Here is a 144,179-nt window from a genome sequence, read left to right as displayed (position 1 = left end):
AAAAGCATTGTATCTGTGCCCCATGCCATATATCAATAAAATTAATAATCTTTTCTCAGATGTTTCTTTTATGCTTGCCACTAACAAAAGCAAGGACTAAGTACTTGACTCCAGGTCCTTGAGCACATGTAATGCATGTGATCTAACCAGCTTTGTCACAACCCCGTCCCCCCATCTACACATTTTAGAGGGAGGTCACACTGGTTTACAAACTCACCATGCCTGTTGCATGTGGTTTTCTGACACTTCTCCCATGAGGTGGTCCTGTTGTGTCCCCTGCCCAGGAATTCAGACCAGCCCTCTGTCTTGCTTAACTAACAGTCACATGTTGGGTTGGTGGTACATCTGCTCTGTTAGGTGAGACACCCGGGATTGAGCCCGGCCACCAAACATGGGAGAAAGCTTCAGTGCCGTGTTATCTCTCCCCCCTCCACCCTACCTGAATAAGTCATCTTAGAGCTGTGAGGCCCAGATGTTTAGAATTGCATTAATAACATAATATGTTGGCAGGTTGATGCATGCTCCCAGCCTGCTTCTGGCTTTCCCTAGTGGGGTAGGGCTCTGGAGAACAGAGGAGCAATGACAGAAGCCAGAACTCCTAGCTAGTGCACCCCATAACGATCCTAGGTCCATACTCACAGAGGGATAAAAAATAGGGAACCTTCCAATGGATGGGGATAGGATGTAGAACTCTAATGGTGGTAATTGTGTGGAATTGTACCCCTCTTATTCTACAATCATATCAATCATTATTAAATCACTGATAAAAAATTTAAAAATAATATAATACGTTAGATGAAGTTATATCGTGTGATATTTGGGCCTCAAGAAACTTTGGGGTTTCCTCCTCTGCCCTCTTAGGATTATGTCCCAAGACCACCTTGAGGTGAAGAAGCTCAGGATGAAATTTTCAAGGGCCGGGTCACTATACCCAGTGCGTAACCTGGCTGACCTACCACCAGAGCCCTAGAAAGACCCACAGACTCACCATCCGGGCAGACCAGACAATGTGAGAAGTTGTGGCTCCCCATACTGTTGTCAGCCAGCAGTTTGGGTTGTCTGGTACATGACCAAGGTTAGCTGTGACAAACGCTGAAAATAAATTACTTTTCTGTCCACAGTTATTGAGAGACTTTGGTTTGACAGAAGCAATGAAGCCATTTGGGATTGATCCGAAGCACTGAGTTTCAAAGACTCTGCAGTATTAAGGCCCCAGCAATCCTTAGCTAATGGCCTCTGTTGTTGGAGAAAGACGTGCACCTGCCCTGTCAGCTTTTGGGTAGAAAATATAAGCCAGTAAAAAACGGGCTTAGTTCATACAAAGCCAGAGGCTACTCTCCTACCCCTAGAAATTCTGCAAGTGTATGGTTCTCTGCATTTAGTTTCAGCTCCCAAAATCACTGTGAGCTATGTGCTCCTAGAGAGCACCAGCCTTGCTCGCCTGGACTGTGCTTACCATTTATGCATCAAAAGCTACTGTTAAGGCAGGCCAAGCAATGAGCTGGAGGATTTGTGTATTGCCAATCAAGCGTTGCATTGTGATGCTAAGATACAGGGATGCCAGAGAGAAGAATTTCTTGTTCAGGTGCCCCCATAATAACTGAGAAGACCAGACTCCAATCCCAGGACTATCCCAGACCAGAACTTATATGGTGTTCTCTCGGTTTGTGTCACTCGCATTACTTCTCAGGCCCTTCCCACAGGAACTGCAGGCCCATTGATCCCACACTTGCAGACGGACAGACTAACAGAACCCTCATACCTGGAGCTCGCTGGACCCACAGTTTTGAGCCTATGTCTCAGATGAGCCTCGCTCATTCCATTTCTGAAATATCTCACCAATCAATGTGCTGGCTTTTCAGATTATGACAGAAGAAATAATAATTGCAAAGCATTTGCAAACATAAATTGTGAAATCTACAGAATCTTTCCCTTCAAACTCCTTGAGCTACTCAGAACTCCTTTTTATCCAGACCTAAATAATCCCCTCCAAGAGAGGATTAAATTCTGCCTGGTGCTTGTCAGGTTTGAAAACCTATGAGCTGTCAAAGCAATCCCTTTGTCTGTGGCCATTCTTTCCAGCTAAGGAAACTGCATGAATCTCAAGATAAGGGTCCTTAAGAATTATTAACAGAGGGGGTCAGGCAGTAGCCCAGCAGGTTAAGCGCAGGCAGTGCAAAGCACAAGGACCGGCTTAAGGCTATTGGTTCGAAACCCCCAGCTTGACATCTGCAGGGGAGTTGCTTCACAAGCGGTGAAGCAGGTCTGCAGGTGTCTATCTTTCTCTCCCTTTCTCTGTCTTCCCTTCCTCCCTCCATTTCTCTGTCCTATCCAACAATGACGACAACATCAATAATAACAACTATAATAACTACAACAATAAAACAAGGGGAAATAAATCAATACAAAAAAGAATCATTAACAGAGTGGCAAAAGATCTAATATCTATTCAGGGCCTGTTTTTCTGCAGCGTCTGTCATACACTAGGACAAGAGGAACAACAACATAACAAACAAGCTCCCTGCAACCACACCCCCACACCCGCCTTCTATAACCAAGTTTCTACAGTTTGGAAAACAAAGCCCCCTAATCCTCGTGAGTTTATTCTAAGAATAACCACTATCCTCATAAACAGTGACCAAGACAACCTTCCGGCATTCACAGGAGCCAAACAACTTAAAATTATCAGATGAAATCACCACTGTTCAAATACATATTTTAAAATATTTTGAATTATAATTATGTTTTCAGGAAGATTTTTTTCAAGCCTTTTTGCATGAAGCATTCTGGCTTTAAAAGTGCTAAACTTCCATAAGGAAGCTGCTGGCAATATTTCTGTTTCATTAGAGAAATATTCTGGGATGCATTGGATCGACCTTCTCGTGGTGCATCCTGTGAGTACCCATTTATTGGGGAAACTGATGATCCTTCCTAGCCGACTGAATCCACATGGATCCCAGTCACTTTCAAAGCCAGCAACAAGCAGACATCAGGCTCAGCCTGACGCTGTTGACTGGCTACGGAAGAAGGGCAAACACTAGAAGAAGAAGAGAAATATTCTGATACCAATTTACTCTGAACTCACATCAAACCTGAAAGTGAAAAGAATCAAAAAAGATGACTTCAACTATGTTCAGCACATGTATGAGTCTTTAAAGTGATGATCACAGGCCTATTTTTTAAAACATGAAGAGATCATTAAAATGATTTCAAATTCTATGTTTGTCTTTTTCTTGCATACTTAGCACAGCAAAATTATAAAATATAGGAATATAAACAGATAACTCAACCTGACATCAAAATAAATTTATGACATTACATCTGGATATTTATGTCATAGTATATATTTGAATATTTATTTCATTATTACATATGTGGTATTATAATGAAAGCATGGTATGACTTACTGAACACTTTTGGTATGTATATGCCCTACAACAAGCATATAAGAATTAAAGACCATGAAACACAGTATCATGAAAATTTCTACTCATGGGTATCCAGTGACTTATTGCCATTTCTTTGGTGGATATTGAGGAAACGTATAGGAAGCAGACAGACATTTTACTTAAACATAAAACTAGCTACAAATTTCAATTTATGCAAACATCAATAAATAATCCCACCAGTGTGTCCTGGAGCCCTGCTTTCCCAGAACCCCGCCTCACTAGGGAAAGAGAGAGGCAGGCTGGAAGTATGGATTGACCTGCCAATGCCCATGTTCATCAGGGAAACAATTACGGAAGCCAGACCTTCTACCTTCTGCATCCCATAATGACCCTGGGTCCATAGACCCTGGGTCCATACTCCCAGAGGGATAAAGAATAGGAAAGCTATCAGGGGAGGGGATGAGATACAGAGTTCTGGTGGTGGGAATTGTGTAGATTTATACCCCTCTTATCCTATAGTTCTGTCAGCATTTCCTTTTTATAAATAAATTTTTTTAAAAAAAATACCAATGGCCATAGTGGTAGCTTTATGAAGACACACTGAGTACTCTCCATCTTGATAGGTTCATGTAAAGTATCTGTAAATTGTCATGGGTTGGGGGGGGGGTGTTATTCCAGTGAGAGGCAGCTTCACGGACTTTTAAAGTACTCCTGTCTCCATTGACACAGAGCTGAAAACCAACATTGGTTTGACATTTCAACTTCTTAGGCTCTAGGGCATGGGCACTGGATGTTGGTCTGTCACTGTAATACAGAGGAAAGCCCAATACACACAAGAACTGATTTTTTCTCCCTTCAGGTATCTATATACCAAGTAAAAAATTTAAACCAGCTAGTATGTTAAAATTCTATGTAGTTGGGGCTGGGTGGTGGTGCACCTGGTTGAGTGCACATGTTACAGTGCACAAGGACTTGGGTTCAAGCCCCAGGTCCCTACCTGCAGGTGGAAAGCTTTGCAAGTGGTGAAGCAGGGCTGAAGGTATCTCTCTGTCTCTCTCCCTCTCTATCTCCCCCTTCCCTCTTGATTTATGTGATTTCTGGCTGTCTTTATCCAATAAATAAATAAAGATAATACAATATTTTTTTAAAAAACTTTATATAGAGATTTTTTTTTGCACATGGACATAGCCTTGTTTGACAAGATAACTTTGGGGGTGGGGCTGGTGTTACATTTGAGCCCCACCCCACCCCTGACCACTGCAAGGAGGACACAACACTTCACTAGCTGGAGTGGGTTTGCAAATGTCTCTCTTTCTCCCTCTCTATCTCCCCTTCCCTCTCAATTTCCCTCTGTCCTATACAATAAAAATAAGGGTGAAAAAAAGAAAAAGAGAGAGAGAAAGAAAGAAAGAAAGAAAGAAGGAAAGAAAGAAGGAGACAGAGAGAAAGAAAGAGACAGAAAGAGAGAAAGAAAGAGAGAGAGAGAAAGAAAGAAAGAAAGAAAGAAAGAAAGAAAGAAAGAAAGAAAGAAAGAAAAGGAAAGGAAAGGAAAGGAAAGGAAAGGAAAGGAAAGGAAAGGAAAGGAAAGGAAAGGAAAGGAAAGGAAAGGAAAGGAAAGGAAAGGAAAGGAAAGGAAAATGGCACCGTACTCTAATGATAAGTCTGGTGGAAAGTAAAGAAGGAAGGAAGGAAGGAAGGGAGGGAGGAAGGAAGGAAGGAAGGAAGGAAGGAAGGAAGGAAGGAAGGAAGGAAAGAAAGAAAGGAAAAAAGAAAGAAAGGTGAAGAAAGCATCATAGGTCACAAGACTTAGAGTTTAAGTCATACATCCCACAAAGAAGGAATGTATGATACTCTCCATGTAATTTTTTAATATTTTATTTATAAAAAAGAAACACTGACAAAACCATAGGATGAGAGGGGTACAACTTCACACAATTCCCACCACCAGAACTCCGTATCCCACCACTTCCCTTGATAGCTTTCCTATTCTTTATCCCTCTGGGAGCATGGACCCAGGGTCATTGTGGGATGCAGAAGGTGGAAGGTCTGACTTCTGTCATTGTTTCCCCGCTGAACATGGGCGTTGACTGATCGATCCATACTCCCAGCCTGTCTCTCTTTTTCCCTAGTGGGGAGGGGTTCTGGGGAATCAAGGCCCTAGGACACATTGGTGGGGTTGTCTGTCCAGGGAAGTCTGGCTAGCATCATGCTAGCATCTAGAACCTGGTATCTGAAAAGAGAGTTAACATATAAAGCCAAACAAATTATTGAGGAATCATGAACCTAAAGGCTGGAGTAGTGCAGATGAAGAGTTGTGGGTGTCTCCGTTTTGCAGATAGCCAGTACACATATTTTAGTTATATTCCAAAGGGCCTGTGGCTACACTAGTTTTTTTTTTTTTTTTCCTGAGCCTGAAATCTGATATTCAGGTGGATCCAAGTTATTGTCTGGGGAAATGATGTCATGGATGGAAAAATGACCAGAGAACCAGATCAGAGAAGAGAGTAGCTCCCTAATATGGGAAAGGTGTATAAATATTGTTGACTGTAAACCCCATCGATTTGATGTGATCTGGTCTGGTGCCCATATTCAGCTTAGGAGCCTATGTGACCTCTGCATCCCTGTAGATCTGAGCTCACATTCTGTGGTCATGAGTAGGAACGTTCCAAGGTGCCCCAATATCAGGACCCATCTTCCTCAGGTGTAGCATAGAGGATGTTGTCCTCCCTTCAGAGGATGGAATATACTGTTATTGATCCAAGCTGCGGGAAAGGTCCTATGGGGACCCACAAAAGGGTCTGTTTATTGTTCCTGATATAGATTGCTGGGCTAGCTTCGTGGGAGGGAGACAGATGACCATGGCTGAGCTGGAAAGCAGTATCTCTTTATTCATGTGGAACGCAGCGCAATCTAAGCTATCTCTAATCACAATCCTGTCCTTATATATCCTGAGGTGGAACTGTCAGGTTGGAAGAGGATGTACATAGGATGGGGGTGGGGAGAAGGAAAAAGCATGCAAAACAGTGAGGATTAAACCAATGCCCTGGAGGCAGGGCGGCGCTTAGTTAACAGTGGTTATGTAAACAGAATAAAGTGTTAAGCAGGGGGCATTAAACCAATGAAACAGAAGGGGTCTTAGAAGCATACCAACAATAGATGACTGGTAACAATGGGGATTTATTCGAGGTCTAGGTCCATCATGTCTGTCTGGGAATCTCAGGACTCCCTGAACAGGGCCCCAGCTGATGGGGTGGCCTGACAGTGACTAAAGAGTCACAATTAAAGTATGCCAGTCTCTTGCCCTTATTCAGCGTTTGCAGTCCTTGCTTTGATAAGGATAGCTTGGGAGCGAGGGAGGGAGGTATAATAGGAAATAGACGAGGAAGGTATCTAAGTCTAAGTAGACACTATTTCATTATGAACTTCATGCTGACTCACAGGTCCTTGTGCACTGTAATGTGTGTGCTTAACCAGGTGCACCACCGCCTAGCCCTGGATTTTCATCTAATCCTGACAGATCCAAATAATGCAGCATGGAGGGCATAGGGACAGGAGACTGTCTGTGATAAATGAAATGAATTACACACAGGTAGATGTACTTTGCTCTTTATGAACTCTTATAATTGTGAAAAACAACATAAATCAGGAACAGCAAAATCTGATTAAACAAAGTAATATATTCACAGTGACACTGTAGTGGCCCCACTAGAGTAAATGTAGGAGATGGGGTAAGGGTATACAGCATAACGGTTATGCAGAGAGACTCTCTTGCCTGAGGGTTCAAGAACCCAGGTTCAATCCCCCACACTACCATAAACCAGAAATAAGCAGTGCTCTGGCAATGTGTGTGTGTGTGTGTGTGTGTGTGTGTGTGTGTGTGTATGTGTGTGTTATGCAGTAGCAACCCAGGAGACAAAGGGCTGAGGGTGGTGGAGGGCCTTCTATTATCCACACCAATAGGCTGTGGGAAAGACAAGAGCAAAGAGTGACATAGCTGTGTGACAGGCCCTACCCATATTAAAGTCAGTAGGTGGATCCTGATAACACACCTCAGAAATGCCATATAAACTCAGACATCAAAAAGGGCCACACTAAGGGTCCTGCAGCCTCCTCCAGTTAAAACCTCCATGAGCCCCCTAAGGAGAAAAGGCCCACCCTCACAGCAAATGGATGACATTGCAAGACACACTACGTGGCTTTTGTTAGCCAGCCTGAATTCAAGGATTGACAGGCTTCCCTGCCCCCTTGATTTTAAATCAAACTAGTCCATTGTTGTACTGTGGACTCCCATAAGATTTTCTCATAATGATAGGCAACTGCCTCCAGTCGTGAAGAGAAATCTGCCCACACAAAGGCAGCAGTTAGCACGTCTGAGATCTGACTGACAGGAGAGAAGACGTAATGTCATGGTGATGGTTCTGCGAATGGTACAGATGGTACCATCACCCTCTTCCTCAGGGGCCCCAGGATGGGTTGAGGGGCACCTGCCAGTCTCCTACCGTGTGCCCTGCACCCACTCCCTGCACAATTCCCACTGGCTCCTCACGGTCACACCTCAGAGCTTGAGGGCAGCTTTCAGCAAACAGCCTGCCTTTCTCTGCTTTGTCTGCAGATGAAGGGAGCACCGAGGGCCTGTGGGTTTCGAATGTCAGCGGATGCAGCTGTCTGCCTGCCCACCCACTAACTAGTTATTTCCTAAGAGTGAAAGCAGCTTTCCTTTGGGAGTTTCCTTCCTTAACTTCTGAGCAAGAAGCAGAAGTCAACAGAGGAGCAATTACTCCCTCTCACCTCCTTGGAAATGTCACACCTAGAAGACTGTAATGAGTCTGGAAAAAGACAGGGGGTCTGAACAAATATGGTAAAATAAGTGGCCTGTAAAAAAAAATTGTTTTCTTTAGTGCCAACACTCTGAAATATAAAGGATGTAGAAGCCTCCTTCTTTATTTGATTTAAAATGTTTATTTTTATTTATTTTGGATAGAGACAAAAAGAAATTGAGAGGGGAGGAGGGAGAGAGAGACACCCGCAGAACTGCTTTAGCACTTCTGATGCTTCCCTCCTGCAGGTGGGACCACCATCTGGCCCCTCAGAGCCTCTCTCTAACTACTTGTCTTCCTCAATGCAATATAATCTCCTACCCATCACTCTCATAGTCACTGTCAGCTTTGTGCTCCACTGTACCCCTACTGTCTAGAAACAGGGCTTGGGATACAGTAGGTGCTCAATAGGCATGTGTATAATTCTTAGGAGATGACAGTGCGCTCTGGTGTCCACTGAAGCCCTCTCCGACCCCACCTCAACCTACCTCACCAGCGCTCCCCGGACTCACTGCCCTGCAAGACCAGTTTGGGCACAGTCTAGGTAAACAAGGACCACCATCTGTAGACAGCATCCCTCTGCCCCCTCTATGATTCCCATCTCTGCAGTTAGGCTGCTAGGCTGTCAACCACCACCTGCAAACCCAGTGTGCCATTTCCGTCCTGCTTCCCCGCTATCGACTTCCAACCTCTAGCCTTTCCAAAATCCAACCCACGAACAACTTCTGGACTGGTCATTCCAGAGTCAGTAGAGACCACTTTCCTCCTTCCCTCTCAAAACTCCACTAACTCCCTGAAGGAACCTCAAACTGATCTGCAAAATGATTTCTGTTGGGAAGTACACCAGCTCCCCCCTGCTCCATTGCTTAACGCTGTGGTCTATTTACATAATCACTGTTTTACCTGAGACCCGCTCTGCCTGCAGGGCACTGGTTTAATCCCACCGGTTCACTCTCTTTTCACTCCACCCCCTCTCCTAGTCACACCCTGGTTTAACACCCTACCACTTCCTTCCTGGAGAGTATAAATGCAGATGAATAAAGCTAGCATGGCATTGCATTCCAGCTCAGCCACGAGAGTTCCTGGTTCCTCTCCCAAGTCGCTGAGGAGGCAGCAGCCTAGGTTGGCTCCAGCAGAGTTCTCTCCAACCCAGAGAGCACGTGCCCGGGAAGAAACACCCTCAGGCTAGCCCGGCAGATTTCTATTTTTTTTTCTATTTATTTTTTTTTCTATTTTTTTTTGGATAGGACAGAAAGAAATTGAGAGGGAAATGGTGAGAGAAGAAGAGAGAGAGACACCTGCAGACCTGCTTCACTGATTGTGACCCACACACACACACACACACTGAAGGTGGGGAGTGGGGGCTCGAACCTGGCTCCTTATGCTGGTCCCTGTGCTTCATACCATGTGTCCTTAACTGGGTGCACCACTGCCCAGTCCCCAGAAACGACTTCCCTTCATGATCTACACTGCCTTTTCTTTTCCTGGGATTCATACTGACGTCCTTCCACAGCCCCTGACTGACGTTCTGGTTAGCATCCCCACAACTCTCCCAACCTGCTAATAAGTCTCCTGAGTGTCTCCGTGTAATTAAAACTGAGGCTCTGAGGCTGTGTGGGAAGGTCAGGGATCACAGAGATGCCCAAAAACTGGTGAGAAGCTAATTTAATCCACCATTTGGGCACTGTCAAATGCACAGTCTTGCAGTGAAAAAACAAGTCATCATAGGCATGAACTAGAACCTTTCAGGTCAATGGAGACAAAGGCCTGTGAGCATCTCACTTCATGTACAGAAACAAATGTACATTCTTTTTTTTTTTTTATCTGAAAGAACAGAATGTGGCTTTCTCCCTTGCTCCTTTCTCAGAGTTTTCCTTTTGTGGAAGATCCTCGGCTTCCAGATTCTCATTGCTGGAGATCATCTTAATGCAAAGTGTTTGTAAATGTCAGTGATACTTTCAACGGAAATGAATACTGATCCCAACATGTCTCTAAACTGATAAAAATTAAGGTCCCACATGATTTTCCCCAGAAGAGCTTATCTAGGTTACACTCTAGGATACTATTCCTTGAGCTGATGACTTCCTCAAAAACATTCAGCTATTAGCTGCATTTGTTACCCTAACTTCACACATTCATTTCCCCTTGAAGAGGAATGCTATTTTTTTCTTGTTCTTACTGTTGCTGTTGTTGGATAGGACAGAGAGAGGAGAGGATGACAGAGAAGGGGAGAGAAAGACACCTGCAAACTTGCTTCACCTCTTGTGAAGCGAGCCCCCTGCAGGTGGGGAGCCAGGGGCTTGAACCGGGATCCTTGTGCTTCGTACTACGTACACTTAACCCAGTGCTCTACCACCCGGCCCCCTGGAAAGCTATTTTTTGATGAGTCCACTCTATTCTAAGCCCCTTGATACTGCTAGTTCAAATGATCACTGCCCCGGTCACTTCCAGGAACCAACTGACACTAGTATGTAATCATAATTCACTAAGAAATTGCAAGTCAAGTTCACCTTTTTAAAATTTATTTATTTATTTATTTATTCCTTTTTGTTGCCCTTGTTGTTTTATTGTTGTAGTTATTATTGTTGTAGTTATTGATGTTGTCGTTGTTGAATAGAGAGAAATAGAGAGAGGAGGGGAAGACAGAGAGGGTGAGAGAAAGACAGACACCTGCAGACCTGCTTCACCTCTTGTAAAGCGACTCCCTGTAGGTGGGGAGCCAGGGGCTCGAACCGGAGTCGAGTCCTTGTGCTTTGCACCACGTGTGCTTAACCCCTGTGTTACCGCCCGACTCCTCATGTTCACCTTCTAACACACAACTTTCCAGGATGGTGCAGATGCCATTACTATGGGCCGTGGTGCAGTATAGCCAGGAACCAGAATTAGCTGCTGAGCAATGGAGGTGAAGTCAGTGAAACTGAGAAACTGGGTTTTTTCATTGAAGTTCATTTCTATTATTATTATTATTATTATTAGTAGTAGTAGTAGTAGTAGTAGTAGTAGTATTTATTGGATAAAGACAGCCAGAAATCAAGAGGGAAGGGGAGATACAGAGGGAGAGAGACAGAGAGACACCTGCAGCCCTGCTTCACCACTCGCAAAGTTTTCCTCCTGCAGGTGGGGACCAGAGGCTTGAACCTGGGTCCCTGCACGTTGTAATATGTGCGCTAAACCAGGTGCACCACCACCAGGTCCCTCTCATTTGAGTTCATTTAAACAACTACAAGTGGCTTGTGACTACAGTCCCGGATAGTGGAGCTCTCAGCTAATCAGTAGTGTAATATTGGGCATTTGTTGACTTTACATAAGTAAATACTACCCAGAATAAAATGACATTGATTTTAATAGCAAGTGCTTCTCCTCCTTGCTGCTGATATCTCTGAGAAAATAAAAACAAATATTTAGCAAGTATATGTCCCAGGAGTCTCAAGATGTGTGAGATGCTGTGATGTTCCTGGCTGGTTTTGTGACACTAGGAAAATTGTTTTGTTTCCCGAGGCCTCAAGAGTTTAGAGCAGGGGATCTCGCGCTCGGAAAGTATGTGGCTCTTTATTGGTCTCCTGCTTGTTCAATTGCCCTCATGCTTGAGGACATTTTGCAGTGTCAGATGGGAAATATATCTGGACACCTTGCAAAACAGAAAGCACCCCACCAATGCAAATGCAGTCAAAGGGGGAAAAATGAAATTCAGGACACCAAGTTTTAGATTAGCTATGATTTTGATGCTGAAACCTGACCTCCAAGTGTGTCAGGGCTGCGTGCAATCTGTAAATAAGATGACATAATTCTTCAGATCTTGCTGTGTTTGCTTGCTTCAAGGAAAAGCAGTGTCAAGCATATGACAGACAATCACAATGAACTCAGCACTTGCAACTGGCGTGGACATTTAAAAGACACATTTCGGGGGGGGGAGGGAATCTACTAGACGGTGAGACACCCAGTTAAATGCATGTGTTATTATGCACAAGGACCCAGGTTCAAGCCCCCAGTCTCTATCTGCAGGAAAATCTTCTGTCTCTCTCCTCATCTCCATCTCTATCCCCACTCAATTTCTCTCTGTTCTATCAACTAGGATAAATAATAAAGTTTAAAAATATTTTAAAGATTTTTTTTTCACTTGTGTGTGAAACGTCTGCTTTCTCCAATGCCTCTGTCCTCTGTCCACGGCTCTGGAGACACTGGGACATGAGTCACCACTTAGCATCCACAGGCCTGACGCTGAGGTGGACAAGCGCACAGTTCTGCGTAACAAACAATGGCGCACCCAGTTAAGCAGACATAGTACTATGTTAGAATTCCCCCCAAGGAACCAGGTTCTAGCCCCCACTTCACAAGTGAAGAAGTAGGTCTGCAGGGGTCTTTCTATTGCCCTATCTCCCACTCCCCTCTCATTTTGTCTCTGACCTACTGAATAAAATGGAAGGGGGGGGAGAAAAAGAAGGTATGGCTGCCAGGAGTGGTGGGTGGGTTTGTAGTACTGGCAATGAGCCCCAGAGAAAACTCTGCTGCCAAAATAACAACAACAACAATAATAATAATCTATTTTAAAAGAACCTTCAAAGATACTAAAGGAATTAATTTTTATATAATGCATCTGAGTTTTTCAGGAAATTTCTTAGTCATTTCCAATAACAAAACAAAACTACAATAAAAGACATTTTAACCTCTTTGTCCATTATCTACTGCCATCATTGCATTAGGTGCTTTGATAATTGACCTGCCTAATTTTATATTATAAAATGACTACTGTAAAATAAAGGAAGTAAGAATGAAGTGTAAATTCCTCTCCCTATTATTATTATTTCTTTATATTAATACCATCCCCACTGCCAAATGTCTGTGTCGACAAAGACGAGTATGGGACAATCACACTTCATAAACATAAACTGAGGCAGAAGAACAGAAAGGGAAACTCAAAGCAGAATCTGACTGAGTTTGGAGTTTTGCACCAAAGTAAAAATCTCTGAGGGTGGGGGGGTGGGGAGGGTAGATGGACGGACATAGTCATCTCTCTGTTATTAATCAAATCTGTTGGGGAGATACTATCTATGTTCAAGAAAATAACTTTTACCAGTCCAGAGAAGAGATACATAGACCAGCTAAAAATGTAGCCAAGTAAGTTCTTATGGGGCGGGGGCGGGGGCGGGGGCAAGTACTGTTATCATTGGCACCCGGCGTCTGCCTGACTCCATGATTCCTGGTGGCCACTTTGCTGGACAGAGGGTGAGGGACAAAGAGAAAGGAGAGAGGGACAGAGGAAAGAGTGGCACCTGCAGCACTGTTCCTCTGCTCGGGAAGCTCCCCCACCTCCCTGGAAAGCAGGGACGGGGCTAGAACCCGGGACTGCGGTAGTAAGAACACTACCAAGTGAGCCACCACCCAGACCCTAAATAAACCCTTCGAAGTCAATTCTAAAAAACTCATGGTGAAACAAACTGTGATTAAAACCTCTCACCACTAAGGTGTCTGCACATAGACACACTGAGTGCCAATAGTCATCTAGTCCAGACTATAATTCGGGGCGGGGGGGGGGGACCTCTTATCTTTCAGTTCCTGGTGGTTAAACAATTTGTTCTGCTTTGTATCTTAATGTTTTTCATCCACCAAGTTTTGAATGCTACCGTAGTGCCAACCTGACTTCCCTAAGAAGACGACCTCACCAATGAATCCTGGGACTCCACTCTACCCCACTCAGAAAAAGACAGAAACAGGCTTGGTTATGGATCAACCTGTCAATGTCCATGTCCAGTGTAGAAGCAATTATAGAAAGGAGACCTTCCACCTTCTGCATCCCAGAGACTTTTAGTCCAGGAGTCGGGCGGTAGCACAGCGGGTTAAGCGCATGTGGCACAAAGTGCAAGGACCGGTGTAAGGATCCTGGTTCGAGCCCTGGCTCCCCACCTGCAGGGGAGTCGCTTCACAGGTGGTGAAGCATATCTTCAGCTGTCTATCTCTCCCCCTTCTCTGTCTTCCCCTCCTCTCTCCATTTCTCTCTGTCCTATCCAACAACGATGACATCAATAACAACTACAACAATAAACAACAAGAGCAACAAAAGGGAATAAGTAAACTGAAAAAAAAGACTTTTGGTCCATACTCCCAGAGGAATAAAGAATAGGGATCTTCCAGTGGAGGGGATGGGATATGAAACTCTGGTAGTGGGAACTGTAAGGAATTTTCCTCTTACCCTACAATCTTGTCGATCATTATTAAATCACTAATAATAATTTTAAAAATTACTTTTATACCAATCATCTATACACAGTGCAAACATATGAGGTAGATCCAGAAGACAGGGCACAGGGCAAGGACTTGACTGCTTCTAGCTCAACAAGATTCAAGTCTCCACCTCTGCCTTTGCTCATGCTGACCTAGCTTCAGGCCTCTTTATGACGAATAACCCCCACCCCCTCTTTGTTGGATAATTTTGTGGATGAGATATTATGGTCACATAAACAATAACCATAACCGTGCCTTTTGTGTCTGTCAGGTATGTAACATCATACTAAGTGCTTTAAGGAGTTTAATAATTTTTGTGTCTGCAAAAAGAAACCCATTCAGATACAAGTTGTGTTATTACTTTTATCTTACAGAGAGAAACAACAAGATACCAAAAGTTAAGTAACTTTCTGAACAATCACAGTTAAGGAGATTTGAACCCACATACTCTGGCTGGAGTGTATTTGCTTAGACCACTCTTCCTACCGCTGCCTCATGTGCAAAAGACTTGGCACCAAGTCCATGCTCAGTTAATGACTGTTGCTACAACGGAAACTTCTGGGTTTTTTGTTTTATTTATTTATTTATTTATTTATTTATTTATTACCAGGGTTATTGTTGGGGCTTAATGTCTGCACTATGAATCCAATGCTCCTGGAGGCTATGGTTTGTTTGAAGTCCTTTGATAGGCTTTGAGAAGAGCTGTTTATCCCTTCTTTGAGATCTTTAAAGAATACGGCTGAGAGTCCTTCCCAGTTCTGTAATGACATGATTTAGTCCCTGGTTCTAAACAAAGAAGCACAGACCTACTGTAGAACACTATCAGCAGGGAAAAAAAAAAAAAAAAACAGAAAACCTGGGGGGCTATTTTTTCCCTTTTGTTGCCTTTCTTGTTTATTGCTATTGTCATTGCTGTCGTTATTGTTGGGTAGGACAGAGAGAAACAGAGAGAGAAGGGAATGACAGAGAGGGAGAGAGAAAGACAGACACCTGCAGACCAGTTTCACTGCCTGTGAAGCGATTCCCCTACAGGTGGGGAGCCGGGGGCTCGAACCAGGATCCTTATGCCGGTCCTTGCACTTTGCGCCACCTGCACTACTTCCCGGCCCCTTTATTTTTTTTTTATTATTATTTTTATGCCAAAGTAAGCTCACCACACTCCCAGAAGCTCAAAGTGGGACAGGCCCATAGATGTTAACGACATAAATAAAACCATTTTGCTAACAATGCGATCAGATCCTGACCCTCCTCCTGGCATTCCCATTCCCACAGGAATGTCAAAAGCTTCCTGTTTGAGGGCTGGTGTGAACCAAGAGTAAAGGGTTACTTCTTTATCTTTAAAGTCCACTGTCCTTAGTCCTTTACTCAGCTGCCCATCTGTTCCCAAACATTCCCACATGCAAGTTGAGCCCCTTCCCCTGGCTCAGACAATAGGGGTCTGGACTGATGAAGAGACGGGGTATAAAATGAAGACAAAATGAAAGCTTCTGTGGTCCAGCCCCAGGAAAAGAAAAAAAACACCTTACTTCAGTGAGAGAACATGAAATCCCCTCAAAGTGGACAAGGACAAAGGAACTCATTAGGGAAAACACCTTGGCCCAAGAGAAGAGAGTGCATAAGGGGATTAAGAAAAACATCCACAGAGGACCTAGTGGGGGTTGTATTGTTATATGGAAAACTGGGAAATGTTATGCATGTACAAACTAGTGTATTTAGTGTTGAATGTAAAACATTAATTCCCCAATAAAGAAATTAGAAAAAGCAACAGTGCACAAGAGCAGGAAAGAGACTGGTCCAAGAGATGCAGACGTTGTCCATGTTCCAAGCAGCTTCACACATGGACAACGCCAAGACAGCTTCACGAGAGCTCCTGTGCTAAGCCCATGGGAATTCACCGCTGTCAAAGTTAGAAGCTTTGATCCATGAGTTTCCTCCATAGGCTTCTAACTATTTTGACCACAGATTCTCTAGCCTTCTTGACTGACTGAGGGGCCTATGGGAAATCTCCTGGACCTAAAGTTTCAGAGAAGAACCATCTCCCAGTTCCTCTCACTTCCTCATCTAAACTTACCCCCTTTTGCCAGTGATGAGGTTCTTTTTTTATTTTTCTCCTGGTGAGTTCTCAGAACCATTCTCTAGAACAAAAACCACCTTGTGGCTGGACTTGGCACAGAAGAAGGCCCCTGTGGGTTCCAGCTTCATGCTGTTCTCATCCATCCTCCATACTTTGCCTGAGTCTCCTTCTAAAACTGAGGCCTGTGGTACTGATGGAATTCTTGCAGACTCCTGGCCTCTGTGTCTTATAGGTCAGCAATTCCTCTTTTTTTATTCAGGCGGACTTGTGAATGTGATCAATTGTTTTCCCTCAGATCCAACCAATAACAGTTGGTTTTGAACTTTTTTTTTTTTGTCTCCAGGGTTATCACAGAGGCTCAGTGCCAGCACTACAAATCCACTACTTCTGGAGGCTATTTTTCCCCCTTTTGTTGCCCTGGTTGTTTTATTGTTGTGGTGGTTATTATTGTTGTTGTTGTTATTGATATCACTGCTACTGGAGAGGACAGAGAGAAATGGAGAGAGGAGGGGAAGACAGAGGGGCGAGAGAAAGATACCTGCAGACCTGCTTCTCTGCTTATGAAGTGAATCCCCTGCAGGTGGGGAGCTGGGGGCTTGAACTGGGATCTTCAAGCTGGTCCTTGAGCTTTGCCCCATTTGCGCTTAACCCATTGAGCTACTGCCCAGTCCCTGGTTTTGAACTCTTCAAGAGAGTGACCTAACCAGATAAATCCTCAAAAAGGTAGGCTGTGGCCCTTTCTCAAGTTGGGGAGATTTGTCCTGAGGAATATCCTTCAGTGCTGGATCTGCAGATGGAGACAGTCATCATCCAGGGCTTGACAGCAGCTCACGGGAGCCATGGTCAAGTCACCACTGACTACCAACAAGGCATCGGGAACTCTGCCCTACAACTACAAACACAGCTATTTTTTTGAGCTGTGTGTGAGCTTGAAAGGAGAACCTATTACGGCTACAGGCAGGAGTTCATTTAACCTTGTTCCTGCCCTGGAGTAGAACCCACCATACCCAAACTGCTAGCCTACAGAACCCTGAAGAAATAAACAGATATTATTCAAAGTCTTCCTTTGTGGGGATTTGCTATTCAATAATCAAACATTAAATATGATGCTCTGTCTCCTTCCATGTGAAAAAAATCGACTTCCCCCAAATGGTAATATAAAAAAGTTGTTCTCAATATGAGGACATCTGAAATGTCCTCAGATCCACAAATATCATTCGATGCTATTGCAGACACAGTTTTTCCTTCCTGAGCTTCAGATCTCCATCACAAAGTCACATCGAGCTACTTCTCCTGCATGCCTGGCTGCTCTGAATGAAAGCCCCACTTAGCCACGGAATGATGAAAGGACTCGGATCCTGTGACTGCTGCAAGCTGCTATCTGGGCTACCACTAGAGACTGACAAACAACCTCTCAGCTCAAGAGCCCTCCACGGTGACACTAGAGTGTAGAGCCCTTCTGCCTTGGCCCCTGCATGGAATGGTGGTACACTGCAGCCAACTGCACTGCTCTCAGGGTTGACTCTGGGCATAGCTGCTCGTGCCCACAGTCTTATATCCCTGCACAATGCCCTGTGAGTGCCTGAGCTGTTTTGCATTTTTCTTTGATTGATTTATTTGATGGGTATTTCATAAGACAGGGCCCAGGTATGCTATGGAATCCCTAATGGTTAGTTTCCCTGCAGAGAAAATATATTCATTCACAGTGATGGGCTGATTCTTCCCAGGGAAGTGCCCAAAGAGAGGATGAACGTCAGTGAGTGCCGGGCTGCATCCCGGAGAAAGTGAGCTACGGAGATCACAAATGGAACATCAAAGAGATGGCGCAGAACACATCTTCCCCAAGAAATGATTCGCCACGCTAGCGTCACAACATATCCAAATGAGGCTTATCCAAAAAAAGAAGCTTCTCTTTCATTTATTACTCTTTTTATCTTCTCCCCTGTTTTGTAGAAGTAGGATTTAATCAACTTCCCTGCAATTATTCAAGCAGCAAATATGATACACAGCACAGACAAGGGGTGGGGTGGGGTGGGCTGCTCTACCCTGCACCATGGGCATCAACAAAGGCTGGTAGCGGCTCCAGAAGGCACGGGCACTTCTCGACATCTGCTCTCACCTTGTCTGGTGGACACGTGAGGAGATTATGGGGGAACGTTGGAACTGCTTCCCAGGAAAACTGACTGACTGCTGGATCTAAACTTTGAGGAAGCTGATCTTCACACACAAATGGAACATATGTGTGAGAGCTACTTCTCAGGTGGCAAAAAGTACAGAAAACATGTCAACACAGGCCCTGTGGTGACACAACAGATGAGATGCTGGGCTCCAAGTATGAGGCCCAGAGTCCAATCATAGGCATCTCATGAGTCAATGAAGCTCTAATTCTCATCCTCTCTCTCTTTATCTCGCATTATTTTTCATACATACGTATCTTTAAAAGGAATGACAACATAGATGAAGCTGATCAGAGTTTGGGAAGTATAATAAACATATGCAGACTGATTTCAATGGGTTAAATGCAGAGCCGATGCTTCTAGAGGGAGCGATTGTTGATTTTCAGAGGATTCTGAGGACAAACTGGAGTGAGTGAGAATATGCATAGAAGTGTGTGTGTGGAGGGGGGAGGAAAGAGAAGAGAAAGCACAGATGGTGAAGGTGACTCTTCAGGAGGTGTGCAGGACTTCCATGTGGGGGCTCCAGATTCATCCCCTGTATCATAAATGTCAAAGCAGTAACTGGCTCACTCTCTCTCTCCCTATAACAAAAAAGAATGAAAGGAATTCTTTTCAGTGGTCTGGGAGGTGGTGCAGTGGATAAATCATTGGACTCCCAAGCATGAAGTCCTGAGTTCAATCCCACGCAGCACATGTACCAGAGTGATATCTGGGTCTGATTATTTCTCTCGCTCCTATCTTTCTAATAAATAAAATCTTTTAAAAAGGGAATTCTTTTCAAAGAAGAAAGGCACAAAAGTAGCAGTAGTAAAATATTATGTTGGAAGCATGATGGGACATACTTGGAAATATTTTTTTGTAAATATTTTACTTATTTCATGAGATGGAGAGGGTTTCATACAAAGGAGAGTGGGAGGGGAGGAGAAGGTGGATGAGGGAATGGGATGGGATGGGATGGGATGGGATGGGATGGGATGGGATGGGATGGGGTGGGGTGGGGTGGGGTGGGGTGGGGTGGGGTGGGGTGGGATGGGATGGGATGGGATGGGATGGGATGGGATGGGATGGGATGGGGTGGATTGGGGATGGGATGGGATGGGATGGGATGGGGTGGGGTGGGGTGGGGTGGGGTGGGGTGGGGTGGGGTGGGGTGGGGTGGGATGGGATGGGATGGGATGGGTTGGATTGGGGATGGGATGGGATGGGATGGGATGGGATGGGGTGGATTGGGGATGGGATGGGATGGGATGGGATGGGGTGGGGTGGGGTGGGGTGGGGTGGGGTGGGGTGGGGTGGGGTGGGATGGGATGGGATGGGATGGGATGGGATGGGATGGGATGGGATGGGGTGGGATGGGGTGGGATGGGGTGGATTGGGGATGGGATGGGATGGGGTGGGATGGGATGGGGTGGATTGGGGATGGGATGGGATGGATGACATGGGAAGGGGTGGGGTGCGATGAGATAAAGTGGGGCAGGGTGATGTGGACAGGTGAGGTGGGGTAGAATGGAATGCATTGGGGTGGGAGCCAGAGTAACACTCTAGTATTTGGCATAAAAGGAACTGAACCAGCAGCCTCAGGCATGTGGGTGGTCACTGTGAAAATCCTCTGTTCCATAGTACAAAGGTGGTTTATTTTTGTTTTACCCCACTGTCATCCTTTTTTTTTCTTGCTCCACCCTATGCCCCCAGGCCCTGATCCAATTGCCAACACTTGCCACGGGGCCTATTCTAAGTGTTCCAGGGGAGACTTTTTCATTCCATTATTGTTGTTATTGTTATTATTATTATATCCAAAGGCAGAGCAAAAGGGAGAGATCCCAGAGCAACTGAGCTTCCCTTGGTGCTCTGCTGCTCACATGTGGTCCTGGGGTTCGAACTCTGGCTACTGGCATGACAAAGAACAGGAAGCAAGCTATCTCCTGGACCCAAGTGTTAACGTACCTCTTTGTCTGCTCTATTTCTCAAGCCGTGTTACTGTCATTGTCTAAAAAAAGGCCCTATTCATCCAGTAAGATCTTAAGATGTTTGAATTTGTATAAGCTAACATGTGATTATTTGTTAACATTTCATTTATTCATTTACTGTATAGAGACCTAGAGATAGTGAGATGGAAGGGGGAGATATCAAGGGAGAGAGAAAGTGAGGCACCTACAGCACTGCTTCACCCCTGTGAAGCCTCTCCATCAGCAAGAAGGGACTGGTGGCTTGAACCTGAGTCCTTGCACAAGGTAATGTGTGTGCCCAACCCAACCCACCACCCAGCCCCTATACGTGACTGTTTTTACAATTCCTTTTCGTCATGAAAATGTTTGAGCAGATGACATCTTCAACTAAAACACCCAGTAGGTAATATTTTCACTCTTGTACGACTTAGTAAATGATAATGAAACAGCTAAATTCTGCTAAGTGGAGCAAACTCTCAGCTCTATTTTGACTGAGCAACTTCATTTTTAGCGCAGTTGTAAATTCTCTACAAGACTTGGTGTTTGTGGATGGGGGGGGCAAAAAATGCCTTTATACCTCTCCCCTCATCCAACACACACAACCTCCCCCACCACAAACAACTCCTATCACAAAGTGGTTTATCAGCCTCAAGGAGGCCACACCAATAAGACACAGTTACTCAGAAGTCATAGAGCAGGTGCTGCAGACCCTGAGGGTTCTGACATACATACAGTGAGGAACTCTGACCGCTGCAACCTCAGAGAACATCCACACTGCCCTGGAAACCCCCCGTGCTCTGCCTATGTATCCCTTCTCCCCTGCCAATTCCAGGAAGTCACTGATCCTTCTATGCCCTTGGCTTACTGTGACTTAATAGTAAAACTGATGAATGAATATAAGATGATAAACTCTGGACAAGTGAGAGTCGGGCAGTAGCGCAGCGGGTTAAGCACAGGTAGCACAAAGCACAAAGTCCAGAGTAAGGATCCCGGTTCGAGCCCCCGGCTCCCCACCTGCAGGGGAGTCGCTTCACAAGTGGTGAAGCAGGTCTACAGGTGTCTGTCTTTCTCTCCCCATCTCTGTCTTCCCCTCCTCTCTCCATTTCTCTCTGTCCTATCCAACAATGACGGTGACAATAACAACAACAATAATAACTACAACAACAATAAAAAACAAGGGCAACAAAAGGGAAAATAAACATAAAAAATTTAAAAAAAAGAAAGAAAGTCTAGACAAGAGAGATGGGCACCTGGTTAAGCGTAAGTACTAAGTGCAAGGACTCGAGCAAGGATCTGGGTTTGAACCTCTGGCTCTGCACCTGTGGCTGAGGGAGGGGAAGCTTCACAAAGGATGAAGCAGGGCTACAGGTCTGTCTGTCTATCTGTCTATCTATCGTCCCCTCCGCTCTCCTATCCAATAAAGTGGGAAAAAAGTGGCCACCAGGAGCAGTGGACTTAGTGACAGCACCGAGCCCCAGTGATAAACTGGAAGCAAAAAAAAAAAAAAAACTGTAGACAAATACTACCCCTAATAGGATACTCAGGCAGCAGAGAGAAGCCAGGACTATTACAGGAAAAGCAGAATGAAGGGCTCTCACCTTCTACAATTCACTGCAATCCTAGTCAAAACACCAACCGGACTTGTGGTGGGAAATGATAAACTAACTGAAACCTGTATGTTCACGTGCTGAAGAAAGAATTAACACACTCTGTGCAGCAGCAGGGTGGGGACTTGTGCTGGAATTGAGACTTATCATAAAATTACAGTAAGGTTTCAGATTTTCTTTTTTTTTTGCCAGGGTTTATCGCTGGGGGCTTGGTACCTGTACTAAGAATCCGCTGCTCCTGGAAGCCATTTTTCCCATCTCTGTTGTCCGTGTTGTGGTTGTTATTGTTGTCATAGCTGTTGTTGTTTTTGTTGTTCTGCTTTATATCTTGATGCTTTTTTAGCCACCAGGTTCCAAATACTACCATGATGCCAACCTGACTTCCCTGGGCAGACAAGCTCACCAATGTGTCCTGGAACCCCACCTCTCCAGATCCCTGCCCCTCTAGGGAAAGAGAGAGACATTGACCTGCCAATGCCCATATTCAGTGGGGAAGCAGTTACAGATGCCAGACCTTGCACCTTCTGCACCCCATAATGATCCTGGGTCCATGATCCCAGAGGGATAAAGAATAGGAAAGCTTTCAAGGAAGGGGATGGGATACGGAGCTCTGGTGGTAGAAAATGTGTGGAATTGCACCATTCTTGTCCTATGGTCTTGTCAATATTTCCATTTTATAAATCAAAAAAAAAAAAGATGAAAAAATTTTAAATGTATAAAGAGAAGATACGTCCCAACAGAGGAGAAGCCCAGAGAAAAAGCTTAGACTGCAAACACTGGGAATTGGCAGAGGGTAAGTGGAGGGTGGGGAGAGGGGGTGTCTCTGGGGAATGGTTCCTCGACATTGATGTGGCAGTGGGGAATCTTATGCACACAGAGAAATATAGGTGTAGTGCTGCACTCCCAGGTGGTAGAACATTGTAAACAATGATAAACAGACAAAAGAGATAAAGAAATGGCTAAAAGGGGAAGGTGTTTGCCTCAGAGAAGGGGAATCAGAAGCCAGAAGGGGTTGAGCAAGGGCCCGGGGTATTTTTGTTGTACTGTGAAGTACAGCTTAACAGTGCACACATATTGTTTTTTTTAAATAGAAAGAGGAGGAGGAGAAAGAGAAAGATAAAATGAAAAGAAAGGAGGAGGAGAAGAAGAAAGTGAGGATTTGGGAAATGTGTGCCTGAAGCTCCAATGATGACACCTGGCATCACACATAAAGTGAAGTGATGCTCTGGCCACTCTCTCTCTCTCTCTCTCTCTCTCTCTCTCTCTCTCTCTCTCCCTCTCACCCTCCCTCCTCCTCCCTCCCTGTCATAAAGCTCTGTACCTCATATAAAATCAAATGAATCTACACAGGCTTTTTATACTGTCACCAAGGTTATCACTGGGGCTAGATGCCTGCATGACAAATGCACTACTCCTGGCAGTCATTTATTTCCATTCTTTTTCTGACAGAAATGGAAGAGGGAGAGATGGAGAAGGAGAGTGAATGAGAGAGACAATATGAATATGAAGCTTTTCCCCTGTAGGAGAGAGCAGGGGGCTTGAACCCAGGCTCTTAATACATGTTAAAGTGGGTGGTGTATCAGGTGTCCCAACATACAGCCCCTAAAAAGACCTTTAAGTGCAAGGTCTAAGGAAACGTGTAAAAATAAATAATAAATACAGTTATGGGGCATCCAGTGGGGAACCTGGTTGAGCACACATGTTACCATGCTCAGGGACCCAGGTTCAGGGCCCTGGCCCCCACCTGCAGGGGGAAAGCTTCACAAGAGGTGCAGCAAGTGCTGCAGGCCTATCTATCTATCTATCTCCTCCTTCCTTCAAAGTTTCTATCTTGCCTGTCACGTAAGTAACGTGCACATACACACATACACACAATGGCTACCAGGAGCAGTGGGCTTGTCATGCAGGCACCAAACCCCAATATTAACCCTGGCGGCAATAAAAAAAAATACAGTTCATACAAGGACTTAACTATTCCTTATAATGGCTGACAATGACCCTTTTCCATTGTTCCTTGGACATGAAAGTGAGAACCTGAGAGAAGGAATATAAAAAAGCAACAACTAGAAACCCTAGCCCTACACCAAGACTCTGCCTCAGGTCTTCTGCGTGCATGTGTGTGTGTGTGTGTGTGTCCCCACTGGGGCACGTAGCTCACATGAATCCCAGCTGATTCTCCTGTGGCATCCTCAGTTCCTACCCACATACAACATAAAAGCAAGTGCAGGAGCAGGCCTGGACATGGAAAACAACAGCTCTGAATTCTGATGCTCTCCTTTCCCCACTCACCACTCACCTTCAGAAAGGCATTTAGTCAAGCCCCAGTTTCCTCCGCAGTGAGGAGAACTAGTATCTCTCACACTGGCTGATCTTATAATCGAACAAGAAAGGAGCCACTCAGCTCTGCACTGGGGGCCAGGCAGGAAGCAGTGCTGAGTAGTGTTCCTCCTTCTGAGCGCCACTGTTTTACAGCACATATGATGCTGGTTAGTTCCTTAGCCCTGAATCAATATCTTTCTCCTCTCCTCTTTCCTGCTTTCACCCCAATTAGATTCAGCCCTGGACATAGAGTATCTCAAAATTGAAACAAGGGAGGGTCAATGTCTCATAAAGGAAACCACTCTTTCTCTGCTCCAGCCCCACTACCCAAATATATTTTTCCGTTAGTTAGTTTGCCCAATACTCTGCTAAATTGAAACCTTTAGCTTCACTGCAGGGCTATGAAACTGAATTGGTTCAAATTAGCAGCAAAACACACATATAAATGACTTACTGCCAGGGGCCAAACAGGGCAAAGTTCTTCTACCTCTCTGCTCCACAGCTGCATGCAAATCCAATCATAATGAACACATCTCATGGGCATCCACACACTCAGAACCACGACAGAATTTTTATCTTTTCCAGGGAGAAGACAAAATCAGGGCTAGTGTTCCATTTTTACTTGAAGCACAATTATTCCATTAAAATCATTCAATATTTTTTCAAGAACATTATGGAGAATCGGGGGTCAGCAAGGAGGCAGTCAAAGTAGATGCTTGTAGCATTAGTTATAAATGCCAAAAACTGTATTTGGTCTCAGTGTGCATCAGCTGGTGAGTGGGTAACCTAGATGAGCTACATATATTCCCAGAGGAATACTACTCAGCACTGGAGAAAGATGAGACCCTGCCAGTGGCTTAACAGCATGGAGGGAGCTAGAGGGAGTCGAGATCATCAGAGACTTACCAGAAAGAGGAAGACAAACATGGTAAGACCTCACTCCTGTGTGGTAGAGAGAGAAACCCAACAAACAGATAACACTAATAAAACAAAACTGAACTTTTGGATGATAAGCCCTATTAGTAATTACCAGAAGAGTGAAGAGGGGTGAGTAGATCAGGAGATAATGGACAAATGTTTGATCACGGATGGAACTGATGTTATTGAGCTTCATGGGATGTATGGACATACTGATTTTCAATAATGTGCGTCTAAAACATACATGGAGTTCTAAAGCAATGTTACATCAATTACACGGCTATGGAAAAGGACCTTCATTCGTGGTGGGGCAGGTGCAGACACCTGTCACAGGGAGATGAGAGGTCATTCCTTTGTACCAACTGGACTGTAAGCCACTACCCTACACACCCACACCAATAAAGTGGAAAATTAAATTAAAATAGTTAAAGAAAGTAGTGAGGCAGGAAGAGAGAGATTGCCCTCAAGGTAATTTTCTAAAGCAAAAAAAAAAAAAAAGCACAATTTATAGCAGATCAACCCTAAGACCATCAGTATTAGTTACGGTGCCATATCTGACCAGAGGTGACCTTAGAGATGACCCCCAAAAGAAATGGTGTGCCATCTGCAAGGGATCCGTATCCAGTACATTCTTTAATCACTTTAAAATCAACCTCACTCCTGTGAGAATGTCATACATTGGAGAGGACAGTAACAACAATGCTGGAGAGTTTGAGGCATCAAAGGAACCCTCCTGCACTATTGGTGGGAACACAAATTGGATAAGCCATGTGGAGAGCAGTCTGGAGAACACTCAGGAGGCTAGACATGGACCTGCCCTATGGCCCAGCAATTCCTCTCCTGGGGATATATCTTAAAAAGCCAAACACACCCATCCAAAGAGATCTGTGTACATCTATATTCACAGCACCACAGTTTATAATAGCCAAGACCAGGAAGCAACCTAGCTGTGGTATATGTAAACAATGGAATGCTACTCAGATAGTAAGAATGATGATGTCACCTTCTTCATTTCATCTTGGATTGAGCTTGAAGGAATCATATGAAGTGAGATCAGCCAGAAGAGAAGGGTGAATATCGGCTGACCTCATTCATGCAAAGAAGTTAAGAACAGAAAGGGGAAACACAGAGTAGAACTTGTAGGCTTGGTGTATTGAATCAAAGTAAAGGACTTGGGGGGGGGGACTTCAGGTGCTGGTGCTGATGGTGGAGAAGCACCTAGACTGGGGATGAGAGTGTTTTGCAGAAAACTGAGAGATTTTACACATCGACCAACAACTGTAAGCTATTAACCTTTGTGTGTGTGTGTGTGTGTGTGTGTGTGTGTGTATAACTGTCACAGCATAGACAAGTAGAATGAAGAATTTAAGCCTAGAATACTGTCTTCCGATCCACGGCATTTGAACATTGTTTCAGAAGTTAACTGTCTTTAAAAAAAAAAAAAAAGGAGGAAAAAGAGAAAAAAAAAAAAAAAAGGTACCACAGCGGCAATAAAAACAACAACAGACCTCCTGGTGAGTCCTTTGTCCTTGCTGCCAGGCATCAATTCTGCCAATTCTGCTGCTTAAAATGACAATTATCTCACCAGGTGGTCCAGCCCAGCAGGTGAGCTCCATTTCCTCTCCAGCCACACAGTCCTTATATGGCTCTATTTCCAAACCTTCATTTACAGGGAATAGTAGGTGAGCATTTTTGTCCTCTGTGAATTCCCATTTGGCTATGGGACAAACCACAATATCATTGGAACTCTCTCCTTCAGACGTGGCCCAACTCTAAGTGACAGGATCTCCCACGTGCTCCCTTTTAATGCCTGGCTTGAAAATGAGCTGGCAAGTGCTTCTGGTTTTGTGTACTCTGTAAGTTAAGTGCTTGAAGGCACCTAAATGAACTACTAAAAAGAAAAAAAAATGTGCAAATCCCTTTGCCTAACATCCTTCAGACCCCCATAATTAACAAGCAGGAGGCTGCTTAAGTACTGAGACTTCAAAGGATTCCGTGAAGTTAATGAGTGGCACAGATAATTACAGGTATATCAAAAGTGGAATCCAGGGCAACACACCATAGGTGACAAATGTATTGATAATTTAATTTGGCTCCTTTTGTCCTGGCTTGTGGGTGTCAGCCACTTTCAAGCCCATGTGAAAGGCTTGAGGGAATTCCCTTACTCTAACCTGCCTACCCTCTTCACCTGGGACTCTTCTCACCAGCTCCCTCCAGTCATGCTGGCTTTCCAAAGTAAGAGATGGTCTCAGTTAGAAATCTGAGACTATTCTTTAGAGACCAACAGCGATCAAATGTAAAGGCTGGATTGATTTTTATTGACTGTTTTTGATTAACTCTGAAATGCCAAATACACATAAAGTCAATCCTGAAGACAAAGGGAAAAATCAAATCACAACTTGGGGGGGGGGGAGATAGAGAGATGAGAATAAACACATCTAGGCAACTGAGGGAATCAAGTTCAATGGACCACATAGACCAAGCAGGTGCCTCTAAGCTGCTGTACCGCAGAAGAAGGAGTAGGCTTCCTGACGTCATGGGGAATCTCAGCTACTGGGTGGATTCTGGTGGGCCAGTTTGGACCTTGGGTATCAAGCCAGGTGAGGGCATTTGACAGATACCTTCACAATTACTAGGTAATGGCTGAGAGCCCTTCCAATATGAATGCTCTCTCTTTGCTGATGGTGAAATCCTAAGGGCTTCTTATTGAAAGAATTTTTTTTTGAGATTGAAACGTGCTTCAGAAGTACAAGTAGATCTTTCTGTCCTGCTCTGTGGGATCGTAAGCATGGTTGTTGAAGACAAGATCCATTAAACCAGTTATCTACATTCAAACTAGGAAACCGGGAGGGTGGCCCTTGACTGGGCATCTGTCCCTCACAGCTTGGGACAAGCCAGCTGGAATTATTGGTATGTGTCTAAGTGGGGACAAGCTATTAGAAAATGAAACCCACAAAGTGCTGGCATGATCATTCCTGAGACTAAGTTTTCTAGACACTCAGAAGATCAGAGGAGACTGAGAGGCAGCAGGATTCTGAAGCAGAATCAAAAGCCTAGGAGAGGTCACACTCAGCTAACCTGTTTCAAACATGTGATCATACTCTTAAAATTTTCCCAACTTGTCCCAGACCCCTTCAGTGTTGTCTCATTATTAAAGAGCACTATTAGTGCTATTCTTTTTTAGTCCTTTTTTTTAATTAATTTATTTTTTTTAATAATTTATCTCTTTATTGGGGAATTAATGTTTTACATTCAACAGTAAATACAATAGTTTGTACATGCATAACATTCAACAGTAAATACAATAGTTTGTACATGCATAACATTCCCTAGATTCCCACTTAACAATACAACCCCCACTGTGTTATTCATCATCTTTCATGGACCTGTATTCTCCCCACCCACCCACCCACCCCAGAGTCTTTTACTTTGGTGTAATACTCCAATTTCATTTCAGGTTCGACTTGTGTTTTCTTTTCTAATCTTGTTTTTCAACTTCGGGCTGAGAGTGAGATCATCCCATATTCATCCATCTGTTTCTGACTTATTTAGTCCTTTTTAAAACAAGATTTTATTTACTTATTATTGAATAGAAGCAGAAAGAAATTGAGAGAGAGGGGATATAGGAAGGGAAAGAGACAGAGAGACACCTACAGTCCTGCTTCACCACTCTTGGAGCTTTCCCCCTTGCAGGTAGAGACTAGGGGCTTGAACCCAGGTCCTTGTGCACAATGTGTACCAGGTGCACCGCCACCTGGCCCCGCTGCATACTATTCTTAGGGCACCCTTTGTTTTCCTCTTTAGCACACTAGTGGCTACATGAATATCCAAATTTGATCCCATGCGTTTCATAGCACAGGGCTGGTTCATTTCTAGTTTGTCCATAAAACTAGTTCCAACAAAGAAAGGAGACAGGAAGGTATTGTTGTCTCCATTCTGAAGCTTTTTTCCCCCCATATCTTTTTCTGCGAAGAGGTTAGTGATTTACAGTAGGGCACATAGGCACAATTTCTCATCTCAGCATGACAGGTGTTTGCAAAACATTCTTAAGCCCAGCGTAGATCCTTTCTCATAATCACAGTGCAGGATTTGAAAGTCCCCCCTCCCACCCAGCCCTCTCTCTCCCTGTCCCCCTTGCCCAGAGTCCTTTGCTTTGGTGCAATGCTACAATCAGCCCAAATTCTATTTTGTGTTTCCTTTTCTGTCTTCTTAAGTTCTGTCCCTAAGTGAGATCAGCCCATATTCATCCTTCGCTTTCTCACTCAACATGATTCCTTCATGCTCAATCCAAGATGAAGTGATGAAGGTGGAACTTTTTATTATTATTTCAACTGCTATAAAAACATCTTTATTTATAGCTCAAGTGGTTTAGGGCAGTTTAAAAAAAAAACCTTCTGGATAATAAATAGAATAACATAGATAGACAAGTGGTTGAGATCTCATAGGCTAAATGAACAACACTGATTTTTGACACAATGGGCCTGTAGAAGGTGAAGCTTTTTTGGAATATACCTAAAATAGACTTCCAAGCTTTTTCTTTTCAAAAGGAGACCCCCCCCCCTCACCAAATCTCGTCTGCTATACTCGTACCTTTAGGTTCTTGATTATTAAACAACTTGTTCTGCTTTATATCTTTATGCTTTTCACCCACAAAGTTGCAGATGCTACCATGATGCCAACCTGACTTCCCTGGGCAGACGACCCCACCAATGTGTCCTGGAACCCACCTCCCCAGAACCCTGCCCCACAAGGGAAAGACAGAAACAGGCTGGGGTTATGGATCAACTTGACAACACCTATGTCCAGCAGAGAATCCATTACACAAGCCATAATGTACCCCATAATAATCCTGGGTCCATACTATGAGAAGGATAAAGAATAGGGAAGCTTCCAACAGAGGGGATGGCATACAGAACTCTGGTGCTGGGAATTGTATGGATTTATACACCTTTTCTCCAACAATCCTCTTAATCATTATTAAATCAGTAAAATAAAATAATCAGATAAACCACAGGTAAAGAGCTCAGAAGCCATGGAGGGCAGTGGAATCAAAAGCAGATAAGAGTTTCTTGGACAAACTCAAGGAGGAAAAATGGCCACCAATCAGGAGTTCCCAAGCTGGACTCTTACAGAAGAACACTTACAGAATCCTACAACAAATCCTACAGCAAAGTAGAAGATAGCACAGAGAGGTGGCTGGGCCTTTTAGATTATTTGCTTTTGCTTTTGCTTTTTTATTTTTATTTTTTTTTATTCTAGCTATGGGACTATCAGGTAATGGTAATCACTCTCAAACAGGAAAGGTTGAAAGGTTTGTAAAAATTGAAAGCCATTCACTTCATTTGCAAAACATTTAATAAGTGTTGGCAGTCACTATTTAGATAAGAACTAAAAAGTTGTTGAAACAAATTGGGACATTTAGGTGAGATGAATTATCAAGACAAAGGACATATTCTACTCAGTAACTAAGAAACTGAATAGAGAAAAAAAATAAAGGTAAAAAGAATTTTTAAAAAGCTTCAACAAGTAATTACATCTTCACTTTGTCTTTCTTGATAAGGCTAATCTCTATCACATTTACTTGTTAAAATATCAAACCAAGGAAAGATGTGACAGCAATTTAAAAAACTTTCAAGTGCTAAGAGCAGTAAAACAGTATCAGCTGCTAATGAATACGTCAGAATAGAGCTGTAAATTGAGAACAAAATTATATTAATTTCCTTTATCTTCCATATTAGGTTTGGAAGCTCAAAGCAATTTGTAATCACACATTTAACAGAGGAAACAGACAACTAGGAGTAAAGAGAGGTAAAAATTAAGTTGGTGATATATTTGAAAATGAAATAAATAAACACTTTAGAGAAAAAACAGCTGCCTCTTTCAGAGGACTAGAATAGTTGGAAAATTCTGTTTTTTCTCAATATAGGTCACTTAACTAGGTCACTTAAACAAATTGTGTATTTTTAATTTGTACAATGTGCTGAAATATGTATATCTAACATTTTAAACAGACCGATTATTATTCCATAAAGTAAAACTAATAGATTTGAGATCTGTATTAACTATTAAGCTGAAAGACCAGGTGAGCTGTTTTGATCTGTTTCTCAGAATTTCTATAGCAACTGTCACCATAGGCTTTAGATTTTTTTTTTCAGATACAATTATTTTAAAATCTGAGAAGCATTCCAGTAAGTGAAAAAAAATCACTTTGATAAAAAAACTACAGAGTCTGAAATCTGAGACATTGCAAAAAAAAAAAAAAATGGAGATGTTTGGTCAAGGAAACTAATTACCTCAGGAAAATAACTCTAGGCCTTCTACCATGGTGGTAAAGGACTAAAATGGACCTGAGAATTGACTCCATTGCTTGTTTTCTTTGAGGAATTAGTGTAAATTGACTTTGATATCTAGACTAATGACACCAATTGGAATCTGAGTCAATGCCCAAAGTTTGGCGTCGTGCGAAGATTATAGCGGTTTTGAAACCAAAGAAAGACCCAACACTGGCCGCCAGCTGTAGACCAATTTCTCTCCTCTCCGTGTGTTACAAACTCCTTGAGAGGCTGCTTCTGTCACGTATTTCTCCTCTTACAGAGAAATTCCTATCACCCGCCCAAGCTGGTTTCCGCCCAGGAAGATCTACCTGCGAACAAGCCCTGGCCCTCTCAACTTACATTGAAAATGGATTCCAGAAGAATTTAAAGACGGGTGCTGTCTTTGTTGATCTTACAGCAGCCTATGACACGGTCTGGCACTGTGGTCTCCTAGTCAAGATCTCAAGATGCCTGCCTCCATGGGTGGCCAACACTATATCGTTTCTTCTCCAAAACAGAAGATTCCGGGTGCATCTGGGTGACAAGTCTAGCAGATGGAGACTCAAGTGGCCTCCCCCAGGGCTCTGTTCTGGCTCCTATGCTATTTAATATTTACATCAATGACCTCCCAGAAACTTCTTCAAGGAAGTTCATCTACGCCGATGACATCTGCTGTGCAACTCAGGCATCCAAGTTCGACATCCTCGAGAAAACACTCACGAAAGACATGTCTCTGGTATCTGATTACTGTAAAAAATGGCAACTAATCCCTAGCACTGCAAAAACGGTATCATCTGTTTTCCATCTACACCATGCCTCGGCTTAATGTGCAGCTTGGCGATACGAGAATCCGGCATGAAGCCCAGCCAGTCTATCTTGGCGTTACTCTCGATCGCACTCTGTCATTTCACAAACATCTCATAAAAACTGCAGCAAAGGTGGGCGCGAGGAATAACATCATTGCAAGACTGGCCAGCTCCTCATGGGACGCGAGCGCTTCCACACTACGATCATCATCTCTGGCATTATGCTATTCCACTGCAGAATACTGTGCCCCAGGATGGTTCCGTAGCCCCCATGTCCACTTGGTCGATTCCAAATTATATTCCTCCATGAGGATAATTTCTGGAACCATCCATTCCACCCAGTTCCATGGCTGCCAGTTCTTAGCAACATCGCCCTGCCAGATATTCGTCGGGATGCGGCATCATCTAAGTTCATTTCCCACGTCTACGCTCGACCGGACCTGCCAATATACGCGGATATCTTCGCCCACCCTGTCCAACGCTTGACGTCTTGTCATCCAATCTGGTCCCCTACGCCTACACTGAACTTCTCTCTTCCAGTCTCTTGGAAACAGAGTTGGCAGTCAGCTGAGGTCAAGAACAAACACCTCATCACAGACCCCTGCAAGCGTCAACCCGGCTTTGACCTAGCACGTTATGATTGGGCCCTCCTCAATGGCTATCAAACAGGCCATGGCCGGTGCACCGCTATGTTCCATCGCTGGGGAGCCAGAGACGACTCGAACTGCCCCTGCGGCTACAGACTGACTATGACCCACATAGTCAACGACTGCCACCTCTCCAGATTCAAAGGAGGTCTCGAAACTTGACATCAGGCTCAACCTGACGCTGTTGACTGGCTGCGGAAGAAGGGCAAACGCTAGAAGAAGAATGACACCAATTCTTGCCCCAGAGAAGGACCCTCCCACCAGGCTTATCAGCAGCTTCATTTTGGACTGGAATAGGAACACAGGAAAGACCATGCCAGAAAACAGCTTAGCATTTGTCAATCTCCCCCGTTCATGACCACCCACAGGAAATGAACAGCTGAGAAATGAGGGGGATGATCATTTCATTTTTAAAGATGCCCAAAGACACAGCCCTTGGAAATGAGTGTTTCAATGGGGTGATGTTCTGTGTGTTTCTCTGTGAGGACCCATGTTTGCGAGCGTGCCTACACTCCGTGCCACACCTGAAACACATTATGTCCAGTGACATCAGCAGTAGCAGACTAGGGAACAAAAGGGTAAAAGACAAGTGTCTTCTATCAACCTAGTAATCTGCTAAAATCCCCTAATGGGGACTAATGACCCTTAATAGTCACTGGCTGGGTAAACAAGCCATTCTGCCTGAATGAAGGGTCAGCACAGTTGGTGGCTGTGCTCCTGCTGCTATGTCTGATTTGAAAGGCTGCTGGACCTCGGTGGTTATAAATAAAAATTAAAAAAAAACCCAAATGGCCACCCATGCTTTTTAAAAAAAATGCATTTGAATAAAGAGAACCACTAAACATTGACATACTTAATGGAGATTTGCTGGGATCTGGATCAATACTCTGAGAGCCTAAGCTCCAGGGCAATTGCCAACCATAGTGACAACGTGAGGCTTTCAGAACCCAGCACCCTCTGGGGTGCTGGGCAGACCTGTGGCCTCACTGGTGTAATTGGATCAACCTTCTCGTGGTGCATCCCGTGAGTACCCATTCATTGGGGAAACTGACGATCCTTCCTAGCCGACTGAATCCACATGGATCCCAGTCACTTTCAAAGCCAGCAACAAGCAGCTCCTGACAGCTTTCAACCTGATGCTGTTGACTGGCTACGGAAGAAGGGCAAACGCTAGAAGAAGACTGGTGTAACAGGGGGCACTGCCACACTTCTCTGAATGTGTGTGTCTGCCCAACTGTAGCCGCCTCTGTGGGTTCCTCATACCCTTGTCCAGTCTTCATGTTCAGCTTTTACTCTTGGCTCCAGGTCTGCTGTCTGCCTGGAAGTAAGATTCATGTCTTCTGAGTCCCAGCTCTCTTCCAAGGAGAACTTGGCATAGACTGAACCTGTTTCTAGAGTCTAGGTTATCAAGTCCAGCAACTCTCAAACATTCAGTGACCTCTGTACAGCTTGCCTCTGCCTGATGAACGTAGTGCAGGAAATGAAAGGGTGCAGGGATTAAAGTCAGACTTGTGGGTCCCCCCCCCCAGATCTTGTGTGAAGAAGAAAGACTTGCTTTTTCTCTTAGCCTGTGTCTCCTTCGGAGGAGATAGTTTCAAATGGCTACTGTGACAATGAGATCATACCTTTGAAACCCAACATGTGGCCAGAACTTAATAAGCAGCTACAGCATCAGGCACTCGGTGGATGGTGAAAAGTATAAGATTTTTTAAGAGTAAGATGAATTATTTTGGGGAGATAGAACATAGGACTTGAAAGCAAGAGACCCCAGGTTTTATCCCCAGCTCCATCAAGAGTCAGGACTGAGCGGTTTTCTGGTCTAGAGGAGGAGGGGGAGAAGAAAACTGATGGAGGATCCACCAAACCTTCTTACCAAAACAAAATCTTGGAGAAAGTAGAAATACTTAGAATATGGGAGTAGATAACAGAGTCTAGAAGAACAATTCAGAAACTGCACAGTGGGGTTATGTCTCAAGGTTAAATTCCTATCCTATTAGAAGCTAGAAGCCCATATGATTAGACATAATACCAGTGCCAAAAAAAGGGGGGGGGGGGAGACCATCTAACCATAAACGTATCAGAAAAAGGCAAAATGTACCTGAAAACTCACACACAAAAAGAAAGATAATCCATTCTAGAACATTTGATGGGGACTCAGTGCTGGTACTTATCATATCTCCTTGCTGAGTCTCTCCAGGCAGAAGACAGAAGGCAGATAATAGCTGTCCATGGGCAATCCACACCCAGTGAGTGCTCCCACTCCTGACGTAAGCTGGGGCTGTGTCTAGACCCCACTGGGCTGTCTAATACCTCCCTCATTTGCAGCCATGTCTAGGTCCACTCCCCCATTGTCCATGCTGTTCCTCCTAGCCTTTACAGGGGTTGTTGCCAAGACTACTGTCCAGAAAGCTCCCCTGCTCAGAACCTGGTTCTGGAGTAAGATTTTCGTCCCCTAAAACACACCTGCATGTGCCCCTGCGTCTCTGAAGCTCCTCTCTGGGCACATCTGGGGTGCAGCTAAGACGTGTGTCACCTTAGAGCTTCTTCTGAGGTCCAGGCTCTGATTTCTTGATAGGGATCCACTGATATTATATAGGGATGGATTTTTACTCCATTCTGGCAATAAGGTAATTATAACCATACATATATACATAATACTTATATGTATACTTTTTTCTCTAGATAGTGGGTGAGAATCAGATGGGGGAAGGGAATCAAGTATGAAGGAGAGAGAAAGAGAGATAGGTGGAGAGAGACTGAAGTGTCACTGTACCATTCAGGAAGCTTCCTCCCTCCAGGTGCAACCAAGTGGTAGCCTGGGCTTAAACCCAAGGCCCCACTCATGGTAATGAATGTGCTCTGCCAGGTGAGCCACCTGCCAGCACCTGTAATCTATTCTGATATGCCTGATGAAGGGGCGGCAGTGTATACGAGGAATGACTCCTGTTATGTGGACATTAATGGTGCCAATATGGATTTGCCTCATGCAGGAGAAATGTAATTAGGGAAGCAGGCCAGCACAATGATTCTGGTCTGCTGACTTAAACCCACGAGGCTTGTTAACGGTCATTAGAAACAGAATAAGTGGGAGTCGGGCGGTAGCGCAGCAGGTTAAGCACACGTGGCGCAAAGTGCAAGGACCGGCGTAAGGATCCTGGTTCGAGCCCCTGGCTCCCTACCTGCAGGGGAGTCGCTTCACAGGCGGTGAAGCAGGTCTGCAGGTATCTATCTTTGTCTCCCTCTCTCTGTCTTCCCCTCCTCTCTCCATTTCTCTCTGTCCTATCCAACAATGAATAACATCAACAATGGGAATAATAATAACCACAACGAGGCTACAACAACAAGGGCAACAAAGGGGGGGAAAATGGCCTCCAGGAGTGGTGGATTCATGGTGCAGGCACCGAGCCCAGCAATAACCCTGGAGGAAAAAAAACAAACAAAAAAAAGAATAAGTTGACTTTCACCATTTTCAAGGTTTCTCCCAGGTATACAGGTCTATGTGTTATTATTAAATATCTTTCTGTTTCCCCTTGTCAAGAAAGAAGAAGGAGGAGGAGGAGGAGGAGGAGGAGGAGGAGGAGGAGGAGGAGGAGGAGGAGGAGGAGAAGGAGAAGGAGAAAGAAGGAGAAGGAGAAAGAGAAAGAAGGAGAAGGAGAAAGAAGAAGAAGAATGGGAAGGGGAAGGGGAAATAGAGTAGTCACCTCTTGTCCTGAAACCTTTGGTATCTGCCAGTTAATAAAGTCAACCTTGTTTCGCTAGAAAAAAAATAATTAAATCTGCTTAGCTACAAACACTTATACTAGTAACAAATATCAGAGTTCCACTTGGGAGGGATTTCCAGGTGGGACCAATTATGACCAGCCTGTGCTCCTCATTAGAACACTGACGTGGAGTGGGGGGAGCAGGTGGTGGCGCACCTGGTAGAGCGCACGTGTTACAGGGCACAAAGACCTGGGTTCAAGCCCTCGGTCCCCACCTGCAGGGGGAAAGCTTCACGAGTCGTGAAGCAGGACTACAGGTGTCTCTGTCTCTCTCCCTATCTTCCCTCCTCCTCTCAATTTCTGGCTGTCTCCATTCAATAAATAAATAAATATAATAAAAAAATTTAAAGAAAACTGTTGTTGGGGGCCGGGTGGTAGTATACTTGGTTGAGCACACATGTTACAGTGTGCAAGGACCCAGGTTTGAGCCCCCGACCCTTGTAAGGGGAAAGCTTTGTGAGTGGTGAAGCAGTATTGCAGGCATGACTGTCTCTCTCCCCTCTCTGTCACTCCTTTCCCTCTGGATTTCTGGCTGCCTCCATCCAATCAATAAATAAAGATGATTTTAAAAAAAGAAAGAAAGAAAACTGACTTTGTATGTGAACTTAGATATTTCAACTTTCATCGCAAGGCTTTGTTCCTTTGTTATCAAAATTTAGGAGTGGGATTGAGTATTTGTGAATGTGTTGCTCCAAAAAAAAACAAATGAATGAATTACTTAATTAAGGATGTAATGAAGAGACTAAGTATTAGACTGAGGTGAATGCCACTCAGTATTAGATATAGAAAAGGTTGAGGTTCAGCAAAATAGATCACTGTAGAATGTGCCTGGTTTGCCATGTATGCAACCCATGTTGAACTGGTGGGGGGAGGGTTGGTGCTGTGGGATATTTCCCTCTCTTTCTATCTCTGTCTCTTGTTCTCTCTTTCCATCTGAGAATATCTACTGGGAGTAGTAAAGCCCTAACAACAACATAAAAATGAAAGAAAATATTAAGAAAAAGAAAATTGCACCACACATTCACTTATGCAGTGAATTCTAACTAGCATTGCTGTTACTCATTTAATACTGATTTACAAAACTGTAAGATAATAGGGCCAAGTTCCACGCCATTCCGTCACCAGAGTTCTGTGTCCCCATTCCCTCTGCTAGAAACTGCAATAGTTCACCCAAGGTCACAGATAGGACTTGACTTTAAGGACTATTTTAAACCAAGAGAGTTATTAGAAATCCTGTCCTCGCATAGCACTGTTTTAGATACGAGGAAGTGGTCTGGCATTAGATCAGCACTTAGCAAGTGGAATATCTCTCCCACTCAAACATTTGGTATTTCCTTTAACTGTGTGATGAAGAACTGGATAAAACCTTGTGGAGCCATCTTTTCTAGGAGCTGTTACTTTTTTCTCTAATCCTTAGCAATTCCTTCTAATAGAAAGCCTGAGGGAAGTGCTCGATTGTTCTAAGCATAAGAAAAAGAAAAGAAGAGGAAGGGAGAAGAAACATAAGACAATCATTTCCTTAGTAGTGAAACCAAATTTACTAGTAGAACGAAATTTTCTCTCATCCACTTTAACTTTGTTTTAGTTCTCCAAATGCCACTGACACCAATCAGATTCCCAGCGCTCTCATGTCCACCAGAGCTACTTCAGAGGCAGTCACTGCAGGAGGACAGCCCATGGAGGCAGGCTCCATATAATATTTATATATATAATATAATATATAAAATATAGATATATTATATATATTATATATATAATATAATATAATCTGCTCCATATAATATTTGTAGATTATGGCTCTGCATATGATTTCTTTGGAAGGCAGAGTCCTGCTGCTGCAGCAAGTCAGAAAAGCATCTCTGCAATCTGAAGGCATGACAAGACACTTGGAATATTTTCTTTGAGGCAGGAATTCTAATAGGATCAGCCTGGTCCCCTAAGAGTTTCTGAAAACTCTGGGGCTATTTTTGTCCTCTGATAAAGCCCTGGATCAGTAGTTCCTACTACAAGACATTCTTTTCTGGTGACTCACGTTTCCTATTCATTTTGTACTCATGGCAGTAGACTGATGTTCATTTATATGAAAAATAAATATCTAATACAAATCCCGCCTTATTTAAGAGCTCTCAGCGAATATTCCAGAATTGTTGTAACCAACAGGCTGAGAAACACCAATCAACATAAATATCCCTGAAGGCTCTGTGTGTTGTTGGCTTGTGCTGAAGTCCCTCAAGTCTACTAAGGGGACTGAATTCTCTAAGAGCAAGACTTGAGGGGCTGAGCAGTGTCATACCCTGTTGAGTGCCATGCCACGCTGAGCAGGGACCGCCAGTACAAGCCCCCAAAGCTTCACAAGCCTTGAAGCAAGTGCTGCAGGTGTCACTCTGTCTCTCTCCCTTTCTGCCTCTCATCCCATCTCAGAAAAACTGTGTTCTGTGTATACACAATGGGATATGACTCAGATGAAATATTATCTTTTGCTACATCTTGGACGATGCTTGAAAGGATCTTGCTAAGTGAGTTAAGCCAGAAGGGAGAGGAAAGTGGGATGACCTCACTCACAAGTGGAATTTAGGGAACAAAGGAAAGGAAAACAAACAGTGAGACTTAAGATTAGATGTGGTCTATGGCGGCAGAGCCAAGGACTCTAAGGGGAAGGTGGAGACTGAGAGATGAGAAGGACCCAAGGCATCGTGGGGGGTGGAGGTGTCAGTTGATGAAGGCTGTGGTGCACAGAGACCTAACACAGAAGAAACTGTGCTCATGGAACAACTATCTTGCAAATGATGATTTCGCTCCAATAAAATGATGTGGAAAAAACAGTAATAAGGAGCTGTACACCTCTCCATGGTTTTCATGTGTCAACGCATTTTAGAAAAATGGCGGTGTCTGTTGTGTTTTTGCCTGGACATCAGATACCAGAACCACTGGATGTAAAGGTGGTAGCAGCTTTGGCAATGACCTCGTTTCTCTTTTACCTACTCTTAATTCTCTGTCTCACTCTCTACCTAGTTTCCATTTTCTCTTCAGCAGTGGTACCAGTCTGGTTAGTTTTGATTCACTTTCCCCTTCATCTGTGTTGTATTTTTGTTTGAAGCTGTAACATCATGGTGTAAAAAAAAAAAAATCTAATTGCAGGTCTTATCTGGTAAATTCAAACTACAATTGATTATTTTTAGACTAATTTCTAAATGGCATTTTAACATGAAATATTAAAACTTCACATATCCCTATTAAGTTGATCTCCGCACTTTGTGCCAGCAGCCCCAGCCAAGAAATCAACAGGAAAGCAAATCACAACATTTCTGAGCTGTATCACATTCCCAAATTGCCTAGTCCATGCCAAGTCCTGGGCCTACTCCTACCTACCATGTTCCCCAAGGAAGTAGTTCAACTAACATGATCATTTGTTTTGGGTTTGCTTCCAAATTAAAAAGGCATTTAGTTCCCCTATAAAGTAGCTACTGTTAAACAGCCCAGATCCTTATTTATAGCCGATGATTCATCTCAAAATAACCACGGAAAAAGAAATGATGGGAAATTGTAAGTCATGGTCTCTTGCTTGACATGACACAGGGACCAGCAAGTGTACACACTAAGCTCTTGATGGGAAAAGGTACTTGCAAGTGACTTAGGCCCTGAAGTCACTTAAAAATAAAATCATTCTTGTACAATTTTTTTTTTGTTACTAGAGATATGCTACTTCACCAAGTATTTTGAAAAATTGGCTGTTGGTACTAGAAATGTCCTTTGCCTATCTTTTCAAAGGATTTTTATTTATCTGCTTTGGATAGAGACAGGGAAATATTGAGAGGGCGAGAGGGAGAAAGACCTGCAGCACTGCTTCACCTCTCCGAACTGTAACACAGGCGTTCCGCTAGTGGGCCGGCTCCCGATCCCCTTGACTGTCTTTCTGTTTCTATGGGCCAGGCAAGTCACTTGATTCTTGCACCTTACAGCTCAGGAACTACCTGGGGAAGTGGAAGATGGCTGACATGGTCCTGGGGCTCTTCCTCCAGGTGTGATCTGCTTCACTGCTCCAGCCTGTCACACAAGCAGCTGCGCTTCCTCACCCCAAGGACAAGGCGGACTTTCCCACAGCCCATCACAGGAATCAGAAGACTCAAGTACTGTTCATATCATTTTCAGATATTTCCTTACTTATTTCTGAGAGAGACAGAGACAGAGAGGGCATACCAGAGCATCATTTTGGCATACGCAACACCAGAGATAAAGTCAGACTTCCCAAGCACATGGACTGAGCTTTATTATTATACCACCTCCCTTAGTTGCAATAGAAGTTTCATTTCTTTCCATTTTTAAAAAAAGACATCAGAAGACTGTCCTACCATCCACAGAGGCCCCCCACTCAGCGCCTCCGATGTGCGGCCTGAGATAGAACCCAGCACCTGACACAAAGCAAAGCATGTGCTTTCTGCTCATTGAGGAGCCATCTCCCAGTCTGTTTTTATATTCATTTTCCATCTCTCTACCTAGCAATTCAATGAGAGAGATCACCAAGCATCATCATGGCACACACAGTGCTGGAGACAGGCCTGGTGCCTCCTGCATATAAGTCCTGGGCTCTACTACTGAGGGCCCCACTCCCTTAGCTATCCAAACATCACTGATTCTTTAGTAAGTTCTCTTGAACAAATCCCTTCTAAGGAGTCATGGGGAATAATCCCACCCAGTCCCAAGTTCAGACCTTTAGTCCCTGAATTTGAAATCTATAAAAAGCATATTCAAGTACATTCTTATATCGGGTTACATTGCATGAAACCCCACTTCCTGTAGCTTTACTGAGTATAAACTCATCAATGGCAGATACGGGTCCTTCTAACTGTCTAACATGCATCTGGCAGCCAGGAGACTGTACAGCAGGACAGCACAGGACTCGTGAGTGTGTGATCCTTTATTCAGCCACCAGCACCATGGATGCCGGTGTGATAACCTAGCATTCATATCTCTCTCTCCCTCTCTCTCTCCCCCCAAAATACTTTAAAAATACTTCATCCTATCAAAACACACATTTCTATCACCACCACATTTGAGATCCCTGGATCTAAAGTCAATGTCCTTCCCTAGCACATATATCTTACCATACAGACAAGAGGAGGGTGGCAGGGCAGTGGCACACCAGGTTAAGCACACACAGTGCTATGCACAAGGACCCACACAGGTCCTAGTTCAAGCCCCTGCTCCCCACCTGAAGCAGGGATGCTTCACAAATGGTAAGCAGATGTCTCTCTGTCTCTCTCCTCTTTATTCACATCCTCTCTGTCATATCAAGTACAATGGAGGAGGGGGAGAAAAGGGGAAAAATGGTCACTAGAAGCAGTGGATTCAGTAGTCCTGGTACCAATCTCCTGCAAATATATGTATATATGGAGAGAGAGAGAGAGAGAGAGAGAGATTCTGAGCGAATGAGTCCACTTAATCCAGGAATATCAAGATCCGGTGGCTGAACCAATTTCAAAGTGGAGCCCATTGAAATAAATCAAACATTCCAAAACTCTGAAGTAAGTCAAGTCAATAAAGAGATAAAGTCCACTGTAGGCAGTACATTAGATGTTAATTAGTTGCCCTTGACTCCTGGACAGAGCTAAAAAAAAAAAAACACATGAAACAGGCAGGAAAAGCAAAGAGTTTAAAAATGAAAGAGTCCATCTTAAAGTGTCACTCAAGGGTTGTGAAGATTTCACAGTGTCAGAGCATCAGCCAAGCCTTCCTGAGCCCCAGAATTCCTAGGTTCCGTCTCCAGAACCACCCTGTGCCAGAGCTGAGTCACACTCTGCCCTTCTCCCTCATGCTTTTTAAAATCTTATTCAAATGTTTTCAGCTTGAGCATGAAAGCAAGCATCTGCATAGGACAAGTCTGAACAAGCAAAGAAAAATAGAAGAAGGGGGTGGGCATGAGCGGCTTTTCAAGGAGGTAGATGTTTGCAAAAGCTAAATAAATGAAGATTGTTCATAACGACAGGGAGAGAGAGAAACGATAATGGGAAGATTGATAGCAGAAGGCAAAGACAGCCAATTTGTTCTAGTATCATTTAAAAATCTGCCTTGAAATTCTGTTAAATCCACATAACAAATTGTGTTGTGTGGCATTCCATTGCTCTGTGCACTCAATCTTAATAAATAGAGCTGGCAAATTCTGCTGTCTGGGATTCTCTACAATTTATTCTGCATAATTATCCCCAATCCAGGAAGCAGCAGCTGAAAAGCCTGACCACAAAAAGCATGATTTTTCTCCTTTTCAATGTTCAGTTAAGAATTTACTGGTCAGAAATACACACCTTGGTGGGGGGGGGGGGCTTGGGCTCCTCCTGTGTTCCCACGCTCAATGGGACTCAGCCTCACCCTGGGGCTACTGTCTTAGTACAGTGATTTCTTCTGCTTCTGACATTTGAAAACAAATGTTGCAATGATGTGGAAAATAATTACACAGGAAGCCAACTGATACTCTCCATTTCCATGGCTTCTCTAGTTTTTTGACACATTTGTTCTTCCAGAAAAAAAGAGTTATCATTACTTGGCAAGAGCATCTCTCTCTCTCTCTCTCTCTCTCTCTCTCTCTCTCCCTCTCCCTCTCCCTCTCCCTCTCCCTCTCCCTCTCCCTCTCCCTCTCTCTCTCTCTGTCTCTGTCTCTCTCTCCTCTCCCCTTCATCTACCTCTCCCACTCCCCCCACACCCTTGCTTTCCATCACTATTTCCACTTTCATAATCACCCCCCATTTCAGACTCCATACTTATCTATCACTCCTTACAAGCCTACATCTACCAAGTTTAACCTTGAATGAAGACAGCAAAGGAGGAGGGGCAGGCAGCAGCGCCACTGGTTATGTGCACACATTGTGAGCAAGGACCCAGGTTTGGGCTCCGGTCCTCACCTGTAGGTGGAAAGCTTCATGGGTGGTGCAACATGGCTGTAGTTATCTGTCACTATACCTTCCCCTCCACTCTCAATGTCTCTCTATCTCTATCCGATCATAAATAAAATAAATTTTAAAAATTATAAAATCTCTCCCCTCAACATGAGAAACGGCAAACATCGCTGTGTAGGGACTGGAGCTCAGGGGCAGAGCACATGCTTCATGTGTGTGAGATGCTGGGTTTGAACTGTGGCCAACCCCCTCCCCATCAGTCATGGTAAAAAGAAGCCATGTGCCTACACTGGATAGCAATTGGGACACTGGCCCTTTAAAGTCATTAATCTTTGTCACTGAAAAATAATTATAACATCCTAATTTTCATTGAGGTAGCATCATTAACTCATACACAGTAAGCCCCACCTAAAACAGACAGTGACCATTTCATTCAAAAACAAACATGAGGAGGCAGTCGGTGGCACAGCTGGTTAAACACTCATATTACAATGTAAAAGGACCCAGGTTCTAACCCCTGGTCCCCACCTGCAGGGGAAAAGCTTCATGAGTGGTGAAGCAGGGCTGCAGGTGTCTCTCTGTGTCTTTCCTTCTCTACCTCCCCAACTCTACTCAATTTTTCTGTTTTTATAAAAGAGAGAGAGAAGCAAAGAAAAGAAAAGAAAAGAAAAGAAAAGAGAGGAAGGAAGGAAGGAAGGAAGGAAGGAAGGAAGGAAGGGAGGCAGGCAAATAAAAATAGACTTGAGATGATCAGCAGAGCAAGGCCCTGGAGTAGCCTGGGCAGTTAGATAAGTGAATTCTTACCATGGTGCCTTCATGCATCGAGGCTACAGAGTAACAGTCCAGCCTCAACTCATTTTTTTTCTAACCAAGATTCAGTGAGAGATGAAAGTCTAATTCTGAGGACCTAGTGGGGGTTGAATTGTTATATGGAAAACTGGGAAATGTTATCCATGTACAAACTACTGTATTTTACTGTTGACTATAAACCATAAGTCCCCCAATAAAGAAATTTTTAAGAAGTCAAACTTTATAACAATTTTCATGACAAAATCAGTAATGTGTTTTAAGATGAAGACATATCAACTGAGACAAGAACTTCACATTAAGGAAATGAACACTCAGTGCAGTAAACAAGGGTGTCAGATCAGTAAGACAGAGTAGGGATTTTTTATTTATCCTGGTACACAAATACATAGTCATTACTTTTGTCTGACACCACAGCAACTTTATTCAGGGTAATAACCAACTGGCCTAAGCAAGGAAAGACTTTTTTTTTATATAGACAAAAACAGCGTTTAGGAGATGAAGTAAGTTCTTAACATATAGAAATATTTGACCAGTGCATTTGAAATACTTTTTTCAAACAATGCATAAAATATGGGAAAGTTGGTTCTGATGACAATTTCAGATTATGGTAATATTCAGTTGGAGTGAATGTGGTCAGACACAAGACATGAAAGATAGCTTCATAATGTTGTACATTTTAAATATTAATATTTATCGTAGAGCATAACTGCCTTGTTTCTGTATATAGGCTGCCTTTATTACCAATAAGCACTCTACTGTCTTGCATATGTTTACCCAATACAATGCTGGCTTTTCTTTCCAGCTGTTCATAGCTGCCCATAAATCAATGGCAAAAAGAAGCAATATTCCTACACTAAATGGCAATTATGACTCCGAACCTTTAAAGCCATTAAACTTTTTCCTGTGCTACACTCATGCATAGGAGTGGCATAGTTATTGTCTATTAAATTTTCTGGATAGATCTGTTTACTGAGAAAATACCAGTAAGTATATATCCCAGAGCTGCACCATCTCTCCCAGGTTCATAATCAGTCAAGAGAAGCTGAGTTCTTGGTTTCCCAAATCAACACAGAAGTTTTGAGATAAATTCAAGCTTATCAACAACAAATAAATAAGTCATTATTGAAAATGTATTTATTTTCCCATGTATGAGTATGGAAGAGAGAAGAAGATGATGAAGAGGAGGAGAAGGAGGAGAAGGAGGAAGCAGAGCAGGACGAGAAGAGGAAGAATAAGAAGGAGGAGGAGGACAAGAAGGAGGAGGAGGACAAGAGACAAGAGAAGATAGAACACCAAATCATTCCTCTATCACATCGATGCCGGGATTCAAATTTAGAACCTTAAACTTGCCACTTGGTTTTCACTGGGCTGCACCACTTCCCTGGGCTGCAAATAAGCAACTCACTAACCAACACATCTACAGATCTTAGGTGTGAGTACTCAGTGATTTTTTTTAAATTCATTAATTATTGGATAAAGACAGAGAGAAATCAAGAAGTGAGGGTGACAGAAAGGAAGAGAGACAGCGAGTCAATGCTGCCCTGCTTCACCACCCAGAAAGCTCCCCCACCCACAACAGGTAGAGCCTGAGGCTCAAGCCCAGGTTCTTGAACATTGTGATATATGTGCTCAAGCAAGCACCCCAGCAAACACATGTATTTCTTAAAAATAAACTGAAGCTTGCTAAAGACAAAAATGTGCTTTTGTACTAATACTTTCACTTTAAAGAAGTGTGCAACATTCTCTACTGAAAATACAAAAATTAAAATGACTGTCAGTCATGCACGAATATATTCTTTTTCTGCAAGACAGATTCCTTCACATCTGGGAGTCATGATATTATAAACTTGAGTGCAGCACATTCCCAGTGAAAACATCCTGCTGGCTCCTCAGCACTGCCCTGGGTCTGACTGAATAAAACACAGGCGCTCCCAGTCAGGGCAAGGGCAGGTCTAGCAGATATTGCCCACTGGACCATCTTCAGATGCTTATGCTCCTTCCTAGAGCCAGAGCCACAGTCCACGGGGCAGGGAGCTGCCTTGCCATGTATGCAACCCGGGTTCGAATCCCTCACCACATGGGAGGTACTGTGGGATGGAGAAGGTTCTGGTGCCCAGCCTCTCTCTGAATGAAAAAGCAGACAGAAGCTCTGAAAATGTGTATGCTTGAGACCCAAGGCCCCCAAGAAAACCATAATAAGCAAATAAAAAAGAAAGAAAGAAATTTTGGACCAGTCTTTCCATCTGCACATGAGAGAAATTCTTTAAGTGGTATATTACAGAAAGCAGCTTTCTTTTATTTATTTATTTATTTATTTATTTATTTATTTATTTATTTATTTAAGCAAGGAGACATTAACAAAACCGTAGGATTACAGTTCCACACAATTCCCACAACCTGATCTCCATATCCCATCCCCATCCCTGATAGCTTTCCCATTTTCTATCCCTCCGGGAGTATGGACCCAGGGTCGTTGTGGGTTGCAGAAGGTGGAAGGTCTGGCTTCTGTAATTGCTTCCCCGCTGAACATGGGCATTGGCAAAGGATCTATACTCACAGCCTGCCTCTCTCTTTCCCTCGTGGGGTGGGTCTCTGGGGAATCGGAGCTCCAGGACACATTGGCGGGTCGACCAGCTTTCTTATGTAAAGCACAAAGCCAAAGAAACACAGAAATAGCACACAGGGTTTACTTGTGAGTGGCCCCAGGCTCAGTCCCTGCAGCACCAACAGCAAGAGTTAAGAGGTGCTCCAGTAAAAAAAAAAAAAAAAAAAAAAAAAGTAAATACAACCTCATATCAGAAATGCATTGCTTCAGCTGGGTGTATCTATGATGACACCCACAATGCAGGGCTAACCTAGCAGGCTCTCGGTGCTCATCACCTTACCTGAGTGGCCCACAGAACACTCTAAAGAAAGAGACAGACCTTCCTGGGAGATGAGCTCAAAACAAGGAGCCAGCCACAGTGGCAGAAAAAGAAATTAAAGGATGGATCTTTTAGTGGAAAATATTGGCAGAACTCTTTTCCATCTAAGTTTTACAGGCATCTTCAATGAGCAAGTCCAGTTGCAAAGAAGACAAAACCCAAAGTAAACCAATGGGACTACAACAAATTGAAAGATTCTGCACAGCAAAAGAAACCACTATGCAAACAAAGGGACTCCTTGTAGAATGGAATATCTTCACATGCCATATATAAGACAAAAAGATTATTAACCAAAATATATAAAGAGGTCACCAAGCTCAGCAACAACAACAAATGACCCCATCCAAAATACGGAAATGATATGAACAAAACATTTACTAAAGAGAGAGAGAGAGATCCAAAAGGCCAACAGACAAATAAAAACCTTCTCCAAGTCACTACCAGAAAAATACAAATGAAGGCAACAATGACATAACCCTTCGCTTCTGTAAGAATATCATATATAAGAAAAGACAGTAACAACAAATGCTGGAGAAATTGTAGGGGCAAAGGAACCTCCTTCACTGCTGGTGGGGATGTAAATTGGTTCAATCCCTATGGAGAGCAGTCTGAAGAACTCTCAGAAGGCTAGAAATGGGCCTACCCGATGACCCTGCAATTCCTCTCCTGGGGATATATCCTAAGGAACCCAAACACAACCATCCAAAAAGGTCTGTGTACACATATGTTCATAGCAGCACAATTTGTAATAGCCAAAACCTGGAAGCAACTCAGGTGTCCAACAACAGATGAGTGGCTGGGAAATGTGTGGTCTATATGTACAATGGAATACTACTCAGATAACAAGAATGATGAATTCGCTTCACCTAGGATGGAGATTGAAGGGATCATGTTAAATGAGATAAATCAGAAAGAGAAGGATGAATATGGGCTGATCTCACTCATAGATGAAAATTGAAAAATAAAACAGAAGGGGAAACACAAAATAGAACTTGGACTGAGTGTGGTGTATTGCACCAAAGTAAGGGACTCAGGGGAGTGGGGGACTTTCAGGTCCTGTGCACAGTGGTGGAGGCAAACCTAGGCTATGGGTGAGAGTGTTCTGCAGAGAGTTAATAATTTTTACACATGTACCAACAATTATATTTACTATAAACCATTAATGCCCCCAATAAAAATGTTTTTAAAAAATCAAAAGCATAAGAAATATATGAAAATGTTCTTTTTAAAAAAACACCTTGCTGGTTGGTTGAGCGGTGGTGCACCCCACTGAGTGCACAAGGACACTGGTTCAAGCCCTGGTTCCCAGTAGGAGGAAGAAGTTTCACAAGCGGTAAGGAAGAACAGGTATTTCTCTTTTATTTCCCTTTCGTCTCTAAAATTCTCTCTGTCTTATTAAATAAATAAAGTGTACATATATTATAACATATATTTAATTTATATTAAATTCTTCCTCTTCACTGTCACTTCTGCTTAGGCAAAATTGTTCCACCATGAAGAGTTCTCAAATAGCTGAAAATTTTCTCAAAACTGACAAAGGCCTGAGGATTTAGGAGTGATAGAAGGGAGATTGGTAATTTAATAATGAAAAGTGCTGATCATTTCATTATGATCTAGTATACGCCATTAATACTTGATTGTACATTTTTTTGCCTCCAGGCTTATCGCTAGGGTTCAGTGACTACACTACAAATACACTGCTCTTGTGTCTCATCTTTTCAATTTTTTGGAGAGGACAGAGAGAAATTGAGAGGGGAGGAGAAGACAAAGAGGGGGAGAGAAAGACAGACACCTGCAGACCTGCTTCACCACCTGTGAAGCGATTCCCCTGCAGGTGGGGAGCCGGGGGCTCGAACCAGGATCCTTGAGCGGGTCCTTGCTCTTCATACTATGTGGCCCCTGATTGTATTCTCTTGTCAACTCAAGGACATAATTTCTGAAAAGGTATCCTTAGAGGTACCAATTTCAGTTTGAAGTGAAGAGCCAACAGGTATTGAATGAAATATATCTTGGTTACATAATTCCTATAAGATACTTCCACATTGCTAATTATGTGGCAAGATTATAATTGGACCACATTGGCATAAGACTACAAAAAGAAATAGCCAGAGTGATAATCCAAACCTCCAAAGGTCAGCTGGGACACCACATGCTGGTTATATATTAATAAGAGAGAATAAATCAAAGAACATATTGTGGCTTTGAACATTTGTGAAACTTAATGTATTTTAAACTGCTGCCCCAAAAGTGGATATTTATTTTCTCTGACATGATTCCCTGGTTCAGATTTAAGTATGTCTTCCATAATTCTGAAAGGCATAATAGCCTGTGATACATCAAAGGGATGCTACATTGCAGACACACATGCTACATTGCCTCCCAGTTTGACAAGCCTCAGCAATATTACTTAATAGGCAGGAGCTGGCTTCCACCACCGCAGTCCTATCCTAGGCTGAGACAAGGAGAAATAGACTACTTCACAAGAATAACATCTGAATAGTTACCATGTTATAGACCCTTCTTGGCTGCGGAGAAGAGGAAGCACAGAGAATTGCACTTTAAAACAATTCTTCACTGGGGAGGCATTTTTAGTGAGTAGCATTTCAAAGATTGTTCGAGAGTGAACAAAGAATGCTTTATAAACAATAAATATTTTAGTGACTGCCATGGTGAAAATGTCATGGCTTTTTTGGGTATTGTTTACTTCCATTCGGCTGCAATTTCAATAGGTGCCCTCCCTCGTTTTACAAAATACAAATAGTCATGAGTCTCCCTGCCAAGCTGCAGACACTTTTAGATTCTATAGCACTTATACTTTTCCTGGAGCCCAGGAGATTTTGATGTGAAAATTAGTCCACAGAATTTAAAATATATTTAGCATGGCAACTGACCTAAGTAGATTAAGTCTATGACTGCTATACACTGCTAAGTAAAAAAAGATTCATAGAGTATATGAGCCCACAACAGGCCTTCTATTTGTAGAACTACTGAAATTAGAGACAAAATAAAATGCATTTATCTACAAATCCTGAAAAGTTTTATTTTTCTCTCCTTTTGTTCTTGGTCATCATTGCTATTTCTCTACTCCAGGCTGACTTCTTCAGATAGAGACAGAATTCTCCAGATTCCCAGATTTCCCAGAGCCCTCCCCCTCTAGTGAAAGAGAGAGACAGGCTGGGAGTATGGATTGACCTGTCAATGCCCATGTTCAGTGGGGAAGCTATTACAGAAGCCAGACCTTCCACCTTCTGCACCCCATAATGACCCTGGGTCCATGCTCCCAGAGGGATAGAGAATAGGAAAGCTATCAGGGGAGGGGATGGGATACAGAGTTCTGGTGGTGGGAATTGTATGGAGTTGTACCCCTCTTATCCAATGGTTTTGTCAGTGTTTCCTTTTTACAAAACTTTCCTCAGTGTGGTGATAGCCAGGCTCAAGCCTGGGTGACGTTCATGATAAAAAAAAAGGGACTCTCCAAGAGAGCTTTCTTGCTGACCCACTTTTCTCATGAGAATGAGAAAGAGAGAAGCTAGAGGCCGTTGCAGTACATGCAGCCCCAAAGACTGCACCAAAAGCCTCAGACACATGACCTCCACACTTTACCAGTAGAGCTATTTCCCTGGCTACCCAAATGGTGCATTTCAATGGACACAACTAAACCTCTATGCTACTGATCAGATTTTTTCCAAATTCTCAAATCAGGCTAGAACTGAGATGGAAAGTGCTTCTAAATCATTAATATTGTGCTCTCTAGTCCTTGGATCATACACAAGAATTGTGCAAGTCATCTAGCAGGATATACATACACCATGTCTCAATTAATAGAACGTGAAAGTCAAGAAAAGGTTTAGAAGAAAATGGCCCATTAGTAAGACTGTAGGTTAAAAATTCTGAGTTGGGAATCAGACAGGTGATATGCCTGCTAGACAATATACTGCCCCATGTGCAGGACCCAGGTTCAAGCCCCAGGCCCCTGGCCCCCACTTACATAGGGAAAGCTTCACATTCAGTGGGGCAATGCTGCAGGTCTCTCTCTCTCTCTCTCTCTCTCTCCCTCCCACCCTCCCTGTCTCTCTGCAGGTCTGTCTCTCCCTCTCTCTCCCTCCCTCCCACCCTCCCTGTCTTTCTGCAGGTCTCTCTCTCTCTCTCTCTCTCTCTCTCTCTCTCCCTCCCTCCCACCCTCCCTGTCTCTCTGCAGGTCTCTCTCTCTCTCTCCCTCCCTCCCACCCTCCCTGTCTCTCTGCAGGTCTGTCTCTCTCTCTCTCTCCCTCCCTCCCTCCCACCCTCCCTGTTTCTCTCACTGGTTAAGTGCACATAGTACAAAGTGTAAGGACCAGTGCCAAGATCCCAGTTCCAACTCATAGCACCCACCTGTGGGGGTGGGAGGGCAACACACACTTCACAAATGGTCTGCAGGTCTCCCTCCCCCTCCCCCTCCCCCCTCTCTCTTTCTCTCTCTCTCATCTTTCCCTTCCCTCTCAATTTCTCTATGTCCTAGCCAAAAAAAAAATTTTTAAATGACCACATACCAAACCCCAGCAATGATCCTGTAGAAAGAGAGGGGGGGAGGAAGGAAGGAAGGAAATAAGGAAGGAAGAAAGAAAGGAAGGAAGGAAGAAGGGAAGGAAGGAAGGAAGGAAGGAAGGAAGGAAGGAAGGAAGGGCGCATGTGACGCAAAGCGCAAAGACCAGAGTAAGGATCCTGATTCGAGCCCACCTGCAGGGGAGTCGCTTCACAGGCAGTGAAGCAGGTCTGCAGGTGTCTGTCTTTCTCTCCACCTCTCTGTCTTCCCCTCCTCTCTCCATTTCTCTCTGTCCTATCCAACAACGACGACAACAACAATAACTACAACAATAAAACAAGGGCAACAAAAGGGAATAAATAAATACATAAATAAATAAATATAGAAAGAAGGAAGGAAAGGAAGGAAGGAAGGAAAGAAGGAAGGAAGGAAGGAAGAAAGAAAGAAAGAGAAATCAAGGGATATGCTCAGCTAGCATTTGCTGATGAGACACCTGGTCACCATCAGCACATCTCCATGCCAGGATCTGGTTCTTAATATCCTCTTAAGACACCATAGGACGCAGTTCATGGATACATTCATATACGACTCGGGTGTGTTGCAAAGCACGCAGACAGCCTAAGAACTTCAGCCAACAAGGTGCCATGAAGGTAGATAAATCATCATCTATAGTTTCTCAGCCTAAATATAACATGGAGAAAAAGACTTCAAAGAAATGTTCATTCTTTTTGGAGCAGGGAAAAATATCTACAATATAAAAATATATAGGATGGGGGGCACAGAAAGACATGGTCAAGAATACATGCAAAGCCCTTTGCATTGTGGCTTGTAGAGCTCTGTCTGGGGCTTTACTGTCTCCCCCTTTCTGCATCAGCTCCCTGCTGCATGCAGCTCCAGCTGCCTTCAAAATCTCCTTCACTTTAAAAGACTAGGTTGGAGGCTCACTGAGCTCTTGATTTAGTTGCAGTTTGACATTGAAGCAATCTTGAAAGGCAGCAGGCTCCCCTGCGAGGAGCTGCAGGCGAACCTGCAAAAGGAGCCCCAGGAAGAATTGTCAGTGGTGGCCCCCGCCCCTCCCAGAACTCCTCCCCTGTTGACTCCAGCTTCATTAGAAAAGCCCATTTCAACTTTAAAAAATGGTTCCAGATACCGACTTGCTGTCCCAGTGACTAGTCAAACTGTCCTCTTTGTAAACCAAAGCAAGAGTAGAAATTATTTCACAGAATGCCCTCCCCATCCCCACACCACTCAGGACCATAGTCCAGGACCTTGTCCAGAGAAGCTCTTTCTAGAAAAAGCTGAGTAGGTGACGTCTATAACTAGCAAATGGCCTCTTTCTCAGACAGCTGCTTCAAGCTCAACAGAGACTTCTCAGTTGTCAGAAAATGTAGGCTCAAACGCCTGGTGATGAGCTGCTCCTAAGGCCTGGCAGGGCTAAGAGCAGAGGGGCCAGCTGCCCACCCCTCACCTGGAGGCTGTCCTTCTCCTCTCACCTGGGCATTACCTTCAGCCAGATGGTTTTGTTCATATGTGGAATATAGAGAGCTGAACCCTGGGCTTTTGGAAGAAGAAAAAGAAGCCAAACTATCTCTAAGGCCTTGGGAGAAATATGGTGGCTATGGTTGGGGGCTGAGGGAAGTCGGACACAAAACTTTGGTGGTGGGTCTGGTGTGAACTCCACACATTCATTATAATCTTATATAATTGTAAATCACTAACGAATATATAATTCATTATATAATTCATTATAATCTTATATAATTGTAAATCACTAACAAAATCATCGAAAAATAAAAATTGACTAGGGAAGACCATTCAGGGGAATTGCATACATGCAAGAACTTGGGTTTATTTCCCAGCTCCACATAATAAATAAATATACTAATTCATTAATATTCTTGAAAAATATATTTTCTTTTCACATGTGGGATATTGTTATGACTCCCTCAGGAAAACCTACTAGGAGCAAAGATTTGAGAACAAATACTTACATACTTAAAAAAATTTTTTGAGGGAGTCAGGCAGTAGTGCAGCGTGTTAAGCGCACATGGCACAAAGTGCAGGGGCCTGAGGAAGGATCCCGGTTTGAGCCCCCGACTCCCCACCTGCAGGGGGGTCACTTCACAAGCGGTGAAGCAGGTCTGCAGGTGTCTTTCTCTCCTCCTCTCTGTCTTCCCCTCCTTCTCTCCATTTCTCTCTGTCCTATCCAACAACAACAACAACAATAAAACAACAAGGGCAACAAAAGGGAAAATAAATAAATAAATTTAAATAAAATTTTTTTTGAAATATCAATCATTTTACTTTTTTATTATTTTAATTTATTTACTTTTACCACCACTCCCATCACCAAAGGTCTGTGTCCCCATAAAAACTTTTTTTCCTGCCTCCTGGGGGCATTTCCATAGTGGCATTTCCATAAAACTGACTTACATAAACCAAATAAGAGATCCAAAGGGACAACAGACAAAAACTTCTCCAAGTCACTGGTTATCGGAGAAACACAAATAAAAACAACAGTGAGATAGCACTTCACTCCTCTAAGAATCCCATACATCAGAAAAGATAGTAATAGAAAATACTGGAAAAGATGGGGTGGTGGTAAAGAGATCCTTTAAAATGCTGGTGAGAATGTAAATTTATCTAACCAACCCTGTGAAGAGTTGTCTGGAGAACTCTCAGAAGGCTAGAAATGGACCTACTCTATGACCCAACAGTTCCTCTCCTGGAGATATATCTTAAGTAATCAAACACACCCACCCAATCAGATTTGTGCATACCTATCTGTAGTAATAGCACAATTCGGTGTCCAACAGATGAGTGGCTGAGAAAGTTGTGGAATATATACGCAATGGAATACTACTCAGCTGTTAAGAATAATGAAGTCTGCTTCACCTCATCTAGGATGGCGCTTCAAGGAATCATGTTAATGAGATGAACACTGGGTTATCTCACTCATGGACAGAACTTAAGAAACAAGAATAGAATGATAGGGAAAATGTCAAGTAAATGCTGGCCTGGTTTGGTGTATTGCAGCAAAGCAAATTATTTGGAGGAAGGAGGACAGGGGGCAGGGAGGTGATGGGAGAGGGGGTTTTGGGTCCTGGTACATAATGATAGATCTGATTTGGAGGTGAGATTGTTTTACAGAGGCCTGTCTCGGTGAGGTGAGAACTCATACCCATGTGCCAACAACTATATTGTAAACCATTAACGTCCTAATAAAACATGTAGAAAAAAAATTTGAGAATAGGAAAAGAAAAATAAGAAATGTAAATTCTCTTTTTTCTTTTTTTCTTTATTTATTCCCTTTTGTTGCCCTTGTTGTTGATTTTTATTGTTGTTGTTGATGTCAGATAGGACAGAGAGAAATGGAAAGAAGAGGGGAAGACAGAGAGGGTGAGAGAAAGGAAGACACCTGCAGACCTGCTTCACCACCTGTGAAGCGACTCCCCTACAGGTGGGGAGGCGGGGGCTTAAACCGGGATCTTTACGCGGGTCCTTGCACTATGGGTGTTTAACCCGCTGCGCTACCACCTGACTCCCCAGAAATGTAAATTTTTAAGAGCTCCCAGCAGACCTACAGAATCCAAAAGTCTAGGAGTAGAGCTGGCGCTCCATGTTTTAAGGAGGCCTTTAGACAATCTGGCTGCACTCTAAAGCTTTGTCCTTATCTGAATGAAAGAACATTCCAGGCAAGTGTATGTGGAGATTCTATCTCTGCGAATAAACACACGCATGCACACACGCATGCACGCACGCACACGCGCACGCACACACACTTGTAAATTTCACATGTGTATCAGTGCATCAGTGGAAGACCACAGCAGAGTCCGTGCCTGACCCTGTGACACCAACGTCGTTTCTCTACCTGACTGGGCCATCTGCCAGCCGCACAAGCACCACCCTGTCTGGCCATCTCCGGCCATTAGGTCACTGCCTGCACCCATCTGAGGGGCCCCATCTAGGCGGGTGCCTTGCTGTATGTAGTCAGCCTCCGCACCTCTGTGCCTCTCCTCAGCCACTATCCCTGTGGCTCTGGGACCATTTCAGAAGGAGACAAGACACAGTCATCTCCTGCCAGGTCTCCCAGTTCCCCATCTTCTTTGTGGTCAGCCAGCAGAGGGGACAGGGGAGGGTGAACTGGATAACACCAAGGAGACACAAGAAAAAATAGGTTTGTTGTTCTCTCTTTAGTTATCAAATTATTTACTACACTAGTTCCCTTTGCATGCTGTCCTTGTTTTTTATCCTAAAAGTTTTTTCCTCCAGCAAGGAAGCAGACAAAAACCTCACTATGTGGCCTTGCACAGGCTATGCTGTGCCCTTATTCTTAGAAGAAAGAGAGAGAGAGAGAGAGAGAGAGGGGGGAAGGGAAGGGGAGGGAAGGGGAAGGGAAGGGAAGGGGAGGGGAAGGAAGGAAAGGGAAGGGAAGGGAAGGGAAGGGAAGGGAAGGGAAGGGAAGGGAAGGGAAGGGAAAGGAAGGGAGTTGGCAAGTTTGCACTTCTTTTCAGTTGAAATGTATGTCAGTTGTAGTTTATGATCCCAGAGATGAATTAAAAACCCTTGAAATCACATCTTATCCATGCAAATTGACCTCAGCTGCAAGCAGCTTAAGTTATGCAGTTGTTAAATTACCTAACAAGGTTTCAAGAAAAGGAGACACTGAAATGACAGACATCTAACAGCAGGTCACATGTGACTAAATGTAGGGAAATAATCCCCAGATCTGTCCTTTGGGACTGTGACAGTGAATTATATATCAGTATAAAAAAAAAAAAAAAAAACAAAGCAATAGTCTAACAAAACAGCTGAGCCAAGGTTATCATACCTGGCAGTGGCCTTTAATGATAATGTTCTGCTCATCATCTCTTCTTTTTATTAGTTATTTAATATTGATTTCCAAAATTACATGTCAACACAAGGGTACAATTCCATCCCATTCCCAGTACCAGAGTTCTGAATCTCCAACTCCCAGTCCCTCCATGGCAAACCACAGCAGTTCTCCCAAGGCTGCAGACATGGATTCACTCACCATCATCTCTACAACTATCTGTCTACAGTTGTACATAATTGCCCCCTTTTCCTTCCAGGTCCTATCCTCTATTCCCCTCCAGGACACACATAACTCTACTACTACATCCAGATGTCCCTCCCTTTTTCTTCCTTCCTCTCCTGGTCCTGATGGTTTGCTCCTTATCTCTCAAAAGCCCCATTCAATCAGACAAAACTGCCAATGGACCTCAACTGAAACGTGTGGACAACACTGCTTAGAGGACTCTTCTATGAGGGTAAATGATAACTTCCTGTTGATTTTATCTATAATTAGGACACAGTGAACCTTCAAGGAAATTAGGAGACAGAACCAGGAGTACAAAGAGAAGAGTGGGAGGAAGCAGAGTCGTCAGTCTGCACATCCTCGCACCATGTGTTAAACACACCAGATCCCCAAGCTGGGCCCAAGTATGGATCCCGGAACAGTGGGAGAGTGAAATCCTGTAATGGAGACATGACAAGCCACTTCCCAGGAACCAGCTTACTAACATCCACTTCCGAGTACTCATATACTAATCAAAATGACACCTACGGCTTCAAGTCAAAACTGTAAAGACGACATTTGGAAATACTAAGTATCTAGGAAGTGAAATAATAATCAAAAGCAAGGTTCTTAGAATGTGACGCACACTTGAATTTTCAAGGAAAGGAGTGTAGGCCACTTGGCTAATAAAATTCTGATCTGTTTATTAACAGCTCAAGACAACGTGCTGATGGAGAAAATGGTCACAAACAAGGTATAACTTAAGGGGAAGTGTATAAAATAGAAAAGGAACTCACAGAGCACAAAAGTGACATAGCACATAATCTAATTTTGATGTATATTTTATTAGTGATTTAATAGTCTTCCAAACATGTTTCAAGATTCTATTGGCCCTTTTATCCCTTCTTTCCTGCTTTTAAAAATTAAAGCAAGTTTGTTTAACAACTGGAGGGTGGTGGTGACATTAATCATAATGTTCTGCTCATCATCTCTTTTTTATTAGTTATTTAATATTGATTTCCAAAATTACATGTCAACAGGGATACAACTCCATCCCAATCCCACTACCAGAGTTCTGAATCTCCAACTCCTAATCCCTCCACTACAAACCACAGTTCTCCCAAGGGGACGATTGCTAGAGTGGTGATCGCTGAAGACCAACCAGGATAAAGTCATCTTTCCAGGGCTGGAAGGTGGGAGTGAAACTGAAGCCCTGCCTTTCCTCAGGCAGACGCCACGGCTGAGGGCACCATAGGGTGACACGGAAACTCCAATGGTGATGAATAGTAAAGCCCTCTCTCTCTCTCTCTCTCTCTCCCTTCCTTCCTCCCCCTCTTCCCCTACCCCCTCCTTCCCTGCCTTCTTCCTGCACTGAAAATTAATAGAAATTCAATCAGTTCACTCAGCAGAGTCATACTAGACCTTGGATTCATTCCCCAATTTCTTTAAAGGACAAAAAAAAAAAATACTAAGACATGATGGAGAAGAATAAGTTTAGAATAGGGAGGACATAGTTCAAGAGGGGAACTGTTTCAGCACTAAACCGATGGACTCCTCCTGCCATGAGAAAATGCTGTTGTAACCTCCATGGCTTCACACAACAAGTGAAACTGCCCCAGAGAATTTCTCGAACTCCTCCTTGCTGGACATGGATATTTATAGATCTGGGCAAATGTTTTTGATTCTTTCCTTCCTCATCTACAATAAAACCAAGCCCTCTACACCCTGGACCTTATGTGGAAAGTCAGTACTTAACGTGGTGGCAGATGAGGGGTCTTAACGAGGTAACTAGATCGTGAGGAAGGATCCCCAACAGTGTGGTTATGTGCCATCACAAGAGGTACCAGAGAGCTGGCTGCTTCCCCAGGCAAGCGCACAGTGCCCAGACGTCAGATTCTCTGCTTTCACATAAGCAAACTTTGCAGACGCAATCGAAGGGGAAAACTCTCACACGGACCTCCACAAGATGTCTTCAATTAGGTCCTCAATCTCCTGAATAGTATTTGGTGTTCTTTTTTCCACCACTTCCTTGATAAGGTCTTTAGTGGCTGCTCAAAAGGTTATGGGCTTTAAAGAATCAATAGAATCAATAACCATGGTCTGAGAGTTGGCGCAGTGATAAAGGTGTAGATTCTCAAGCATGAGGTCCTGAGTTCGATCCCCAGCAGCACATGTGCCAGAGTGATTGATGTCTGGTTCTTTCTCTCTCCTTTTATCTTTCTCATAAATAAATAAAATCTTAAAAAAAAAAAAAAAAAGAATCGGGAGCCAGGCAGTAGCACAGCGGGTTAAGCGCACATGGCACAAAGCGCAAGGACCGGCATAAGGATCCTGGTTCGAGCCCCCGGCTCCTCACCTGCAGAGGAGTTGCTTCACAGGCTGTGAAGCAGGTCTGCAGGTGTCTATCTGTCTCTCCCCCTCTGTCTTCCCCTCCTCTCTCTCCATTTCTCTCTGTCCCATCTAACAACGACGACATCAATAACAACAACAATAATAACTACAACAACAATGAAATGACAATAAGGGCAACAAAAGGGAAAATAAATAAATAAAATCTTAAAAATAAAAGAATAACCAATAACCTGACGTCCACACAGCAGACTTCCTTTCGGGGTTAGGTAGGTGGCCACTTCTCAGCTGGTCTTTCTGGGATGCCGCAGTCCTTTCTTCCCACTAGAGGCTTGTCTGGTGTCCTCACCTTGACAGCCTTCCTTCTCCTGACCAAGGGCTCCAAGCTTCTTGTCTAAGCATCCCCATTCTCACATGGTTAGGCTTCTAGCATGACTGCTGCTGCCTTGCCCACTGTGGACCATGAGTGAAAAATCTGGGGTGTAAAGTCAATCTAATAGATTATGGTAAAAAAAAAAGTTAAATGCATTACACAGAACAGAATAAAAGCCAGAGTAGATGTTACATGGGGAAAGTAGCAATTATGTGTGTCACACACACACACACACACACACACACACACACACCGAGAGAGAGAGAATATGGGCATATGTTATGTGCATGTACAGTAGATCTGAGTGTAAAATGCATCTCACAGCCAGAGATGTGGTTCAGCTGGGAGATCACAGAGCCTGCACCCCTCACACTCCAGCATCTCACCTCGTGCTGCACACAATGGAGTGGAGTGGTGCTCTGCCTCTTCTCTCTCTCTCTCTCTCTTTCTTTCTCTCTCTTCATACATATGATGAAATTAATCAAATGAATCATCTCTTTTTTAAAAGCAGTGATGAGGAAGTTGGCTCAGTGGTAAGGGACAGCACTTGCATGAATAATGCCATGGGTTTGCTACCCAGCGCTATATTATCATGCAAACTAAAGCGATATACTGGTCTACCCTCTCATTAAATGAATAAGTAAAATAACATTTGTAAGTGTGTTTCTTACCATGGCTTGTGGATTATGACTGTTCATGTATGTGCACACACAGAAATGTAACCATGCACACACACACGTGCAAACACACACACACACACACACACACACACAGACACACAGACCCCTACTGGCCCGCATTTATTGAGCATCATGAGTCAGTCAGCCATTCTTTTCTCCACACCTTTTCACTTCCTGGTCTCAATCTGCTGTTTCTGCTTCAGCAACAACTTGCTGTTGCCCACATCATGGTGGCCTTCTGCTCCACAGCAGAGTGAATGCAGCCCCTGCACAGAGTCCAGAGATGGCTTCTCGGCAGTGCTGAATGTCATTCACAGCCTCCGCCCAGAGCCTGCATTGCCCTGACTTCACTGCTCTCTCCTGTGTCTCTCCTGTGAGGCTGTTCTGAGGCTCCCTTTCCAGCACCTTGGCCCTGAAATCCCACCACTCTGGCAGAGCAGAGATTCACACAGGCACTGACCTTTTTCTCCTCCACTCGCCACCTGCAGGAGCACCTCTGGGCCCATCTTCACATCTCCTTCCTGGATTACCACAGCAGTCTAAGGACCAACTGACCTTTCTGTCTACTCGCATGGTGGGAGCTTGGTAAAAAAAATCATCAGATCACCTCACTCCTGTGACCGCCACTCTCTAGCCTGTGACCTCCATCAGATTTCTGCTCAAGAAACATCTTCCTAGTGAGCTCTCCCAAGTCTTCCTAGTTAATTACAGAGTTCACTGCCACTACAAATCTCCCTGACCTCCTTTCCTGCCTTAATTTTCTCCAGCATCTTTTTCTAAAATACTAAAAATGGTTGGTTTGTTCTCAAACTTCTCCTCTCCTACTGAGACATAAGTTTCCACAGACAAGGATTTCTGTCTGTTTTGGAAACCACTGTGCCCCCCCCCGCCCCTGTCATCCAGAATCAGGGGTGCACACGAGGAGGCTGCTGATCCTCACTAGAAGGGAGAGTGACTGCCGTCCATCACGCACGCTGATGAGTCCTGGGAGGCACGTGGTCATGGAATTCCTACACTTCTCCCTCCATGCAGCTCCCACCCCCCCTCTCTGGAATCTGGAATCTGGTTTTTAATCAGGTTTGTAGACACTGGGCAAAAATAAGAGCTACTCATAGCAAAATATCTGAAATCCATGGCCATGGGACTTAATTTTATGTCAGCAGGGCTTCTGCTGGTCAACTCCAGAAGATACAGAAATGTGTCTGACCTAGAGAAACTGAAAATGCAGAGCGATCCTGCCTCCGGGTCCTTCCACCTTTATTCTCTAATTAATCATGTGCGTGATCAATTCTGTAAGATTTGAGGACAGTAAAGAGTTCAGCCTACCTCCTTTATTTTCCTGACAATAACCAGGAGTGAGAGCAGAAAAATAATGTAGTCCTCTCAAATACCTTACCAAGTCATAACATTAGTTTGGTTTTTTAAAAAATATTTATTTATTCCCTTTTGTTGCCCTTGTTTTATTGTTGTAGTTATTATTGTTGTTGTTATCGATGTCGTCATTGTTGTTGGATAGGACAGAGAGAAATGGAGAGAGGAGGGGAAGACAGAGAGGGGGAGAGAAAGACAGACACCTGCAGACCTGCTTCACCGCTTGTGAAGCGACTCCCCTGCAGGTGGGGAGCCAGAGGATCGAACCGGGATCCTTACGCCGGTCCTTGCGCTTTGCGCCACCTGCGCTTAACCCGCTGTGCTGCCGTCCGACTCCCTAGTTTTTTGTTTTTTTTTTAACTCTAACATTTGGAAAATACATATATTTGCTTATGTTAAACACTAGGCTAAGATTTTTCCCATATTAAAAAAAAAATCAACTCAGTCTTCTACACACCCTCCCAATTCAAACCCACTTATATCTTACAAACTCACAATAATTCTCTCACTGAAATATTACTATTACTCCCTTCTTACAGGTGAGAACACACATAAGAAGCATAAGATACTAACAAGTGGGGCTGGTGGTGGCACCCCTGGTTGAACGCACGTGTTACAGTGCAGAAAGATCCAGGTTTGAGCCCAGGGTCCCCACCTGCAGGGGGATAACTTTATGAGTGGTGAAGCAGGGCTGCAAGTGTCTCTCTGTCTCTCTCCCTCTCTATCACCTCCTTCCCTCTCAACTTCTGGTCGTCTCTATCTAATAAATAAATAAAGATAACAAAAAAAATTAAGAACTTTATTCGAGGCCAGCCAAACATCAGATAGGAGAATTATTACCTATGAAGCCCAAGAAATTAAAGAGATGGGGACTGTGCAGCTGAGCTGAAAATATATCTGAAGTAATGTGACTAGCAGGCAAAGGGCAGTTTTTTGGTTGTTGTTGTTTTTTTTTTTTAAGCAAAAAGAGGGACTGGAGAATCCAGATTTCTAAGTTGGTGAAAAGTGGTTCTTCCAATGAACAGTAGATGGAAGAAGTCTGGAGGACACATTCATGAGATCACTTTTGGGCAGAAATTTGAGATGTGTGTCGAAGCTCAGAACTCTGCCCTCAGGTAGAGACATAATATAGAAACTACCAGGTATTGTAGTAAATGAAATAAGTGCGACAGAAAAAAGCATGATTTGATTTCACTCATATGTGGCAGATAGTGAAAACGAACAAGCAGACTAGTCAAAACAAACTTTAGACTGTAAAAATAAAATAGGGACTAACACGCACACACACACACACACACACACACACACACACACACGCTCTATTATTTACAGCAGTCATGATTTAGAAGAAATTCAAGTGCCCTAAGGATTTTGTAATATATATATATTATGGGATACAAATAAAATTGAAAAGAATTAAAAGATAAAAACCTTCCCTTCATCTTGTATTCAATTCTCTCCTTGGCTTTTGAGACAATGCAGATGAAACTGGAGGGGGGAGCAGGCTAAGGAAATAATACAGAAGGTGACAGCCAGAGACCAGCTCATCTCAGTCATGTGTGGGCTTTAGGAGGTAAAGCAAGGAGGTGTCAAAAGCAAATCATCACAATTTGTCAACTGATCTGAGGTGGCTGAGAAGGAGGAAGGACAAGATCATGGGGGGTCAAGTGGTAGCACACAGGGTTAAGCACTCCTAGGGAGGGAGGGGGAAGGAGGGAGATTCTGGCAGTGGACATAATGTAGACAGAGCTGTTGATTTGTGAGTCTATACACTTGACATCTACGTAGTACACACAGTATTCTAAACAGATATGATGTAAATAACTAAAATAAATAGGTAATTAAATGAAATCCTGGCAGTCACTGAGTTCACTCAAACTGAGATCACTGCATTTGGGAAACAAAAAATAACAGGTTGTCTGAGAAAGAGGTATTGTAGTGGCAGGAGAGAGGAAGGAAGCCTTCCTTCAATACAGGTTGAAAGGTGGACCACTGGTGAGGAAGCAGATACTACCAGTGAGAATATTCTACTCTTGTGAGCAGTGCTCAGTTATGAAGAGGAGGTGGTAACTGCACACTATCTGGAAGTGGCAGGAGCTAGGAAATTTTTCTCCAATGATTTGTCTCCTTGTTGTTGTCATCTCAACTGGACCTTCTTAGAAACATAGCTCTGAAAGTCTCCTATGGCAGGAAAGGCCTTAAAGGAAAGGTCTTCCTTCCTCCCTTCCATTCTTTTCCTTTCTTTTCTTTTCTTTTTTCTTTTTTCTTTTCTTTTCTTTTCTTTTTTCTTTTCCTCTCCTTCTCCTTCTCCTCCTTCCTCTTCTTCCTCTTCCTCTTCTTCCTCTTCTCCTCCTCCTCCTCTTCCTCTTCTTCCTCTCCTCCTCCTTCTCCTCCTCCTCTTCTTCTTCCTCTTCTTTTTTTAATTTTACCAGAGCACTGATCACTTCTGGCTTATGGAGGTGCAAGGATTGAACCTGGGACTTTAAAGCCTCAGTTATTAGTGTCTCTTTGCTTAACTATTATGTTGTGTACCACCATGGCTGATTATTCTTGGCCCACCCAAGACACTTCAACAATCTCTCCTCTAAGAAACAGTCCATGCTATGTCCTCTCCCATACTTGCAAGGACTTGAAGTTCTGCTCCAAGTCGGTCTTGGGGAGTCGGGCAGTAGCGCAGCGGGTTAAGCGCACAAGGCGCAAAGCGCAAGGACCTGCGTAAGGATCCTGGTTCAAGCCCCCGTCTCCCCACCTGCAGGGGAGTCACTTCACAAGTGGTGAAGCAGGTCTGCAGGTGTCTATCTTCCTCCCCCTCTCTTTGTCATCCCCTCCTCTCTCCATTTCTCTCTGTTCTATCCAACGACAATAATAACTACAACAATAAAACAACAAGGCCAACAAAAGGGAATACATAAACAAATTTTTAAAAGTTGGTCTTGATTCAGAGAAATAGTTCAATGAGCATGGCAAGCCACTTGTCAAGTGTGCAGACCAACATCACACGGAAATACCATGGCATTGGGAGATACTCTGAAGCTGTGGCATCTCCTCTGCTCTCTCACTCTTTTTCTGAATGAAATTATTGTCTGTGGGCACATCCATGATCCATAACTCTTAAGAAAAGAAGAAAGAAAGAGACAGAAGAAGGAAGGAAGGAAGGAAGGAAGGAAGGAAGGAAGGAAGGAAGGAAGGAAGGAAAGACACCTGGAGTGCTCAGGATGTAAAACAGGATTTGCAAATAGGAGGTCCTGAGTTCAACTCTTGGCGCTGAATATGCCAAATTACACTCCTGTGCCTCCCTCTCATTCATGACCATATATTTTCTTTAAAAATGTTTATTTATTTACAAATTAATATGAGAGGACCAAAGCATCACCATAGCACATGCAATGCCAGGGATCAAACTCAAGATCTCATACCTGAGAGTCCAGTGCTTTATTCACTGCACCACCCTACCCAGACCACTCAAATCTATTTTAAGAGTCTATGAGTATGGGCGCTAATGACTAAGGCATCACTCTTGACTAAATTTCACATTGCCAAAGAGGCCCTTTGGGTAAACCGTATTTTAGACTAAAGCAGCTTTTCACAGAATGTGCTTCCCTGATACTTCATACTCCTGGGTATAATACAGAGTACTACATAAAGTGTACTAAAATATAAAAAGGTTTTCATGGCCCATTAATTACTGGAAATTCTGGGTTAAATAAAGTTAAACAGGTTTCTTTACCACAGGAATTCCAGAGGCTAATATTCTTATGTGCATCATAAAACCACAGGAGGGAGACATAAAACTCAGCATTTTCCAAAATTACATAATTGTGGGATTTATTTAAAGTACCATCGCAGAGGTCAGAAATTTGGGAGGAGTCTTCTTCCAGGAAAAATGTCAATGGAGGTGATCTGAGCCAATGACGTATTGATTAGAGGTCAGCTCAGCGTCAGCACCATTCCCACTGGGCCAGGTTTCATCCCACTAAAGCAGGGCGTTCTCTCCTGTTCTCCCTGCTCTCACCTCTCCTCTCAAGCAAAGACATCAGTTCAGGTGCCATATCTTTCCATGGCAATGGACCCTTGCTTGGAGAGTTTAAATGTTGTTCGCTTTCCCTTTGGCTCAAGTAAATTCTGTGGGTTCCATCACAAAAACAGGGACTGTGAGTTGGGAGTGCTTTTTATTTCACAGCCCAGAGTGACTGACTGCAAATGAGTTCAAGCTGATGGAGGAATTTGTTGGCCGTTGATATGATTTCCCTGGCTTCTGTTTGTTTTTCTTCTTTTACAGCTTGCAAGCTCACTTGTTTCGAGGCAAATCAATAAACAAGCTTTCAAGGAAACGTATACCCATGGAGAATAAAGGCTCTCTTTGCCGTGCAGTGATTCTTTCCTTTTTTTTTAAGGGAGCAATATCCACTCCACAGCCAGAGTCCACTCTCAAGTCCACAGATGCCCCTGTGAACACACAAAGAGGACTCAGCTAGGAGGACAGGGCTCCCAAGTGCTTGCAGAGGGGTATCGTTTGTGAGTAGGATAACAACTGCAGACTGAATTATCTGGAAAAGCTGGCAGGGTTATGGAGAGGGAGTTAATGTAGCCAAGAAAACCAACCATTGTCCAAAATCCCGGGGCTAGGAAAGAATGAAGGGAAGCCTAAAAGGCAACAGGCTTCTTTGCATATCCACTCAATGTAACTCTATTAACTGCCCCAGAGATTCCCTTTTCTGTCCTCTCCTGGGAACACAGAGAAAACCTCTTGGAGCTCTGCTCTGGATCTAACAACTTTTGCCACTGCATGTTGGCATTTGAGGAGGTAGCTTTACCCCAGGTAGAAGAGTTGCAACCCTAGTCACGCCCTTCACAAGGGTGGACTGAGATCACAGGAATGCCCCATTGCTTTGCTCTCTGTTCAACACGTTGACTCATAGTTACAAATAAATACTGAATGAGCTGAGCGTGTCAACTGCAGCCAATGAAGCTAAAGAAGGGAACTGTGGTCCAGGTGGTGACACAGTGGATAAAGCACTGGATTCTCAACCATGAGGTCCCAAGTTCAATCCCTGGCAGCACATGTTACCAGAGTGATGTCTGGTTCTTTCTCTCTCTGCCTATCTTTCTCATAAATAAATAAACAAATAAATTCTTAAAAGAAAAAGAAAAAAGAAGGGAACTGTGGTTTTATTTTATGTTAGTCAGCCAGATGTGAACGACTGCATGTGAGTGGCCACCATACTGGATGACAGAGCGCTGGAGCATGGAGATTCATTCCCCTGACTTCCTAAGTCAGGGTCCCTGGCCTTTTCACAAGGGCAGATGTGGCCCGTTTTGCACTGCAAATCCGTCACCTCATCATTCATCACCCACAAACCATCCATAGAAATAAATTCATTTTTCATTCCCCATAAATAACAAAATCAAGACAAACTGCAGATATGACCCACCCTATTATTATGCCTTTTCTTTAGTTCTGCTTTTCACTTTTTTTCTTTACTGGGGGGATTAATGGTTTACAGTCAATAGTAAAAATATAGTAGTTGGTACATGTGTAATAACTCTAAATTTTCCACATAACACTCTACCCCCCCCCACCCTGTACTCCTCTACCATCATGTTCCAGGACCTGAACACTCCTCCCCTCTCCCCAAAGTCCTTTACATTGGTGCAATACACGCAAGATCTGTGTTTTCTAATTCTATCTTCAAATAGGACTATGCAAGCCTGTGGCAAGTATTACTGGCCTACCCATGAGTGAGGAAAACAATAGCCCAAGAAGATAAGATTCTTTTATCATCAAATGCAGAGTGACTGGTAGACTAGGTAGACAAGTGACTGACTGCATGAATAATGGCAGTTGTAAGACTCAACTGTGCAAAAGTGGATTCTGAGATGAACTTGACAGAATGAGTAGTAATGATTATAGGCACCAAGGAGTTACGATGTACCAGGAACTATATTAGAAGTCAATAGCAGTGCCCTGCGCCAGCTAAAGGTAACATTAACATATTTAACAACATAAGCACCTTTCTGCATTTGGATAAAGATGCCAGTTTGAGGCTCCGTGGGTTAAGTAGATGAGCTGCTCAGTCACGAATCTGAGATTTGAATGCAAACCACCTGGCTCCCCAAAAGGGTCCCCACTACATTCTTTTGTCTCTGATATGAAGAGAAGAAGCTGGGAGAGGGGAAGGAGAAGTAAGTAAGGGTAAATGCAAAATCACTGGCATAGAAATAACTAAGCAGAGTGTAAGCCATTGGGAGCAAGCCCGCTATAGCCACAGGGAGATCTGGGAGTGAGAAGCCAAGGAGACCGCATGGCACAGCCCAGCCGCAGAGCACTGTCTTCAATGCCAAGTGTAAGTGTCTGAATTTCTGGAGCAGCCCAAAGGCCATGGAGCCTCTTTATTCAGTGACTTAGCCCACAGCACTGAACAACAACAACAACAAAGCACAGGTGAGGAAATGCCTAGTGCCAGAGGGAGTGGCGATTAGGGTCTGGGTGCTGAATCATAGCAACTGCCAGCATTGTGATTCAGAGGACTTCCTGACCATCTGTGTGACTGACTGTATGTGAATGACGAGGTAAGTGACAGACTGAAGAGAGATGCCCAGGTGATGTCCCAGCCCTGACCCCAGTGTGGGGGTTAAGTGCCATAAGGGACAGTTCAGGCAAACTGTGGGCTTCCACACCAGGTTCAAGTGGCCGCTGTGTGATTTCAGATGTCTGCCTCATCACATGTGAGCATAATTAAAAATAACAACCACAGTCTTCGGGGGAATCTTGACAAGTCCTTTCTACTAGTAGTACTGAAGCAGAGATGAAAAGTAACAAAGAAATGTAATGGCAATCTTAGAGTATTTAATCAATAAACTCAAATGTAAACCTCAGCATATAAGGAGCTGTTTCTTCAACCTGGAGGCTGGTACAGTTATCCCCTCACTCACTATACCAAGTAAGACAATGTTTACAGTCTTGAAAGTCATAAGGATGAAGTATGTACATTAGTGCTTTCCTTGGTAAAACCAGACTCAGGAGAAGGAAGTACCCCCTGCCATTAAAAAAAAAAAAAAAAAAAAAGATAGATAGATACAAAGAAGGCAGAGAGAGAGACAGCAAGAGACAGAAAGAGACCACAGCGCCAAAGCTTTCATTACTGTAGGCGGGGCTGGGCGCAAGCCTGGCCAGAGGGGGTGTTCATCTAGTTCTCTCTTGCCAGACGTTTTCTAGAGCACTGGAAGCAAAATTGTTTCAAGGGAAAACAATGGGAACAGCTCAAACTTTCTCATAACTACTGGAAACTAGACATTGGTCACCCCACAGCTAACCACTCAAGACATTTTTTTTTAATTTATGATTGTGTTTTATAAGGTTGTTAACATTACAGGGCATGAAGGGCCGGCCGATTAATTTTTTTCTTTTGCTTCCAGGGTTATTGCTGGGCCTCCTCAGTGCCTGCACTACAAATCCACTGCTCCTGATGGCCATCTTTTTTTTTTTTTCCCCCATCATTGTTGCTGTTGTTGTTGGATAGGACAGAGAAATTGAGAGAGGAGGGGAAAACATAGAGAAGGAGAGAAAGACAGACACCTGCAGACCTGCCTCACCACTTGTGAAGTGACCCCCCCACCCTGCAGGTGGAGAGTCGGGGGCTCGAACCCGGATCCTTGAGCAGGTCCTTTCGTTCCCGCACTATGTTCAAGTTTTAACCTGGTGCACTACTGCCCGGCCCCCGAAAGACTGATTTCTATTCTCATGCCCCAGACTACTTTATTTAGTCTGATGACTAAAACCAGGAGACTGGTCTGAATCCTCACACTCATGTGAGCAGATTGGAACTGCAGTGTTTACAATAAAGATACTAGCACTTCTTGAATATTGTCCAAATACCACAATATTCTTGTTAATTTCTACAAAAAAAAAAAAAAAAAACTCCTTGAAAAACTTTTTTTTCTACCTCCTGTTGTAAAGACTAGGCAAGAATGTGTATTATCCTTCACGGGAAACACTGCCTTCGTTTTGAACTCATGTGCTGCCCGGGGGTGTGCAAACAGTGCCGATACCCTGCGGCACCGAACGAAATGCTCCGAGTGGCCTGTTACAGCACAGCACAGATGCAGGAGAGTCGGAGCATTACTAAGTAAACAGCACACAGATGTGGATGCTGAAAACTTAATACCACCCAATCGTCTCACACACTCGAGTGCCAAATTGGCTGCCTTCAGAACAGAATGGAACAAACCCCCCGGCATAAGCACTCGGAGTGTCGTGGCATCAAGGCATCACTGAGCTCTGAAACACAGGCGCGGAGCTCGGCATCAGGTGTAACTGCTGGCAAATCCTCCTGCCTCACCTGTCATTCCACTTGCCGTCTGCTTGGTAGAGAGAGTATGATGGGGAAACATTTGGGGAAAGTGAACAGAAAGTAATTGCATTTATTATTTTTTTTAATTCATGACTTCAAAAAAATCTTCTTCCTACCTTAAAAGAAAAAAAAAGTTCTCCATCTTCTAAAAGAAGTACCTACTGTCTTCAGACAGGACTTTGTAATCAAGTTCCAATGTTTGCCACAGGGACCCTTGGAGGCTGCTGCTGCCATCTAGTGGCTGGAGTTTTTAAATGCTAAATGATCTAGAGTCCACAGGCCCTTTGGAATATAACTAATATGCCTACTAGCTATCTACAAAAAGGAGTAAACACCCCCTCCCAACTCTTCGTCTGCACTACTCCAGCCTTCCGTTTCATGATTAGCCAACAATCTGATTGGCTTTGTATGCTAACTCTCTTTTCAATCACCAGGTTCCAGATGCTAGCATAATGCCAACCAGACTTCCCTGGACAGATGACCCCACCAGTGTGTCCTGGGGCTCCAATTCCCCAGAGCCCTGGCCCTCTATGGAAAGAGAGAGGCAGGCTGGGAGTATGGATCGACCTGTCAATGCCCATGTTCAGCGGGGAAGCAATTACAGAAGCCAGACCTTCTACCTTCTGCACCCCACAATGACCCTGGGTCCATACTCCCAGAGGGATAAAGAATAGGAAAGCTATCAGGGGAGGGGATGGGATACGGAGTTCTGGTGGTGAGAACTGTGCAGAGTTGTACCCCTCTTATCCTATGGTTTTGTCAGTGTTTCCTTTTTATAAATAAATGATTAAAAAAACTATAAAAAAAGAAAGAAAAAAGGCATCATGAAAAGGCACTTGGCAAAGCCCAGTGGACACCCCATGTGACAACACAAGATTCACTCTTCCCAAATCAGGCCCACCCACTACTCGCTCGCCTTTCCCAAGTACAGCCAGTAGGCAAAACTGGAAAACCAGAGGTGACACGTCCACAAAAGCTCCGGAGGTGCCCATTTCCCTAAGTCTTTAGTCCTCTACTGAGAACCCCCAATTTCTGGGAGCCCTAGTTCCCAAAGGCTTCATACTTCAGTGCAGCTTTCCAAACAGCGTGGCATGTGTCAGAATGGCTGAGTGGTCTAAGGCGCCAGACTCCAAACAGCGTGGCCAACTCCTTCTCCAACCTCTACACCAAGACGACCCACCTAAGAGCTTCTTATGTCCAGCTGGAAATAATGAATCATCTCAGACCACTTACATACATCATGTTCAAAATGGCCACACAGTCCCTAAACCTGAGATGAAATGCTTGCTGAGCACTTAAATGTGGCTGTCAGAAAAAGAAATGGAAATTGAGGGGCCAGGTGGTGGCGCTCCTGGTTAAGCGCACATATTACAGTGCGCAAGGACCCAGGTTCAAGCCCCTGGTCCCCACCTGCAGGGGGAAAGCTTCACAAGTGGTGAAGCAGGACTGCAAAGTGTTTCTTTCCTCTCTACCTCCCACTTCCCTCTCAATTTCTCTCTGTCTCTATCCAATAATAAATAGATAAAAAAATAAAAATAAAAGATTTTTTAAAAATGTGCTCACCTTAAAGAAACGGAAACTGACATGAAAATGATCAGGGCCACTGGTGCTGCTGACAGAGCACACAGCCACCAGAATGATGCTTTGCTTCCCTTTGTCCTTCTCTCTCATTAGTGGATAAATGAAGATAAAAGATCTTATCTAAAAATGATAGAGAACATCTACAGCCTATAAAGATGTATGCTTTGCAGCTTCCACGTGCCTGTAGGAACACATATGTGCAAGGGGTGTATGCATGCAATAAAGAGACTCTGAGTTCTGCATATAAGCCCCCCGGGCACTGCAGCTACAGAACTCCTACATATAGTAGGTTAACAATGATTTGAAGAATGAATGAATGAATGAATGAATGAACGAACGAACGAACGAACGAATGAAAGAGGTGGCAGATCATAATGGAACAGCCAGAGCACTCATCATGCAGCTTCCCTGCTGAGCAGCTCAGTTGGATTTTTTTTTCCCAGCGACACTTGCAAGGTGGCCCAAGGCCCCGGGGCGAGAGAATTAGTTAGTCACACCTCTGGGCAGGCGGTGTGTTTCCATGGTTGAAAACAGTTTGCTGTATAAATTTGAAAGTTAGGCTTTATTCTCCTTGAAAAGAGATGGCAAAGGAAGAGTAGGCTATCCACATTGTCCCAGCTAACACAAAACACAGCTAAATTAGAACTCTCCTAGTACAAAAGAACGCTAAAGCCTTTCAAATATTCCTTCTCTGGAAATCCCAGAGCCGGAATGAGCTCATTCATGCGAGCTCCATTTCACTCACATGTGGGAGTTGGAGAGGATGGCAGAAGGATCTTCTTGAAACCCATACTGGTGCAAAGCAGTCCACACATGCCTGTGGCCTTCTCACTGCACACCCATGCACCCCACTACAGGATGCGAGCCCGAGACATACTGGGTGGTGATGTGCACCCGTCAGTGGGAGTGTGGCAGGCACTGCGGCTGGGTGACTAGTCAGTCAGCATGAGCTGGGCTGGGGAGACAGCATAATGGCAATGCAAAAAGTCTTTCATTTCCAAGGCACCAGATCTCAAGTTCAATCCGCAGTACCACCATAAGCTAGAGCTTCCCTCCTCCTCCTCCTCTGACTACTACGACTAATACTACTACTAATAATAAACTAATGCACGTTAGAGAAGAGCAGTTATAGCAGACAAGGAGCTCATAGTTACAGATGATAAGGAACTCTCTCAGAGATAAAGTTTGAGGCTATCTAAACTTTGGACAAGGGAGAAACAAGATTGAGCCTTTCCTGTCTAGTTGTCAGAATATAGGAAGGCAGAGTAAGAAGAGTATTTAGGCTTGTCATGGAGTCAGAAAGACAGTCATGAAATGCAAGTGAAGAACTGATTAGTGAGAGCACTAATATGGGTAGGAATCCACTCTAGACAATGACATGCCTCCGAGTCTTAAGGGGTTGGGGTGGTTAAAAGCTTTTAAAGTAAGGAGTGAGTATCACACTAGATCTAACAGAGAGAGGGGATCAAGAATTTGTGTAAATGGGACTGAGATAGATAGCATAATGGTTATGCCAAAAGACTCTCATGCCTGAGGCTCCCAGGTTCAAACCCCCTGCCACTGCCCATACCACCATAAGGCAAAGCTGAACCGTGTTCTGGTAAACAAACTAACAACAACAAAAAAAAAACGAATAAATAAAACAAAAAGCAAACAAAATTGTGTATGACAAGAATCATGAAAAATAAAAGGCGATTCTTTTATTTAATCTTTTAAAAATATTTTATTTTGGGAGTCGGGCGGTAGCGGGTAAAGCGCAGGTGGCACAAAGCTCAAGGACCCGCGTAAGGATCCTGGTTCAAGCCCCCGGCTCCCCACCTGCATGGGAGTCACTTCACAGGCATTGAAGCAGGTCTACAGGTGTCTATCTTTCTCTCCCCCTCTCTGTCTTCCCCTCCTCTCTCCATTTCTCTGTCTTATCTAACAATGACAACAACAATAAAACAAGGGCAACAAAAGGGAATGAATAAATAAATAATATTTCATTTCATTTTATTTTAATGAGAGAGAGAGATACAAAGAGGAAGACACAGAGAGAAGGATCAGAGTACTGCTTAGCTTATGGTGGTGTTGGGGATTGAACCTAGGACCTCAGAGACTCTGGCAGGAAAATCCTTTTGCACAACCAGTATGCTGGCTCCCCAGACCAGAAAGGCAAATTCCTTAAAGATCCTAACAGGAGGACGAGCGGTAGCACAACAGGTTAAGCACACATGGTGTGAAACATAAGGACAGGCATAAGAATCCCAGTTCCAGCTCCTGGCTCCCCACCTGCAGAGGGGTCACTTCACAAGTGGTGAAGCAGGTCTGCGGGTGTCTATCTTTCTCTCCCTTTCTCTGTCTTTCTCTCCTCTCTCCATTCCTCTCTGTCCTATCCAACAACAGCAATGACAACAACAACAATAACAAGGGCAATAAAAATGGGGAAAACAATGGCCTCCAGGAACAGTGGGTTCATAGTGCAGGCACTAAGCGCCAGCGATAACCCTGGAGGCCAAAAAAAAAAAAAAAAAACCTCCTAACAGCTCTCCCTCACATAAATTCATCTTTTCAGATTTTCACTCCCCCCAAAAAAAATATTCAGTGATCTGTTCTCTGACTTAGTTTATTTAAGAAGTAAACTTTGCATGATGTCAGATTTTGTTTATGTAAAGCACTGCATGCTTCGTACATGAAATCTAGCCCAGGCAGTGAGACATGACCACATCACACTTTAACAATGTTCCGGTTGAAATATTTCTAACTTTTCAACTATATGCATATTAGTTTATTAACCAACATTTTTATATTTTGTTTCCATTGTTAGTTTAGAGCAGGTACATCATAACATAAAATATAACCGACAGTAAACTATTAAAATACCAGACTTTCATACTTTTAAATCTCAACATGCATTACACCTGCGATTTTTCTTCCTAAATCTCATAGTAATAAACCTCAATGAAACAGAAATCTAAGCAATGCTTTGTGATATTTCTTACTTCTCTTGAACACAAGTAACACCATAAACTATCTTGATGCACATTTTATTTTTAAAGCCCCAAATTGAGTTTAAACTAAAGCCTAGGTTTCAACCTAGAGTACAAGAAAATATATCTCACTTTTGTTGCTACAGAAAAAGTTTAAGATGCATAGGAGAATAAACTTAATACTCCTACAAAATAAAAATGTATCATCGACATAACTCTTCTTAATTGAAATTGGATCCATTTCCAAGGATGTAAAAAAAAAAAAGTTGTGTTAAAATGAAAAGGAAGAACAGCCTTTGCTGTGTAAAGAATCTTACTAAGTATATAGAGAAATATTTTCACTGGAAATATTCGAGTTGTCTCTGTCTTTGAGTGACAAAATTAAGATTATCATGACAAGCTGGCACACATTACCTAGCATAGCAAGACACTATGTGAAGAACCATGCCAATACTTGCTTTTGTCATAACTGAGAGTTCATTGCTGACTCTTTTAGATAGAAGGGGAGAGATAAAGACAAGACACAGAGAGGGGAAGACATCAAGGCACCAAGACTTACAATATGGAGAGGGTGGCGCTCACATCTGGCTTACATATAGCCAAGCACGTGAGCTATCCTGCCAGTTCTTAAAAACACTATTAAAGGGAGTCGGGTGGTAGCGCAGTGGGTTGGGCGCACGGGCGCAAAGCGCAAGGACCTGTGTAAGGATCGCAGTTCAAGCCCCTGGCTTCCCACCTGCAGGGGAGTCACTTCACAGGTGGTGAAACAGGTCTGCAGGTGTCTATCTTTCTTTCCCCCTCTGTCTTCCCCTCCTCTCTCCATTTCTCTCTGTCCTATCCCACAACAATGACATCAATAATAACTACAACAATAAAACAAGGGCAATTAAAGGGAATAAATAAGATTTTTAAAAAATTAAAAGAAAACACTATTAAAACAGTCTAATATAGGGAGTTGGGCGGTAACGGAGAGGGTTAAGCGCATGTAGCACAAAGTGCAAGGCCCGACGTAAGGATCCTGGTTTGAGACCCTGGCTCCCCACCTGCAGGGGAGTTGCTTCACAGGCAGTGAAGCAGGTCTGCAGGTGTCTCTCTTTCTCTCCCCCTCTCTGTCTTCCCCTCCTCTCTCCATGTCTCTCTGTCCTATCCAACAACGGCAACATCAATAACAACAAAAATAGTAACTATGACAACAATAAAAAAGAACAAGGGCAACAAAAGGGAAAATAAATAAATAGTCAAATGTAGAAATTTCAGATATCTGTATATACATGCACACCCCTGTAATCCAAGATACAGCTCTCTGAGCTCTCTCGCTAATGCTGATCTTAAACAAAAATGAGAATGTTAGCTTGTTGCCATGTGCAACTGAAAAAAGAGTTTTACCAGTCAACCCCATTCGCTGCACGTTCACTACAGTCTTCAATGTGGAAGATGCAAGCACATCACCCAGAGAAAAAGCACTGGTATTCCAGAGCCTCGGTGACAGGAAGCATTTTCGCAAACATTTGTGTTTCATTGAACCCAGTGGGCTAACCAAGAGATAGCGGCCTGAAGGCTATGTCCCCTCCCATCTTCTTCTCCACACCTCACACCAACCCCATTCTAATGCGCATACTCCCAAGATCAGCATCTCTTGGATGCATTTATCAGACCAAAGCTTGGACCCTCGCAATTCACACACGTGTGTCTTCATCCGTGTGTGAAGAGGAAGCAGGTGTTATTACTCTGGGTGGACACTACTGGGTACACTACTGTGTCAGGGAGAATGTCACTCCTTCAACCTCAAGTTTTAAATTCCTATATTTGGTTTAATATATATCCATATCTTAGATAAAACTAAACACACTTGTGGTCTGGGAGGTGGTGCAGTGGATAAAACATCAGATAAAGCTTTGGACTCTCAAGCATGAGGTCCTGAGTTCAATTCCTGGCAGCACATGTACCAGGGTGATGCCTGGTTCTTTCTCTTTCCTCCTATGTTTCTCATTAATAAATAAAATCTTTAAAAAAAAAAAAAGCTAAACACACTTCACTGTATTGGTATACATATACAAGTAGCCATGCCTCTAAAACATGCTTCCTGTTAGTTTTGCTCACTTGCCTTTGACTTTTGTTTTCCTTGTTATTGTTGCTGCTGGCCATTGCCCTGCTCAGATCTGCATGTTGGTGGATCTGGGGTTGAACCTAGGATGTCTCCATGCAAGTTCTAATAGCCACGACTGTGTTATCGCCCCAGCTCCATCTTTTTCTATTTTTTTAAATGGCCTGGGCCCTTGACCCTATCTCCTCCTCTTCTTCTCTCTACTACGTTATTCCATACACCCCACACACACAAAGTATCTTTGTATGCTTTTTAATCATTTTAGTTGTAGCAGCATTGAACACTAACGTAAGAGAAGTTCCACTCAAGACCGCTGCCTCTGCACCTTTATGAACAGCATGAGTTCTCCACCACAGCTACATGCACACTGCTGCCTCTGCGCCCCCCACTCCCATGCTGGTACACATCAGGAGGCTCAGCCTCAGCCTCAGCCTCTTTGTCTTAAACAACAATGACTTCACCACCACCAGGTAACTTTTTCCAAAGAAGGCAAAATAGAAAGGAAGAAACATTATAGCACTAAAGCCACACCCCAGTACCATGGCATTTCCCTGAGGAAAGTCAGGCCTCAAACCAGGGCACCCTGTTAATTTCCAAAACTGTGAGTTCTTACTACCCTCCATAAACACAGGTCCATCCAGGCAAGTGTGATCAGTGGATTGAAACGTACTGAGAGAGGGACCATATAACACACCAAATATAATAGGTAAACCAAGAAGAAACATTGGATAAACAGACCAGGATAAAAGTCCAGATAAAAGCCCCCCCCAAATAGAAACGCTTAAGAATGAGGATAACATCCAAACACTAATTGATGCAATAGTTATAGGAGTGAGGAAAGCTTTTGAAAGTAATATCATCAGAAATGGGGAAATAATAAATCTGACTCTGAAATAAAACACTAATTATCTCCAGGTAATCAGAGAGCTAAAAAAGATAGTCCTGAGATAATGCTATGAACCACAAATAATAATAATAATAATAATAATAATAATAATAATAAATAATAATAATAAATACTGCTACAGGGATGGAGAGTTATTCAACATATTAGGGCACAGGGTTTGCATTCCTGAGTCCCCAGAAGGTCCAGGTTCAACCCCTGGCACCACCATATGCTAGAGGAGAACACTCTATCTCTATCTCCACTCTCACCTCCCACACTCACAGAGAGATGAGTCTTAAAAAACCTTTGTAGTTTGGACTAACATATTAGCTAAAACTTAAAAAGAAACCTCAAATGTCAAACAACATTTAGGGAAGGAAGATGTTTTTCTTAAAGGCTTCATGCCTTTTATTAGAAAGTCAGAATGTAGTAGAAACACCCCATTTTTTAATTCAACCAACCAATTTACTTTTTTCTCAACTGCAAATTAAAAGTTCAGGTGCAGGTTTTCTGATGATCTCCACTCATTTTAAACACTATCTTTGTTTCTGTGCTCAGCTGATTTTAGAAACTCAACAAAATAAACCCCACCCAGTGCCAATTAGTATAACCTAATATATCCCAATGAATCTATGTGTGTTCATCTACCAACAGCAACCATATTTTCAATATTATCTAAGCAAGTAGTGTTGACACAGGGGCAGGCTAATCACCATATTCACCATTCAGAAAGGTCCCATAAAAATCTTTTATCTTTTAGCTTTTATCATAAGACATAATCAAATAAAACATCTCCATCCTTATACATACTCTATTTACAAGTACATATCATTAGAATATGTTCATGTGTGTTCATATTCTTGGGCCAACATATGTAGATAAACCATAAAGCAATTTGAAAATTTAGCAACTAAATATGCAGTGTGTTGAGCAGTATCAGGAATACTGTTTAACAATATAACTCAGTCTTCCCAAAGAAAATATATGCCTTGAATGTAGGTAACCTTCATAAATCCTAGTGATGCTGTCTAAGAATTCCTACTTAAGATTTTTTCTCATCATCAGACAATAATGTGTATAGCCATCACACTAATTCCAAAATAATAGGAAGATCTCATCACTGTACCATACAAGAGGCAGGCTGCCCTATTGTCTGTCGTCTGTTAATATGATCAAATGTAAACAACTGAAACTGTTTACAAAGGAAGAGAATGTGATCTACTGATCTAGACCCTGTGTCCTTATCATCATCAATGGAAAGAACAAGTCAGAAAGGTAACCAGTCTCCATAAGATAGACATTTTTTTTAATTTTCTGTTTTCTTTATAGATGTAATCATCAAAAACCCAACATTCTGCTTTCCATATTCACCCCCCACCCCTTTTTATTGCCTGTAAGGTTATCACTGGGACTCAGTGGCGGCACTATGAATCCACCACTCCTGGTGGCCATTTTTTTTTCCATTTTATTGGAGAGAAATCAAGAGAGGAGGGGGGAGATAGAGAGGAAGGGAGGGAGAGAGACACCATCAGAGCTCCTTCACAGCTTGTGAAGCTTCCCCACTGCAGACAAGGAGCTGGGGGGAAGGCGGGGACTCAAACCCGATCCCTGTGTGGGTACTTGCTCTTAATACTATGTGCACTTAACCGAGTGCGCCACCGCAAGGCACTCCACACTGACCCTTTAGATGGGTTATTCAATATCTAAAACCACCTATCTAGGAAAGTTAAATGGTTCATTATAGCAGACTTCAACAGACAAGGAAGAAAAAAAAAGTGCAACAATTCAAAATAACCATTACCTTGGTCTGATTTTTCATACAAGGCAGCAAATCTCTTGCCAGGTAGCACCATTTCCTTGGGTTCTGTGGGCAAAGAGAAAAAGAGGTGACTGAGCAACCTGTCTTTTTACTGGTCATGTATTTCTTTGGCAAGATTCATTAGTTATAAAGGTCAGAAAAGAAAAGCATTTAGTTAAGTATTCAGCACCACCCAGCAGCTGCCAAATAACTCCCTCAAAGGTCCCTTCTCCCCTGCAGCTGAGAAGAAAGGGGACCACAGCAGACCTTGACCCTGTCTTCTCCGCTGCTCCCTTCTCTGGCCTGAGGTGCACACCACACTCAGCAAAGAAGATCTGTAAATTCCATCACCACCAAAGAGAAGATGTAAGGCACACTAGCTTGGCATACAACAGAAGGAAATGGAACGTACAAATATCTAAACCTACTTCCCTCATTTGCCCAGTGATTCAGGGTTCTAAAATATTCATGACTGCCTTTCCACATCGGTGAGAAAATGAGATATTGTGGAATCGCTCGGTAAATAATTACAGATTACCCTCCTTAGGAGATGCAATTTTAGAGCTCTTCTCTGCCGAGGCAGGGGAGGAGAGCTCTTTGCCAAAGTAAAAAGTTATGAAAATATATCTTATTCCCTCCCTTAGCATATAACAGTCTTGAGGAGAATCCCATAAAAGGTTTTATGGCGTCATTATCTGACTGTTCAGATAGGAGGGGAGAGAAATTCGAGTCTGAGTGACAGCTTTCAAGAGGCGACTGTCACATAGATAGGTGGGAATTTTTAAGTTCTCCTCTTAAAAATGTCCTTTGACTGAAGAAGTATCAATAGATAAAAGCAATGGACCATCATGGGCATCAGAAAAATAAGCATTTGATTGTAACTGCTATGTCTTACTGGTTGTGGGAACTCAGGACAGGAAGTTAAATTCTACAAGCCTTTCACTGTTTACCTCTAACATGCTCTTCCTGTTCCACAGAGCTGAAGTAAATAAGCCAGAAAAGTGGATCTAATGGGCTCACAACTAATGACAACTTGTTTATAGAGTCATCAGTGTCCTTAGGACTACTATCACTCTCGTTGTCCTTTTAGAAAACAGCCTTACTGCCCCGTTAAAATCCAGTCCTCTTGGAAGCCACATGGTTGAGTGAGGAAAGCCAGGTTGGACTTTACCTGACATGCTTATTTATTCATCAGACAGTAATGACAAAGGAAATGAAGACTCATTGTAGGGCCCTGGGCAGGAAGGGAAAGAGGAGGGGAGGGGAGTTAGCATTTCCCGCTGAGGAGTGAGAAATGGTACTTCTCCTAATTTGAGACCCTCTTGAATTGGCTGAGGATATTGGTTGAAAAAACAAAAAGTCCTTCAAGAAACTGAGATCTATGTCACAATTCTCCCAAAGCAACTGGCCCTTACCTGCTCTCAGGAATACTCAAAACAATTCTAAAAACATTCCCCTAGAGTCCTCCCCACAAGAAGCCCAGGCCCTGTGACAGGCTGAAACAAATTGACTCAAGAAAAACACAGTTTAGTGGAAGAAACACATCTGCAGACAATTACTGCAGCGCATCTGCTAAAAGCGCCATGACTGAAAAGTAAACCATAGTCTGGGCCCCCACAAAGTGCTCAGAGAACAATCATCAGTAGAGAAAGGACGCTTTGAAATATAGCAGTGTTCTAAATCAATCCCAGTAGCTGAACCAGCGCACACAGGCTGAGGAGCAGTCCTGTTGGGTCTTAAAAAAAAAAAAAAAATCCACAAAAGAAAGGAACTTTGAAAGACTCAGCCAGGCAGGCAGGTAAGCAGGGGCCGCACCTTTCTCTGGGGGCTGGAAACAGACAAAGCGGGAATGGGAAGCGAGGGGAGGAAAAGGTAGCAGGGAGACAGAGGAGCACAAGGCTGAGGCAGGAGCTCACTGTGCTTCTCAGCTGCATTGAGATGCCCAGAGGATATCAAAGGATCTGAGAAGCGCAGGAACCTGCATCCGGAGAAACAGGCAAAGTGGAAAGAGGGATTTTCAGTAGCTGGATCCCTGGTGGAGATTCAGAAATACTATTTCAGATGCAAAAACCTCACCCTGTGTCCTTAGAAAGGGCACACCAGGGCCCAGGAGATAGCATCATGTTATGTAAAAGACTTTCATGTCTGAACTACTGAATTCCTAGGTCAGATCAATCCCCTATGCTGAAAAAGGAATGAAAGAGAGAAAGAGAGAGAGAGAGAAAGAAAGAGAGAAAGAAAGAAAGAAAGAAAGAAAGAAAGAAAGAAAGGAAGAAAGAAAGAAAGAAACTGTGGGCGTTGGTCTGTAGCACACCTTGTAGAACACATGTTACTTTTATGTGAGGGCCTGGAGTCCAAGCCCCTGATCCCCACCTGTGGGGAAGCTTCACAAGCTGGGGATCAATACTGGAACTGTCTCTCTTTCTCTGTCAAAATAAAGAAGAGGAAAGGAAGAGAGAGAAGAAGGGAAGGGAGGACAGAGAGGGGAAGGGAGGGAGGGAGATAGGAGGGAAGGGGACAGGAGGGAAGGGAAGGAGATAGGAGGGAAGGGGAGGGGAGGGAGAGGGGAAGGGAGAAAGAGGGAGGGAAGGAAGGAGAAGGGAGAGGAGGAGAGGGGAGGGGAGATAAGGGGGAAAAGCAAGAAGAGGAGGGGAGAGCTCAGGAGGAGAGGAAAGGGGGAGGGAGGGAAAGGAGAGAAAGGGAGGCAGAGGGAGTGGGAGGGAAGGGGAAGGAGGGAAGGGGAGAAAGGAAGAGGGAGGGAGGGAAGGGAGGGGAAAGGGAAAATTGGCCACCAGGAGCAATGGATTATTTATGCAGGCACTCAGCCCTAGAAATAACCCCAGCAGCATAAATAAATAAAAAATAAAATATTTCTAAGAGTCAGTGAGTGTGATTAGAAATAAAGTAGGAACCGCCTCTGATCACACCAACAAACTCTTTCTTACTCCTAGATTCTAGGGAGCAAGAATCAATGAGCCTAAACTCTGTGTGATAGCTATTATGGCTGAGTTGTATTCCATCCCAAGACGGGATGAATTCCTACCCTGGTACCTGCCAAGTGAGCTTCTGTGGGAATGGAGTCTTTGCAAGTAGGAGGTAGACACTGGTTGAGCTGTTTGGAGCAGGGTGGATTTTTAACCCAGTATGTTTAGTGGCCTTAGGTGGTTGAGACCAGAATACCCACTCAAAGAGAAGAGAATGTCACATAGAGACAAAGACACCTGTGGGAATGGAGGCAGACACTGGAGTGAAGTACCTGCAAGCCCAGGAATACAGAGAAATACAGAGATAGCCCAATACCAGAAGCCAAGAGAAAGTCAAGGGCCAGACTCATGCTTCCCTAGAGCTGTGGGGCATACCCCGCCCCGTAGGTCTTTCTTACCACACAGCCAGGCCCCAGAGCTGTATGGGAGACATTTCCCTCACTCTAAACCATCCAGACTGAGTCCTCTGATGCAACAGCCCCAGGGACCTAGTGCAACATCTTCTGATCCCACAGGAATGAGACCCCTAGCCATAGCCTGATCACTGGGCACTGAAGAAAATGAAGTCACTGAAGACATCATCCACTGAGAAATGAGGATGCCAGACTGTGTATGAAGTTGCTTTCGCACTGGAATTGCTCTCTGCCGTAGCTCCGACCTGGTGAGAGTGGAAGCCTGAAAGCCACGGAGGTGGGGGGCAGGGGGTGGGCCTTGGGGGAACGCCTACTGGCTGGGCATCAGTTAAATTTGATTTCATGTTTTTAGCTTCTTTTTAAAATGAATTTTTATTACTAGGGCTTCAATATTAGCTTACAAAATTATAAGATTTCAGACCATTCATCTATGTGTGTTTAAATCACTGACCCGCAGAACCTAAGTCCCTGTGCCCTGCACACACACACACACACACAACCCCACCTCAACCACCAAGTCTCAGAGACACTTTGGAGCACACACACACAACCCCACCTCAACCACCAAGTCTCAGAGACACTTTGGAGCACACACACACAAACCCCACCTCAACCACCAAGTCTCAGAGACACTTTGGAGCACACACACATAACCCCACCTCAACCATCAAGTCTCAGAGACACTTTGGAGCACACACAGACAACCCCACCTCAACCACCAAGTCTCAGAGACACTTTGGAGCACACACACACAACCCCACCTCAACCATCAAGTCTCAGAGACACTTTGGAGCACACACAGACAACCCCACCTCAACCACCAAGTCTCAGAGACACTTTGGAGCACACACACACAACTCCACCTCAACCATCAAGTCTCAGAGACACTTTGGAGCACACACAGACAACCCCACCTCAACCACCAAGTCTCAGAGACACTTTGGAGCACACACACACAACCCCACCTCAACCACCAAGGCTCAGAGACACTTTGGATTCTTTTTTTTTTTTGCAAATGTATTTGCTTTAGTTGACATCCGTTCCACATAGGAGTGAAACCATTAGGTAGTTGTTTATCACCTCTTACTTCACTTCATATGATCACCTCCAGCTCCATCCCTTTTGTCCTGAAGGACACAACCATTAAATGCCTTTAAAACACTGCAGCATAGTGGACCCCTTGAGCATATGTCCCACCACTGCTTTCTGCACTCGCCTAGTGATGGAGGTTAAATCCAGGCCAGTCCTCTTCGTGGTTTTCATTTAACTTTGTTTCTCCATTTACCTTCTCTCTCCACTTTCCCTTTTTCTAATCTCTCTCAGACTCCAGAAGCAGTTCAGTCTAGGCTAGCTGGCTAGCTTGCTCCCAAGGGCTGGGGGCAGGGTTGGCAGAACACAGAACCTCTTTTCTTTTCTTTTTTGCCTCCAGGGTTATCACTGAGGCTCAATGCAGGCACTACAAATCCACTGCTCCTGGTAGCCTTTTTTTTTTTCCATTTTATTGGACAGGACAGAGAGAAATTGAGAGGAGGGGGAGATAAAGAGGGAGTGAGAAGGATAGTCACTGGCAGACCGGCTTCACCACTTGTGAAGTGTCCTCCCTGGAGGCAAGGAGCCAGGGGCTCGATCCTGGGTCCTTGTGCCTTTGTGGGGGTCCTTGCACTTCATACTATGCACGGTTAACCAGGAGCGCCACCTCCCCTTGGCCAGTCCTGGGGGTCCTCCCATCAGGCTCTGTTTTGATTGGAATCCTAGTGTCTCCGTGCCACCTCCTACGTGCACAGCCTGTCACCCGTCCAGCTTCTATCTGCCAGAACTCAGTGTAGACCCTGGGTAGCCTCACAAGGTAAGACCTGGGTCCTTGCACATTGTCACATGTGCGCTCAACCAAGTGTGCCAATGCCTGGCCCCTCCCGGTTCTGTTCTCGATGGCCATTTCTTCTGACTGTGGTTCCCTTCTAACTCTTCAGCACCTTGCAAATTTACCGCCCTGTCAGAGCTTCCATGCCAACCTCTCTGCAAAGGGACCCCGGGGACTTAGCACGCTGTTGGTTTTATGTTCCTCTGACCTCGTACAGCAGTTAGAGTCAGCGCCCGTGATATATAATGCCTGCTAGGGCCGCCTAGTCCTATCATGTTCCCAGGAATATATCTTTCGCTCCTTAAGAGCAGTCGCTGCATCTCGCGCCCCTCACCTGTCCCCATCAGTGCTGGAATCAGTGAGTAGCACTTGGGAAGAAGTTCCTACTCACAACATACCTACTTGCCTCATGGCTGTCTGCTGGCCAGAAACGCAGATAAGGCAGGGGCAATTTACAAGGCATAAAAATCCTAACATGGCCTATGATAAAATAAAAAAAAAAAAAAGTACAAGTCTCTAAAGAATTCTGCATAACAGCCTGGAAGTTAGGGAAGAGGAGAAGACAGAGGAATCTGAGCAGAAGTTGAGGCATCACTGAATGAGGACACTGATGTTTGGAGACATTCCCCAATGCACTGCTTCTGCGAGTCTCTGCTTAGGTTGTACAGTGCTGCCAGAGGAAAGATTTGCAGTATGATTGCTACAAGAGAAAATGAAAGTAAAGAAGACTGGGGAGGTTTGATGCACAACAAGAACTTGGGGGCAGAGTTCTACTCTTGAATAGCAGAGTCTCCTTGGAGAGAAAAGAAGGGTTTTTTTTTTTTTTTGTATTCTCTTTTTAATTTTTATTTATAAGAAGAAAACACTGAAAAAAAAAATTGGATAAGAGGGGTACAATTCCACACAATTCTCACCACCAGAGTTCCATATCCTATCCCCTCCTATGGAAACTTTCCTATTCTTTTTCTCTCTGGGAATATGTAGGGACCTAAGGTCATTGAGGGTTGCAGAAGGTGGAAGGTCTGGCTTCTGTAATTGCTTCCCTGCTGAACATGGGCGTTGACTGGTCGATCCATACTCCCAGCCTGTCTCTCTCTTTCCCTAGTGGGGCGGGGCTCTGGGGAAGCGGGGGCTCAAAACAACCTTTCTTGACGTGAGCATATCGGAAGTCACAACTAAGAATTAAATCACAGAGTTCTGCGAGGCCGGTACTGGAGAAAATAAAAGGCTCTCAAAATGCACTCTGGGCTAAGGAGGAAGGGTCACCAGCAAGTTGTGGCCCCCTGCCCCAATTCCAGGGAAACACTGAGCCTAGCAGGACACTTCCCAGGAGCCTGCTGACCGAATGCACCTTCCCTGAGAAAATATCTATTCAGACCCTCTGTCAATTATTTCACTGGATAATTTGGGGCACTTTTGAAACTGTGATTGAAGTCTTTTTTTTTTTTTTTTAGATTTATTTATTCCCTTTTGTTGCCCTTGCTGTTTTATTGTTGTAGTTATTGTTGTTGTTCTTGATGTTGTCATTGTTGGATAGGACAGAGAGAAATGGAGAGAGGAGGGGAAGACAGAGAGAGGGAGAGAAAGACAGACACCTGCAGACCCGCTTCACCGCCTGTGAAGCGACTCCCCTGCAGGTGGGGAGCCAGGGCTTGAACAAGGATCCTTCCGCAGGTCCTTGTGCTTTGCGCCACGTGTGCTTAACCAGCTGCGCTACCACCCGATTCCTGATTGAATCTTTAGATAGTTCAGATATCGATTCCTTATCAGATACACAATTGCCAGTATTTCCTTCCATCCAGCGTCCTATCTTTTGTTTGCTGAATTCCTTTGATGTACAGAAGTTCTTGACTTTGATGTAGTCCTATTTTCTATGGTCACTTTTAATGGAATCCAATTTCAAAATGCCATGCCCAAGACCAATGACAAGCAGCATTATTTGCAACAGACAAGATCTTCAAACAAAATCTCTGTCCATCAGTGGATGTTCTAAATACAGACACACAAAATGCAGTACCCATCAGTCCTGAAAAGAAGAGTGAAAATCTGCCATTTGCAAGAACACAGATGGACCCTGAGGGCTTCTATGCTAAGTGGCATGAATCAGGGGGAGACAAACACTGCATAATCTCATGTATATATGTGGAATCTGAAAAATCAAAACATATAAACAAAGCAAAAGGAAGAACAAGCTCATCAAGACAAAGACAGAGAATGTTCCCAAGGGAGGACTTTGGGGTGAGGAGAGTGAATGAAGTCAAGAGGTGCATACTCTCAGTTATAAAATAACCTCTGGGGATTAGTAGACAGCACGGTGATTTCACCCCGTGTTTGAATGTTGCCAGAGAGTAAATCTGACATCACAAGGAAAAGTTTGTGACTAAGTGGAGTGACAGGTGGCGGCCAGACTTGCTTGAATCACTTCACAATGTGCAAAGGTCAAATCATTGTGCTGTATACCTGAAACTAATACCACGCTAGATGCCAACTAGACCTCAATTAAAGGGGAACATTGGTAAAATAGAGACACAGAAATTTCACAAACTCATCAGTCCAAGATTCCATATGCACATATGTCACTAAGCGCTTTGACAGGAAAACAGCTCAGTGAATATCCCCTGACTGAGCCAATTCCACTCCTGGGTTAATAGCCACTAGAATGGTAAAGATGGGCAGCCCCCCAAATGTGCCAACATATTCATGGTATCAGTATTTACTGGAAGATCAAACTGGAGAGTAGTCCAAGTCCCCATTCAAACCAGAAATGATTAAAAATTAAAATAAATTCATATTATGAGGGGCTCTAAAAATACAGTCTTGTCATGCAGGTAGACCCGGTTTGAGCCCCAGCACCACAGAGGACTAGCTGAATAGCACTGAGGAAAGTTCCAGCACCGAGATCCACTGAGGTGAGCAAGGACTGGGGTTCAGGGTGGAGGGGGTCCTGTGCATCAGACTTAGGGGTAGGGAACATTTTGAAATGGGAAGGGGCATAGTTTGAAGGGCTGAGGAACTGCACTTCTAGAACACTTATAAAATTACCTCAGAAATAGGGAGTCGCGCGGTAGCACGGCGGGTTAAGAGCACGTGGTGCGAAACGCAAGCACTGGCATGAAGATCCGGGTTTGAGCCCCCGGCTCCCCACCTGCAGGGGAGTCGCTTCACAGGCAGTGAAGCAGGTCTGCAATTGTCTACCTTTCTCTCCTCCTCTCTGTCTTCCCCTCCTCTGTCCATTTCTCGCTGTCCTATCTAACAATGATGACACCAATAACAAGAATGATAATAACTACAACAATAAAAAACAAGAATGGCAACAAAAGTGAAAATAAATAAATATAAAAATTTTTTTAAAAAAGAAATACCTCAGAAATAAATGAAACTATGACTGGGGCCAAGGGGTGGAGGGGCACTTGGGAAAACACTCTTACGTAGACCTGAGCTCACACTTGTCCTTGATGAGCAGGAGCCCTGAGATCTTGAGCATGTGAACTTTGTGACCTTCTCCACATGCATAGTACAATTCAGCACAGTTGACTGAAGTAGCCTGGAGGTCCCAAGCCACCTGCCTTTAGGCCTTGAAACAAACAAAAGACATCAAAAGGCTTCAAAGATCTCTGGTTTTTAAAATAGTCATGGAGAAGCAGTAAAAAAGAGCAAGACTTCAAGAGGCTGGGTGGTGGTGTACCTGGTTGAGCACACATGTTACAGTGCTCAAGGACCCCAGTTCGAGCCCCGAGTCCCCACTTGCAGGGGGACAATTCTGTGAGTGGTGAAGCAGTGTTGCAGGTGTCTCTCTGTCTCTCTCCCTCTCTATCATCTTCTTCCCTCTTGATTTCTGTGTCTATTCAATAAATAAAGATAATAAAAAATTAGAAAGAGCAGACCTGAATCTGCAAATGTGATTCCTCTACCTGTCCAGATTTTGTGTTTGGAGAGATTGCTTTTCAGGAGAACCAACACTAGTGTCCTCTCTGGGACATTTTCCATGTTTTTCACCTTCATGATTTCTGCACAGTTGATGGTTGCTTTAGTCAATAAAAGAGAATGTGGGGTGGAGTATATATTCAATTTTAATGTGAACTTGTATGTTTAAAAGTACATATGATTGGGGTTTCATGCTTTTAATTTGGGCTGCCTGGGCCAGGAATCACAGAGTCTAATGTCAACAGTTTTACCAAAACTTTGGATTTTCTCTACTTGCAAACATTAAAATTGTTACCAACTGGGGACCTTGCTATTCTTTTTTTTTAAATTTATTTTATTTATTTATTCCCTTTTGTTGCCCTTGTTGTTTTATTGTTGTAGTTATTATTGTTGTTGTCGTTGTTGGATAGGACAGAGAGAAATGGAGAGAGGAGGGGAAGACAGAGAGGAGGAGAGAAAGATAGACACCTGTAGACCTGCTTCACCACTTGTGAAGCGACTCTCCTGCAGGTGGGGAGCCGGGGTTCGAAGCGGGATCCTTATGCCGGTCCTTGTGCTTTGCGCCACCTGTGCTTAACCCGCTGCGCTACAGCCCGACTCCCACCAATTGGGGACCTTGATAATTTCACCTTATTTGCTATTTTATAAAGATTTGATTTGTTCCAAACAAAAACTACAAACAACACAGAGGTTTAAGATGGTAAGATTTCATGAGTGCCTGCTTTTAAATCCCAGAAAGAAAATACAAACAGGAAAACACACCTATTTATCTCTCTCTCTGCAAGAAGTAGATATAAGAAATATTTCTTTTTCAGAATGATAATTAAATCTATATCAAGCATCCACAAGGAAAACCACAAAGGGCCCCGTCAGGCCCACAAATACTACATTGTATGATTAATCTACACCAGAGCGAAAGAGGAAATAGAACAACAAGAAAACCTAACCAACCTAACCCCATGTTTTAAGTCATACTAGAAGCTGAGTAGTAGGACTAATTATAGTCTATCTTTTAATTTCCTTAATGATCAGATATTTTATTCAGCTGATAAAGATATGTCCTCTAAAAGACATAGTTTAATTTCACTTCTGTAATCAAATTTTCCTCTCTATGGTTTATTCCAATGAGTCCATTTTCTCACAGGCAATTAAGCTTTTTTAAAAAGTAGACTGGAAAAAACTTAGTTTTTTGAAAATTATTTTCTAAACTCTGTTATGAGTTCAGAGCACCTTGTCTTTCTGACAGTAGTAAAACTGAGCTAGCACTGGCTGACAGAAATGAAGCATGGTTCTAAAGTACTGTCCTAACAGATTTAGTTCTCCCAACAACCCTGAAAACCAGTCACAGTAGAATCCACTGTACGGAGGAGGGAACTAAAGCCAAGTTCAAGTGTGGTGCTAAAGGCTCCCTGAGCCCCAGAGCCCACGACAGGAGGCAGGACTGCAAGGAGGCAGCTTGACCATTCACTGAGCTACCTTCTCTCTGCTGTGTCCACTGGAGAGTCTTTCCCGCTGACACAGCAAGTGCCTGCGATCAGCTGAACTTACTAGCTCCTATGTCCAGTTAACGTGATTCAATTGGAGCTTCACAGTCCGTGCTTCATGCTTCCACAGGGTAATCCTCACTTTGCAGCCCTAGCTCCCATTTCTGCTGGAATATTTTCTTTGAACAGATATGTAGTCTGAAAAAAACTGCACTCGATTTCCCTTTCCTTTTTAAAAAAAAAAAAAAATTATTTTAATGAGAGAGATACACCAAAAAAAATACAGAAAAGATGGGGAGAGACCAGAGTCCTGCTCAGCTCTGATTTTTGGTGGCGCTGAAGGTTGAACCTGGGACATCAGAGCCTCAGGCACAAAGGTGTTTTCGCATCACTATGACGCTATCTCCCCGGTCCTCAGTTTCCTTTCTTTCTGCTTTCCCTACATTCTTTTTTTTTTTTTTTTTAATTTTTTTATATTTATTTTTATTTATTTATTCCCTTTTGTTGCCCTTGTTGTTTTATTGTTGTAGTTATTATTGTTGTCATTGTTGTTGGATAGGACAGAGAGAAATGGAGAGAGGAGGGGAAGACAGAGAGAGGGAGCGAAAGACAGACACCTGCAGACCTGCTTCACCGCTTGTGAAGCGACTCCCCTGCAGGTGGGGAGCCGGGGTTCGAACCGGGATCCTTATGCCGGTCCTTGTGCTTAGCGCCACCTGCGCTTAACCCACTGCGCTACAGCCCGACTCCCTTTCCCTACATTCTTTTGAAAAGCAGACACACAGTGCTTTGAATGCCCAGTGGGTTTTATCTCTGAAGAGCTGAAAGTCTGCTGTCTCTTTTACATTCAAACACAGAGACACATTCAGCCTAAGTCTCTGGATTTGGTGTGTTAAACTAGACTGTGTACTTCCCCACCTCCTATCTCATACTCACTCCAAGTCATCTGATGTCCATACTCCATTCCCTTTATTCTCTAGCTGTGGTCTCTAACCCAGCTGCATTAGAATCATCTAGGTGCATGTTAAAAATGCCAAATTCCAGGGGACTGGGTGGTAGCGCAGTGGGTTAAGAGCATATGGCGCAAAGCACAAGGACTGGCATGAGGATCCTGGTTCGAGCCCCCGGCTCCCTGCCTGCAGGGTGTCGCTTCACAAGAAGTGAAGCAGGTCTACAGGTGTCTATCTTTCTCTCCTCCTCTCTATCATCCTCTCCTTTCTCTGTTTCTCTCTGTCCTATCCAACAACAATGGCAGCAATAACAACAATAATAATAGCAGCAATGATGAACAACAAAGGCAACAAAGGAAGGAAAAATGGCCAACAGAAGTGTGGATTTATGGATTCATAGTGCAGGCACCAAGCCCCAGAGATAATCCTAGAGGCAAATAATAATAATAATAGCCAAGGGAGTCAGGCGGTAGCGCAGCGGGTTAAGCGCATGTGGCGCAAAGCACAAGGAGCAGCTTAAGGATCCTGGTTCGAGCCCCCAGCTCCCCACCTGCAGGGGAGTCGCTTCACAAGCGGTGAAGCAGGTCTGCAGGTGTCTGTCTTTCTCTCCCTCTCTGTCTTCCGCTCCTCTCTCCATTTCTCTCTGTCCTATCCAACGTTGACATCAATAATAACTACAACAATAAAACAAGGACAACAAAAGGGAATAAATAAATATTAAAAAAATATAATAATAGCCAAATTCCTGCAGGTGGCAGGAAGAGCTCACCTGGCAGGGAGTGTACCTTGCCAGGCACATGACTCAGGCTCAATTCCTGGCACCACACCTGAGCTCTCATGGCACTGGGGAAACTCAGGGCACCACGGTATCCCCCCCCCATCTCTGAGTCTCTTGCTTTCTAGTTAAATGAAAAGCAACCCTGAATGGTGGGATCACAGGCACAGGCACACTTAACACCATGGATTCAGAGAAGAAAATAAAAAGAATACTGACTTCTAGCCTCCCCCAAGTCTGGCTGAGTGAGAATCCTTACTTTATCAAGAACCTGGGGTGGTCTGCAAGCATTCTGATGCTTAATACACCTATGTTAACTAATGGGAAAGGATTAAAAACACCTCCATGTTCATAGTTGTACCATTTACAACTGTCAAAAAAGAAAAATGGAATCAACCTAAATGCCTAAGCACAAGTGGCTGGATAAGGAAGTGTTCGGGGTACATATCAGGGGAATACAACTCTGCAGTCCAAAACAATGATGTTCTCTCATTTAAAACAAAATGGATTGAACTGGAAGCAGTCATGCTAAATGGTATAAGAGGTGACAGACAAGTTCTGAATGGTTTTGTCAGATGTAGAAGATAGCTGACTTAAACAAAGGAACTTGCAAAAAAAAAAAAAAATGATCAAGACTTTCATGGCTGAGACTCTGAAGCCCCAGGTTCAATACTCAGCAATAGCATAAGCCAAAGTTGAATGGTTCCCTGGTTTGTTTTCTCTACTTCTCCTTCCCCACCCCTTCTGCATCTCTTCCTTGTCTCTTTCCCTCTGCACTTCTCTCATCACAAATAAATAATGTATGTTTCAGAATAACATCATAAGCTTTCCTGTGGGCCTTGCCTTCAATATAGAACAACAATGGTAGAAACTGCCCCACTGGGAGTCAGGCAGTAGCACAGTGGGTTTACAGGTGGCACAAAGTGCAAGGACTAGTGTAAGGATCCCAGTTCAAGCCCCCAGCTCCCCACCTGCCTGGGAATTGCTTCACAGGCGGTGAAGCATGTCTGCAGGTATCTGTCTTTCTCTCCCCCTCTCTGCCTTCCCCTCCTCTCTCCATTTTTCTCTGTCCTATCCAACGACAACAACAATAATAACTACAACAATAAAAAAACAGCAAGGGCAACAAAAGGGAATGAATAAATAAATAAATATATATTTAAAAAAAGAAAGAAACTGCCCCACTCTCCAAAGGGATGCTAGGTTCATACTTTGCCACTCAGAAAAACTGGTCCTGAAATGAGTGCAGCCAAGAATGTTCCCAGCTGTGACCATGGACTGTCAGCTCAGACCTACAGGGATGCTGAGGTCACACAGGCTCCTGTGCTGAATATGAATAGACGTGGTCCCTAGGTCAGACCGATTGGAGCATACAAGGAAGGGTATTTATATACTTTTCCCATATTTGGGAGCTACTCTCTGCCCTGATCCACCTTTCTAGTCCTATTCCCAACTCTGACATCACCTTCACAGACAAAACATTTAGCCCACCTGCACTTTAGCTGTCAGGCTCAGGCAAAAATCAGTAAAGCCACGGGCTGCTTGGAATACACATAAAGTAGAATTGCTAATCTCTTACGACATGAAAACCCCAAATCTCATCTATTCTACTCTTACTTTCAGGTTCCTCATTATTAAACAGTCTGTTCTGCTTTATATATTACTGCTTTTCAGTCACCAAGTTGCAGATGCGACCATGATGCCAACATGACTTCCCTGGCAGACTATCACCAATGAGTCCTGGAATCCCACCTCCCCAGAGCCCTGTCCCACTAGAGAAAGAGAGAAACAGGCTGGGAGTACAGATCAAACTGCCAATATCCATGGTCAGCAGAGAAGCAATTACAGAAGCCAGACCTTCCACCTTCTGCAGCCCATAGTGATCCAGAGTCCATACTCCCATAGGGATAAAGAATAGGGAAGCTTCCAATGGGGGGGGTTGGGATGAGGAACTCTGATGGTGGGGATTTTATGAATTGCACCCCTTTTATCCCACAGTCTTGTCGATTATTATTTAATCACCAGTAATAAATAAATAAATAAGTTGAAAAATAAGAAAACAGAAAGCAGAACTTGGACTGGGTTTGGTGTATTGCACTCTGAGGTGTGGGGGTGGTCAAGTCCTGGAACATGATGTTGGGGACCTAGAGGGAACTGAATTGTTATGTTGGAAACTGAGAGATGCTATCCATGCACAAACTACTGTGTTTTAAGTTTTGTTACTGTATTTTATTGTTGACTGTAAACCATTAATTCCCCAATTAAAAAAAAAAAAGAAGAAGAAGCAAGCTTCCAGTGGAAGGAATGGGAAGTGGGACTCTGGTGCTGGGAATTATATGGAATTGTATCCCTCTTATCACACAATCTTGTCAGTCGTTATTAAATCATTATTTTTTTTTAAAAAAGAATAATAATCAAAGTGCTCTTGGATTTTATGAGAACTATCAGGAAGACAGGGCAGGAGGAGAGCCAGGCAATGGCGCACCTGGTCTTTCTGCCTCACTATCTCCCCCCTCCCTCTCAATTCTGACTGTATCCATAAATAAATAAATACATGTTAAAAAAAGATTTGAGAAAAGAAGGGGCAGGAGTACAGAACTTAGGTGGAGGGAGGGATGATTCATGGACGCCAGCTGTGAGGGTAAAAACATGTCCCTGAAATCTTACCATACCTATCTATTTTTTAAAAATGCTAAAACAATAATCATTATGGGGGGAGAAGAAATCTGCTTTGGACTATATGTCTCTCAAATATATCATGCTTTCTTAATCCTTGTTCCAGTTCATTTATTCCCATAGGCACTTGAATGGTGTTCTTATTAACTTCACCACTGAGCGTGATGGTCTATGGCGGGGGAGCAGCAGCGGTGGTGCAGCGGGTTGAGCGCACATGGCTCAAAGCACAAGGACCTGCATAAGGATTCCAGTTTGAGCCCCCAGGGTCCCCACCTGCAGGGGAGTCGCTTCACCAGCAGCGAAGCAGGTCTACAGGTGTCTGTCTTTCTCTCTCCCTCTCTGTCTTCCCCTCCTCTCTCCATTTCTCTCTGTCCTATCCAACAACAATAACAACAACAACAACAACAAGGGCAACAAAATGGAGAAAATGGCCTCCAGGAGCAATGGGTTCATAGTGCAGGCACCATGCTCCAGCGATAACTCTGGAGGCAGAAAAAAAACAAATGGCCTGGTTGAGTCCCACTCTCCCTCTCAACTTTGCTGCCCACAGGGCTGTGAATCTGACTGACTCCACTGGGAAAGGCCCGTGAAACAGAAGCCTCTCTTCTAGGACCACCTGAAATGCAATCTGTTTGCAGGGTGCTGCACCCTCCACAAGAGACTACAAACGCCATCGTTGCAAACAGGCAGAGATGGCAAGCCTGAGCTCTGGAAGCGAGTGGCTGGGGAAATGTCGTTGGGAGTCCCCAGGTTAAAAAGATCAATTGGAGAGTAGCTACTGTTAGCTCAGAACCCAGGGAGATTGCTGGAGCGGGAGGGGGTCCTACACAGTGCTGATTGCCACTCCTTGGTGAGTTCTCAGATTGCTTTAGTTCTCAGTTATTCATTTCAGAGTCGCCCTGGGGTTGTCTGGCTTTGTGGAGAAGTTAACCTGAAAAGATCCCAGAAAGATATCTTGGTAATAATACGAGATTCTTGTTTCCAGCTAAAACCCACCATCATCAACAACAAGCAAGACCTTTCTGATGAAATCCTCAGATAAACAGAAATAATCCTCATTGAAAACCAGATCATAAGCACTGGAGACAGGGAGGTGGAGGCTCAGAGCCAGAGCACAAGCCCTTGCACTCAGGAGGCCTAGGGCAAGATGCCCTCCCCCACCATGGACCCCTCCTTCCCAACACCCATGACAAACCAGCACGGACAAAGACAGGTGGGGTAGCATAAATGGTGGCGTGGTACTCTGCTCACTCTCTCCTTTGTGTCTCTGATTTAAAAAAAAAAAAGTATAAAAAATAAGTTTCCAAAACAATAAATTAGTACTTTTTTTAAAAAATAAAAACTCTATTTCAAGTTTAAAATGCAGGCAAAATTCCAGTGTGTGTATGTGTGTGTGTTTTCCCTCCTTTTTTCTACTTTAATGAAAAGCCAGTAGCCACAGCTTGTGTAAAAAAAAAGTTATCAATTTTTTCTTTTTATTTATTTTCTTTTCTTTCTTTTCTTCGTAGTGCCAGCACTACGAAGCCACTGCTTCTCACAGCTTTCTGGTTTTATTTTTAATTATTATTATTATTATCCAATAGGACAGAGAGAAACTGAGAGGGGAGGGTAAAGGGAAAGAGAGAAAGAGAAATAGACACCTGCTGACCTGCTTCACCACTTGTGAAGCAGCCCCCCACAGGTGAGGAGCTGGGGGCCCAAACCAGGATCCTTGATCCTCATGCTTCCTACTATGTGCACTTAACCCCGTGCGCCACCACCCGACCCCTATTATCAAATTTCTTTGCTGCATTTCTTCTTTGCATTGGTCCTTGAACAGGTTCCCAGCATCTGTGCTAGATGCCATGAAAATGAGTCCACAGGCGCACTTAGCATTGAGGAGTCACTGTAATCTTGCTAACGGGCAACAAGGAATGTTTGCGTATGGACCAGGCATTCATTAGCAGTCGGGAACATCGTTTGGCACTCTACCTCTATCAATAAATCAAATAATTAAAGATTATTTGATTAAATACAAGCTTAAAAGAAAGTCTTTAAAAATAACTGTGATGCATCTTACACAATTCTTGTTTTCCTGAATTCTGAGAATAAATATCAAAGGGAGATGAGAAGAAGAACGCTGCCTTACTTTCCTATAACCCTGGAAGAGTCCAAAAAGAACTTTCACAACCCTTTAAAACCTTCTTCTTTTCTCTACCGTTCACGTCTCATGAAACTAATAAGGAATAATATTATTAGTTGCATGGCTAAATGAAATTGAGCAAGTCCAAAATTTTAAATAATAACCAACATTTTTAAAAGATTTAACAAATTAACTCTTACTTTCTAACCCCATTCTTCTAGAAACCAAGGTTTGCTGTCAGATACAAATAACAAAGATTTTACAATGTTGAAGGCAAACACACACACACATACCCTGAACAATATCTAAATGCAAGAAAATTAACAATCACCATATGAGATATTAGGCCTTCATAATACAGAGTTCAAGAAACAATAAATAGCAGAATCAAAGAGCCAAATGCTCCAACTGTTGCAGTGGTCAGAAACACAGCACAAAATGATTATGATAAAAAATTCCTGAATGTATAAAACAAGAAATTAATAGTTGGAGAACATAACAATAGATAGAAAAAAAAACTGGGAACTGAGATTGCTCAAAGGGAATTTTTGGACAAAAACTAAAACTCCTCTCTCAAGTAGATGCATCAAATCAAAAAAGTGTTGTCTTTAGAGTTAGTAAACTGAAACCTAAGCTTAAATGATCACATGAAACAATGACAGAAAAGTGGTGAGCTGTGTAGGAGGTGGTGGAGAACATGGCACCCAGTGTGTGACCTTCCCATTCCCTGAGACAGACAATGGTCAAGAGGCCGCGACTCCGTATTTGGGAGCTACTCTCTTCCCTGATCCAGGTTTCTAGTCCCTTTTCCAAACTATGACACCATCTCCCCAGACAATAACCTGGGTCTACCTGCATATCGGATGGCGGGCTCAGGTAAAAACTAATATAGTCATGTGCCCCTTGGAATATACCTAAAATAGAACTATGAGCTTTTTCTAAAGTGGAAATCCCAAATCTTCATCTGCAATATTACTGCCTTTAGGCTCATGATTAGTCAACAACTTGTACTGCATTGTATCTTAATACTTTTTCAGCCACCGGGCTCCAGATGCTACCATGATGCCAACCTGATTTCCCTGGGCAGATGACCCCACCCTGTGTCTTGAAGCCCCACCTCCACAGATACCTGCCTCACTAGGGAAAGAGAGAGACAGGCTGGGAGTATGGATCAGCCAATACCCATGTTCAGCAGGGGAAGCAGTTATAGAAGCCAGACCTTCCACCTCCTGTATCCCACAATGACCCTGGGTCCATACCCAGAGAGATAAAGAATAAGAAAGCTGGGAGTTGCACGGTAGTGCAGTGGGTTAAGTGCAAGTGTCGTGAAGTGCAAGGATCCTGGTTCAAACCCCTGGCTCCCCACCTGCAAGGGAGTAGCTTCACAGGTGGTGAAGCAGGTCTGCAGGTGTTTGTCTTTCTCTCCCCCTCTCTGTCTTCCCCTCCTCTTTCCATTTCTCTCTGTCCTAACAACAATGACATCAATAACAATAATAATAATAACTGCAACAACCATGAAAAACAAGGACAACAAAAGGAAAAATAAATAAATTAATTTTAAAAAAGAGTAGGAAAGCTCTCTAGGGAGGGGACTGTATATGGAGCTCCGGGGATTGGGCATTGTGTAGAAACGTGCCCCTCTTATCCTACAGTCTTGTCAATATTTCCATTTTGTAAATAAAAATTAAAAAAAAATAAAAGGTCGGGACAAGGTCTAGCGTGAGTTAACTGAGGTGGCCAGTGCAAATAAGAGGTGAGCATCTCCTCCTCCCAAGTTTTGCTCTGTGGGAGAAACCACTGCAGTCGGGCATCTTCCAAGGAAGTTGTGTGAACAGTGGATGTAGACATCCTGATGACCCATCCCAAGGGGCCACATGGTGCAAACGAAGTGTGCGAAAGATTATCCTGACTGAATTCGGTTACCTACATAATGACATTTGCTCGATAGTGAAAACACCTAATGGCATGTTTCTCAGAAGACGTGTGTGTTATGTGGCAAGTTAACAGTACTGATGGCTCAGCTAAGCATGGTCGACCAGATGGAACTACTATGATACAACAGCTTTAGCAAGCTTGGAGACAAAGAAACAGCATTGTTTATGATTGTGATATCTAGTTAAAACGTCCTTTAAAATAAGGTGGAAGACATTGTATTATACACAAAAGTAAAAATGCATTTGTAGCATACATTAACTGTACGAAATAAGAGAGAGAGAGAGAGAGAGAGAGAGAGAGAGAGATCAATCTCAGAGCATGAAAAGGCAGCAGCAACAGTCCAGGAGGTGGCTCGGTGGATAAAGCAGGAGACTTTCAGACACTAGACTTTCAGTGCATGTCCCAAAGTGATATCGTGACATAAGGTTTTTTATCTCTCTGTTTCCCTCTTTCTCCCCCTTCCCTCCTCCCTCTCTTTTTCACCCTTCTTTCTCTTTTTGTCTCTCATTTATAAAGATAATAAAATAAATGTTACATCTCCAGGAAGGAAACACAAACATAAAAACAGCTCACAGCAACCTAGGTGCCAAACAACAGATGAGTGGCTGAGAAAGTGGTAATCTATGTACATAATGAAATACTACTCAGCTACTAAAAATGGTGGTTTCACTTTCCTCACCCCATCTTGGATGGAGCTTGAAGGAACCATGCTAAGTGAGACCAGTCAGAAAGAGAAGGATGAATATAGGATGATCCCACTCATAAACAGAAGTTGGAAAGTACTACAATGACACCAACCTGAACTCCCTGGGAAGACGACCTCACCAATGTGTCCTGGAACCCCACCTCTCCAGAGGGAAAGGCAAAGACAGGCTGGGATTATGAATTGGCCTGTCAATGCCCATGTTGCTTTACCAATGGAAAAGCAATTATAGAAGCCAGACATCCCACCTTCTGCATCCCATAGAGATTTTTGGTCCATAATCCCAGAGGTGTAAAACACAAGGAACCTTTCAATGAATGGGAGGAGATATTCCACTCTGGCAGTGAGGACTGTGTGAACTGTACCCCTCTTATCCCACAGTCTTGTCAGATCATTCTTGAATCACTAATAATAATTTAAAAAATTAAAAAATGATAAAAAGTAAATTGAATAATAAGAAAACACTAAGCAGAACCTGGACTGGGTTTAGTGGATTGCACCAAAGTAAAAGACTCTGGAGTAAGGGGAAGGGTTCAGGTTCTGGAACATGATGGCAGAGGAGGACCTCATGGGGGTTGAATTGTTTTGTGGAAAACTGAGAAATGTTACAAATGTACTAACTAACTATTGTATTTTACTGTTGACTGTGAACCATTAACCCCAATAAAGAAAAGAAAATATAGGGGGGAAGAAAAAAGGGAGAAAAAGTAAAAATAACTCACTTGGATGGTGTACTCTAGCATGTGGTCCCGCCCCTCCACACTGAGGCAAGTTCAGGGCTGCGGTCTCTTTCCCTCACTGTCTTAAAAAAAAAAAAAAAAAAAAAACAAGGGCCAGGTGGTGGCACACCTGGTTAAGCGCATATACTACCATGAGCAAGGACCTGGGTTCAAGCCCTGGTCCCCACCTGTATGGGTGTATGGGGAAAGCTCCATGAGTGACACATCAGAGCTGCAGGTGTCTCTCTGTATCTCCCTCTCTATTCCCCCCCAATTCTTTCTGTCTTTATCCAATAATAGGTACATTTTCAAAATCATGGGGAAAAAGTAACCATAACTTTTTTTAAAGTATCTATGGATAGCTTTAACAAAGGTGCTAGGTGAGTTGTGCACTGAAAACAAAGTGTCACCACGAAGGAAAATAGGAAACACAAGGAAATGGGAAGATGCTCTGTGCACATTGACTGGAAGACAGAACGCTACCATTAAAATAACCATCTCACCCAAATGAATACAGAGATTCAATGCAACCCCTACCAAAGCCTTATTAAAATTCTTTAAGAAAAATATCAAACACCACAGAACTTTATCTGAAACCAGAAGAAAAAAAAAAACAGAATTATCAAAGCAATCCTGTGGAGAGATAAAGAGAGAGGAAGAAAGAAGAAAAAAAGAGAGAGAGAGAACGGAAGAAAGACAGAGCACCACCAGAAAACCAAGAACGGAGGCATCAGGCTTTCTGACTTTCAATTTCATTTCATGGCTAGGGTAAGCCAAACTCTGCAGCAGTGGAACAAAAATAGACAGACCAGTGGGATTGAAGTGACAGCCCAGAAATAAGGCATCAGATCCCAAATAGTTAATAAATGGCAAGGGAGCCCAGGACATTGAGAAAGGAGGGTCTTTTCAATAAAGAGTGTTGGGGAATTGGGTCACGAGGCATGAAAAAAAATGAGACAGGACAAGCACATCTCACCATGCACTAAGTCAACTCAAAATGGATCAAAAACTTAAGATGTTAGACTATAAATCATGTAAAATGTGATGAAAACACTGACAATACTCCATGAAGTCTAATTTGAAAACAACAGACTCGTCAAACAGTAAAGGAAAAAAAAAAAAAAAAGCAAAAATAGACAGACCAATTGAGCTGACATCAAACTGAAAACCTTCTACACAAAAAGAACCATGACCAAAGCAGAAAGTTATCCTACTGAATGCCATACATCAGACCAAGGGTTAATAGTCAAATATATAAAGAGCTCACAAAAGTCAACAAAACAAGAAAAAATCATTACAAATGGGGAGAAAATATAAACAGAATCTTCACCAAGGAAGACATTCAGATGGCCAAAAGACACATGAAAAAAACGTTCAGTCGCTTATTATCAGAGAGAGCAAATCGAGACAATAGTGAGAGGCCACTTCACACTGCCTAAAGGGTCAGAAAGGACAGAAGTAAGTGCTGGAAAGGATACGAGGGGGAAATGAATCAATTCATACTGTTGGTGGCGACAGGAAAAACAGTCTGCAGAATCCTCAAGGCATTAGAAATGGACCCTGGGATCCAACAAGTCCCGCAACGGGAGTCTACCCAAACAGGACAGGAACATTCATAGCAGCACTATGTCTTTCTCTTAAATTTACTTTTTATTGGGGGTCTAATGCTTTACAAACAACAGTAAATACAGTAGTTTGTACATGCATAACATTTCCCAGTTTTCCGCATAACAGTACAACCCCCAGTAGGTCCTCTGTCATCCTGTTCCAGGACCTGAACCCTATTTCTTTTTGTATTAATTTTTTTTATTTAAGAAAGGATTAATTAACAAAACCATAGGGTAGGAGGGGTACAACTCCACACAATTCCCACCACCCAATCTCCATATCCCACCCCCTCCCCTGATAGCTTTCCCATTCTCTATCCCTCTGGGAGCATGGACCCAGGACGAACCCTATTTCTAACAGCCAAAATGTGGAGACATCCCAGTGTCCATCCAGCCACAGACGAGTGGTTTGTAAAGTTTTGGTATGAAACTTTATTTATACAATGCAGTACTCACAGCTGTAAGAAATGGTGAAGGCTCCTCTTTTGCTACACTGCAGAACTTAAGAAAGCCAAATTATGTGAGAGAAGTCAGATAGAAATGTATGTTAAATACAGTCACTGATAAAGGGGACTTTAAAAAAAAAAAAAGAAAAAGAAACACAGAGTGAAGCTTAGATTATATAGAGTCTAGCAGCAGATTCAAGAATTCTAAAGAGATGAGGCCAAAGAGATTCAAAGGGGGTTGGGGATCCAGTGTCTCATGGTGGAGGAAGATGGTGGCGGGTAAGGTGTGCTGACACTGAGGTAGAAAACTAAGAAACTCTACACATGTGACAGGTGTCTTGAAAATTATCATCCCTCCTGCCAGTAAAGTGGTTTTCTAAAATAAGATATTGTCCATCCTCAAGTAAATATATCATAAGTCTAACAAGCAATAAAGCCAAAGATCCCAAAACAGTAAATACTAACAATTATTCAGCTGACACAAAGTGCTGAGGAAAAGAGCATACACAGTATCAGGAATCAGTGGGAAATAACGTGGTAGAGACATCAACATGGTGACATGGAATGTAAACACAGAAAGAAAGGAGTGAAAAAAAGATGCCTTAGACAGCTGAGAAAGGCCTGTAGACCAAATCTTGCCCAATTATTTTGTAAATATTTGCTGAAAACCAGCTTCGTTGTGCCATTTACATGTCCTTGGCGGCTTTTGTGCTGCAGAAGCAGGTGAGCATCTAACTCTACAGAGAGCATCTAACTCATTATGCCTCAAGTCCTTACAGCCTGGCCTGGAGCAGAAGTGTGTGGACTCTTGGACAAAACATTTCAACTGTACAACAGATAGAACAAATTGAGTTAAAAGACAGATCCAGGGAGTCGGGCGTAGCACAGCAGCTTAAGCACATGTGGCGCAAAGCACAAGGACCAGTGAAAGGATCCCAGTTCGACCGTCCAGCTCCCCACCTGCAGGGGGTTCACTTCACAGGCGGTGAAGCAGGTCTGCAGGTGTCTTTCTCTCCCCCTCTCTGTCTTCCCCTCTTCTCTCCATTTTCTCTCTGTCCTATCCAACAACAATGACATCAATAACAACAATAATAATAACCACAACAAGGATACAACAACAAAGGCAACCAAAGGGAAAATAAATGGCCTCCAGAGAGTCAGGTGGTAGCACAGCGGGTTAAGCGCACATGGTGCGAAGCGCAAGGACCCCAGCTCCCCACCTACAGGGGGTTCACTTCACAGGCGGTGAAGCAGGTCTGCAGGTGTCTATCTTTCTCTCTCCCTCTCTGCCTTCCCCTCCTCTCTCCATTTCTCTCTGCCCTATCTAACAGCAACGACATCAATAACAATAATAACGACAACAATGAAAAACAACAAGGGCAACAGAAGGGAAAATAAATAAATATATTAAAAAAGACAGATCCAACTATATACTGCCAACAAAAGACACAATTTAAATTTAGAGCGTAAAAAAAATATATGGGGGACTATGCATTGCAGACACAATAAAGCTGAGACAGTTATATGAATAAGAGGCAAGACAGAGTTCAAGACAATATATATTCCAACAATTAAAGACGGATCTTAATAATGATTAAAGGACATAGCAGTCTCAACTGTGCATGCACCTAATAATAATGATTTAAAGCTCATGAAGCAAAACCGGATAGAGCTAGATGAAGAAATAAGGAGATGTATTCTAGTCATAGTTAATTTTAATGCTCCCCTCAGGAGTCAATATAAGCATAAGGGGAAAGTGATTGTCTTCACAATGCCACCCAGCAATCGCAATCCTGTGACCGACCGACAATCACAGGGTACTATGTCCCACAACAACAGACATCTGTTCCTTTCAGGAAAGCACGGACCTGTCACCAGGTATAAAACCAGTCTGGCTGGGGGCCGGGTGGTGGTGCAACCTGGCTGAGTACACGTGCTACAGAGCACAAGGACCCAGGCCCAAGCCCCTGGCCCCCACCTTCAGAGAGGAGCCTCATAAGACAGAGCAGGTCTGAAGGCATCTTGCCCTCTCCTTTTCTTTCTATCTTCCCTTTCCCTCTCAATTTCTCTGTCTTCGTCCAATAAATAAATCCAATTAAAACTATATACATTTACAAAATAAAATAAGCCTGGCTATATTGAACCCACTGAAATCTTACAGAATATGTTATCATCTTAAATTGAAGATAAATTAAAAATCTATAGCAACAAATTATATATAAATTGAAGGAATTAGAAGTGCAATAACCCGTAAGTCCAACACAAAAAAATAATAGTGAAATGGGAAAATGTGTCCAGCATTTATTTCTCCAGTAGAAACCCCTGCAGACAGATCCATGGAACACAAGCCAGCAGTGATGGGAAAGAGGTGAGAGGTGTATAGCTTCGAACATCACCAACAGAAAACAAGATCTATGTTGGCGACATAAGAACCTGACAAAGGAAAAGCAGGTTTAAACCACAAGAGGGGGAAAGAAGCATTCAATTTCAGAACAGCAAGCAAGAAAACAGAAAACAGGCAGACAATAGAGAAGATTACAAAAAAAATAAACCAGACACCCTACCTTTATAAAGTTCAGTAATGGTGAAGAAAGGGGGAGGGGGAGGGACTCTAGCAAATTAAAAAGAAAAACAGTTAAGGGAACACAACTTTCTTTTTTTTGCATTTTTTACTTTATTGGGAAATTGATGGTTTACGGTCGACAGTAAAATCCAGTAGTTGGCACATGTGTTACATTTCCCAGTGTTCCACCTAACACTCTAACCCCCCACTTAGTTCCTCCTCCGCCATCATGTTCCAGGACCTGAACCCGCCCCTCTTCACCTTGCCCCAGAGTCTTTTACTTTGGTGCAGTACACCAAACCCAGTCCGACCTCTGCTTTGTGGTTTCTTATTTTTCCACTTATTTTTTATTGTTTTTTTATTGTTATATTATTATTAGTGATTCAAAAAGATTGCGGGGTAAGAGGGGTATGATTCATACAATCCCTACCATCAGAGTGTCATGTCCGCTCCCCTCCACTGAATCTTTATCCCTCTGGGAGTCTGGGCCTCAGAAGGTGGGAGGTCTGGCTTCTGTAATTGCTACTCCACTGGGCATGGGCGTTGACAGGTGGATCCACACCCCCAGCCTGTGTCTACCTTTCCCTAGTGGGGCAGGGCTCTGGGGAGGTAGGGTTGCACACTGGTGAGGTCGTCTGTTCAAGGAAGTCAGGTTGGCATCATGGCATTTTTCAACTTCTGTCTATGAGTGAGATCATCCCATATTCATCCTCCCCGTTCTGACTTATTTCACTTAACAGGAATCCTTCAAGCTAAGAGAGCCCAAGTTTAAAGGACAGTGATGAAGTAAGAGATACTAAATTACAACTAACATTAAGGAAGAACTGTGAACATTTCTATGATAATTAATTCAGTCATTTAGAGGAAATGGACACATTCCCTGAACAACTCAACTTACCGAAACTGAATGAAGGAGAAATAGCACACAAAATAGTGTTCTTCCCTTCACTGCAAAGAAATTGAGTTCAGGAGGCCAGGTGTTGGTGAAGCTGGTTAAACACACAATTTACCATAAACAAGGACTAAGGTTGGAGTCCCCTGCTCCCCACCTGCAGGGGGAAACTGAACTTCATGATTGGTGAAGCAGGTCTGCTGGTGTCTTTCTCTCTCCCTCTCTGCCTGCCCCTCCCCCCTTAATTTCTCTCTGACCTATCAAAAAAAAAAATGGCCTCCAGGAGCAATGGATCCACCACACAGGTGCCAAGTAACCCTCGTAGCAAAAAAAAAAAAAAAAAAGTTCATCTCCTAGGGATATAGCCTAAGGAACCAAACACATCCACCTAAAAAGACCTGTGCAAATCTATGTTCACAGCAACACAATTTGTAATAGTCAAAACCTGGAAGCAACTTAGGTGTCCAGCAACAGATGAATGGCTGAGAAATTTGTGGTGCATATACACAATGGAATACTACTCAGCTATTCAAAATGGTGAATTCACTTTCTTCACCTTATTTTAGATGGAGCTTGAAAGAATCCTCTGAAGTGAGATCAGCTAGAAAGAGAAGGGTGAATATGGGATGATCTCATTCACAGAAAAAGAAAAAAGTTAAGAAATAGGAATAGAAGGGAAAACACAAAGCAGAATTTGGACTAGGTTTGTTGTATCGCACTGAATTAAAGAACTCAGAGGAGTGAGGAGTTTCAGGTCCTGGTGCCTGGCGGTGAAGGCGGATCTAGGCTGGAGGTGAGATTGTTTCACAGACAGCTGAGATTTTTTGTTATTTTTTTTTACTTATTTTCCCTTTTTTTGCCCTTATCTTTTTATTGTTGTTGTAGTTATTATGGTTGTTGTTATTGCTGTCATCGTTGCTGGATAGGACAGAGAGAAATGGAAAGAGGAGGGGAAGACGGGGAGGGGGAGAGAAAGATAGACACCTGCAGACCTGCTTCACCGCCTGTGAAGCGACTCCCCTGCAGGTGGGGAGCCGGGGGCTCAAACCGGGATCCTTATGCCAGTCCTTGTGCTTTGCGCCATGTGAGTTTAACCCACGGCGCTACCGCCTGACTCCCACAACTGAGAAATTTTACACATGTACCTACAACTGTATTCACTGTCAACTTTAAACTATTAATCCCCCAATAAAATAATTTAAAATGATTGCTAAACAATAAAATCTTTATATACATTTAAAAAATGAAGTCATAGAAACTTTTTTACAAAGGAATTTTACAAAGAGAAAAACTGAGACGTGAGAAAAAACAGGGAGAATGAGGTGATGTGGTAGGAGGTTACATCTGAATCTATATATTTTCACATAAAAATTCAGATAGTGCCGTCAAATTGCTAATGACTCCTGAAAAGTTACAGTATGTGCAGTGTATCAGAACAAAGGGGCAGCAGATGACTTAACTTTAAGAGTCACCCAGACATGAACCTGAGCTCGGCCTCCAGTGATGACAAGCCATGTGACTTTGAGGGAGTCACTTAATCTGTGACCTTTAATGACTGATTTGGGGAGTAATGGAGTTACCCTTAGCACTGTGATGAGAATCCAAGATTATGCCAAGTCCTCCATTGTCAACTATGTAATGACAGTAAGTGGCAGTGACCATCAGCTAAACATACACAGTAAGAGAGGGCCGATATTGGAGCAGTTTGGAATGTTCCTACTCATGACCACAGAATGTGAGCTCAGATTTACAGGGATGCAGAGGCCACATAGACCCCAGATCACATCAAATCAGTGGGGTTCACAGTCAACAATATTTATACTCCTTTCCCATATTAGGGAGCTACTCTCTTCCCTGATCCAGCTTTCTGGTCTTTTTTTCAGCCATGACATCATCTCCCCAGACAATAACTAGGATCCAGCTGCCTATCAGATTTCAGGCTCAGGGGCAAAAAGAAAAAAAAAAAAACAGCATAGCCACAAGCCCTTTGGAATAAAACTAAAATATGCCCACTAGCTATCTACAAAATGGAGGACCCCCCCCCAACTCTTCATCTGCTCTATTCCAGCCTTGAGTTCCATGATTGCCAACAATTTGTTTGGCTTTGTACGTTAACTCTCTTTTCAACCAGCAGCTTCCAGATGCTAGCATGATGCCAACCAGACTTCCCTGGACAGACAACCCCACCAATATGTCCTGGAGCCCTGCTTCCCCAGAGCCCCACCCCACTAGGGAAAGAGAGAGGCAGACTAGGAGTATGGATCGACCTGTCAACGCCCATGTTCAGCAGGGGAAACAATTACAGAAGCCAAACCTTCTACCTTCTGCATCCCACAATGACCTTGGATGCATACTGCCAGAGGATTAAAGAATAAGAAAGCTGTCAGGGGAGGGGAAGGGATACAGAGTTCTGGTGGTGGGAATTGTGTGGAGTTGTACTCCTCTTATCCTATGGTTTAGTCAATGTTTCCTTTTTATAAGTAAAAAATTAAAAAAGAAAAAGAGAGAGTACCAATATACCGAGCCTATAGTTAATTCTGTTCATAACAAAAGATGTACTAAAACACATGGACCAATAATAAAGAGGAAATACGGGAGGGGGGAGACAGTGACACATCTGGTTGAGCACACATGTTCCCATGCGTTAGGGCCCAGGTTCAAGCCCAGGGATTCATAGTGAAGGTACCAAGCCCCAACAATAACCCTGGAGGCAAAAAAAAAAAAAATAGTATGCCCTATAATGTATAAAATATATAAAATACATAATATTAATTATATATATTTAGCCAAGTATGTAGCAGTACCTCATTGTGTTTATTTATTTTTTACTGCCACCAGAGTTATCACTGGGGCTGGGTGCTGTTTTTTATTTGACAGGATAGAGAAAATTTGAGAGGGAAGGGGAGATAAGAGAGGGAGATAGACACCTGTAGACCTGCTTCACTGCTCATGAAGTGCCCTCCCTGCAGGTGGGAAGCAGGGGCTCAAACCCAGACCCTCGCATGGTTAGAAGTGCACTTAACCAAGTGTGCCCCCTCTCATCTTGTTTCCAGCTGAGTTTTTTCTGCTGACAGCAGTACTACATAAATCGGCATAAGCTTATTTGCCAAATCTTCCTTGGAAATATTACTTTCTCTACTTAAAAATGACTTTACTCATCATTATGTTTGTTTATTTATTTGCTCATCTCTATTCCATAAATAAATAACATGTTTTAAAAAGAGGAAATACAGGAACAGAGAAATAAATGTAAAAAGCTACATTGCTCCTGGTTAAGATTATTAACTTAAATGGCACATTGATCTCTAAATAAGCATTTCATTCCACACCTCACACACTTCCCTGGGGACAGTATTTTAAAGTGGTGATAGAATCCATTTGGAAGAAGAAGCAAGAAAGCTGGGCAGTGGCACATTCAATGAAGCACACATGGTACCACACACAAGGATGCAGGTTTGAGCGGGGGAAGCTTCACAAGAGGTGTAGCAGTTCTGCAGATGTCTCTCTCTCTCTACCTCTCTAGCCCCCCTTCTTCTCTCAATTTCTCTCTGTCCTGTACAATAAGATATAAGAAAGAAAAAAATAGCCACCAGGAGCAGTGGATTTGTAGTGCTGATACCAAGACCCAGTGGTATCTCTGTGAGCAATAACAGCAGGGAAGCAATTCCAGAAGCCAGACCTTCCACCTTCTGCATCCCACAACGACCCTGGGTCCATGCTCCCAGAGGGATAAAGAATAGGAAAGCTATCAGGGGAGGGGATGGAGGTCTGGTGGTGGGAACTGTGTGAAGTTGCATCCCTCTTATCCTATGGTTTTGTCAGTGTTTCCTTTTTATAAATAAAAAGAAATTTTAAAAAAGAAAAAAAGAAAATTGGAGGAAGAAAAAAATAAACAAATAAAAAATAAGCAAGGTAAAATTATATAAGAATAGTATAAAGGCTCTCGTGCACTTATCTTATGAAGTGCTAGTCTATTATAAAATGAAAATTGCTGAAGTCACAAGAGTAACAAAAAAATAGAAAAGTAATAGTGTACAATAGACTGTCAAGAGAAGGAACCAAATCATTATGAATGTAACAAGTGCTAAATCAGAGCATCACATCCATGGATGAAAGGGCGGTTAGTTAGTAATCAACAATGTGGATGTCAGTGTGGAAATGAATGACATCAACCCACACAGTTCACAACTTCATGGCTACATGTTCCAAAAGGATGAAATCATGTTAAATCATTTGAATATACAGAATAGAATTTTCTTCTAATCTAAATGTGAGGTAAAGACTTTTACAGATAGGGAGTCGGGTGGTAGCGCAGTGGGTTAAGCGCATGTGGCACAAAGTGCAAGGACCGGAGTAAGGATCTCAGTTCGAGCCCCCGGCTCCCCACCTGCAGGGGAGTCGCTTCACAGGCGGTGAAGCAGGTCTGTAGGTGTCTGTCTTTCTCTCCCCCTCTCTGTCTTCCCCTCCTCTCTCCATTTCTCTCTGTCCTATCCATCAATGACGACATCAGTAACTACAACAATAAAACAAGGGCAACAAAAGGATATAAATAAATATTTGAAAAAAAAAACTTTTACAGATTCAAAAGATGAAGGAGCATTCTTACACACAAATGCCATCTTCAAATTGCAGATCAAAATGCAGTCAAAGGAATAAGAACGTTAGGCAAACCTAGTGTCAAAGGATATATAGCAAAAAAGAGTTGTGGTCCGGGAGGTGGTGCAGTGGATAGAGTATCGGACTCTCAAGCATGAGGTCCTGAGTTCAGTCCCTGGCAGCACATGTACCAGAGTAATGTCTGGTTCTCATTCTCTCTCTCTCTCTCTCCTCCTATCTTTCAAATTAATAAATAAAGAAAATATTTTTTAAAAAGAAAAAATGTTTTTGCAAACACTTACAGAGCTTGGAAGTGATTGATGCGATGGTCACATTTCTCCAGGTAAGTGACAAGGTATATGAACTACTGATAATTTCACAGACTAAATATATATATACAACAGTGAAAAGAGATCACCCTATAAATTGTAAACCATGTGTGCAACGCTGTTATAATCGAGACCACTGAGAGAGAAAGTGAGTGCCCAGTGGAGGCAGAGTGATTAAGAAGCCTGTCGTTTATCAAGCTGATGGAGCACATCAGTTTTCATGACAAGTGTCAGGGATGATGCATCTTTCTCCTAAGCTCTCCCTCCAAGGCTTCACGCAGCTACACCAGTTTATGGTGTGCTCCTCATTCCTTAGTCTGGGACTAGAGGGGCACTCCCTACCTCTCACTGCAGTTTTTCTCATCCTTCACTTTCTCGTTTTCATAAATGAAACTTTGACATTCTCATTAAAGTTAAAGAAAATCTTTCAGTGTGCTTTCTGCGTTTCCACAAAATTATCTTTCTTTTTCACGAATATATACATTTTACTTCTTCGAAAAGAAACCTTTCTCTAGTCTGTTCTATTCCCAGATTGAATCCTTTTCTTCTTCATTATTATTTATCCCATGCACAGCACTGGGACTAGGTTTCAACAGTGATGAGGGAGAGAAAGGGGTGGGAAGGAGAAAGAGAGGAGAGATTGGTGTGATCAAATAAATAACCTGCCTTGAAATCAGAACTGAAGAATGACAAATAAAATGGTCAGGGAGGTGGTGTGATGGACTCTCCAGCATGAGGTCCTGAGTTCAATCCACCACAGCACGTGGACCAGAGTCAGACCTGGCTCTTTCTCTCTTCTTTTGTCCTTTTCATTAATAAATAAATACTATCTTTTTTAGGGATGCAGAGGTCACAAAGGCTCCTAAGCTGAATATGGGCCCCAGATCAGATCAAATCAATGGGGTTTACACAGTCAACAATGTTTATACACCTTTCCCATATGTGGGAGCTACTCTCTTCCCTGATTCAGCTTTCTGGTCCTTTTTCCAGCCATGACACCATTTCTCCAAACAATAACTTGGGTCCACCTGCATATCAGATGTCAGGCTCAGAAAAAAATGAAAAAGAAAAAAATCACTAATATAGCCATGGGTCCTTTGGAATATAACTAAAGTAGGCCTACTAAGTATCTACAAAACGGAGACCAGGGGCTGGGTGGTGACGCACCTGGTTGAGCGCACATGTTATAACGGAGACCCCCAAATCTTCATCTGCACTATTCCAGCCTTTAGGTTCATGATTAGTCAACAATTTGTTTGGCTCCATATGTTAACACCAGGTTCCAGATGCTACCATGACGCCAACTGGACTTCCCTGGACAGACAACCCCACCAATGTGTCCTGGAGCCCCACTTCCCCAGAGCCCCACCCCATCAGGGAAAGAGAAAAGCTGGGAATATGGATCGACCTGTCATCGCCCATGTTCAGAGGGGAAGCAATTACAGAAGCCAGACCTTCCACCTTCTGCACCCCATAATGTCCCTTCGTCCATGTTCCCAGAGGGATAAAGAATAGGAAAGCTATCAGGGGAGGGGATGGGATACAGAGATCTGGTGGCAGGAATTGTGTGGAGTTGCACCCCTCTTATCCTATGGTTTTGTCAGTGTTTCCTTTTTATAAATAAAAATTATATATAAAAATTCTATTTAAAAAAAAAGAATGGCAAATACAAAACTCCTGCAGTTGAAATCAGGAGGTATTACGGCTGCTCTAACAAATAGTGAAAATATCAGCATTAAGATGCTTTCTGGGTGATGAAGTAAATGTAGCAGTTACTGGCAGTCAGGCAGACACTGGTAGAGCTCAGTAAACTCCCAGACATGTAAGTGGGGACAGTAACTAGGTGTGGTGTCACCACACAGTAGGGGTCACGTGGTGCTCTCCTTAGAAATATGCACTGCAGTGGCTCTAGTAGTCAATATCTGAAAACTACGCAGAGCATAGAGAATTAACTCATTTTAAAATGACTTTGAGGAGACAGAAGGCAGAAGATCTTACTCATAGGTAGAACTTAAGAAACCAGAACAGGGTCTACAGCTATACCATCCCAACCACACCCGATCTCGTCTCATCTCAGAAGCTAAGCAAGGTTGTCGTTTAAGTTCGGAGGCTCCAGCAGGCTGGGCTAGCTTCGCAGCGGTAGACAGAGACAGAGACTCAAGGACACACGGCTGGGCCGGGAAGCTGTATTTCTTTATTCACGAACACCGATTCATAAACTAACCCAAACTAATCACCACGCAGATCTCTCCTGCATCCTTCTCCTCACGCGGCTGTGCCAAGAACTCTGTAACTCTGTAGGGGTTCCTTGGGGCGTGGACAAGCGGCCCGCGAAACTAGCAGGGCTAAACCACAATCTCCTAGAAATGGGGGGAAGGGGACCAAACCAAAATGAGGAATACCAACATATTCCCCCTTTTCTTTTTAACTAAATGACCACAGTATCAGGGGTGTGGGGTGAACAGAAACCTATATCATACAGGCATTTTCAAAAAAGAAACTGTCACAAACATGGAGGGACATGTAAGCGGGCAACAAGAAACAGTGTGCTGCCAAGGGAAAGCCTGAGGGGGTCATTTTTTGCCTCTGTGGGCAAAGCTTTATCAGCTAAAGAACCTTTGCTGCCTCTGGGGGCTTTTGCCTCGACGGGCATTTTTTTTTCCTCTGTGGGCATTACCTAGCATGGGGGCAGGGATATGGCCTAGAATCCCAAGGCAGCTGGCTGCAGTCAGTCTTTGAGAAACCCAGCAGCATACAGGGAAGCTGCTAGTTTTGTGCAAAATGTCCAAGAGTTGTACCAGTGAGTCCGATAGAAATGCGAGGCATTCAAATCAGATGCCCTGCTAACCACGAGAAGCAGATTGTTTGTGTTTCTTCCACAGGAATCCCGGAAAAAAACATCTGGACCCCTGCACACCCTGACATCATCCACTAGATGGCATGACTACAGTGGCACACCCCCCCCCAAAACCCTAGATGTCACCTGACACGATCTGAAGAACCTGATTCACAGACTCCAAGGACAGAACTTTTTTACTGCCTGTCTGCCTTTCCTGCTTCTGCTTTGACCTGTCATGTTTTGGCAGTTCCAGCTCACTCTCTACAGAAAAGCAGAATTCCAGAGGCTGACCTTCCTCATGCAGCATTTCATCCCCTGCCATTTCTCCCCCTAGTCGCCTACTTTGGACTGAGACTTCTGTCGGACTTGCTGATATACCCTTTGGACACTTTAGACAATTTTACAGCAGCTTCCTTCCCTTCACGTTGCTGGTTTTTCATAGAGTAGTAGTTCATAGACTGAGTAGTTCATAGACTTTACACACTGTTGCCCTGGGCATTAGATAAAAGGAAAGGGGGAGATGCTGGGAAATTGTGCAGATGCAGTCACATCTGCCATGTTGTTCCCTCAGGCTACTGCTAGTTCCCGATTCTCGGAGTCCCTGTTTCGCCATGTTGTGCCCTCAGGGCATTGTCTATTTCCCAGCGATATTTGGAGTGCTTTGGTCACTCCTCCCCCCTCCCATTCTCACGAGAGTTATCATCCTATCCTGGAGTGTTATGGTTACTCCTCCCCCTTCCCATTCTCGTGAAAGCTGCTCCTATAAAAGCCCTTCTTCTTCCGCACCTTGCTCTCTTGCCAGTGCTTCACTTCGGTGTTCAGACGCAGGAAAGGTTACTGCGTGAGGTGGCCATTTTTGCTACCTCCACGTGGCCCAACCTGCTTCTCTAGCACCCAACTCTGAGGTGCCAGCGCAAATAAAGATTTGTGCTTCCTCTTCGCTCCGGACCCCTCCTCTCTCTCTTCTCTGCGGCCTGCACAACAACACAAGGTCAGGCCCGGTTAGTAGCTGAATGGGAGGAACAAGGACAGGAAGGAAAGGGAAAATGCTACGTGAAACTGGGGCTGAGTGTGGTATATTGTATCAAAGCAAGTTACCCTGGGGAAGGAGAAGAAGGGATAGTATAGAGAGGGCCTCGGGGGGCTGGCACATGACAATGGGAGAGGAGCAAAGCTGGTAGTGTGTGTGTGTGTGTGTGTGTGTGTGTGTGTGTGTGTGTGTGTGTGTGTGTGTGTGTGTTCTGCACACGTCTATCATGGGGAGATGAGAAACTTGAGGCAGGTATCAACAACAGTGCTGTTGACTACTCTCATGAGAAGAAGGGAGAGGATAAGAATGGAAAAGGGAAGAGGGAGAAACATCAATGAAATGCTTTAGGATCTTAACATCAAAGGCATATTCAGAGAGAGCTCCATGCAAAAAGAGAAACTAACACAGGCTTAAAGAAATGGGACTGCATCAAGTAGAAATGTTTCTGCACTTGGGGAGAAAATTCCACAAGGAGAGAAAGACAATCCAGAAACTGTGAGAAGAAATTTATACAGCATACATCTGACAAAGGGTTGATGTCAATGTATCATACAACTTAATGACAAAAAGATAGCCCAGTAAAAAGTGGAAAAAAGAATATGAATTTAGTTCTCTAAGGAAGGTATACACACAAGGCCCATAGACATATGAAGAAAAGACACCACTTCTCATTACAGAAGGAAAAATAAAAAACACAGTGAGACTCTCTCTGAGAATGGCCCACAACAACAAAACAGGAAACAACAAGAGCTGGCAAGGTGTGGAGAGAAAGGAACTCCCAAAAAAAAAGAGAGAGAAAGGAACTCCCCAGTACTGTTCACTCGGTGGGGATGCAAAGTGATGCAGGCCCTAGGTGAAGCAGTGTGAAGAGTCCTTAAACAAATGGAAATGGATCACCTGATGACCCAGCAAAATCTTTCTGAGGTGTTTATCGAAAGGGCATGAAAATAAAGGCTTGAAGAGACATCTGCACCTCCGTGTCCACAGCTACCTTATTCCCAATAACCGAGGGGTGTAAGCAACTTGAATGCCCATTGACAGACAACTGGATAAAGACGTTATGGGGTGTGTACTCCAGCAAATACTACTCTGCAGTGAAAACAGATAAAATCATTGTCCTCTGGGACAAAATGTATGGGACTGCAGGTGATTATGCTTAGTGAAGTAAGGAGGAACAACTACCCTGTGTCCTCACTAGAGACCCCCAGAGCCCAAGTTGGGTTCCAGCTGTGCCATCACCAGATCCAGTAGCTACAGTCCTTGTTAAAAGACAACCACTGGATGTTTTCGATCACTGGTTTGTAGAAAACAGAGAACTCAAGCACATGGATTTGCAAAATGAGTAGAGTAGGGTAGAGCAGGGCAGGGCAGGGCAGGGCAGGGCAGGGCAGGGCAGAGTAGAACAGCCACACTGTCTCTAGGCTGAGTACTAACAGAGGTTATGGAGGGTTGGGAATAGGGACACAGAATTCGGGTGGTGGTTGTGGTACAGAACTATACTCCTATAAAGGCACATCACCTTGCAAACCATCATTAAATCACTAACGAAAAAAGAAGAGGAAGAAAGAAAGAAAATGAAGTCGCTCCACATGAGGAGGAGAGATGTCAGAGGCCCACGTCTCTGGTAGACAGAGCAACACAGGTCTGGGCAATGAGACTCTAATATGGGAGGAGGCCACCTGGTGTCCCCTAGCCTGCACAGTGCACATGTTGCCCCATCTCCTCACTAGAGACCCTCAGAGCCCAGGCCGGGTTCCAGCTGTGCCATCTCCAGTTCCAGTAGCCATAGTCCTTGTGCCTATGAGCACCCCCCCACCCAGTCTGGGAGCTAAGCATCATTTGCTCACTGCTGGAGGAGAGGAGGGAGGCTCTCTTCTAGGGAAGCTTTACCCTTTGGTTGGATCAACTAGCTGGGGAACGTCTAGACGCAGGAGTCCTCTTTTGTCCTTGGGATAGTCACAGAACTCGGTCGCCAGGCAGCACAAGTGCTTCAGGAGTCTCAGAGAGCCTTCGACGAGTGTCCCATTTCACGTTAGCAGTTACAGCCAATGTGCTCTCTCCTTGCAGTTCCCCAACAAGGCAGGGCCAGATGTGTCTTCTCTCTTGGCCACATCTCCCTGCACACCCTGAGCAGTCTTGGGAGAAAAGCAAAGCCCTCCCACCTTTTTTTTTCTACGAAGAAGGGCAGACACAGCATGTCTTCAGAAACAGTTGCCAGAATGCAGTGACCCAGAACACACGCCCAGAGCACTGAATGGGGATCCCAAGCTCTTGTGCAGGAGGGTGGAAGTAATTCCAGGCACATCTGCCCAGATGCAAACAGCTGTGTGGGGATAAGAGTGCCAAGCCTTGGGGCACATCCAAAGACTCCAAATCCACAGACCTGGGAATTTTGCAATCTGGACATTTTTTCCAGGGCATAGACTTTACTAAAATAGAACCATTAAAAAAAAAAATCAGGGAAGTGAGTCAGAGCAAAAAGTATATGAATGCATTGACTTCCCATGATGCAAACAAAACCTGCTTGAATTCCTAATGCAAGAATATGTCAAACCCCGATGCATCCTAACTTCCCTGGGCAGACAACCACACCACTATGCCCTGGAACCTCACCTCCCCAGAGCTTTATCCTACCAGGGAAAGCTAGAAACAGGCTGGGGGTATGGATCCACCTGCCAAAGTCCATAGCCCACAGGAAGGAATGACAGAAGCCAGAACTTCCTTGTGCCCCCCAAAAGTAATATTGGTCCATATTCCCCAGACAGGGATAAAGAATAGGAAAGATTCTAATGGAAGGGATAGGACACGAAACTCTGGTGGTAGGAACAGTTTGGACCCCTGTTATCTTACAATCTTGTTCATCATTGTTAAATCACTAATAAAAAATAAAAATAAAATGAAAAGTAAACAATGTACAAAATACACATGACCACAGCTTTATCTGTACTTCCAACAACCAGAATTCCCCAATACTCGCTGGGGAGACCTTACTCTGCTAAAGGGGTATAGACTTTATTTCAGATCTTTGCTTTTTTTTTTTTTAAGTTAAACTGTTAACTGTCACTTGGGGACAGCTGTAATGGTGCAATGAGTCTGTGTCATTCATTATCATGAAATATTTTAGCAAACCCAACGTTACTTGGTGGCCAGCTGCTGATCTGTAAATGCTGTCTGCACCAGATTTATGGGGGCATCAGCATTGACTTCCCATCAACCTGCTGATTAGCAGATTGTCAGCAGGTGTGATGAAGGTGGGTCCTCCTCCAGAGAACCTGTAAGAACAGAACTGCGTACTGACTCTGCCTTCCTCCTGTACCACCTCCCCTTCTGACTATACTGAAGGCCAGCTGTGACCCAGGGACACTTGGGAAGGTACGTCTTTTCGAACCAAAGTAAATAAATAAGTAAATATATAAGATAAACATCTCAAATATCCCACAAATTTGTTTTAGGGCTGAATTTTCTGTTGGAAATGCATCTATAGTAGAATATGTTTTCCCAAGAGGAAAGAAAAATGGTGTTCAATAACCCTCCCCTCCGTGGGAAAAGGAGGAGAGCTTTGCTCTCACCGTGTTTATGATAAAGAAGGAATGTCAGAGCCCTAGGGCCTAGGAGATGGCTCATTTGGTACAGCACACACTTGAGCATGTACACAGGCTGGGTTAAATTGCCCGACACCATGTAAGAGGACCATGCACAGCACCAGGGCAAGTTTCATAAATAATAGTCCTCTCTCTCTCTCCTTCCTTCCCCATCTCTCTTTCTCTTTTTTTCCCTTTTCTCCCTCTCCCTATCTGAGGTTGAAGATGGCAGAAAAGATCACCCAGGAATAGTAGGATTGAGTAGACACAAAGCCCCAACTGGAAGAAAAAAAAAAGCAGAAAGGAAGATGTTATTTTCTATTTGTGCAAACAGCAACTAAAAGAAAAGGGGCTTCTCACATCCCTGGAAAGCCCCGGTAGAGCCATGCCACCATGTGCCTTCTTCCCACCCTGCTTTCATTTATCTTTGCACCCAGTGTGGAACATACTGGTTCCTAGGAAAACCCTCGAGAGCACACCCCTCGTGACTGACCTCCACTTTCAGCAATGGAAAAATCCCAAGTCCGGCCATATTTGTGACACACAGAGAAACTGGACTCCTAAACTGGCAGGTCTGGAATGAGGAGGGGGTGAACTTCTCATCTAGAAGCTCCTCCCCCCTTTTCTCCCATAAATGATTCTCTTCCATCTCTTCTTTTCTCAAAAAAGAAAAGAAAAGAAAAGAAAAGAAAAGAAAAGAAAAGAAAAGAAAAGAAAAGAAAAGAAAAGAAAAGAAAAGAAAAGAAACAAGGAAAAGAAAGAACACTGTTAGCAAAGGGATCCTCTTGCTCCGTTTCTCATGAGTCCTCTTACTAATGAGTTGCTTCCCTCGGGCTGGAGCGCTGGTGACCCCGAGAGCTTACAGGCAGAGCAAATCATCCCTTGGAAGCCACTCTGTGTGCTTGTATGTGACTAAGTCAGGGGCACACGTCTACACTCGACCGGACCTGCCAATATACGCGGATATCTTCGCCCACCCTGTCCAACGCTTGACGTCTCGTCACCCAATCTGGTCCCCTACACCTACACTGAACTTCTCTGTTCCAGACTCTTGGAAACAGAGTTGGCAGTCAGCTGAGGTCAAGAACAAACACCTCATCACAGACCCCTGCAAGCGTCCACCCGGCTCTGACCTAGCACGTTATGATTGGGCCCTCCTCAATCGCTATGGAACAGGCCATGGCCGGTGCGCCGCTATGTTCCATCGCTGGGGAGCCAGAGACGACCCGAACTGCCCCTGCGGCTCCAGACAGACTATGACCCACATAGTCAACGACTGCCACCTCTCCAGATTCAAAGGAGGTCTCGAAACTTGACATCAGGCTCAACCTGATGCTGTTGACTGGCTACGGAAGAAGGGCAAACGCTAGAAGAAGAAGGGGCACACTGAGGTACCCACCTGCTCTTTCCTCTTGCTCCCCCTCCTATCCCTGTCCCTGTGAATATTTACCATCAGGAAGCCTGGAGATGGCTCACCTGGCAGAACACACCTGTCAGCATGTACAGGGACCCAGATGCAAGCCCTTGGTCACTGCATGGATGGTGTGCCAGTGCCATGGTGTCTCTCCTCTCTGTGCCTCTCTCTGTGTGTGTGTGTGTCTCACTCACTACTTAAAAACTAGAGTCCATGGGTGCACTGGAGTCATGCAGGCGCGGAGACTCAACAACCCAGGTGGGAAAAATATTACCATCATATTGTGTTTTTTTTTCACATTTATAGTAGAGGAAGGCACAAAAATCCTCTAAGGATCATACTTTGAGTATAGCTGTATTCCCTGCTAACAAACAAAATGCCTTTTTCCCCAAAGTCAAAGAATTGGGGTATGTGCACTAGTTATTGAAGCCATCCAATGGGCTTCTTCTGCCACGTGTTAAATTTAAAATGGGTGGCTACCAGAGGCTAGGGGGACAGCCCACCAAATAGAACACAGGCTTTGTTGTTTGGGAGATGCTGGGTTCGAGCACCAGCACCACATGTGAATACGGTGGACTGTACAAGGGAAGCCCGACGGTGATGGAGTCATGCTGCAGTGTCTCTCCTCTCTCTCTCTCTCTCTCTCCCTCCCTCCCTCCCTCCCTGCCCTCTAAAATAAAGAACATAAATAATCTGCAATGCAAATGAATGTATTGTACAACTACCTCCTGACTTACCGACTTTGAAAATAGAGTGGAATACAGAGGACAAGCCTCCTTTCTTTGAACCAAAGGGAGTCAAGTCAGGAGGTCGAGCAGCAGACTCGCAATATGCATGCCGGGCTGGCAGCACCTGGCACTGGTGTGACCGGTTACAGCTTAGGAATGATTACGTGCTCCTTCATCACGATGCCTACCTCACACGCCCCGCCCCATGTCTCAGGGCTGTCGCAAGGATTAAATGAAAAAAAAAAAAGTCAAACAAACAAATAAACAAAAACACAAGGGGTGGCACACTTGTCACCTGTCTGTAGATCCTATGAAACAGATATTCCTGCTCCTCGCTCAGATTTTCTTTACTTCAGTAGACGGCACTCATTCCTGTTCTACCTCTCCCCAGAAATCTGTTGCTCTCTGGTTTTTTCCCAGGTAGCCCTGAGCTCCAGTCACAGCCACAGACTTGCCCTCACATCAGACTTCCTTTCTGAAGAAGCAGGGACTCACACGTAGTGAATGAACCGCAGGTCCAGGACTGTCTCTGTCTCTATCTCTCTCTGTCTCTCTCTCTCTCCCCCCACCCCAACTCTAGATTTCACCAGCATCACTTGGAAGTGAAAGCACACAGACTTCTGGTGAGCTTTTTCAAATGAGGTTTTAATCTGTGTTTAATTACCCACCTCTTTGAAGACTGTATTTTCTCTCCCAGATACTGTGCTCTGTCAGTGATCTCAATTAGTTCCTTTTCCCCTCACTCCTTCCCAATTGCAAAGCTATAATTTTAGTTCCTTTTATAAGAGTTGTGGTAAGACTGTCAGATTGAAGGGGAGAAAAATTAAACACAAAGGAGCTTCTGTCTCCACAAACTGCAGGCCGTGGCTTCTCAGGAGGGTGGAGAACTTCCATCAGGTACAGCAATCCCAAAGGCAGGATCAACCTGACGTGGGTGCAAATCATAATTATTCTTATTATTTTAATCAGGCTCCAAGTAAAGGGTCTCAGAGAAAAACCGAGTGTCACACTGTGGTCAGCAGAGTGGCTTACCCTGCTCCCTCCACTCCACTCCACTCCACTTCACCCCACTCCAGCCTTTCATCTTTCTTGATAGCAGTTTCAGTGGCATAACAGCCTTATCTACTCCCCCCAAGAACAAAAAAGAAAAGGCTGCTAGGTTTAGCAGCCAAGCGAAGACTGAGCACTTGTAGCCTCTCACCTGGAAGCCATTCCCCACACCCACCTCCTGCCTTGCTCACAGAAGTACAATTTGTGTCAGTCTTGTTCATTTTTTTCTTTTAATTTTTCTATTATCTTTATTTATTTCTTGGATAAAGACAGCCAGCATTCAAGAGGAATCGGGAGACAGACAGAGAGACACTTGCAGCCCTGTTTCACCACTCATGAAGCTTTCCCCCTGCAGGTGGGGACCAGGGGCTTGAACCTGGGTCCTGGCGCACTGTAACATGTGCACTCAACCAGGTGCACCACCACTCAGCTCCAGTCTTGTTCATTTCTTCCATCCATGTATCCAGCCTTCCCTGGGCTTCCAGGGAGGTGGCCCTATTTCTAGATGCAGCCCCACCTTGATCATTTATCCAGTCAATAAATGGCCTGAACTAGAACCTGAACTATGACCAGACAGGGTGTGAACTGCAATGTGTTTTCCCCTCACCAGTGACTTCCTTGTGCCGGGACATGCGAGACGGCTCAGATGAATGCCACAGGATAGCTGAGGAGAGGATTCCAAGAAGAGATAAAGAAGAAAGCAAGCCTCTGCTTCCGCCCCTGCATACAGTAGGGTCTGCCTGCTGTTATAACAAGGAAGCTTCCATCCTGGGACCAGCCAGCAAGTCGGCCTAAAGACAAAGGCTGAGGATGGCAGAGAGGAGAGATCAAAGGCAAGCTGGGGTTTGGTGACATTGGCAAAGTGCAGAATTCATTCACCTTGGAACTCAAGGCCTCGCCAGGTAAAGAAACGAGTCCGTCATTGCCGCGGGCGCTTTTAAGAGGGGGCCCCGGGTACATGCAGCCAGCGCTGGCCTATCTGAACTGCAGCAGAACAGTTTCACAGGATGCTTGCCCGGGACTACACAATGTGCATCACTTCAGTGCAAGACGGGGGAGGGTCGGCCCTTATTTTATAGCATTTCAAAGCCCCCTGCTCTCTCTCTCTCCCTCTCTCCCCCATAGCCAGGTGTTATCACACATTAGAAAGGAACAGTGATTCACAGTATTAAGAAGAAGAATAAATATGTCAAATGTGGAAAAGGGGCGGCAGCACAGATCACACACTGAAGAGAGAGCAGGGAGAAAGAACAGCGCCAATCCGTATCTCTCATATCTCTTACTCTGGAATGCCAAGCCAGAATGAAGGAAACCCTCAAGGCACCGGAATAAGGCATGAGAGATAGAAAGTTACAGAGCAGAGCAGAACAGAATGATAAGCTTGAAACAGCAAAGAGCTGATGCAAATGGAATAAATGTAAAGTCTTAGATCTCCAGGCTCGGTGAATGCAACGCACAGATTTGGCCAACAGCTCGACAGAACTCCCAGTGGTTCCAATGGTCCCATACTTGGCACATGCACATAATGTTATGTGGCCACTATAAACATGCCGTGATCTTCCTTCACTGAGGGCAGTGTTTAAGGTGGTGGTTTTTAGCCCCAGCTATGCATCAAAATTACAAGTGTCCTTTTTATTTATTTTTTTTACATTTTGTATTGTCTTTATTTATTTATTGGATAGAGACAGCCAGAAATTGAGAGGAAGGGGGAGGGAGAGAGGGAGAGAGACAGACACCTGCAGGACTGCTTCACCACTCATGAAGCTTTCCACCCGCAGGTGGGGATCAGGGACTTGAACCTGAGTCTTTGCACATTGTAACATATGCATTTAACCAGGTGCACCACCACCCAACCCCTACATGTGTCTTTATTTGTTTGTTTGTTTGTTTGTTTTTGTCTCCAGAGTTATTACTGGGGCTCGGTGCCTGCACTATGAATCCACTGCTCCTGGAGGCCATTTTTTCCCTTTTGTTGCCCTTGTTGTTTATCATTGTTGTTGTTGTTGTTGGATAGGACAGAGAGAAATCAAGAGAGGAGGGGAAGACAGAGGGGGAGAGAGAAAGATAGCCAGGGAGATACCTGCAGACCTTCTTCACCACTGGTAAGGTGACTCCCCTACCGGTGGGGAGCCAGGGGCTGGAACTGGGATCCTTAGGCTGGTCCTTGCGCTTCGCACTATGTGCGCTTAACCCGCAGCACTACCGTCTGACCTCCTACGTGTGTCTTCCTAAGGTGCAAATATCAGGGTATAACTATAGATCTAGTGAATCAGAATGTTTTGGAGCAATATTTGGCCTTCATGCATTCCTTAAAACACCAGAGGTCAAGCAAGATCTGCTAAGCTTGTCTCTGAAAGGTATCATCAGAGGAGGCTTTTACTTAGGTGTGAGAATTACAGGTTTAAAAAGGACATAAAATTGACATGAACACACAGAAATTCCACCAGTCGGGTGAGGACTCTTACAGATAGAGTGTGTAGTGAGTAGACAAAAGACCCAGAGGTATTTGGTCTAGAAGGGAAAGTGCTTAGAAGGAACCCAGGACTCAAGAGTGCGTTGGGTGTTGGAGGTTGGATGTGTGAAAGGGTGTCACTGTTGCCTCTGTTTGGCTGCTCTGAACTAAAGAGAACCATTCAAAGTGTTACATGGTAAGCAATGAAGGGAGGCTTTGAAAAAAAGCCATTTGGAGGCTAGGTGGTGGTGCACCTGGTTGAGTGCACATGTTACAATGCACAATACCTGGGTTCGAGCCCCCAATCCCCACCTGCAGGGGGAAAGCTTCATGAGTGGTGGAGCAAGTCTGCAGGTGTCTCCCTGTCTCTCTCTCTCTGTCCCCCCTTTCCTCTCAATTTCTGACTGTCTCTATACAATAAATAAATGAAGAGGATAAAAAAAAATTAGCCATTTTCTTATGTTGCAAGTTTCCCAAAGAGGCCAGATGACTGACATGCTGGACCTCAATCAACTAGACTGGGAACATATGCCCTCAAAGGTCCCTCCTGCCTGAGGAATCTACGACACCCTTAGCAAACCCCAAACTAAGATGACAAAAACACAGTCCAGGAAGCACCCTTGGAATTCAGCTGCTCAAGTCCTTTCATGCTAAAGATGGTAACTGCTGGGCCTTTGTGAACAAATCCTGCAAGTCAGACCATATGTGCACACCCTCCCCGATTCTTACAGCAACCCAGAAAGACCAAATGGAGTGTCCTCACTCACAGATGAAGAAAACAGGGTTCTGACACTAAGTTGCCTTAGTTATTTAAATACTAAGTGAAAAATACAGAATGTAAGATTAAGTCTCACCACTTTTTTTTTTTTTGTCTACCGCTACCCCATTTTTTATTCTGCATTTTTAGGGCTAGAGAAAGATACAAAGCACCATCGATGGAGTTCTCTTCATCCCTTCAAAGGGCTGCCAGGGATAGAACCCAGGGCCTCAGGCAGGGAAAGGCACCTGCTTGATCACCTGAGGATCACCTCTTGAGAATCTCTCTTCACTTTTGTTTTTTAAATGAGAACCCCAAGGACATCAAGACCTATAAAGCAAATACTAGCCTTCTCTCGTTTCGTATTCAAAAACTCCCCTTACCTTTCACAAACCTAGATTTCCAGCCTTATTTTCTATCGTGACTCCTAATTCACCTTATGACCCAATTAAAGAGAATGAGTAATTTTCTTCTAAGCCCAAGATCTCCAGACTCTAAGCTTTTCATTAAAGCTATTCCCCTTCTAGTTTTAAGACCATTTCTTTTGCTCGCCACATCTCTCTAAGCACAGAATCTATTCAAGAACCACTTTAAGCATCTGTTCTTCCTGTTTCCTTGCCATCCATCTCAACTGGGTTCCCCGTCCTGAGAAGATCGCTGTATTACAGCACAGATACTGTGCAGTCTGACTCCTGTTCTGAATTTGCTGTGTGCAATTTGCATTCTATCAACTCTGTCACTAGTTTCTAAAGTTCCCTTACTCACAGTTCACACACATAAGAAACCTCAAGCCACAACAAACTCAAGTATTAGCTTGCCCACGAACATAGAAGTAATCTCTATCTTCACCAGAACTTGTCGAAATCTTACCAAATATCTTTCTTTCAAATTATTCCATACAGCAATTCTATACAAGCTTAGATAAGTAGAAAGAAGAAAAAAATGTGGGCCACTAACTGAGGGGCAGGTAAAACGTCTAAGAAAAGCTATGTTTTCTTTTCAGGATCAGTAAACCAAAAAATCCGTATCTTCATACAGTGACTTAGTGATGCTGCATTTTATTATTTTCTTATTTTTATTTATTTATTTTTTTAACCAAAGCACTGCTCAGCTCTGGTTTAAAGTGGAATGGGGGTTGAACCTGGGACTCTGGAACCCCAGGCTTGACAGTCTCTTTGCATAACCATTAGGCTATCTTCCTCCACCTTAATAATAGTTCAATTGAAAATAACTAAAACTAAGCTCAGATTACAAAGCTCAGATTTCAAAGGAAGATCTGGCTTATCAAATACACAACTGTTCCCAAGTTTTAAACATCAGAATCCCACACTTTTTTTTTGCTATTTTTTCTTTATTGGGGGATTCATGTTTTACAGTGGACAGTAAATAAACCATTTGTACATGCACAAGAAACCCACACTTCTAATGAAGTGGAAAGGATTGTGGAGGTGAGAACATATCCCCTGAACAAGTAAATCTGGGCATAACATACTGCTTGGCTCTGATGCCATCGTATTCAGAAACAGCAGTAAATCGTGCTACACGGTCTCCTGACACTGTCACAGATGACAAAGACAAAGAAAACAGCTTTCAGCTCGCAGAAGAGATATGTGGAGCAGGATGTAAAACTGGGGGACTTGAGAGAGGAAAGCATGAGAGACAGACGAATGACCAGGAATGGTGACTGTTTCACACAAACTGGAGACAGTCGTGAGTGACCAGCATCAAACTGGAAGTCAGCGTCAGCGTGACAACAGCTTTCCCAGCCAGCTCCACAGAGGAAATCAATTATTAATCTTGGCTGCAGAGCCAAGATTCCCTTCAGGGAGCAGTAAATTATGTTGGAAATCTTTTCAATGCAGGACTCAAAATTAGTTAGTTAATTAATTAATTAATTTAATTAAATAGACAATGGTGGTGGAGGCAGGGGGAGTCAGATATAAAGAAGCCCAATGGGAGTCGGGCTGTAGTACAGCAGGCTAAGTGCAGGTGGCGCAAAGCACAAAGACCGGCATAAGGATCCCGGTTCGAACCCCGGCTCCCCACCTGCAGGGGAGTCGCTTCACAGGCGGTGAAGCAGGTCTGCAGGTGTCTATCTTTCTCCTCCTCTCTGTCTTCCCCTCCCTCTCTCCATTTCTCTCTGTCCTATCCAACAACAACAACAATAATAACTACAACAATAAAACAACAAGGGCAACAAAAGGGAAAAAATTAATAAAATAAATATAAAAAAAAGTATTTTTAAAAAAAGCCCAATATATTCAAACTGCTAATTTTTGGAAATCAAAGCAAATGGATTCTTTTAGTTACTCCCCCTCCCCCCCCCCCGCCCCGCTCCTGTGATGACTTTGCTGCCAGAGGCCTGTCAGCCTTAAACACCTGTTGAGGGCAGCACCTCCTGAACAAACTGTCTCCTCTTTGCTCCTTCCTGCTGCCACATCCAGGAGCCTCCTGGTCACTCCCTCTCCCCTCCCCACCCCTCCCCTGCCCTCCTTTCCGCTTCCTGAATCTCACTGAGACCACAAGGGATGGACCTGGAACAAGAATGCCTCAGCATCCGCCCCACCGCTGGGCTGAGGGTCCCCCCCGAGCCCCTCTGCCCTCCGCTGGTCTCTAATACAGCACAAGCTGCAGCACCATACGACCTTACTTTCTGTGTGCAAACCCCTCGGCTGGAGGTGTGTGTGTGCTTGTACACCACACACACACAGCTTACACCATACACCACACACACACACACACACACACACATACACACACACAGCTTACACCATACACCACACACACACCACACACACACAGCTTACACCATACACCACACACACACACACCACACACACACATACACACACACAGCCTACACCATACACCACACACCACACACACACAACTTACACCATACACCACACCACACACACACACCACACACACACATACACACACACAGCCTACACCATACACCACACACCACACACACACAGCTTATACCATACACCACACCACTAACACACACACACCACACCACACACACAAACACACATACACACACACATACACATACATACACACACATACACACACAGCCTACACCATACACCACACACACAGCCTACACCACACACACCACACCACACACACACACACACAGCTTACACCATACACCACACCACACACACCACACCACACACACCACACCACATACACACACCACACCACACACACCACACCACACACCACACACACATACCACACACACACCACACACACCACACCACACACACCACACCACACATACACACCACACCACATATACCCTACACCATACACCACACACACACACACACAGTGTCAGTTCTTACTGAGCAAGGACACAACGTCCACTATTGTAGCAAGAACACAGAAAGAATGTTGAACATTTGTCATCGTACAGAAAAACAGCAAAACTTCTTTCTAGCTGATTCCCTGCCTTTGTTACATAAAGAAGAGAAAATGTCTTTCGGCTCACAGAATATGTTTACATATACACATATACAACCAATACATATATTGACTTTTAAAAAGTGACTGTCGCTTTTTAAAAGTGACTTTTATCTTTTTCAGTTAAAAAGCATCCAAAACTTCTAGAAAGTCCTGATCCCATTTTGTCGGGGAATTAGTAGCTCATAGCAAAGCTGGCCACACACAGACACCATCTCTCTTCCCCCCAGAATAGAGGTCTGTAAGACACCCTTTCCAAACCCAACCGAGGTCCTTTGCCGCAATCATGTTCCAGCTTGGCAGTTCTGTAACTGTGTTGTGTCACAGGCTCCCTTTCCTTGCCTGCTCATGTCAACAGGACATCACAGTGCTCCTGAGAATCAGCCAGGAACTGCATGAAGTTCAATGCATGGCCCCTTTTGATGCTTAAGGATATCAGCTCCTCACTATGATATGAGGACAGAGAAAATAAATAGCATTTTATTTATTTTAAATCTTTGCCATGGAAACCAGAGAGAGAGAGAGACTTGCTTGTCCAGGTCCAGCTTCAGCTCAATCTGTCTCTCTCTCTCTCTCTCTCTGTCATTGGAGTAAAAATGTTGGCCAGGGAGGAGCAGTAATAGTATGCACGCATGAGGCTCCAGCTCCACAAATATAAATACATAGGCAGATACATGATGTATGTCTCAGGCAGAGAGGGATGTGTGGAGTGACTGTCAGATGTACAGATTTTTTTCTTCATTTGCTCATTTAGAAACCTCTGTGTTTCTGTGTCAGGAAACCAGGTCTCCATTCTGTATACATCCAGCATTCTGCTAGCCCTGTAAAGTCCTCAAGGCTCCCAGATGACACCAGAGTAGAGCTAAGGAAACCCAAAACCACCCTCAGCTCAGCTCTCTGACAGCCATCTCTCAGCCCCTACCCTGCTCCCATACAAGCAGAGTATGGGAAGAACCCTGCAAAAGCAGAGTCTCAGTGATGAAAAATTTCCATCATGAGAATCAAATTTCATCTGCTCTATTCTTACCTTTAGGTTCCTGATTATTAAACAATCTGTTATGCTTTATATCTTAATGCTTTCCAGCCATCAAGTTGTAGATGCTACCATGATGCCAACCTGATTTCCCTAGGCAGACGACCTCACCAATGTGTCCTGGAACCTCACCTCTCCAGAGACCTGCCCCACTAGGAAAAGATAGAAACAGGCTAAAAGCCATGCTAATGGATTGCAAGAATTAATATCGTCAAAATGAATATTCTTCCCAGAGCCATATTACAAATTTAACACAATATTCATCAAAGTTCCAAAAAGCTTCTTTAAGAGAATAGAACAAAAACTATAATTATTTATCTGGAACCAGAAAACACCTAGAATTGCCAGAACCATCTTGAGGAAAAGAAACAGAAATGGAGGCATCACACTCTCATATCTCAAACTATATTATAAGGCCATCATCATCAAAACATCCTGGTACTGGAACAAAAGTAGGCACACAGACCAGTGGAACAGAACTGAAAGCCCACAACTAAACCCCCACACCTATGGACATCTAATCTTTGATAAGGGGGCCCAAAGTATTAAATGGAGGAAGGAGGCTCTCTTCAATAAATGGTGCTGGGAAAACTAGGTTGAAGCATACAGAAGAATGAAACTGAACCACCTTATCTCACCAGAAACAAAAATCCACTCCAAATGCATCAAGGACATAGATGTTATATCAGAAACTATCAAATACTTAGAGGAAAACATTGGTGGAACACTTTCCCACCTAAACCTCAAGGACATCTTTGATGATACAAACCCAATTGTAAGGAAGACTAAAGCAGAAAAAAAATCAATGGGACTACATCAAATTGAAAAGCTTCTGCACAGCCAAAGAAACTATCACACAAACAAGGAGACCCCTCAGAGAATGGGAGAATATCTTCACATGCCATACATAAGACAAGAGACTAATAACCAAAATATACAAAGAGCTCAGCAAACTTAGCACCAAAAAAACAAATGACCCCATCGAAAATGGGCAGAGGATATGAACAGAACATTCACCACAGAAGAGATCCAAAAGGCTAAAAACACATGAAAATTGCTCCAGGTAGATGATTGTCAGAGAAATGCAAATAAAGACAACATTGAGATACCACCTCACCCCTGTGAGAATTGCATGTATCAAAAAGAACAGAAGCAACAAATTCTGGAGAGGCTGTGGGGACAGAGGAACCCTTCTGCACTGCTGGTGGGAATGTAAATTGGTCCAACCTCTCTGGAGAGCAGTCTGGAGAACTCTCACAAGCCTAGACATGGACCTTCCATATGACCCAGTAATTCCTCTCCTGGGAATATACCCCAAGGACACCATAACACCCAAACAAAAAGATCTGTGTACACCTATGTTCATAGCAGCACAATTCATAATAGCTAAAACCTGGAAGCAACCCAGGTGCCCAACAACAGATGAGTGCCTGAGAAAGCTGTGGTATATATACACAATGGAATACTGTGCAGCTATTAAAAACAATGAACCCAAGGGGTCGGGCAGTGGCTCAGTGGGTTAAGCACATGTGGCGCAAAGCGCAGGAACCGGAGTAAGGATCCCGGTTCGAGCCCCCGGCTCCCCACCTGCAGGGGAGTTGCTTCACAGGCGGTGAAGCAGGTCTGCAGGTGTCTATCTTTCTCTCCTCCTCTCTGTCTTCCCCTCCTCTCTCCATTTCTCTCTGTCCTATCCAACAACGAATTGCATCAACAAGGGCAATAATAATAACCACAACGAAGCTACAACAAGGGTAACAAAAGGGGGAAAAAAATGGCCTCCAGGAGCGGTGGATTCATGGTGCAGGCACCGAGCCCAGCAATAACCCTGGAGGAAAAAAAAATAAAAAATAAAAACAATGAACCCACCTTCTCTGACCCATCTTGGATGGACCTAGAAGGAATTATGTTAAGTGAGCTAAGTCAGAAAGATAAAGATGAGTATGGGATGATCCAAATCATAAACAGAAGTTGAGAAAGAAAAACAGAAAGGGAAACTAAAAGCAGGATTTGACTGAATCTGGAGTAGGGCACCAAAGTAAAAAACCTGGGGTGGGGGTGAGGGCGAGGGCGAGGGTGAGGGTGGATGTTCAGCTTCCCAGGGCAGCAGAGTAGGGGGGGGGGGGGAATGGGATGGGACACCGTGTTTTTGTGGTGGGAATGGTGTTTATTATGTACACTCCTATCAATTTGTAGTCATATAAATCACTATTTAATTAATATGAGAGGGGAAAATTGATTGTATGTCTCAAACTTTTTAAAACACAGACTGAGTCTTTTTAATACATAGGCTGAGTCTTTGATATGTTGACTCTCTTAAAAGCCTAGACCAGGGAGAACAGAAGCAACCGGTGGCACAGCTATATACAAATAATGTCAAAGGACATAAATTATGGTGATGTTGTCTATAATACAGCAAATCCTAACAAAAGGATTTTTCAAAGTTAACTCAATTGCCAAATAATGTGATTATAGCAATAACTATTTATTGTCTTCTTAACCCTAAGACAGCAGGAACGTCCCATTTCCTCTATAGAGCCTATATTTCCCCAAGTCCTGGAACCTCTAGGGTGGGGCTCACTCTCCTGCATGCTTCTCTCAATTCATACCAAATAATATAGCATCTGCTGATCCCAACCTAATCAACACAACAAGTGCCACCTCAGCATGCTTTACTTCAGACTGTATCCAGAAACATCAGGCATGGAATGTCAACCCTTCACCCTCACTACTCAGGTGAGACCTTTCCTTTCATAGTATTCTCTAGTTCCATTCCAGGTGGTTCACATCCTAACAAAGTCCCAAAACCTAGATATAGACCAGGTCCCATGAGATAGAGCATATGTTCACACATATCCATAAAATAGGGCAAAATATATACCTGAAAGCAAAAGTACACAATAGTCTGCAGTGAGTCAGTAACAAGTTCATAATGAAATAGTATCTAATTAGACTTATACCCTCCTCACCTACTTCCTATTACAGTTCTCTCACTCACTCCAAAGCTAACCTTAGCAAAGCAAGGACTGAAAAAGCTGAATAAGGGCAAGAGACTGGCAGACTTTAACAATGACTCTTTAGTCACTATCAGGCCACCCCATCAGCTGGGGCCCTATTCAGGGAGTCCTGAGATTCCCAAACAGACATGATGGGCCTAGACCTCCTCCAATAAATCCCTCTCTCCATTGTTACCAGTCATCTCTATCAGGAACAACAAAATAGATCCCTTGTGGATCCCCATAGGTCCTTGTCCTGAACTTGGATCAACAACAGTAGAGAACGTTCCATCCTCTGAAGGGAGGCTGGACAACATACTCTATGCTACACCTGAGGAAGATGGGTCGATACTGGGGCATCATGGAACGTTCCTACTCATGACCACAGAATGTGAGCTCAGATCTACAGGGATGCAGAGGTCACATAGGCTCCAGACCACATCAAATCGATGGGGTTTACAGTCAACAATATTTATACTCCTTTCCCATATTTGGGAGCTACTCTCTTCTATGATCCAGCTTTCTGGTCCTTTACCAGCCATGACATCATCTCCCCAGACAATAACTTGGATCCACCTGCATATCACATTTCAGGCTCAGGCAAAAAAATTTTAAAAAGAACACCTAGTATAGCCACAGGCCCTTTGGAATATAACTAAAATATGCTTGCTATCTATCTACAAAATGGAGTACCCCCAACTCTTCATCTGCACTATTCCAGCTTCTGGGTTCATGACTGGTCAACAATTTGTTTGCCTTTGTATGTTAACACTCTTTTCAGCCATCAGGCTCCAGATGCCAGCATGATGCCAACCAGACTTCCCTGGACAGACAACCCCACTACCAATGTGTCCTAGAGCTCAGCTTTCCCAGGGCCCCACCCTACTAGGGAAAGAGAGAGGCAGGCTGGGAGTGTGGATCAACTAGTCAAGGCCCATATTTAGAGGGGAAGCAATTACAGAAGCCAGACCTTCCACCTTCTGCATCCCTTGGGTCCATACTCCCAGAAGGTTAAAGAATAGGAAAGCTATCAGGGGCAGGGATGGGATATGGAGATCTGGTGGTGGGAATTGTGTGGAGTTGTACCCCTCTTATCCTATGATTTTGTCAATATTTCCTTTTTATAAATAAATTTTTTTTTAAAGTTGGGAGTATGGATCCACCTGCCAACACCTATGTGCAGCAGAGAAGCAATTACAGATGCCGGACCTTCCACCTTCTACACCCCATAATGATCTTGCATCCATACTCCCAGAGGGACAAAGAATATGACAGCTTCCAATGGACGGGATAGGATACAGAACTCTGGTGGTGGGAATTATGTGGAATTGTACCCTCTTAGCCTACGGTCTTGTCGATCATTTTCAAATAAAAAAAATTCTGTTTAAAAATTCCCCATGGGACTCAATCTGTGTCTCATGAGGTGAGCTCATTCAGGAGTTAAAATAGCCTCTCAGGGCTCATTCTCTTCTGGTCAAAGGCCAGGTACCACCAGAAAAGTAGCCCTACCCAGCTCTTTGCAGCTATCCAGCCCCGAAATGTCCCAGGGCTCGCCAGGTGAGTTAGCATACGTCTAGCCCTCCACTGACACTGCACTCAGAGATGGAGAACAAAGCTGTCCTCTACTCACTGAGGTGGACGCTTGTCTGTGGGGAGCAGACAGGGCACACACCGGCAGAGGTGTGGGAGCCAGAAGAGAGAGCCGAAACCCTAGGTGCTACCTGGAGCCACGCTGGTCCTCTCGGCATCCAGCTCTGCCCACTCCGAGCTACAATCTTACCGCCGCTTTCCATAACATACACAGTAGACTGAAACGCCCGGTGGAAGAGTTATAATTAAATATATGCTGAGATGTTTCCCCAAGTAGATTAGCTTGTCAGAAGCCTTTCATAGTTCTGTGTGTATAGTATTACTTATGAAATTTAAAAATGATAGACTCAAGAGAAGCAGTCCTTCGATATACATGAAGTAGCCCCCACCCCTTTGTTTGGAGTTAAACTTCTCTGGCATGCTTTACCCTAAGAAATAAACAACAGGGTGGCACACCCGGTCAAGCACACATGTCACAATGTACAAGGACCAGGACCAGGGTTCGAGCCTCCGGTCCTCACCTGCATGGGGAAAGCTTCACAAGAATGAGGTGGTACTGTAGGTATGTCCATCTCTCTATCTCCATCTCTCTCTCCTCTCAATTTATCTCTGTTTCTATCCAGTAACTAATAAACAAATAAAATATTATAGAAAAAGAAATAGGACCTTTCCTATTTCCTATATGTGGCGCACCTGGTTGAGCACACATTTCAGTGCACAAGGACCCAGGTTCAAGCCCCCGGCCCCCACCTGCAAGGGGAAAGCTTCACAAGTGTTGAGGCAGGGCTGCAGGTGTCTCTCTGGCTCTCTCCCTCTCTGTCACCCCCTTCCCTCTCAATCTCTGGCTGTCTCTATCCAATAAATAAATAAAAATAAATAAATAAAAAATATAAAAAAGGAAATAAACACCAGAACACACTACAAATCACCGAGATGCTGCCTAACTGGACAGAGACTCAAAAATTGCAGCAGGGAAGCTCGCACAGGACTGGAAGTAGGAACTGAACTTGGACACTACAGTTCAGCATCGCGGATCCTAAGGAAGACCTTAGGAGCCGTAAGCATAAGAGCTCGCACTTGTTGCTTCCCTAAAGGAAGAGCACACAATGACAGGAGGGGACAGAAAGCAGTGAGGGCAATGTGCTATATAGATCACCAGGGTCAAAGTGAGACCTGGTGCGGCTTCAAGTTCAGTTGTTATGCATGTGTTGTTATGTTATGCCCACATCCTTTGCAGACAGGGAACTGTCCAGAGACAGTCACACAAGCTTTTGGTCAGCAACAAGGAACTTTTTTTTTAATTTATTTTATTTTTATTTATTCCCTTTTGTTGTCCTTGCTGTTTTATTGTTGTAGTTATTATTGTTGTCGTTGTTTTTGGATAGGACAGAGAGAAATGGAGAGAGAAGGGGGAAGACAGAGAGGGGGAGAGAAAGATAGACACCTGCAGACCTGCTTCACCGCTTGTGAAGCAAGTCCCCTGCAGGTGGGGAGCCAGGGCTTGAACCAGGGTCCTTATGCCAGTCCTTGTGCTTTGCGCCACCTGCGCTTAACCCACTGCACTACTGCTTGACTCCCAACAAGGAACTTTTAAAATGAAAATTGGTTTTCAAATCACATAAATGGTCCTGACAGATGAAATTATTCCAGCTTTAAAAAGGGGGGGGGGCTATTTCCAGAAGAAACTAGTGACTAGACCTATTCACTGGCAATGTGCTAAAAGCTCTAATCCTCTGTTTAAAATTCTTTAAGCTTATACCGTTTTAATATGCTGAACTTCCAGTTCAAAAAATCACGGTAAAATAAATGCTAATCTTATTACTTAATTTATAAAAGCATAAAATCTTCTCCACTAAAAATGTTTTATCACAATCTCAAGATATTTTCTATCACCTTTTTTAAATACCAGACAAAATTACACATGAATATGCAAAAAACATGTAATTTATATATATGCACAGCATCTCATCTGTATTTTGGAAGCAGCACATTTCAAGTAAATCAAAAGCAACAAACCAAGCATTTTGCTGACTGAACCACTGTGCTCATTACTTGACCCTTTTTAAAAAAATATTTTATTTATTAATGATAAAGGAAGAAAGAGAGAAAGAACCAGACATCACTCTGCTATATGTGCTGCCAGGGACTGAACTCAGGACCTCATGCTTGAGAGGCCAGTGCTTCATCCACTGTGCCACCACCCAGACCACTTGACCCTTTTTTAAACAGTCATTGAAAAGTCCACGGACAAGCACATACTTCAGTCAGATGCTTCTTCTTCTTCTCAAAGTCAGATGCTGAAACCTCAGAGGTCATTTCTCGTTTTATAGCATCATAAAAAATTCAAGGCAGCTGTCAGAAAATACCTGGCCCATCATCATGCTGTGCTGACATCAAAGAAGTGGTTGATATTAAGTGAGTTTCAAGCAACAACAACAAAAATTATAACTTAGTTGGGGATCTGATGCTATTGGGGTTCCCACCCTGTGGACACAAGCACCTTATTTTGACAAGAACAAAGAGGAGCCAGCTGTCCTCCCGGGAGCAGATGCAGACTTCAGAGATGTTCTTGACAGATACTCCAGAGGTCCGGCAGGGGTATTTATTTTATTTTGCAACATCCAAAGAGATGTTACCCATCTTCTGCACCCCCTGGCTCTCATCATTACTGCACATCAGAATAGACCCTAAGAACACAGGTGCTTCAGGAAACTGAGCTTTGGAGGTTGGGCCAGAGAATGAAGTCCTCATGATGAAGCTAAGAACCTGGTCACAGATAGGAGTCGGGTGGTAGTGCAGAGGGTTAAGCGCAGGTGGCACAAAGTGCAAGGACTGGTACAAGGGTCCCGGTTCAAGCCCATGGCTCCCCACCTGCAGGGGAGTCACTTTGTGAAGCAGTGAAGCAGGTCTGCAGGTGTCTGTCTTTCTCCCCCCCTCCCCCGTCTTGCCCTCCTCTCTCCATTTCTCTCTGTCCTATCCAGCAATGACAACAACAACAATAACTATAACAAGAAAAAAAAAAAACAAGGGCAACAAAAGGGAATAAATAAATACTAAAAAAAAAAAGAAAGAAAAGAAAAGAAAGGCCACAGATAGAGGTCGGGCAGTAGTGCAGAGGGTTTGGCACAAAGCACGAGGACCAGCGTAAGAATCTTGGTTCAAACCCCCGTCTCCTCACCTGCAGGGAGTTTGCCTCACAAGCAGTGAAGCAGGTCTGCAGGTGTCTGTCTTTCTCTCCCCCTCTGTCTTCCCCTCCTCTCTCCATTTCTCTCTGTCCTTTCCAACAATGACAGCAACAGCAACAACAAGAATAACCGCAACAATAAAACAAGGACAACAAAAGTTAATAAATAATATTAAAATTATAAAATAAATAAAAAAGAAAGGTCACAGATTAATTTATTTTTTAATTAATTGTTTAATTAAAATTAAAAAAGAAAGGTCACAGATGACTACCGACCTGTGAGGACAGGAGACGTCCACGACCTCAGGAAGGGAGTGCAGGCGCATAATCTATGAGCAGTAGGTGGAGATAGTGAGGGAGCGCAGGTGTCACTGTACTCAGAGAGGGCCCAGAAAAGTCTGTGAAAGATAACTAGGAAATCAAGCCCCACATGGCTGAGATAAGAGCGTGACAACAACCACACTGGGTGACTTGAATGCTAGTGAGAAAAACCAAAATAAATCACCTCAACACTCGAGATTATGGAGGTGATGGGTATGCCCAGGCACAGCGCCTGGGCGGGCAGTGGGCAGGAAGTCTCCCTCCACCAGGTGGGGACTATGGGCTTGATCCAGTGCGCCACAAATCCTATCGTTTTAAGAGAGCCACAAACTATACTGGGTTAACAACAAGGTGTCTTCCCTCTAGGGGTTTTTCAGTTGTGTAAGCTGGATTAAGCACTTGTTTCCCTGACCGCTGTTATTTCTCTTACAGTGGAAGACTTTTAGCTTGTAAGAGTTTCCAGGAAAGTGTCAACAAAAAGGTTCAGGTTTTCTCAAGACCCAGCACAAACATAATGTGAACCAAAGCTACTCTTCTTTGCCAGATAATGAGGTGCTCCAATTTTTTTCAATAAATATATTAGTTTTTCAAGGTTAGTCTGTTGATTTTCTCCAACTCATTAGATTCTCGCTTAATGAGGTTTCTCTCTTTCTCTCTCTCTCTCTCTCAAGAAAACAGAGATATTGAATTAACATAGCCTCCTATAGGAAAGCAGAGAGTAATCTAACATTTGAAGATCTTTCCTAGCTATAGACACTGGGTCAGATAGAAGTCTTAGAAGTCTGAGGAATGAAATACTATTTCGATTCAATTATGCACATTCTCTCTCTCCTCCCCCCCCCCCAACCTCCTTTCTTTTCACATCACTCTGGGTCAACTTTTCCAAATAGACAGGGAAAGACAAAGACAGACAGACAGACAGGGAAAGGTAGTACACACAGCCAAGCGGGTACTTTCTCAGGGAGCTATCTGGCCAGGCCTCAGTCATTTTCCTGACACTGTAATATACAGATTGTACAGAAACTACCTGTACAGCCCAGGCCACAGTTCATCACTTACACATTCCGTTGTTATGCCTCAGAAAGATATTCCAGCATGCGAACATAATGACACGCAAGTAAAATGTAAGTGCTTGTTTCTGGTTTTTGTTTTTACTCCCTCATTAATTTCTATCTAAAAACTACCTGGGCTTGTATTAAACTGTTCATTCACAATAAGTCTGGCAGTTGACAAATGGCAAAAATTATGTTACTGTATTAAAAAATATATCTTAAACATGATAAAACCAGCAAGTGCTTCCTTACCTAAGGCTCTTGGAGGCTGCAGCTGGAGTGGAACTTAGAGAACATCTCCCTGGGTCCCTAAGCCTGCGGGGGACACAGGAAGCAGTGGCCCCTTAAGCCTCGTGGGACATTGACAGAGGGGGAGAGGAGGGGGCGGCTCGAAAGATTTCTACAGATTTGCAAGTAGTTTTGTGCCACTAGAAGAAAGTAAAAACATACTTTTTTTAGTCTTTAATTTTGGATCTATTTATTTGCCTCCAGGGTGATCTCTGGGGCTCAGTGCCTTCACTACAAATCTACCACTCGTAGTGGCCATTTTTCCCAGTTTTATTGTCTAGGACAGAAAGAAATTGAGAGAGGAGGGGAAGAGAGGAGGGGGGAGAGAGGGAGAATGGAAGAGAAAGAGATTGAGATCTGCAGACCTGCTCACCACTTGTAAAGCAACCCCGCCCCCTGCAGGCAGGAAGCCAGAGGCTCCAACCCACATCTTTGTGTGAGTCCTTGTGCTTAGTACTACGTGTGCTCAAATAGTTGTGCCACTGCCTGACCCCAAAACATCCACTCTAAAGGCCAGGCAGGGACTCATCCAGTGGAGTGCACACATTACTGTGCATAAGGACATGGGTTCAAACCCCAGGTCTCCACCTACAAAATGGCAGCTTCACAGGTGGTGGAGAAGAGGGGCAGGTGTCTCTCCGTCTTTACATCTCTTTCCTTCTCTCCTGCTCTATCTCTGATATTCTCTCTCTCTCTCTTTTTTTTGCTTCCAGGGTTACTTATTGCTGAGATTCGGTGCCTGCACTATGAACCCACTGCTTCTGGAGGCAGGAGCAGTGGATATATTTTCCTTTTTGTTGCCCTTGTTGTTTTTATCATTGTTGTGGTTATTATTGTTGTTATTGATGTTGTTGTTGTTGGATAGGACAGAGAAATTGAGAGAGGAATGGAAGACAGAGAAGGGGAGACAAAGATAGACACCTGTAGACCTGTTTCACTGCTTGTGAGGCAACCACCCTGCAGATGGGGAGCCAGGGGCTCGAACCAGGATCCTCACGCCGGCCTTGTGCTTTGCGCCATGTGTGCTTAACCCTCTGTGCAACCGCCCAACCCCGTCTCTGCTATTGTCGATCTGTAAAATAAAGAACTCCAGCAATGGTGGGCTAGTTGTGAGGCACTCAGCCCCAGCGATAATCTTGGTGGCAGAAAAAAATAAAATCCACTTGCTCTTTATTCTACACAACACTTTTGTTCTCTGCACCCTCCACCTTAGAAAATTGAGTTCCAAACTGGTGAAGAGAATCTCCCAAAGCCATGGGACTGGTTAGTGGTTTGGAGGAAGCCTGTGGCTCAGATTATAATCCAAATGTTCAAACTTCTCTGCATACCACCAGCAACAGCCTCACTGTGAAAATACAAGGTGGACTCCTGAGAATGAAAAGAGATACGTGAATAGTAGCTACCCTACCAGTCCATTCTTCCTCTGGAACAAACATTCTGAATCTCGAAAATCAGACAGGTGAAATAGCTCACTTGGATAAAGCCCTGCTTTGCCATGTGTGTGACCCACGTTCAAGCCTGGCTGGCTCCCTTTACAATGAATGAAACTTCAGTGCTGCAGTCTGTCTGTCTGTCTGTCTGTCTATCTACCTACCTATCTATTATCTATCTACCTGTCTATCTAAAAAAGGGGGGGAAAACTTAAAAATCAGAATTCCTTAGGAAGGAAAATAATTCAAGAGCCTGAACTTGAATCTGTCAAGCACAAACTTTAAACACAACTTTGCGTGTGGCTTGATGCCTGCAGCCTGAGGCCCTCCACCTGCCATAATCTGTACTTAGCATGAGCCTGGCCAAGAAAATGTGGTCTGCAGCCAAAGTCTCCAAGGGCCAACCTAGTGCCCCTCATCTGAGCTGGGAACCCCCGAGAGAGATAATTAGCCACCCTGTGTCTCTGTCTCCAAGCAAGGAGGAGAACAGTAGCCCTTGTCTTCATTTGGGTTTCCCCAGAGTTGAGTCTGGAGAGACCTCGTGTGCAAGAAACTTATCGGGGGGGGGGGGGGGGCGCTGTCTCCAGATGACGTGAGGAGTGACAAGAAGGTGCTGGAGCTCTGTCAGAAAGAAAAGATGAGGTTGCTTCCAGAAAGCAGTGGCAGTCTGATTCCACTGGGGACTCTGAGAGTGTCTCTTAGAACAGGTGATCCAAAGGGGGGTGGTGGGGGGTGGCTGGTGCATTTTACAATAGCTGGTGGCAGCTCTGAGAACCACAGCTTTCTTTCCCTTTCCCGTCAGGCTCACTCACAGATCTGGTGGCTTCATTTAGCTGTGGAGAAGGCTTGGGACAAAATGCCAATTGTTATACAGTGTGCTTGAGGTGAGACACTTTCACACCAAACCATCTGACACCAGATGCAACAGCCCAGATCAGAGTTAAGTCAGAGAGCTGTGACAGGGGCACCCACATCAGCTTAGGGCTGATTTATTTCCCTCGAGGTAATGTTGCAGGTCTTCAATAAAGAAGTGTATGGCATAGCTAGAATAAAGCCAGATGAATTTGGCCGAGTTGAAATTATTAAACTTTTGATACTTGTCGAGAGCCTACGAAGTACACGGTGCCAGGCGACAGAACAGCAGCATATAAATAACAGAACGTTGCATTATTTCTGCTGTCTGCTAGAGACAGGCCACAAAGAACCCAGCATTTGGCAACAGGCACATGGCCATGACTTAGGTGCACACTGGGTCTAACTGCTACGAAAAGCAAGGAAAACAACACTCTGACCAGAGATCACAGCTGGCAGGGAGCTTTCGCAGGAGACGCAGTATTGGCACAGAATCTTGAAGCTCAATGGCAACTGCCTCAGGTCCAGGAAGCACTGCAAGGAGTGTGAGTGTTGCCTGCAGAAGCATATCAGAGGGGAAAGAGACCAGGCATGAAGCTCTGAAGAGCACAAGTCTCCAGGGACCGGAGCACAGAACGCCGTGGGTGAATGCCAGAACCCGGCATTCACTGTGAAAAAGCGAAGAGTGACCCAGTTAAGTGGACACAGTACTAAGCACAAGGGCCCATGCAAGGATCCGGGTTTGAACCCTTACTCCCTACTTCACGAGCAGGGGTCCTCTTCACGAGTGGTGAAGCAGGCTACAGGTGTCTATCTTTCTCTCTTCCCCTCTCCATTTCTTTCTGTCCTGTCCAATAAAATGGGAAGATGGCCGTGAGGAGCAGGGGAGTCATAGTGCCAGCACCAAGCCCCAGTGTGATGAAGAAGGCAAAGAGAACACGTGTATTCACTGGCAATGGATTCCACAGCAGTGGGGAGCAGGACAGATTGGTGTTTGGGAACTTGCTGGCATGGAGGAAGGATTGGCAGAGAACAATGCTGGAGGTGGAGAGGTGAGCCGTGGGGCGTTCTATACAGTGCACCATGCACAACCACCCAGGCTCAAGCCCCTGGCCTCCAACTGCAGGGGGTGGGGAAGTTTCATGAGCAATGAAGCAGGGCTGCAGGTGTCTCCCTCCCTCTCTACACCCACTTTCCTCTCAATTTCTTGCTCTCCTGCCACAAATAAAATAAATCATTTGATGTGAAAAGAATTATATGGGAAGCTGTTTCTACAACCCAAGACAAATGTAGGATGTGGGGAAAGATGGAACTGATCTCCAAAGTCAGATTAGCTAGATAAGAAGCAGAATGAGTTAACAGCACCTCTGCGTGTGGAGGAAGAGATGTGTGTACTTCTGGGGCCAGGCAGTGACACATCTGGTTAAGCGCACATGTTACAGTGTGCAAAGACCCAGGTTCAAGCCCCCAGTCCTCACCCAAGTGGTGAAGCAGGGCTGCAGGTGTCTCCCTGTCTCTTTCCCTCTCTACCTCCCTTCCCCTCTCAATTTCTCTTTCTCTCTATCCAATAATAAATGCATAGAAATATCTTTAAAAAGAGATATTTGTACTTTTAAACTACAAATTCCTAGAGAGCATGCTACCTTAAGTGTAATAAATTGTCAGTGGTGGAATTTCAGACCTAACGTGAATCCCCATCATGTTCTAAGCTGCCCACGCTCTATCTGTTGTCTGCCCCAGGGGTGACACGGAAAGTACTGCAGGGAAGATGTAGGTGCAGAGCTATGAGGTCATTGAAACAGGCTGACTAGAAGTCACCTAACAAGAGGCCCAAAATTTGCCTGGAGGGAAACAAGATTTGGTTTGGGGGAGAAAACTGGTAGGAGGTTTTGCTAAAATCAGATCCTCTCTTGGCCATAGGAACTTGGTGAGAAGCCAGGGCTTCCCCTGAGTTGGAAGGAAACCTGGCAACGGTGGTCATCTCTAGAATCTGGTATTACTGAGCATACACACAATGTCTCCAGCCACGCGTCTGCCCCGAGCACATGGGCTGCTCTGTTTCGGATTGTGCTGCTATAAGCAGTGTTGGGCACAGGTCTCTTTTGTTTGTTTGTTTGTTTTTTATTTTTTATTTATAAAAAGGAAACATTGACTAAAGCATAGGATAAGAGGGGTACAACTCCACACAATTCCAACCACCAGATCTCCATATCCCATCCCCTCCCCTGATAGCTTTCCTATTCTTTATCCCTCTGGGAGTATGGACCCAAGGTCATTGTGGGATGCAGAAGGTGGAAGGTCTGGCTTCTGTAATTGCTTCCCAGGTGAACATGGGCGTTGGTAGGTTGATCTATACTCCCAGTCTGCCTCTCTCTTCTCCTAGTGGCGAAGGGCTCTGGGCAAGTGGAGCTCCAGGACACATTGGTGGGGTTGTCCGTCCAGGGATATCTGGTCGGCATCCTGATGGCATCTGTAACCTGGTGGTTGAAAAGAGTGTTAACATACAAAGCCAAGCAAATTGTTGACCAATCGTGGACCCAAGAAGGCTGGAATAGTGCAGATGAAGAGTTGAGGGGGTCCTCCATTTTGTAGATAGCTAGTAGGCATATTTTAGTTATACTGCACAGATCTCTTTGGATGGGGGTGTTGTTCCCCTAATAGTCAGCTGTTTAAAAAAGATGAAGTCAAAGACAAAATTAGCAAATATATACAAAATTAGACAGGTAGTTGTAGAAATAATATTTAACCCCTATCTTCAACTTTAAGAGCATTGCTGTAGCTTACTATGGAGGGAATGGGGGTTCAGAACTCTGGTGGTGGAAATGGTGCAGAGTTGTACACCTGCTATCTTGTAGTTTTGTAAAGCAATAGTGAGTCACTAATAAAAATTGGTGAAGTCATCTCTATCACCTCATCTTGGATGGAGCTTGAATGGATTGTGTTCAGTGTGAACACAATTCTCTGTAAGCCAGAGAAGGATGAATATGGGATGATCTCACTCAAAAACAGGAGTTGAGAAATAAGAACAGAAGGGGAGACACAAAGCACAACTTGGACAAGGGATGGGTGTGTTGCACCAAAGCAAAGGATTCTGAGAAAGGGGGCCAGGAGGGAGAGGACAGATAGCATAATGGTTATGCAAAACAGACTCTCATGCCTGAGGCTCCAAAGTCCCAGGTTCAATCCCCGCACCACCATAAGCCAGAGCTTAGCAGTGCTCTGGTTAAAAAATTAAAAAAGAAAGGAAGAAAGAAAGAAAGGGGGGCAGGGAGAGGGACTGGGGGTGATTTGGGGCCCCAGTTCATAATGATGTCAAAGGGCCTGAGGTGGGGGTGGGGGTGAGAGTGCTTTGCAGACACCTGTCATGGGGAGATGAGAAAATTGTCCCCAAGTGTCAACCCTCCACTGATCAAAGAATAAAGAAGAAAAGATTACATTTTATAAATTAAATTACACAGGAGAGATAGGTCTTGATTAAACCCCGCTGTAATG

Source organism: Erinaceus europaeus, chromosome 19 (assembly GCF_950295315.1).
Source record: "Erinaceus europaeus chromosome 19, mEriEur2.1, whole genome shotgun sequence".
NCBI classification, from domain to species: domain Eukaryota; kingdom Metazoa; phylum Chordata; class Mammalia; order Eulipotyphla; family Erinaceidae; genus Erinaceus; species Erinaceus europaeus.
This window is presented reverse-complemented; position numbering follows the sequence as displayed.